General features: G+C 33.7%; 8 protein-coding genes, 1 long non-coding RNA gene and 1 pseudogene across 10 annotated transcripts; 7 read left to right on the top strand and 3 right to left on the bottom strand.

Annotated features, from left to right (window-relative positions):
• The first annotated feature begins 9,713 nt into the window (after positions 1-9,713).
• Positions 9,714-10,400, top strand: LOC11437762 (uncharacterized). The gene is made up of 2 exons (XM_003595346.4): positions 9,714-9,878; positions 10,000-10,400. The coding sequence occupies exons 1-2, from the start codon at positions 9,782-9,784 to the stop codon at positions 10,125-10,127; spliced, it is 225 nt and encodes a 74-aa protein (XP_003595394.1). The 5' UTR covers positions 9,714-9,781; the 3' UTR covers positions 10,128-10,400.
• A 6,093-nt stretch (positions 10,401-16,493) lies between these two features.
• Positions 16,494-20,203, top strand: LOC11444979 (50S ribosomal protein L18, chloroplastic). Its single transcript, XM_003595343.4, has 3 exons — positions 16,494-16,765; positions 18,931-19,092; positions 19,932-20,203. The coding sequence occupies exons 1-3, from the start codon at positions 16,577-16,579 to the stop codon at positions 20,079-20,081; spliced, it is 501 nt and encodes a 166-aa protein (XP_003595391.1). The 5' UTR covers positions 16,494-16,576; the 3' UTR covers positions 20,082-20,203.
• A 520-nt stretch (positions 20,204-20,723) lies between these two features.
• On the bottom strand, positions 20,724-23,715 carry LOC11438170 (protein TIFY 3B). The gene is made up of 5 exons (XM_003595341.3): positions 23,317-23,715; positions 21,705-21,810; positions 21,417-21,603; positions 21,245-21,302; positions 20,724-21,161 (listed from the first exon to the last, which is right to left on the bottom strand). The coding sequence occupies exons 1-5, from the start codon at positions 23,439-23,441 to the stop codon at positions 21,014-21,016; spliced, it is 624 nt and encodes a 207-aa protein (XP_003595389.1). The 5' UTR covers positions 23,442-23,715; the 3' UTR covers positions 20,724-21,013.
• A 1,327-nt stretch (positions 23,716-25,042) lies between these two features.
• LOC11445481 (uncharacterized) lies at positions 25,043-29,120 on the top strand. The gene is made up of 6 exons (XM_003595340.4): positions 25,043-25,487; positions 26,681-26,778; positions 27,295-27,319; positions 27,464-27,584; positions 27,675-27,809; positions 28,739-29,120. The coding sequence occupies exons 1-6, from the start codon at positions 25,160-25,162 to the stop codon at positions 28,941-28,943; spliced, it is 912 nt and encodes a 303-aa protein (XP_003595388.1). The 5' UTR covers positions 25,043-25,159; the 3' UTR covers positions 28,944-29,120.
• Positions 29,121-38,943: 9,823 nt separating this feature from the next.
• Positions 38,944-44,488, top strand: LOC11441689 (pectinesterase/pectinesterase inhibitor PPE8B). The gene is made up of 3 exons (XM_003595338.4): positions 38,944-39,337; positions 40,906-41,436; positions 43,568-44,488. Exons 1-3 carry the CDS (start codon positions 38,983-38,985, stop codon positions 44,263-44,265), a joined length of 1,584 nt encoding a protein of 527 aa, XP_003595386.1. The 5' UTR covers positions 38,944-38,982; the 3' UTR covers positions 44,266-44,488.
• Positions 44,489-51,831: 7,343 nt separating this feature from the next.
• LOC112419029 (uncharacterized) lies at positions 51,832-52,638 on the top strand (annotated as a pseudogene).
• Positions 52,639-57,242: 4,604 nt separating this feature from the next.
• Positions 57,243-61,407, top strand: LOC11443294 (disease resistance protein RPV1). Its single transcript, XM_003595334.4, has 2 exons — positions 57,243-57,790; positions 60,357-61,407. Exons 1-2 carry the CDS (start codon positions 57,288-57,290, stop codon positions 61,231-61,233), a joined length of 1,380 nt encoding a protein of 459 aa, XP_003595382.1. The 5' UTR covers positions 57,243-57,287; the 3' UTR covers positions 61,234-61,407.
• Positions 61,408-76,223: 14,816 nt separating this feature from the next.
• LOC11442886 (probable pectinesterase/pectinesterase inhibitor 12) lies at positions 76,224-79,137 on the bottom strand. Of its 2 annotated transcripts, XM_013608192.3 has the most exons (3): positions 78,412-79,137; positions 78,134-78,204; positions 76,224-77,219 (listed from the first exon to the last, which is right to left on the bottom strand). In XM_013608192.3, exons 1-3 carry the CDS (start codon positions 79,047-79,049, stop codon positions 76,531-76,533), a joined length of 1,398 nt encoding a protein of 465 aa, XP_013463646.1. In that variant the 5' UTR covers positions 79,050-79,137; the 3' UTR covers positions 76,224-76,530. The 2 variants fall into 2 exon arrangements, with proteins under 2 accessions (XP_013463646.1, XP_003595381.1); XM_003595333.4 differs by having other exon boundaries at positions 78,134-79,136.
• Positions 77,845-78,744, top strand: LOC120578178 (uncharacterized). Its single transcript, XR_005644105.1, has 3 exons — positions 77,845-78,227; positions 78,368-78,518; positions 78,609-78,744. It is a non-coding gene; the product is annotated as an uncharacterized lncRNA (long non-coding RNA).
• A 30,459-nt stretch (positions 79,138-109,596) lies between the features above and the next one.
• LOC11441687 (uncharacterized) lies at positions 109,597-110,240 on the bottom strand. Its single transcript, XM_003595329.3, has 2 exons — positions 110,110-110,240; positions 109,597-110,028 (listed from the first exon to the last, which is right to left on the bottom strand). The coding sequence occupies exons 1-2, from the start codon at positions 110,201-110,203 to the stop codon at positions 109,835-109,837; spliced, it is 288 nt and encodes a 95-aa protein (XP_003595377.1). The 5' UTR covers positions 110,204-110,240; the 3' UTR covers positions 109,597-109,834.
• Between the last annotated feature and the right edge of the window lie 9,208 nt (positions 110,241-119,448).

The raw sequence follows: 119,448 nt of genomic DNA, 5'->3' as shown, positions 1-119,448 counted from the left end.
TGAGTTTTGACTCATTGCCTACGTACCCTTTTTAGGGATCAAAACCGTTCGTAGTTCATTCTCAAAAAGGTTTTGTTTTTGTTGGTTGATTTTAAGTTTGAAAAAAGATTTTGAAGAAAGGAGATGAGAGGCCTCAAGGGCATAAGATTTGGGAAGTGTGAGGTGGAATTAGTCATTTTGCAAAAATAAAGTCCAAGGAGGATTAAGATTTATTGAAAATTTTACTTAAGAAAATAAAGGGGGAAATAAGGAGTTTTGACTCCATTTTATTTTCAAAAAGGTTTTCAAGTGTTATTTGCACGTTTTGGAAAAAAGTTGATTTTTATCTAAGTGTTTAAACCTAAGCATTCATCTAACCATACAATCCTATGCATACATCTAAGGTGAGTGTGTGCGTGCCGGTGCGTCATAGTGTCCATAGTCCATATTACAAAAATTGCCTAAATACATTCTATGGCCCCTTTGCCAAGCTACAAACCAATGATAACAAATTACATCACCAAATGAATTAAAACTTGCAAAAAATAAATGCTAGGCTTAAAGGAAGTGGAGAGTGGAGAGGGTGGTGGAATGCTATGAAATGTATGGCACATGAGATGAAATGGTTAGTGATCATAAAGCACAAAATAGTAGGAGATAATCAAAAGGAAATGCATAAAAATGGCAAAGAAAAGGTAATAAAGTGGCAATAAACCTAAAAATTTTGATGTGATACCTAAAGGTGCTTGTAACCCATAATCATCACATCATGGCAATTTTGAAAGAAATTTTGTTTCAAGCCATGACATGAAATTAATGGAAACACATGCAAGCAAGGTATCACACCAAATTCATAGAGAAATTTGACACTTTATTTTCTAAAACAAACACTTGTTGCTTGTAAAACAAGAAATCCATAAAATCATATTCAAAAACAGCAAACAAAAGCACATTTCCAGAGGCATATTCATCACCATATTAGGCATCATTCATCCATGTCATAATATCAAAGTGTCAAGAACAAAACATAGCAAAATGCATACCAAAAGTGTAAAAATACATGGAATTAGTTCATGTCATTTTAACATTTTTTGTTATGCAAGAAACACCATAGAAATACCAAAAATATACCAAGAAATCACCAGGATTTTTTAGGAATTTTCATAAAAAAATGTGAGCAAGCAACAGGTGCAGATAGCAAGGAAATATGGTGCAAATAGCAAGAAAAATAACAAAAAACGTAAAAAGAACTAAGCCCAAACCCAAAGCCCAAAGCCAAAACGCAGGGAAGTACAGAGACCACACGATTGATCCAGGGTCCTGAAACCCTAGTTCAAACGGCCAGGAACAAAGGGGATTGGACCGGTCCTGGACCGGTCCGGTTCACTGGCTATATAAACACAAGGGGACCGGTTTATTTCATTTTCCACTCCCCTTTCTCTCTCTACACTCAGAGCTTCTCCCTCTTCTCTCTTCTCTCAACTCACCGGATTCTGGCATGGCACGCCGGAGAGGATGAAGGACCGGCCGGAACCTTCATAGGTCGCCGGAAACTTCATCTTCTCCGGTGAAGATCTAGGGTTCCGCCGTGAAATTTTTCAGAAACTTATGATTTTTACGTCTTTTGATTCGTCCCCTAATCCTAAACACGAATCCAGCAATGATTTTCTCATACACAGCTTGAAACGACGTAGATCTTGGAAAAAACTTTTACGGTTTTGAAATGATTTTTGATTTTTGAACTAAATCGTTTAGATCTTTAAAGATCTACATCGTTTCGTCGTTTGATGGCTTTTCTGATACTTGTTCTTGCTTTCAAAACCTAGATCCTTATGGATCTAGGTTTTGTGTTTACGGTTACGGCTTTGTTTCGTGATTCTGGAAACTTTTCTGTTTTCTATTTGCAGGTTTAACTGTGATATTACTTTTTGAAGAAGGATTCTGAGTTTTACCTGAGTTTTTTATGGAGATTCTGTTGAGTTCTTCGGAAACGCTTGGATTTGGCTTTTGCTTATTGATCCCCGGTTTTGAAACTGAAAATAAATCAGTGATTCTTCTTCTTCTTCACCGGTCCGGATTCTGCTTCTTTTCTTCCTCTTTTCACGCTCTCGAATTCTTCGTGATCGGTGCTGGAGTTTGTCAATGGCGAATTCTCACCTTGGATTGCGAAGAAACTCAATTCGATGATGAAGATTCAATGCGGAATCTCTGAGAATTGCGAAAAATCTTGTTGATTCTGTACTGATTTGTAATATTCTGTGTTGATTTCTGTTGATTTGAGTTGATTTGGATTGATTTGGAGTTGGTTCAGAAACGGTTAGGGTTTGAATGTTCTTGATGATTCTGGAAAATTATTACGTTTTTGATTTTTGAGAATGGGAAAGAAAAATTGGAAAGTGTTTGTGATGTGGCGTGTAATCATTGCTTCTGAAATCTGACTTAATGCTTTTATAGCTGACATGTGTGCATTGGAACCAATAGGAAACTGACATGTGGCATTGGACTGAGAAAGGGGGCGCTGCCCTATAATTCTGACTTGAAGGACCTTTCTGCAAAAACAAAGAAATTGAGGACTAAACTGCAAAATAATAAAAAAGGCTTGAAATGAAATAAAAAAACAGTTTGGACAAAATGCAATTTTGGGACCTCAATTGAGGGACCAAAATGCAAAAATAAAATAAAATAAAATTTGAATAAAAAACGTAATTTGACCAAACGTAAAGTGAAACAAAAATAAAATTGACAAAACGGACTAAAACGAACCAATGACCTAAATGAGGTACTTCAAAGTAACCTCTCTATGCCAAAATTTTGTGTGAAATGACCAAAATGCCCCTAGGGCTAAAAATGACCTAAACAGAGCCAAATTGACTTGACACTGACTCGGATGCAAGTTTGAAATGAATTTAACAAGGTTTACTGATGAAATGCAAAAAAACAATCTGAAAAGACTCAGAGACAGTCACAAGGATGAAAATGGGTCCCACTGCAGGAAATGACCAAAATACCCTTCTGTATGACTTTTTTGTAAATTTTGAAATAAACTGTAGAAAAAGCAATGTAATGATTCAGAGACACTTTTGAATGACTTACAAGACAAGTAAAGACATTTCAAAAGGTTTTATGCAAGAAAAACATAGGTAAAATTGTGATTGAAAATACTGCGAGGCAGAGACAATTTGAACTGTGCAGTTGAAATTTGATAATTGACAAAGTTTGAAATGAAATTGGGCCCAGTATTTTTAGGTCCAAAAACAGGGTATAACAAATAATATCTTAAAAATCGGGTCGTTACATAACTCAATAACCAAACAATCTTAAGCAGCAGCAACAACATACCTAGTGACTAAGTGAAAATCAAACTCCCAATCATAAGTAAGAATAACAAGATAAAGAAAATAGAGGAACAAACACTTCAAGATTTGCTTAGCTAGTTTAGCCTAAAAATGGGCTACATCTCGAGAAGAGAGAAACTCGTAAATCTACTATTAATGAGGTTCTTAGACAAGAATACAAAAGAATTATAAAAAATTAGTTTCTTAAGAGTTCGCCTAGAGCAACCTTAATTTCTACTATTTTCTCATGTTTTTTTAATACATTGGTCCATTATTGTTCCAAACATTCATCTAAACTCTCTAACACAATAGTGAATAGAAAAATAAAAATAACAAATCGAATATGTGGGGACAATTTTCCCCTTCTTTAAGAGACAAACATGCACATAATTGCTGCACATGACATTAGTTTTCTTGCAGAGTTCATGAATTAAATAAAAAGCAATGGATATGCATAACTTGGTATTTAATGATTGCGTTCAAGCTTAAGTCCTTGTTAGTGGTACGTTGTTGGTCTCAAGATGGCACAATTTTCTTTCCACCAGATTGTACTTGGTCTTGAACTTTCTCTACCCTCTGTTGGGACCCTCTACTATTTCGTCGTCTTCAAACTAGATTGGTTAAAGCCATGTTTGTGTCAACATCAACCACTCCCCAACTCTTAGGCAACTAGCCAAGTACCATGAACCAATTATTTAGGTCATTATAATGATTATTGGAACTTATACCGTTAAACTCTTAACTATAAATCATGTTCTTTTTAGTTTTATTTTTTTTGTCGAGGTTCGAATCTCAGACCTTGCATATATTATGCATTGTTCATACCAGCTGAGTTAAGCTCATGAGGACATGACATTTTTCGTTTGATGCACTAGATAGCATGACTCAATAGAAAAACGATATGCGATTTTTAAATGGAATTGTTAAAGCACATACTAGTATATCAAAAATAAAAATTATGTATTAAAATAATACTAATTTATTTATCAAAAAATAATTTTTTCCCCCATAAATAAATATGATACTTGTTATTTTTTTAATAAACTTTTGGAGCGCGCAAAATGATTGATGTATTGATGAGGTGTCAGTATTCGATTGAGATCTCAGCCATTCATAACGATGCATATTTGCACTTTTAATTCTTTGCTTACAAAAAAATCTAGAGAAATTTTATTAATTAACTGGTAAAAAAAATTGGTTACACTTTTGGCATAATTAATATTTGAATGGGCATAAAACTTCTCCTTGAGATTGGCTTTCTTGTGTTGTTATAAAATTACAAAATTAAATTAAAATTTGTTATATGATGCTTATTTAATCTTTGACAAATAATAGATATCACCTATGTATAATACTAATTAATTGTGCATAATAAGTTTTAAAATTTGTTTCTTTAAAAAAAAAATTGTTATATGATGCTTATTTAATCTCTGGCAAAATGGATATAACTCATAGTGAGTTAGATCTATTGACATATAATTGGAACCACTAATTGCCTAATAATAATAATAATCATCCATAATCAAGCAAACCTCAATTCTGTAGTGTAGATTCTAAACCACTAGTTGTTCTATGTCATTTAGACCAACACCCCTTTAAGTCATTGTTAGGTGGCAGCTCTAAAAGAATCTAGAAATCCAGGTGCTTGTACAAGTTTCTTTGCTATTCCAAAATCATAATTGAGTCCTAAGGCACCAAACTTTGGAACTGTTTTATGGGTAACACCGTAAATCCGTAACATACATTAGAAGTACTCGATAATAAAAGTCTTTAGATATATACTTGGTATCAATTGTGTTGGGGAGTTCCAGCAACGCCGGAAATGGAAGTGAGTTAAACATTTAGGATCATTAAGAGACTTAGATACTATATTTCCATTCTAAATTTTAAGAAATCAGGTATATGGGTCACCTCTCTTATATATCCACCAAACCTGACCAGAGCTCTGATACCACTTGTTGGAGAGTCCTGGGAGCGCGGGAGCAACAATGTGCTAAATGTCTAGGACCCAAAGAGACTTATACACCACATCTCCACCCAAAACCTTAAGACATTAGATATATGGGTCTCCTCTCTTATATATCCAACATTTCCTCTATTTCTAGTCGATGTGGGACATAACCACTCACGCTTGAAACCCAACAATCCCTCCTCAAGTGTGAGTCACCCACATCACTAGCCTGATCCAAACTAAAATCCCACTAATGTTTCCCCATCGAGCCTAACCAGAGCTCTGATATCACTTGTTGGGGAGTCCGAAGAGCGCCGAAACGTCCAGGACCACTAAGATATTTAGACACCACATTTCCACACAAAACCTTAAAGCATTATGTATATAGGTCTCCCTCTCTTATATATCCAACATTTCTTCCATTTCTAGTCGATATAAGACATAATTACTCACACTTGAAACCTAACAAATAGATGCTAACTCATAATAATAATAATAATAATAATAATAATAATAATAATAATAAGGTATAAATGGCTTTAGTATAAGAGAAAGACTAACTTGTGTTTTAAAGTTACAAATAATTTTATTATAAGAGAAACACTAACTTGAGTTTAAAGTTACAAGTTAAAATATAAAATATAAAAAATATTTTTTTATAATTATGTATACAAAATTTAAAAAAAAAAAATCAATACAAAAATTATTTTATACTTTCCTTTTCAACTTGCATCCTTATAATACAAGTTAAGTTAGCATAACCAATCCTTTTAATACTAAAAAGAAGAAGAAAAAAAAAAGTAAAGACCGACCAAACATTTAATTCCGGAACATGCAGTCTGTCTACATGTGAATACCATCCATCAATCATCTCACTTCATTGTTTTATCTTTTTAAAAGAGAATTCATTGTTAAACAAATGAATTATTTTCATTTATAAAACAATAATCATTCAAGCAATAATTACCAATGTTCAGTTGTCAGTCACATTGCATGTGTAAGGGAATAAAAAAGTGTAAGCACGAAATTGGAAATGGCAAGAATAACTTGTTTATTAGAAGTTTTAGATCAAAGGGGGATTCACTGTTTTATTGGGTTTCTGCAAGTTTACTTAAAAATCCATATGCATCTTAGAGAGTACAAGCTTTGGTTTAAAAAATGTATTTACACATAAACTAATTAACCCATATTTGGATATTCCCTGAGTTGAGATTACATTCTTTATTGGGTTTTAGACACCCACAAATAAGGCAAGTAATTTTTTATTCGTAACTAGAAAAAAATAGGACCATCGTGGTTTGGTCTAAGAGTGGTAACACACTCGCCCATGTCAAGCAAATGGTTAAAATAAAAGATTCTATGCTCAACAACTCTCCAAAGAAAGTTTGGTATTGTTATTAAACTACGGTAAGTACTTTGCATCTATAACATCGTTCTAAAAAATATTTGGTAATATGTTTGGTTCTAGGTCAACATATAACTCTAGTGTTTATATTGGATTTAGATTTCTTACGATGACAAATACACGTTTAGTCAATACATCGATAATCGTTGATCGAGATTAGGGTCGGCCCTGTGCAAGTGCATTAAGGCCTTTGGCACAGGGCCTCAAAATTTGAAAGAAAAAAAAACTTGTGCGTAGATACAAAATCCGTCACTAAATGCCATGTTTTCATAGATAAAAGTCCAGAATTCAACTATTTACTGTCAATTATACATTGTCCATAGGTAAATGTATATTTGTCTGTTGGTAAAAGTCATGTTTAAACCATTGCTCGTATATTTAACTAGAATGTAGATATTTGTCACTCTAACTGGTGTTGAAATTTTTTCAATACTTTTTAAATTAAAATTGTCAAGATAACAATGGAGCCTCCGAACTATCAGAGACGACCCTAATCAAGATCACACGATGCAAAACAAGCATGCACATTTTGATTTTTTTCAAACTCTGAAAATATCAAATATGGCCATTGATATATTGGTATAATCTTTATTCATTGGCCATTGATATATTGTATATGTGAACGTGTGAAACTTATGACAGAGCCAATGGTTACCGATTGATGATTTTTTGGCTCTCGAAGGACTCTGGTTGCTCCAAATCTTTCAAAATCGTGTTTCTACTTTCGTCTAGTCACCATATGATGATCTTGCACTGATCTAGAGCTCATGTTTTTATAGACGAGTGTTTCCAAGTATTTCTGGAACGGCCATTGCGTGACGCGAAACTCATAGTGCGCATCGCGAAGTTGGTCACAGTTGAACATTTTGCTATTCTTCTTTCCTTATGCCATTTTTCTCACCAAAACATCTATAACGACTATACTTCAATAACTAACACAATTAAACTTATGAAAAGCATAACATGGTCAAAAAGTTTTCTGATTTAAATGAATTTGATGGTTTCGAGGGTATTTTTCCATTTTTGTACTTTTTCATGACTTTTTATCGAATTCTTTACGAAACACACCTAAAATACAAATAAATTACTACTTAAACTCTAAAATGACTCTAAAAAGAGACTGAAAATCCTATATGATTTCTGGTCTTCAATAGTGCAAGACTATTTTACAAAACTTATGTTAAAGAAATATAAATCCATTGACTTCATTGCCAAAGCTAAAATATGGGCATTTTTACGTCAAAGTTAGGGTACAAGATGGGCCTGAAAATGAAATGCTTTGTAACTGCATTGAGACCCCACAATGGTTTGATTTATCTGTTGTTTGCATATAGTGAAGTTCTCCATGTTCTCCCATTCCCCACTAAAGCATGTGAGCATCACATGCCATAAAATATGGAACTAATCCCTTAGTCCAATAATAACTTTCCTTTTTTCATTACATTGGGCTCATAATTTTTGCAGATCAGCATTGGGGTTCCTCTCTTCACAAAAGTCACCTATTATATCTATCATTGTTGACTCCAAGGAGATAACCTAACATGAAAGACACAAGACTTCATATTTTTCCTTATCTAGTTGTAGTTTTACTCCATATATAAGTGTAAATAATACAATACAATGTTCCAACCCACAGAAAGAAGTAAAAAATGTCAATAGGAAAAAAGGTGGTGTATGAAACTAGGAACTTTTTGAGGATTAATAAGGGGAAAATGAACATGAAGTTAATTGCCAAACTCCAAGAATGGTCATATTAAGAACTAGTCACCTCATGCCTCTAACTTGAGATATAGGAGTGTGTTCCTCCTTAAGGTTTCAGTTCGATGCTCTCTAATACTAATTTGGGTAGAGTAATTTAGTTTCTTAAAAGAAAAAGTCACCTCGAACCTCCGTTTAATTTTAGTATTTTTTTAATAATATATAGTTTATCTAAAAAATGGATCCTAAAAAATGGTTATATATATATAATGGAGGACCTTCCACGAAAAGACTACAGCCTAAATTTTAATTATTTTTTAGCAATACAGCCTAACTTATATAGCAAAGAAAAAGAAAAGGGTTTAATTTAATTTAAAGTCTTAATAAAAAAATTAATAATAACATAAACTATAATAATAGAATCCAATGGAAAAAGAATTCACGTGTAGAGAGGTATGAGAGAGGGAGCGTGCAGCATGTGCTTAGGTACAGTCGACTATACCTTTTGTTTGATGAGATAAGGAAATTCAATAAAAAAGGTGTGATGTTCCTTCCATTTATAACCTCATCTCACGGATCTTGCCTCTATTCATTTCTTTCTCTATGTGTTCCTCTACCATATTCTATACAATTAATTTCTTTTATAAATAGAACCTTATGATAAGAAGAAAAAAAATTATAATACGACCTTTCAAAAATATTCTTTGTTAGATGATTTAAAAAATACTCTACAAATTTGTTAAGAGTCTGACATTAGATTTAAAATGACCTGATAATGTGTTTATAAGTGGGGGCAATCTCACCTCACAAGCCGGTTTTGTGGAGCTATGTTAGGTCCAACCACGATTTCTAAGATTTGTTAAGAGTCTCACATTGAATATGAGATGACCTGACAATGCGTTTATAAGTGGGACAATCCTTACCTCGTACACGATTTTGTAGGGTTGTGTTGGCCCAACCACGATTTCTAAGATTTGTTAAGAGTTCCACATTGAATAAGAGATGACATGACAATGTGTTAAATGAGACAATCCTGACCTCATAAGCCGATTTTATAGGATTTAGTTAGGTTCAATCACGATTTCTAAGAAAATTTAATGTAAATATTACTATGGTATATAATATTATAGTAATTATAACCTTTCTTTATATAAAATTAATATGATGAAATTAACTTCTTAATATTTATGAAATTATGTAATTTTATTTATATGATAGTTTAGCCATTAAGTTGGACTCGACCCCATTGATTAGAAGTTTTTTTTTTTATTATAATTCAAAAAATTATTATAAGTACCCCACCTAGACATCCTCTGCATAGTATATATAAAGCCTAGAGAATAATACAGTACTATTACAAAGAGAACTATCTTATAACACCAAATCCAAAATCAAATTCAAAGGCTTTATAATATGGCTTCATGGAAGAAAACTATTGCATCCCCATTCAAGAAAGCTTGCACTTTCTTTAACCAACAACCACCAAGGGAACATAAGAAATCTCAAATAGGTATGAACATATAAATATTTATGTCATCATATTATTGATTAATTATTGATTAGTATCATGTTCATATGTATTATCATGTGTTCATATATTGATAATTAATTAATTGATTTTTATGATTCAGCTGAACAAGAGAATCGTGGAATGGATCTACATGGTGAAGTCATGGCATGTGGTTATGAAGATGTTCATGTTATGTGGTCAATACTTGATAAGTCTAAATCAACAGCTTGTAATATAACTTCTTCATAAAATCCCCTTTCATTTATCATCAATAACATAAAGTAAAAGTATATATATTCAGAAGAAAAAAAAGGAAAAAAAATATTGAAATGTTTAGCTAGGTTTTGGTAGGTTAATAGTGGTGCCCCTTCTTCTTTGATGATGGTGGTGGTGGAAGATTCACTTTGTAATTTTTGGAAGTGATTCAAGGTGTTATTATTATTAGGGAAAATCCACATGATGATTGATATGTGCAAATCATGGTGAGATTATTTGTGAAATGTAGATTCTTTTCTCTATCCACACTTTGATTTTACCTTTCTCTGCTTTTTATTATTCGCATCAAAGTGCATAGTAATTTTTACATTGACAAAAAAATTTATGTGGTATTAAATAATGATATCACATAATATGAAATTTGTGATTATTTTATTTTATCTTCTTATCTTATGAATATGTAAAAATTATCTCCTATACAGGCAAACTATAAGAACTAGAAACTAAGAAAATTGCAAACTGGTGTTGAACATACCATTCTAGGTTGAATTCAGTACATCATTACATACCGATAATACTAACTAATTTTTTACTAACTAAGAAAGTTGATTGTAATATAAAATTTATTGAAAGTTAATTTATTTTAAAAGTTTATCATTTATGAGAGGGAATTTGTTAATAAGTTAGAACATCAAGTCATGAGATTTTATGTCAATGTTGTTTGAATTAAAAAAATGAGGAGGTTTTACGTAAAATAGAACTTACACATGTGTTTATATTATGACATTTATTTTTAAATACATGATAATGATTAAAAAACAATAGTAATTATTTTTTGATTCGTGCATATTGCTTTCATAAATTTCACTCATGTTATTAAGATTTTAACCGAGTTTTCTATATTTCCTCATTCTTATTTAATTAGTTTATTTCATCTACTTTTGTGGGTTAGTTTCTTTTTTATCTTATCCACATGAGTACTTGAAATGATTAGTTTGTTGTTACAATTTTAGCTAAACTCAAATACGAAATATATTTATAAATAGAGGACTTCACTCATTTTAAAAGTCACAACAAACAAAAAGGATTTCTATTGAGTTATCAAGAACTCTTTCTCTATTCTCCCTATTTCTTCTCGATGCATTTTCGAGTCTCTCCCATTTCTTTTTTGTCCCATTGAAATTAAGTGTGTTCTTAAGATCATAGTCCCTTTTGAGATATAATGTCTCTTCGAAATTATGAATGGTATTAAGAGCATAGTTGCTTCAATAATTAATGTCTCTTCGGAATAAAGAGTATTTTTAAGATTACAGTCCCTTTCAAAAAAGAATGCTCGTTAGGAATTAAGAATGATCTTAAGAATATAGTCTATTTCAATACTCTCTACCATTAGAGAAGGTAGAATGGCGGTAGCCCTATATATGAGTAGTCGTCGTACAATAGTTGGAAATGTTAGAGGTTAGATTGATGGTAGCACCATATTTGGGTGGTTGCAATACCATAGTTGGAGAAGTTAGAGGTTATGATGATGGTGCCATCATATTTAAGTGGTCAAATACCATAGAAAAGTGGTCATAAACCACATTTTTTCAATTCGAGTGTTCATATTACCATATTAGAGGTGCAGTTCTAGTACGGTTTTTGATGGTATAATTTAGGCAAGTGCACCAAACCATATCAAATAATAAAGTAGTAAATTATCGTCTCCACATGGATTTTCGTTCAACAAGGTAATTAGTTTGAATTTATTTGAAAGTAAATAAAAGAAGAGATTTGAAAGTGGTTGCATGATTTTAATTGTATTGCCTGATGCAAGATTAGGTTTGTTGATTCAGAAATGTAATGACAATTAGGGAATCCTTGAATCTTCTTTCCATATTTTTTGGAGTTAACTTGGTTAATTATTAGTTTATGACATGTCTCTTTGGATTTAAGAAAGTATAACATAATATTTTAATATCGCCACAATTCAACCAGTTAAAATTGCGACGTTTCTTTAAGACGAGTTATAGCCATAAAGTCATATTTAGATTTGATTGAAAGAATTTAATTTAGAAACCAAGCAATATATTATTGTCTTATTCGGATGAAATTCAGGTTGTCAATCCTACTAAGCTCCATCTGGAGATACGGTAAGAAATGGTGTCTCATTCGCCCGAATTTTGTAGTTTTTGTCCCTTTTTCGAGCATTTTTCTGTCTTGCAATGCCTATGAACTTGAAATGAAGATTCTTAACTTTGTATTGTCTTTAATACCTTATAAGAACCATTGGTCTTCAATCTTCATATCCTCGATCCTTCACTTGATGTCTTATTTTGCCGATTTACATGATTTCTCACTAGAAAGACTCAAAACACCTATGGAGTTGCATGATTTAGGATAAAACTGAATTACAATGACTCGATTGAAATAAATACAAAAAGTTCCTCAAACCATTAACAACTCCTATATATAAATTCTAATTTTCCTTCAAATGCAAAGAAAATAACTAAAAACATAGGCAAAAATCTCATATGATGTTCCATCATCAGTTTTTTGCAGTGCAGTAATAAATCACAAAAGTGAAGTGGACTATTTTATCTTAGAGATTACTAATTATATTCTGTTGGAACAAAATGTGTTTAACATTATCCTTTGAGAGTTTTGAGGATAACAAGGTATTAAAAATTGTCAATTGGATATGCTAATATTTGCTCAAGTGTACAGAACCATAGACAAAAATTTGATATATTTATTAGGTTTTGGAAGAACAAAAGAGAGCTAAGGAATCAACAAAAAGAAAGCTTAAAGCGTCTGAAGAAAAGTGTTCCTGAAGTCTAGTGCTCCTGAAGTGATGACGTCATCAGAAGCACCTCATCAGAAGCAAGATCACCAGAAGCTGAAGTTCATCATGAGATGCAAGACTTAAAGCTTCAAATGTTGTTCAATGGATTTAATCTCATCTAAGCATTGCAGAAGACTAGGAGAGTGAAGCAACGGCTATTTCGAAAGGTTTTGAAGGTATTGGATGCTTGTTCTTTAAAGAGCGTTGACATAGTACAATTGTACGAAGTGTACAACCACTATCTCCACTACTCAGTTTGTGTCTCTGCTACAAGGCAAGAATAACAGCTCTGCCTGCAACAATGTTCCCTCATACTTGGAATGGATTTGAAATTGATCCTTCATAAGACAATAACCATATCAAGCAAAAGATCACTAGTGATTAATCAAAGCTTCAAACGACTCTTTTTTGATGTGCTGCCAATTCACAACGTTTCTTTCATACCTCTATATAAAGGAGTGAAGACTTAGAGAATGGCAAGACTCTACAACAATTTGAAAGCGCCAAAACTCTACTGAAATTGTTCTGCATCAAAAGTTCACTTAGAATTTCTTATCAAAGTTCATATCTTAGAAATTCTAGAGTCTTAAGAGTCTGTATCTGATTTGTATTATGAACACCACTGATTGTATATCAAGTGTTCAACCTCAAACAATTTTATGTGTAATTCTGTTTGAATTTGAAGTCTCTTGCAGTTGTGCTTGAGCATTAGAAGTCTCTTGATTGTGTTCAGGAGCATAGGAAATCTCTTGCAGTTGTGCTTGAGTAATTTGAAGTCTCTTGCTAAGTTTAGCAGTGAGCAGTTGTAATCAGATATTACATTTTAGTGAACTCTCCTTGGAAGTTCAAGCGGGACAGGACTATTTCCGGTTTGTGGAAGGAACCTGTATAATTGCTTTGTGTCTTTCTTCTTCCTCTCTCTCTGTTTTTATCCGCTGCAATCTAGTCCTGAACATCACTTCAGAAGTAGAAAATGAAGAAAAAGCTAACACAATTCAACCCCCCTTCTTGTGTTTTTCTCACCTTCATATTCTACTATTCACCTGCGGAAAATCGTAATGATTTCAATAATTTTCCCGTAAGGCTTAGGACACCACTGGTCAATTCATATTTAGAAAGTCTCAATGAAATAAATTGTAAATATTCTAGCAACCACGAGGAATCATGTTTAAGAAATTCAAACACAAGAACAGCTTAGAAAATACTAATAATAAAATATCTAATCTCAGTGTCACCAATTAGAATGGTGTATAATCTGAAAAATAAAGTATTTGGCATGAGATCCAATACAAGAGTACTAAAAGAGTAAGCTTTCAACATAAAAGTAAAACGAGAAAGATTTTCGCCATTAAACATCAACTATAACCTGAGATGTATAACCACATTGATGAACGGGATGATGAGGAATCGAATCATGTGAATCATAATAATAAATAGAGAAAACAAACACAAGTAGTCATATACTCACACTTAATCACACAATCAATAAATCATATGTTTACATATTTCACATTTAGGTAAAACTCATGATAAACACACTTCCTTAATATGATTTTAGGTGTGCGCGTGGTTTGAGTAAGCAAGATACACTTTGAGTAATCAACTCTCTGAAACTATAAATGTTTCTTGAAGGTGGGGCGAGATGTAATGATTAAATATGTGTTGCAAGCTATATTGTCTTATGTTATTAGTGTGTTTCTACTTCCAAAAATGTTGATAAATGCTATAGTAAAAATGATTAATGGTTTATGGTAGGGGTAATGGTGGAACATTAATGCAGCAATGAGTTTTAAAGAGCTCACATCTTTTAATGTAGCGATGTTCGGTAAACAAGTCTTGAAACTCCAAATCGATAAGGATAAGCTTGTCTCGTGATTGTTAAGATCATAGTCTTTTTCGGTATAATAAGAATGATCTTAAACATATATATTCTTCTTCAATTCATGGAGAAGATAGATGTTAGAATGGTCGTAGCACCATATTTGAGTGGTTGAAATACCATATTGATATTTGGAGAAGTAAAAAATTAGAATGGTAGTAACACCATAATAGAGTGGTCTTAGCACCATAATAGAGTGGTCACATTACCATATTGGTTTCAGTATTAAAGAGTGATCTTAATACCATATTAGAGAGTGTTATTTCTCGAACGATTATTTACGGTGTAGTACTTAATCGAACAAGTGAACCAGACTGTTTTATCCTAAAGGCGCACAGTTGTTAGTCTACCTTGCACAAACTCGGATAGTGCCGTGAAATGTCTTAAAGAAAGCGACCTGGTCGTGACTCAACCCGGTAGGACGTCAAGCAGACTCAACCTGGTAATATCTTCGGTGGTGATTTAGATTTTATTAAAAGGTACGTTTCTGAACTCAAAAAACAACATGGACCATCCATGGAAATTTAATGGATGAACCATATTGACAAATAAGACAAGTGGAGCACAGTTTCACACCAACTTTGTCATTAATTTGATTGATCCTACTACACGTGGAAGAGATCTCTTATGTCTTATCTATTTGATCTGGAGACTACCAATTTGATCCTTAATATGCCGATCTTCCCTCAAGCGACAATCAATACTCTGTGTTGGAGAGGTGAACAAAATGATTGATATTTTGTTGTAGTGCAGATCGAATATGCACCGAGACCACCAAAGAGACATCCCACATGGCATATGATGGCAATGCCTAGCTCCAGGTAGATTTAAATGTAATATTGATGCATCCTTTTCACACTTTTATAATAAGGTAGACATTATAATGTGTATTCGGAATTCCGATGGCAGTTTTATGCTAGCAAAAACTATATATGTTCGTTGGATGTAGGTGAAGCGCTAGGTCTAAGCCAAACTCTTCAATGAATTAACACAAACGGCCCATTTACCGCTTATATCTATGACTTATTATATAAAGAAATGAGTTGAATTTCTTCCCCTAAAAAAGTAATTTTATTAATTAAATAAAATAACAAGATATATATCCGGCTAAAATAAGCATCAAATTCATTGGTTTGAAAATTCTAAAAACTTTTTTAAAATTGAGGATAGATATTCGGACTTAGAAATAGAATAATTAAAATCTTAAATCAATGATAATAGCAAAAAAAAAAAAAAAAAATGACTTGATCACCAGTTTAATATTAAATTTTCTTTCAAATAAAAATTTAATCTCAATTTTTTCAATGCGATTGTCTTTTTTGTCATAACCTGATAGTTAAAACTCACACTATTTTTTTTGGTCTTAGATGAAGTGGTAATCCACTGAAAATAAACACACACACAACTGTGAGGTTCCGGGTTCGAACCCGGATCACAACGTCCGGCCTTGCAATTTCGGCATTTGCCAGTTGAACTAGGACTTCTAGACAGTTAAAACTCACACTATAAGTGTGAAGAAATACAAAATTTAGAATTTCAATATATTAATGTCCATAAAAATTTTGACTCTTTGAACTTTTTATTTATTTATATTTGAAGAAATTTAAATCTTTTTATTTATTTAATTGAGCAAAGGTAAATCACCAAAAAAATGAAGTTAAAAGGGTAACAAATTACCCAAAAGAAAAGGTTGAAGGATAAGGTATCATCAAATCAATAGATAGATAGATAGAAAGATAGGGAAAACGGTGTAGTGTGGGAAAACGATTACAATTAACAATGTTAACTTCTTCGCTCTCATTTCTTCATTCTTGCACATTTCCCTCTTCTTCTTCTTCTTCTTCTTCTTCTTTGTTCACAATTCCAACGCCAAATCCAAATTCATCTTCTTCCTCTTTATCTTTTGTGGTTCAAGCCACTACCCGAAGAGAAGACAGAATTGCTCGCCATGTTCGTCTCAGAAAGAAGGTAAATTCATTCATTATTCTTACCGTAATTCGTTTCTTTACAATTCAATTATCTTTCACTTTATCCACCACTTGAATTTGCGAAATTTGACTTGTTTATTACATTACTTGTTTGTATTTGTTGTGGGTAGAATTTGGTGATTGGTTATTACTTTGCTTAATAGACAATTATTACTGCTAAATTTTGGTTAAATGTGATAAAATGAATACACAATCATTTTCTGTTTGAATGACAAATGTTAATATTTAGTATTAGTAGTTAGTTTAATATTTGGACAAATAGTCATTTTCACCCCTAAAAGTGTAATGATTACCTACAATCTATGAAGCACAGATACGGACACCGGACACGACACGGACAATGACACGCCGACACAACTAATAATTTGAAAAAAATCACATAATTCAGTGTAATTACAAGTGTCGGTGTCGGACACGCCTAATCCGAGGAGTGTCCATGCTTCATAGGCTACAATAGTCTCTCAATGTAGCGAACTTTCACAATAGTCCTTGATTATACTCTCCGTTAGTCAAATTAGTCCATGATGTTAAAATGTTATGTTAATACTGACGTCAACATAGTCACAACATGTTAGGGTTTTTATTGGTCTGATTTTGGAGCATTTTAACGGACACTATTTTGATTAACGAAGTACACAATTAGGGACTATTTTGGAAGTTTTCTACATTGTGAGACTATTGTGGCTTTGTGGCTATTTGTTACAGATTCAAAGATGAAAACGACTATTTGTCCATTAATATTTACTCCTTCGTTCAGGTTTGAACTAGGACCTCTATCTTCTTAACCCTTAACACAAACAGTTGAGCTACCCGTAGTGAATACACAATTAGGTACAATGACAAAGCGGACACGCTTGTACGCTTTTCTAAGTATCTTATTTTTCTTTCCTATGTTCTTATTCTAAGTTCCTATTGATGTATATGAAGTTACAATTTATCAAAAGAATAATGGAATTTACAAAATGTTATGCATTTATTAAAAACAAAATTTACTGGATTGGGTAAACAATGAACAAAATTGAAAAGCAATGCTGAAGAAACCTTTGCAAAAATACACGATGCTGATGTGTTGCTGTTGTAATAAAAAAGAGAACACGTTAATACCTAATTTTAATGGAAAACATGGTAGGTCAATGCTTTGATTGGTTAATCAAGCAGTTCGCTATAGTTTCGTGAAGCACCTTCTCGCAATTTTTATCATTTCCCAAATTGATAGTAATTTAATTGAAGGGTAAAATTGGAATGAAAAATTACTATCCAAAGACTTGGTATACTCTTATGTGTTAGTTAGAACATCAGTGTTTCTGTTTAAGTTTGTCTATTATTGTATATTGTTGCTTTTGTTAATTGTGTTATTTGGCCTTCATTAGTTTTGCACTCTCCTGTAAATATACATCTATATTTTATACCACTTTTAGTAGATTAAATGTGGGTTTGATAAACATGATTTTGAAGTGAAGTGATTTATGTTTGACTGTTTTTATTCCAAAAGCAACTCTCTTAGGGAAAACTTAGTGTTGGTTTTCTCAACTCAATACTAAACCTGCTTTTTATCACTTCTACCTAAAGCAAGATTTGAGGCAAAATCAATTTAGTTGATAATGATAAAAGATATGGGTTTTTACTGATATCATGTTTGACAGGACATTTTGGTTTTGCTTCTCTGGTTACGTAACATGCAGTGATTAATTGATTTTGTTGCGTTGTCATGATGGTCTAATAATGTTCTTTATAAATTATAATCCTCCATTTCATTGAGAGAAAGTTCATAAAAGGTTGTCCGGTGGCAGGATTACTTGATTCATTGAGAATGAGGACACAACTAACTAAGATATTTGTAAATTTTGTAAGTTTCTGTGGAGAAATTTATATGTTATGGTTCAATGATTTAAGAAAAGACGAAATAAAAGAAAGTAACAAAGGAAGATAGAGGAGCAGGCATTTAGATTACTTCAAGTTTTAGGATGAATGCAGAAGTGCCGGATATAAGTTTTCTCTTATATATAACGAGAACAAGGAAGTGCGTAAGTGTTGTTTGTATACTCTAGTTTGTGCATTGCTGAAATGATGTTTGTTAAATTGGAAATCTGATATGATGAGTTATGCAGTGGGTTTTCTATTCTGAAATCATTTTATGATTTTCAGATTGAAGGAACACCCGAAAGACCAAGATTGTCAGTATTCCGATCCAACAAGCATCTCTTTGTCCAAGTGATTGACGACACAAAGATGCATACACTTGCTTCAGCTTCGACAATGCAGAAGGCAATTGCTGAAGAGTTGAACTTCACCTCTGGTCCTACAATTGTAAGTTCCTGATACGCTGTTACGTTTCTCTGATTATAATCTAACTGCTGCCAGATTGGACTCAGTGTTGTCTATCTGCAAATATTCTACCCCTATTCCTTGATGATAATAAAAGTTCCTGTTTTCCTAACTACTTATTGAAAGCACAATGATTCCATAACTATGCGTAAAATAAACACCGATCGCAGGCATGATCACGGGGGATGCTCCCGATTTCATAAAAATATGTATTACTGTATTAATACTGCTGCATGTTATTACTGCTTCATTTTTGTTATCATCTTTTCTCTCTCTGAGTAAATTCTTTACCTATTAGCCAAAAGGTTTTTATTCTTGGATAGAATTTTTAAACTTGACACTATAGAAATTAAATCATGGAGAAGGAGGAACCGGGTTCCTTGAGTATGTTACATACAGAAGCATGACACCCTTTTCATCCTGAAGTTCTTCTCCACTTCCAATGGTAATATCTAATATATTACTTTAGTGTTACATTTTTCATTGATTGCAAGGGTCCACATAATAGCTACTGAGCGTATGAGGCAAAATGATTTGAAAGCGCAGTGGCTACCATATTGTAGATTTCTACAACAGGGTTCCTTACAAATGGTCTTCAAAAACTCGATATTTGTATTAGAATAGTTGTATATTCATTTCAGACTTCCCTTCCATTATTAAATCGTAGAAAGTTCTAATTGAACATAGGTTTGCAAAGACATTTCTCTGTATGGTTGATCCATCAATCTCCCTTGCTTAAAAGCTTGTTATATCTGCTATTCATTTTTAAATTTTCGTTTACTAAATGATGGACCTGATCCTTTCAAACTGTATTGCTTCAGGAAGTAGCAAAGAGGGTGGGTGAGATCATTGCAAAATCCTGTCTGGAAAAAGGAATCACAAAGGTAGTCTTTGACAGAGGTGGTTACCCATACCATGGCCGTGTTAAAGCTATTGCTGATGCAGCTCGCGAACATGGCCTTGAGTTCTAAAATCAGCATTTCTTTGTATTCCATGTTTAAATTTGTAACCCGAGGATTTAAACAATTTTTTTAATGACATTTCATCATTTTCAAGTGAATTTTTTTATGATTGAATGCTCCTAGTTAATATTCATCTATCCATTTCTTGGATGTTTAGTTGTTTGCACCTTTTATAAGAGTTCTTGCATAAAACGGGGTGAACGCAAATGGAAGTTTATGGAATGTTTGGTAAAGTACTTAAGTGGTTTGGTTACTCTCCAAGTTCTCATTAATTTATTTTTCTATGAAGTAGTGTAGTGGATAAAAATTCTGCTTTTAAAACGAATAAGTGGGGTCCCTAAGGTTCGAACCTGACCACAACATATATTTAATGAATTAAGCAAGGTTCATATCAATGGTTGATCTTCGAAAGAATAGGAAACGGGATTATTTGCCCAACTTTGATTAAAAGAAAAAGATACACAAAGGAGCTGATCTTGGTTCCTAACACAATTTTCGAACGATTATATAAAATTTGAAAATCGAAAATAAATTAGACACTGCAAATACTCAAGTATCTTCCATTCTTGGGATCCAATAACAACATCAAGTTTAACCTATGATTCACTGTTTTTGTAAGAATGAAAAAACAGGAAGGAAAAACTGCAAAGATGTCATAAAAGTATATTATCGAACATCAACACATTGGATACTTAGTTGTCTACAGTCAAATACAAGAAAAATAGTTTAAAATGTGTGATCTAAGCACAAAGCATTCTTTCTAGACATGACCAGAGAGATACAACTTTGAAGACACACTTCTTACAATTTCAACTTCAGTAGTTATATGTTTTCAGAACATAATAATAACAGTTACATTAGATTCTGTAGTTCTACATGCATGCACGTTATCTCCCTTACCGAAAGAACACATAAAGTATAACCATACACTAGAATTCTGCTCAAGATGCAGATATAGTTGGCTGAAATTCCTCCTTTGGTTCCTTCATTGAAACCGAATCTGGCGAATTATCAGCACCGAAGTTGTTCTCCATGTTGTCAGCTACCTTTGTTTTTGGCGAGGAAGGATAAGGAGCTTTACTACCCAACCTGTAATACAAACATAAATTATGCAAATAAGAAAACTAGTACTATATAACAATCATACACGAAATTTGAAAGGTAGACAGTACCTGTCTCGCCGCTTCTGAAGAAACATTTGAAGTGAATGTCTGCGTGCTATTGGAAATTCTGAAGAGAAATATCAAGAAAAAACACACGAGGTAGATTACGGTGCTATTAAGAGTCTATACAAGTTCAAACAGTTACTAAATAGTCGAAGAAAATTAATAGGAAAATTCACACCTTGCATCCTGCAGATAGAACTCTTTGCCGGAAAGGGAAGTGCCTGTGATGAAGCAATATTATCAGCAGTTCCATGTGGCGAAGAAGGCCTTGTCGGAACAGGTGAAGGGGCGGGAGATTGTTTCACTATCTTCTTCGTTTCACTAGACTTGGCAGCAGCAGCAGCAATGCGCATTATTTCTTGCACCTGTTAGTAAATTGAGAGAGTCAAATATGATTTCGATTGTGTCGTAGCATGGAAATAAAGCTGTAAGTTTCAGCAATCGTCTCAGTGTAGCATAGGGCTACCTTTTCTGCGGGAATTCCATCATAGATACAAATACTCCCATTATAGAAGATGGTAAGCTGAGTTGTATTAGCAATCACTGGATTCATTCCAGATGCTGGCATTGACCTAAAAGAGAAAATAATACAGTAATCAGTTTTTTATGACTAATATAGTAATAATGACGGTAATAAAAATAACGAAAAAAACAACAATTAAAAAAACCATTCAAACAAATACGAAAGCATAGATAAGCCTGATATTGGTGGAAGCTCATGGAAAATGTGGCATAAAATATTTCAATCCGGTTAATTATTTTCTAAAGCCAAACACGTAAACATAAATTAACAACAATCAGATAGAACTCAAATGCGAGTAACCAGCGAATTGCTTTGAATTCAAGTAGCTAAGGCACTAGATATTGTTTCATTCTAGGTAAGTCTTAATACTCCTAGTAGCTAAGAGTTTTGTAAAAAAGATTCATGATGCGGCCTTGACATAACGGTTCTTGTGTTGCTGAAACCGCAATACGACCGTGATTAAGGCCACATCAACAGTATTTGACTTCAATTCTCCACAATATGCATGAAGAAGCCTTCCAATCTCGCTGAATCATATGTAATGGAATAAGTCATTACAGTGGATTATCAACAGAAACTTTTATCCCTGTTCAATTTGGTTACACGTGAATTTCATCAACTTATGCCTAAGTTTGTGTGTTAAAGTTTATCTCCAATCAGAAAAGTAAATTATGCTGGCCATGAAAAACAATAATACATCTTGATATGTGAGACTTCCAATGATTTCATAAAAAACAGAACAGAGAGGTATGCAGTATGCTGAAACACGTCTTCTGATATAATAGGTGTTGTGGCTTATGGCAGCTGCCACTGCACATTGGTAGTGCTCATCTAATTTTACAATGTGAAAAAGTAATTTGAGAGAATGTTCGAAAAATTTGACTTGCATATAACAACATTAATTTGGCTTATGACAGAGGTCGACCATGGAGCATACATACCAAGATTCGAACGAAGGATGCCGAACAATAAAGGAAAACTTAACTACTCTATCCTTGTATTCTCTACCTAACCAAATAGATAACTAACTACTTTCACAAGTACCAACTCTTAACTACTTTTCTTTTCCCTTTATTCTACCCCTTAACAACTCTTAACTACTGAGATAAGAACAATGATACTTGTGAAAGAATATCAATTAAGACTCCAGTAAGAAAAGTAGATCAAAGATACTTTAGGAGAAACCATTAAACAAGGCCATAGGATAAACAGATCATTATAATTAACAAGTTCCCTCAACACATTAGAACAATTTTAACTTAAAAAACTCAAGGTTACAAGTATATTTTAACTCATCTCACACAAATTGAAACCATTTAAGGTACAGAAATTGGAAAAGAACCATCTTAGTTCATTGTTAATCTAAAGTTTTTATGACATACAAAAAAAAAAAAACTCAACCAAAATTAAAATAACCAAGCTAGTGAGTAATTATTCATCAAAACAGAAACAAAAAATGGAAACAAAAAAAGGGTATTCTATAAACATAAAAAGTGAAACACATAAAAAATCATTAATCAAAAACATGCTTTTTTGGTGAAAATATCAGACTTACTTGTTTGCTGAGGAATTCATCATTGACCCTTCAACCATGTTTGAACTAGCACCATCAACAGCAATAGGAGAAGATTCTAGAACAGTAAACTGCTCTGGCTCAAACTTAACAGTAACACCATCCATCTTTTGAAGAACCCAACAAATAGATCACCAAAACTGAAAGAAGAGAATTATTGAAGGGAACACAAATTTAGCAAAGTTTTTTGAGAGTTTCAATGGTTTTTGAAAGCTGGTTTGATTCCTTTTTTTGGAATATTGTAATGACCAGCCATAATCATTGCCGGTTACTTTAAGCAACATGTGTTTTTAATGCCTTTCCTATATTTGTCTATTATTTATGTTGCTTCTTTGGTTAAATCTTGTCTGTTTCTAACTACAATGTTACAACTATGTGGTTGTGACCACTATGACTTTTCAAAGCGTGTACTAGCTTGTTCTTGCTATATTAATTAATTAAATTAAATAATATAAATTAACATAATATAATAATAGATCAATTAAGACTAGGTGTCAAATTTATGTTTGAAACCACCTCCTATCCCATCCTTTATGTTTGAATAAGCGTGTATGATATTTGAACAATAATTTATGTGATAATTTTTAAGACAATCATAAATTTTTAAAAAAATAGTAAGTATTGACACGAAAATCAAAATAATAGAGAGAATAAAAATATAATATCAATATTAAAAATAAAAGTTGTCACAAAATGGTTGTATAAATATCATTTTTCTTAACTAAGTGCCACTAACTATTTCATTGCTATTATCATAAGTGTTTTTAACTTCATTGACCAAAAAATTTCAATAAGAAGTGAGGTTTAAAACAAGTTTAATGAGTTTGAAACCACATCCTATCTGGTCCTTTATGTTTAACTATACTAGACCATTGATCTGTGCTAACGCACGGGTCATACAAAAGAACAAATATAGCGCAAATATGAAAGTAAATACTTTACTTAAATTGAAATAATAGTATAATTCAATTCATAAAATAAATTTCTACAAACGTTTTTACTATACCATATTAAACAATTTACATGACATTAACCCTGTTACGGTAACATAACATATAAATTTAATACTTAACTAACTAAGTGCCACTAACTATTTCTCATCTTACTTATTTCTCCAAACTCTAACCCAAACTTTCTCACAATCTCATTTGTTTTTCAAAGTTCACAACACAAATATTCAAGAAAAAGGACAAAGGAAAATTGAAGGAGTACAAAGAGATGATGAGACTCTAGAGAAAGAAATAGAAATAAAATTGACCATTTTCTACCCAAAGAATCCACTATTCTGGAGGTTGAAAAACACAATAGATCTATTAAAAGTCCAATACAAATTTAAAAGCCCAATGGAATCATCCACCTTATTTACAAAATTTATTTAATAAAAATAAAAATAAATTATTTATAAAAGTAATTAATAAAAATAAATAAACAAAGAAATGCATATTCCAACCAAAAACAAATGCATATTCTCTGTTGAACTATAGGACATCTTCTAAAAATTCTTAAGCTGATCAAATCTTTTCCTGAGATTTTCCGTCAATTTCTCTTTTGGTCTTTATTTTTAAGATCTCAAGTGTACCAAGTTTTGTTTTTTATTTTGTAAATTACTATTCTAACCAAACATTCCTATTCTAGATTTTGTCGTTTAAGGTTGTCTTCCAAAAATACCCTTTTGTCGCCTCATAATAGTGTATGCTAAAAATTTCTTCTTTAGGAACCATTGCATTGTTCTACTCAATTAAAAGGTTTTTTTCTTCCTTTGATATTTATCCTTTACAATCATGATCAATCTCTTTGTTTCTCCAAATTCTGCATAATCATTATCATGGCTCATTTGTTAAACTCTGATCCAAGTTCTCATTTCACAAGAACTTTTTGCAAATACCCTTTTGTTTCTTCTTCTTATTCTGAGGTTAATAAAGTTGTTAGGTTCAATCTTAAATCCTGTTTTGATAATGGAAATGGTAATGTCAAGAGGGTTTTTCTGAAGGAAAATACAAAGGGTTTAGAGAAGGGTATTCCTGTCATTGATGGAAAATGTGATGCTACTATTGTTGAGCATAGATCACAGGGTGGAAGTCACAATAGATCTTTTTGTTACCCTGATCAGAAATTTTCTCATAAGCTTGTAGTTGCTGTTGATGTTGATGAAGGTTTGTATTTATTTATGTATCCCTATGTTAAATGTTAATCCTTTATTCTTATATGGTGATGGTATTTTTGTGCTGCATTTTTTTTTTCACCTTTTAATTTTTCATGGTGTTATAGAATGCTTTCGAAATTTTATCGGACATCTGTTAAACCGGCAATGTTGACGGGGTGTTGGGCTATCAAGAACTAACATGAAAATAAATTAAAAGTAGATGAGGATGTTGCGTTGGATGTGTGGCAAGACTGGACGTGCTATGATTAGACATGACAACATTAGTGAGATAATTGGCATAGCATCTACAGTAAAAAAAGAAAAAAAAAAAAGGTGCTGGAAACTAGACTTAGGTTATTTGGGCATGTAGGAAGAAGTCCCGTAGATTCGGTAGTAAGGAGATTAGATCAGATAGAAGGTAGTCAAATAACTATAAGATAAACTATTAAGAAACATATAAAGATTAATTAGTTGGATACAAATATGGTATACCGTATATGTTGGAGCATTATGCCTCCTTTGATCCATGTAACCTACCCCACTCAGTGGGATAGGTTACATGGATCAAACGATATCAGCATGTGGTTGGTTTGAGTGAAGGGACTTAGACACCTTAAGCACATGGTCTGGGCTCTGATCCTTGGCTCTTGTAGTCTTGCCTATGGAGAAAACCCGGTTGAGAGGAGAAAATTCATCCTGTGTGCCCAACAGGTTCCCAGGCAGAGATTAGTGACTATTAAACGGTGGTGGATATTTCCTATCTATAACACGGTTCAATCTAAAGTAAAAAAAAGTCTCCGTCACTGAGTGCATGAATTAGTCAGATTATTCTGGAATTTTGGCATATGCTTCATGTTAGATTTATATATATTGAATTTTAGTGTTGTAAAAAATCAGCCGTGGCAATGCCAAGGCAGATTTTTTGACAACCGTCATGGACAATTTGTGAAGGATGGTGGCACCATGGCGGATATGATGGCTTAAAATGGCGGATTTTGGCTTTCCTCCATGGTCTTTCAGCCGCAATCTGGAACTGGTTGTACTTGATTGTGTTAGTTGAAGCATTTGTTCTCTTTCTTTTGTTAAACATGAAACTCACATGGTTCTTTACATTTCTTAGAATGTGAAATGAATTCTAGGATTCTGCACTTTTATTGTCCCCCTGATGTGCATTTGTTTCATCTCCTTTTCTTTTATATGCAGTATTAGGAAACTTCGTGTCAGCTCTGAACAAGTTCATAGCAGATCGATACTCATCAAATTATTCGGTTTCTGAGTATCATGTGTACGAGTTCTTCAAGGTATCACATGGTTACTGCTTCAACAAATCTATAATTTTGTGATAGTTTGCTTTTTTGTTTTTGACTCCATGATAGTTAGATGGAAATTAGAAATTTTGCATTAACCATAATACTACATGCATATTGATATTTGGTTTATTTGAGATTATTTAATATTCTCTGGTATTAACCCTTGATAATGTAATCGTAAGCTCAATCTACCTATTATAATCACGGTTTATTAGCTTGTATTGGAGGATTGGAATTCACCTTGTGGTTCATGTATTTCTTTCTCCGCATATTATGAAGAGGGAACTACCTTCTGCACTCTTTTCTGTTGCTGTAGAGAACTCTGCTTACATATATGAAACATGGATTTTATTGGCTCATAATTCTCTTCTTTCGATGTTTTCTTGGTGTTTAGAAATTTGTGTACCTCTTCTCTCGAGCCATTTTATTCATTTAGTTTGTGTATTGCATAGGATTTTAATTATGTTTGTAGATGAGACTCTGATGAACCCTTTATTTCCCTTACAGATATGGAACTGTTCACGAGATGAAGGTAAATGCATACAGCCGTTCTGTTGTTCATTTTATGAATTTTTTTTATCTACTTTTGTTCATTATGCTTATGCCTGATAAAATTTAGTCATGCTGTATAACAATAATTAGACTGATTAGAAATTGATATCTTCTTATTGTGCAGCTAATAGTCGTGTTCATGAGTTTTTCGAGACACCATATTTCAAGTCAGGGATCCAACCTATCCCAGGTGCTCAAATGGCCCTGCAGAAATTATCACGATTTTGTGACCTATCAATTGTAACGTACGTTTTGCTACTGATTTTACTTGAATGTGTAGCAGAGTCTGCGATTCAGCAGCTAATAGTTGTTTGTTTGTATATGTTTATGTTCAGATCTCGGCAGAATGCAATCAAGGACCATACGATTGAGTGGATAGAGAATAACTTTTCAGGATTGTTTGATGAGATTCACTTTGGAAACCACTTTGCTCTTGATGGAGTGTCAAGACCAAAGTCAGAGATTTGTAGGTATGCCTCTTAGTCCTATCCACCTTCATTTCTCCTAAATTTTTACTCCCTAAATAAAACTTGTCACATTCTTAATTCATTCATCCATGGTTATCAATATTTTATGCGAGTCGTATTTTGATTCGATATAAAACTGAACCTGATCGATACACAGATTTAGTATATATGTATAAATTTGACATGAATCTCGTCTTGAATCCCATCTGGGGTTGGCTTGGGATCTTGAAGTGTGTTTCTCTCAAGATCTCAGGTTCGATTCCCTCTGGTGCCAATTTTGGTGGGCAAGTCCATACAATGCTAATGGCTTTAAATGAGGCCCCCGCAAGTGGGTGGTGAGATTGGTCCCCTTGGATTAGACAACCACTTTTTTATCATTTGATTTATGACTCGAATCTTGAATTATTTTGAGATTAGTTGATTATATAGATTAGCTTATAGGTTGTCTGTGTTGCTTGTTTTTACATAAAAATGTCATTTTTATTCGTAATATATCTTACAATACATTGTAATAAGATTCAATTCATGATTCGAAAAATAGGTCTTTGATGCACAATTTGAATCTCAATTTGATAACCATGCATGCATCTATTAACATTTTGAACTATGGACCCAGCTCCCCTGCAGACACTAGTTGTCAGGGTACATATCAAATGGTACACTGGTGGCCGTTCAATCAGGATTGAACGGTCCAAATTCAATCTTGGTATTGAGTTACAAAATATACATTAAAATCTGTAACTTTTTGGACTGTCTGATCAAGATTGGACGAACACCAATGTCTTGAATGCGTATATGTTGAATCCCTTGGCTGCAGGGAATCTGAATTCATTCTAGATAGACAGATCCAAGTCTTTTTTTTCTTTTTAAGTTTGATGCAAACTTAATGCTTCCAATGATTTATTGTTTATAGATTCTTTATACATTGTCAGGTCTTTAAATGCTAAGGTTCTTATTGATGATAACCCAAGATATGCAATGGAGTGTGCTGAAGCCGGAATTAGAGTCCTACTTTTCGATTACGAAAATTCGTATCCTTGGAGCAAGACTGAGTTTGCTTATCAACATCCTCTTGTGCACAAAGTTGAGAACTGGGATGAAGTTGAACAAGAATTAATGTCATTGATAGCATCATAGTTTACTAAAAATCCTGCAACATCAAATTGTGAAAAATCACTTTTAACTGGACTGTTTTAATACTTAGACAAATTTAGATGTACTATGGACCGAGAAACTATTTGTAATACTCTGCACAAATGACGGTGTTGAGATGAATAGTGTGCTTTGGAAGAATGATTAACTTCTTTCATTTGACTGTCGGTGTAAACGGAAACTGGCTACACATAGACAAGCCACGTCGATAGTAATATCTCTTCGGCCGGCGAAGAAGGTGGGAAGAAGAGAAAGAAAGCATATAATAGAAAGCGAAAATGATGCTAAGGATACCAGTTTTGCATCAAATGTGTTAAACTCAATTTTGTTTCTGTTATAGATTGACTTAGAGACTAACTTGATAAGTTTTGCAATTTTGAAGACTATAATTTGAAATTTCAATGGTCTTAAGGTTTAAATTTGTAGGCTCTTACTGGTGTGCTGCATCCAACAACTTTTATGAAATTGATTTTAACTTATCAACTTTGTGAAATTGTGATGTTATTTGCTTCAAACACGTATGCTATAAATAAAGAGTGAGGTTTTTTTTTAAAAAAAAAAAAAAAAAAAACTATATTTCTTTTTTTGATTAATTTTTTTTTTCTTGAGGAAAAAAAATAAATTATTGAACACTTGGTATAACTAAAGAGTGATGACTTTGCCATTTTGTCTATCTATAAAAAAAAAAAAAAGTGATGTTAATTGAATATTTAAAACCGAAAGCTGTATATAATCATGGATTTAATTAATATGCAGCAAAGTAAATAATTTTTACATTAACATGATAAAATATTTTTGATCGTAATTATTTCTAAAATCACGTATAAATGATAGCAATTGGTAAAAATAATCAAATCTTATCAACAACGTAAATATATGTAATCAACATTTGTTTTTCTGAATAACATTTTTAATTATTACCTAAAGAAGATGTGAATTTGGATATATAATATTAGCTTGTGAACGTAATTTTGCTTCTTAATTTATTAATTATGTTACATTAAATTTTTAGTTTATGCGCTATTCATAGGTTTTTTGGAAAATGATCCAAAATGTGATCCAATCCAAGCGGCTTTCATAAAACCGCATTCAAACGCATGGTTTTTAGTTTTTTTCTTTTTTTTTGATAGGGTGTCAAAAAGATTTTTTGCGATCGGTTTGTGATTTCACTTTGATTCAGTTCCTTCGAGAAATGTTATTTGTACAACTTTCTCTCTCATACTCACATTATCTTCTTATTCTCTCTCTTCCTTTTTCTCTCTCCATTGTTTTTGACCAATAAAAAGAGAGAACAATAAAATTGTACCAAAAATTGTACCAAAATAGTTGTTTAAATATCATTACTCATTTCCTTTTTAGGATGATGATTCATTTTTAAGATGATGATTCCATTTGTATTTGAACACCTCTACCTACTACCATTATAACAAGTGGTAAAAGATGAAAAACTTCATAAAGCTCTCGCTCTAAAAGTCACATATCCTTCTTAAAAAAATAAGAGGAAAGATCTTTGTAAACCCATTTAAGAGAGAGAGGGGGAGGGAGGAAGAGATAATAAATTAAATTTTTATTCCTCCTAACGAAATTTCCAAAGTCACAAAAAACAAAAATTTATAAAATATTTTTTTGGGGGAAAAAAATATTAAAGTGTGTAACTTCTAAAATATGTATCACAAAACTCGCTACACGAGTTAGGATCCTATTATTAAAGATTAAATTTCATTCTTTCTTGTGGTTTAAATCGACATTTATTATGTTTGATGTTGATAAAAGTATTTTAGACAACGCTTCTACATTTATATTTCCTAATAGAATAAATGGATAAAATATAAAGTTGAGAGGATGTTATATTTTTTTAGGGGAATATTATAATTATAGATTTTTTTTGGACAGAAATATTATTATAGTTGATAGTTGATATGTATTGTTTGAAATTATTTAGATAAATACTTTCTCGAAAAAACGTTGACGTGTAAAACGCGCTTTTGTCTTCGCAGCATCGTCCCAACTAAAAATGTCTCTTTCGGATTTATTGTCTCTCATGTAGTCAAAGTCTCAAACAAACATACATACACACATTCATCTTCTTTTTCTTTTATGATCTTCATTAGTTCGTTGAAGGAAAAAGACAGCTCCAACTTAACAACCTCAAATACTTAATAATGTTTCAAAGTCTTCCATGTATTTTTCAGTCCTCATAAAAACAGCTCTTGTGTGTTTAGATCGGGTTGTATACGATCCGAAGTCCTGAACCAAACATTAGTTCATATCAATTGTTAGATTCGAACCCAACTCTAAACTCGATGAGGTTTATGTCTAACAAAGACAAGACATTATAAAAACAAGATCGGGTTGGTTCCAAGACAAATAATCGATGGATAAGTTTTTTTAAAAAAAAATTAATCATCAATTTATTTTAATCATAGTACAACATCAATATTAATTCTTGTAACTACATAATTTTCAGTAAGAAAAAAACTCAAACAACACCTATATACAATACAAGAACCATTTCCAATCATCTCAGAAATCATTGGGACAAAACTTTGAACCAAAGGTGTAATTCTATTTGTTGATTTTAACACCTTTGTGCACAACGACTTTGTGACCATGAACCTATGGATCAAAAATAGAAAAATGGGATTGTAACTTTCACCGCATGAATTTCAGGTGCCATTTAATTTGGGAAAGCAAACTTCTTTCCCATCATGGGAAAGTAAATCTCAATCATTAGATTCAAGAGGAATATTGATTTTATCATAGTCTTTCTACATTATATTTTTTTCCCCTTTATCCCTCAATTTCAACAACAACAACAATTCCACTAACAGCAATGTTTTCTACAAACAACAACAACAACCTCAACATCAAAATCTTCATCAATCCCTTAATTCTAACTTCCATCTTCATAATCTCATAAATAAAACCAAAAAAATTATATGTTGGAAAACCCATAAATAAAAACCCAGATCAAACAGAATTCAAATTAAAATCGATTCTCAATAAACTAGCAAAATTGTAAAAGAGAAAATTTGTGTATCTATTGCCTTTCTCTTCGTTTGTGTGTATTTGAGATTTTTTATTTTTGAATTTTTATTTTGATTTTTGGAATTTTGGGTTTAAGAGATGAACAAAGATGAATGAGAGTTTTTATTGAGGGATGAAGAAGAATAAAGGGGAAAAAATATAATGTAGAAAGACTATGATAAAATCAATGTTCCTCTTGAATCTAATGGTTAAGATTTACTTTCCCATGATGGGAAAGAAGTTTGCTTTCCCAAATTAAATAGCACTTGAATTTCATATTTGTTATGCCACTATGTGTGGTTCTATAGAAAATAAATATATCTTCATGAATTAGAAAATGTGAGTTTGTGTGTCAAAGAGTAAAATGTAGAGGAGTGTAAGAGTGTTATAAAATAATATATAAAATAAAAATCTAGTTTGTGTTCATATTTATTTTTTGACCGGGTCAAACATGACTCATAGACTTTGTAAAAAAAAATTCTAGTTAATTGAATTAGACTTTGTTGGTTCATGTTTGGCATAAGTATTCTGCTAAAGGTTTTATTGTTCGTTTGGAGACTTTTTCGCAATAGGTTTTCGACCAAAGATAATCTAGTTCGGTATCAAATTTTCACATCTGTGATAATATGTGTGTGGGTGGGTGCGACTCTTTGGATACCGCAGACCACCTCTTTTTTAGCTGCGACACTTTTGGCTGCGTGTGGTCCACAGATTTGCAGTGGCTTCGTTTATCCTTTGTCGCTCCAGCTGGGAGTAGGAATCACTTTCTTCAGTTTGGTCAGATGGTTGGGTTACCGCATCCTTTTACACGTTCTTTCAGATAATCTGGTTGACTTGTGTCTGGATTATTTGGATAGAAAGGAACAACCGAGTATAGCAGAGAAGGTTAAATTGTTATCTTTTCAGTGGTTAAAAGCAAATATGTTTAGTTTAGTTTTTAGCTATCATAACGGGCGGCAGCACCCTTTGTCTTGTATGGATGTCGGCCTGTAATCTTCTTGTTTTTCTGTTTCCTTACTTCGGTGTTTGTTATTTATACATTAGTGACTTCACTTTGTATTCTTTTTTGGTGATTCTCTTTTGCACGTCTTGTGCAAAATAAATCACCGGTGATAATCTAAGTCTCATTTTGGCAAAAAAATACTCTTGAGAAAAAAAAAATGTTATCGAACGTGTCGTTTTTTTATCATATAAGCTAGTAATAAGCTAAGCCTTATTCCATGATTGGATTCCGAAAATTATGCAAAAGACAGCCCTATAGTACATACTTTTGTCTAAAAACAATGAACATTCGCAAGTGACTACTCACTAGCAAGCATATGGGTCATCTATCTAGTGTTAATAAAAAAAAACAATGATATTTGTACATCAATTTAATAACAACTTTGATGATAATTTTGTTTTTCTCCTTTCTTATTATTAAAAACAATCAAGAGAGAAAAATTAAAAGAGATAATAACAACATCACTTACATATGAGAAAGAAAATTGTTCAAAAATTATCGTAAAATGATTGTATAAATATCATGATTTCTCTAGAAAAAACATACTTTTTATTTTTATTTTCTGATGATAGAACATATGATATGATACACGATGTGAGTGATCAACATTGATGTGTTTGATGATTGAGTCACATTAGAGAAAGTTAAAAAAAGATGGCAAAATTGATTAGGCAGAAGCTGTAGAAGTCACTGTTAATGAATTTCAATGAAAGAATACACTCTAAATTTGGTCACATAGGAGAGTGATATACACAGTGACCACCGACACTTGAAAATTAAGCCATACCTTTGTGTTCTCTGTTTTAGAAATACTTCCTTTAACCGGTAAATGAGAATTGTCTAAGGAGTCACTATTCGTGTCTTCAACAAGGTTGTCAAAATTAGGATTTTGCTTCAGAAGGAAATAGCAAAATCGAAAATCTTAAAATTGCAATTAAAATTGAATGACTGTATTTAACTATTTTTGCAAAATCGATATATGATAACAAAATTGAAAATCGTAAAATCGCAATCAAAATTGATAGATTCTACAAAAACCAAAATAATGCTAAATATATGTTATAAATTGCATATAACGACTCAAAGTTTCAAGTTCACAAAATACTTAAACATAAATGACTCAAAACCTAGATGTCAAATATTATTTAGTAGTCATAATAATGCTGAACAACGGACAAAATACTTCGAGGAAAATCATAGATGCATTACAAAATACTTGATCCTAAGTGAGTAAGCGGCTCTTAAGTTTCAAGGCAAACAATGATGATTGAATACAAAATACTTGAGGAAGCTTGGCGATGATGATTGAAGACGGAATCGAAGGAAACGATGATGATTGAAGACAAAATGGAAGGAATGAATCTAGTTAGGTTTGGTCCATTTTGAATGGGATCGTACGGTGAAGCAGCACTCTAGCATTGAAAGATTGGAAAAAAAAACGTTGTTGAGTTAATTTATAGAACTGGGTCAATGGACCAACCAAGTCAAAATCGACTCGCATAAAAAAGTTCCCTTATCCTTCAAAATCTTGTAAAAACATGCGATTAAGATTTCATGATTTTATGCGATTTTGATGTCATTCTACTAGGATTTTGCGATAATGGATTTGGGTTAAAGATTTTGCGATTTAAATCACGATTTTGACAAATGAGTTCATAGCTCTCATTGTTATGGTTCCCTTCTTACTCATTACTAAGATCACTAAACATTGACTCCTCTGTTTTTTTTTTTTTTGTAATTCGATTTGGCACTCATTCGTGGATTCGTCGATTTGGGTTTTGTTTAATACCCATTTAAGGTTGTTACTCCTTTTTATTCTACTCTTGTGCTAACTTCTATCTATATGTATAATCCGTATCCATTAGTATTTGGTTGACTAGGTTATACCGAGACAAGTCCTTCGCCACCCAATCTCGTATTCCATTTTATTTTAATTTTATTATATTTCGCTTAAAGAAATTACTAAGATTGATGGTGCCATTTTGACAAATAATAATTTGTTTTTTGAAGAAGCAAAAATCAATTATATATACCAACAGTAAGAGGTTAACATTGTTCCAACAAAATGCAACCACAGTTTTACAAACAGTACACACAAACAACAAAACCAAGTGCCCAAACAACAATCCAGAGGGCATGCAAGCCAATTGTGAACACCTAAAACATAAACAATATTAGCAGCCTTCATCCACCAGTATGAATGGATTTTAATTTTATCAACTAGCTGCTTCATATTTGACACCTTATTTTGGAACAACTTGTTATTACGTTCTGACCATATAACCCAAACACATAAAAGCCACACAAGTTGCATAAAAGATCTTTTTGTCGATCCGCTTGACAAATAAATAAACTGGATAAAATGCTGGTGAGTATCAAGCGGATCAACCCCGTAGACTCCTATCCACCGACGGACAAGAGACCACAACTCACTGAAAATGGAGCAAGAAACAAACAAATGTTGCGCTGTTTCCACTTCACCGCACCCCAGTCACACACCTGTGAGCCTCATGAGAAATGATCATGCGAGCCAGCATATTAGATTTGGTAGGAAACCTGTTGCAGAAAAGACGTCAAGCCATGATAGACACTTTTGCCGGCACCCGCCTGTGCCAAATGAGATTTGAATGCGCCTCTAAAACCTTACTGTTATCTACAGTAAGCATATGGTAAACACTACGGACAGAATAGCCATCGTTATTATCAAGGTGCCAATTCCATCGGTCAGCAATTGAAACATTTAAAACAACATCCGTCAACAGTAACCGACACTCCCTAACCAAATCATCCTCCCAATCTCACAACCTCCTACACCTCTGCCAAGCCTCCACACCCTCCTCCACCCCAACACAAACAATAATAATAATACCGAAGTAATTGATTTTTGAAGTTGTTAACTGTATTTTCTTTACCAATCTGACATCAATTAGGTCACTAGGTTTGTGAGCTTCTATTTAAAGGCCTACAAAAATCGTTATTGAAATTTCAACGATTATCGTGAACTAGATGTGAAACTTGCCTATTTTCATATGATGACTCACATGTCATGTCTCAACTTGCAACCCTCTTAAATTTGATTTCTAAGTAACAACATCCCTCTGACTTTGGAGTTTCAAAAGAATCCACACCATAAATTTGTATAGCAATTCTGGCAATAGCACGTATATGAATAGACCTTCCAACTCTATCCTTTAAACACTAAACACCATTGTCACACATTAATTAATCATTGGTACAACTTTATTTTTATTAAAAATTAGTTACTTAAATCCTGTTTGTAAGTGCAACTTGGTTGATAAATTTCGTATGCATGGATTGAAGTTTAAACTCCAAATTTCCTAGTTTTTCACATTTGTATTGTGTGAGTTTAGCTGCTAGATCATTTAAAAAAATATTTAGTTTCCTAAAAACAAAAATAACACCATATGGATTTTTTTAAAATCAGATAGTTTGTTTTTTGTTTTTTGTTTTTTTTTTTTTAAATTCGGTATCTGATCCAAGAATCGACTAATCCCACTGCCCACTTACGAGGACCCCGTTTAAAGCCAAAGCAAGCTCTGTATGGACTTAGCCCATCAAAATTAACAGCATAGGAAATCGAACCTAAAATCTTAAGAGGAGCAAACCTGAAGATCACAAGTCAACTACTAAGCCAATCAGATAGTTTGTTAAATTACATAATCATCAATAACTGTATTTGTATCTTTCATTTTCAGCGATATAATATTTTGTACACTAACAATAATTGAATTTTGAAATATCATAAGGACGTGATACTACACTTTAATGTTAAACTAACTTGATAGCAATTATCTTTCAATGACATCTAATCTAATTAATCTTTAAAAGACCAATGAGATCAGCATTATGAGCTGTGCACTAAAAGAGTTCTATCCATGTCAAAGTTTTGATTCATGTGACTAATATTTCTACCTCCTTTTACAAATTATCCACTAACATTTGCATATATAAAAAATGGCCAACTATTTTTTTTAGTAAGATTTTTAATAATTGAACCGACAATAATTGTCATTTTACAACCGTTTTTGAAGAAATTTGAACTATGTATCACACTAAGCTAAGACATCATGTGAATGTTTTTTTATAAGATGAATTTGTGAGGTTTTATTAAAAAACATACATTATCCCTGATGTTTTGGATGAAATGTTGGAAATCTCTTATGATTTAACTAGTGGCATCGAGTTCAAAATCAGGCATTAAAAATGTAACAACATCAAAACCCTTGAGAAAAGATTTGCTGCAATGTTCTATATCTGAAGGTTATAAAACTAAGCTCTTACCACAAAACTAACACATCAATTGTATGTTTTCTTATTAGATGAATTTGTATTTGAAAACTTACTTTATCCATAGTATTAGAAGTTTAAAAGAAAGTTACTTTTTTAATGATCACATAGTTTCAAAATTAAGCATTAAAATGTGACATCAAAACTCTTGGAGAAAATACTTGTAGATCCTATGCGATCCGTTCAAGATTAATACCTTTATAGCTGTGCAAGGCACACATAGTTTATACTCCATCCGTTTCATAATAACGGAGTCATTTATTCATTTTACATTTATTAAAAAAAATGTATGAAGGAAAGAGAGAGAAAAATAGTTTTAGTGTCTTGTCAAGTATTGGTTCATTTTTCATTATCATAAATGCAAAGTAAAATATATTGAATTGTAAGTAATGAAAGTAGTATTAATTAGAGTTATAATTGGTAAAAAGTAATTGATATTGTACTGAAAAATGAAATACGTCAATTTTTTTGGAATAATTTTTTGTGTGCGATTGACTATGTTATTATAGGACGGAGGGGGTAAAAGAAAGTTACTTTTTATAGTAAAACATGTTTAAATAAGAAATTAAATTTAAAATTTATATGTACCATCGATAAGCTGATTTATGGAGATATATTTTACTATTATTTAAGATAATAAAGAGACATTTAAAATAGACTACTTGACCATAACAAAAAAAGGCATTTTAAAAAATGACATCTCAACATAATTTGATGGATGCATGTGATTTTTGTGTATCTTTGGTTGTCTCAAAAAATAGTTGTTTAAAGTAGAGTCCGAAGAAAACTCATTTAAAATGAGCAATCTGTTGAATCATAAGTAGAGTCCGAAAATCACATTCAACTAAGAGCAATCACACATAAAAAGTTGATACCACATTTTCATCTAAAACATTAAGACATTAGGTTTATGAGTCGTCTAACTTATATGTTGTTAAACACTCAATTTTCTATATAATGTAAAGCTTCTAACTCACACTAGACACACCAACAATCTCCCTCTCAAGTGTGAGTCCATTCAATCTTTTGAGTATGCTCCCCCTCAAACATAAGCTTTCTCATCATGTAACTAGACGACTCTAAGACCTGTCTAGTTACCACTATTTACAACTAACATGGTAACATTTACATATCCTTAGGTCGCTGTTATAAGCAAATATCCATTTTTTAGGTTTATTCAACAAATCATGTATGCGGTCTAGACCACATACGCCATTTGTTGAATAAATCTAAACCACATACATCATTTGTTGAATGAATCTAAAAAATGATTTTTTTTTTTATATGGAATGTTAACGAGTGTCCTAGGGCACTCTTTAAGCACTTTAAATTGTAAGTTTTATATGAAAAGTTGTATATTCATTGCATTGATAATTATAATAGTTGACTTTTAAAAAGAATAATTGTTAAATTTAGGATCCTTACAGAGTGCCCTCGATCCTTGTTTATAATAGTGACCGAAGATGATGTATGTTTCAAAATTAATTTCATTTAATATTTATTCAAAATTTATATCAACATTTATCTTTGTGGTGGGGAAGAAAGCCGTTTCTTTAATTCCCTCACCTGCCCATCTAACCAATACATGCAAATATTTACTCCATTCCCTTCCATTCACCTTTAAATATTCAAAGCCCAACGTAGTGGAACCTACTAACTCAGTTTCTTTTCTTTACTTTTCTTCCAATGGCTCTTTCTTCAACAAAAGAGTTAGTACTATCTCGAACAAAACCAATACCCACTCTCATAACATGCACATTCATTTTAACATTATTGTTGTCTACTCCAGCACTATGTGCTAGTGCTCCCACTAAAGCAACATCTGAATTTGAGTTTCTTAAGGTTGCTCCATCTGAATTTGTTGGGACAGTGCAAGATGTTGTTGGCATTTTGCAAGAAGTAATGTCCATTCTTTCTCAATTTGGTGGTTCTGGATTTGGAGATTCACGTCTCTCTAATGCTGTTTCTGATTGCATTGATATGCTTGATCTTTCCTCTGATGCACTTACTTGGTCTGCCTCTGCTGCTCAGAACCCCAAAGGTAATAGCATCAGAGACGTAGCTTGTTGTCCGCTTACTTTCTATTCATGTGTAACTATGGTCTATCTGAGTATTAAAAAGATAAGTACTTTGTCTTTGTTAATTAATTTGTTAACACTTTGGCATATAATCAAGGTTTTGTCTAACATACATAAATAAAATGGTCCTGCACTATGCAAAAGTTTATATCTTATCTTTTTCATCGTTGGATAAATAAGTCATATTATATTTCATTTAATTTAATGATGAGATTTATTGATCTAACATGAAAATTAGTTTCTGTATGATGCAAAACTTGTTCTATTTGTGCACAATTGAATTGACCCATAGAAAAATAGTTATGACTTTGAGTGTGTTTGGTTTGCAAAACAGTAAGTACTGGATAAAACAGTACAAGATAGAACAGTACAATAGAAGACAGAACAGCACGGGACAAATTTTTTATGGTATTGAGTAATTTTTTGTTTTATATGATTTTTGAGGGACAAAATGCTATTTTGGTATTTTAGACAACTTGTACGTGGGACAAAAAGTTGTGCTGTGGTTTGGTGAGGGACAAAAATATGAGTTTTTGTCCTGTCCTTTGCCTCCCGTTTGTCCTGTACCTGAAACAGTTTTACAAATCAAACATTGGAAAACTAGAGTTGTTCTGTCCTGTCCTTCATTTTTTTAGCAAATGAAACGCATCCTTTCTTTTGCAAAATTTAACATTTTGTGTCAAACCAATCTCAAGCATGATAACTATGTTGGAAAATGTATAGTCAATTTACCTAATTGATGTGGTGTGTGAGTGAAGCTACCTTGTGACCATGATGATAAGGACAGAAGTATTAAATTTTTTTAAAGAATTTTTTTTGAAATTTTTTGACATTTTATTTATAATGATCTATAAAGTTACAATAATTGTAGCTTACCCATTTTTATTACGACCAGGGACCGCTACATAAAACTCTGCTTTTCTTTTTTCGCTAAGTTGGTACCAATTTTTTATAGTACACTAATTTATTTTGTACAATTAATTTGATCCCAAATTATTCACCAGCTTAACTATTCTTTCCTACTCTTGATTCCCTTTAGTTGTCATTATTTTATAAGTTATTTCTTTTTGGAATTATTATTATTATTATTATTGATGGATTGTTAGAATTCTATCTAATTATTTATTATATAGAGATAAAAATGTGAAATAAAAATATAATTACTAGAAGATATTGTAAAAGAAATAATTTTATCAATTTTTTTTAATTAATAACATGTTCATTTTTCATAAGCTAGAATTTCATTAAATAAAGTAAAAAGAGAAACAAAAAGTTAGGGTACATTTTTTTTGGTGGTGTCCGAGGTTCGGACCCCGAACCTTGCATATAATATGCATCGTCCTTACCAGCTGAGTTAAGCTCACGGGGATAGTCATGGTACATTTTAACCGTATGTGCTAGTAACTATAATATAACAGTTAAAAACGACAAAAAATAGGGATTTTAATTAAAGTTTCAACTCGACTTTAGGTCATTTTTAAAGAATGGTGTACTAAAAAATATTAATATTTGTTTTTTGTTCTTATTGTAGGTAAGCATAATAGTACTGGAAATGTGAACTCTGATGTGAGAACATGGTTAAGTTCTGCACTTGCAAATCCAGAGACATGCATGGATGGATTTGAAGGTACAAGTGGCATTGAGAGCCAATTAGTGTCTACTGGCTTAAGCCAAATGATGTCAATGTTGGCAGAGCTTCTCACACAAGTAGACCCTAATTTAGATAGCTTTACACAAAAAGAACAAAAAGGTCGATTTCCTTCTTGGGTTAAAAGAGATGATAGAAAACTCTTGCAAGCAAATGGGGTGAACGTCGATGTTGTCGTTGCTACCGATGGAAGCGGGAATTTTACGAAGGTGATGGATGCGGTGCATGCAGCTCCTGATTATAGCATGAAACGATATGTGATATACGTAAAGAGAGGTGTTTATATTGAAAATGTTGAAATCAAGAAGAAGAAATGGAATCTCATGATGGTCGGAGATGGTATGAATGCCACAATTATCACTGGTAATCGGAGCTTCATCGACGGTTGGACCACGTTTAGGTCAGCAACCTTTGGTAAGAACTAAAAACAAACTATGCACTTTACTTTTTCTTCAATTCACAATAGGTTAACAAATTTTTTTACACAAAACCTATGTGAAACACAAAAAAAATTTGCGAAACATATTTCTGTTAGAGACATTGCAAAGAGTAAAATGACATGCAAAAACGGCCATCGCAAATTATTTACGAGTGGTTAACCCTTGCGAAATTCGCAAGGGAGGAGTACCTTGCAGAAACCCATAAGTTAAACTTATCTCGCACAATTTAAATATAGAGAACAATTACTTCATTTTACCATGGATGTTACGAAAAGTTGTTACCACAAAATGACGCATTCTTGTTAATTTAATCTAACAATAAATTTCATTATTTTCTTTAAAAAAAAAAACAAAATGCATTAGAAAAACCAAATACACATTAATTGAAGTGCATATTAATTAATATTATATTTCATTTTTTGATGAGCCAGATAATATTAGGTGTGTATGGGTTTGTAGGCACCCAACTAGCTAGTAGGGGACAAATATTCATGTTCCACTGGGGCACCGTCACCCTTCCCATTCTCATCATTACCACCATCCTTTAAAAGGATTTGTTTGAAACAATTTAAAAACTAAAAGAATTTGTTTGAGACTTTTGAAACTTAAAGAATTTGTTTGAAACTTTTAAAACTTAAAGAACCACTTTAGAAAAAACGAAAAACTTAAAAAAGATTTAGATGCATTTGACCCAAACATACTAACGAGACTCGAAATTAGATTCTGGGCTCGAGATTTTTGCTTTTAACATTAGGACAGACATTGGAATTAAACTTTTTTATATTGAATACTCTCTAACTTATCCATGGAAGGATCGTTGAATGTGTTTTATCCTCATCCATGGAAAGGATCGTTTTTCAGCATATCAAATGCAATAGACCTTTAGTATTAGGAAAATGTTAACCGGTGTTCTCGAAGTACTGGTTAAGAAATTATAAGATGAAATATTGTCTTGGAAATTATCTATCTACTTTTTCAAAATTAAAAAAGTGTTGTTTTCAATGTAAAATTTGATTTTTCTTTCTACTTTTATCTTCTTAAGTAGTACCTTAGAAGCACCGATTAATAAAACCCTCAACGTTATTAAAGGCTATCCAACATAACACAATCCATGCCTGCAACTTACAGAATGCGAAAAATTAAATGAGCATGTGGCTGCAATTATGATATTTATAACACCTATGACTCATGTCCTCATCAACAGCTGAAATATATGACCAAAATTCTCATGTTTACTTTGTTTATTTGGATAAAGTTGATTGTCTAGCTTACGCAATCTTATCAATTTGACATGAAAACTTTAATTCACATTTCTTGCTTAAATATATTTTTATGACTTTGACATTAATATTTTTTATTCACTTTTCTTGTTTGGATATATTTTTATTCTCCACAAATATAAGAATTTTTTACTACAAGAAATCATCGAATTATCTAGGAAAAAATTCCTTGGAAAACAGACCATTCTTGTCGGAAAAATTGATTTCCGAGGAAATTAGCTAGCGAGGAACAATTTTATAGAAAATTCTGGATCTATTCCTTGTTTTTATTAGTTTTTTTTTTTTTAATATATTTTTAAGGGTTCCATCTAATATGGACTTTAAAAAATGGCTCAATAGGTGAAATAAGATAATAAATAATTAAGGGTATTACAGAACAAAGATACATATTGGTATGAAAAATAACAGAATTTATTGATTGTCTTTATATTGATAGCACAGCAAAGATAACTTGCAGTGTAAGTTATTTGTGTTTGTGTGAGAGAATTGAGAATCGAGAGAAAAAAAGAAGAGAAAGTACTTGTTGATTGTAAACTTATGATTCTCATTAGCAATGAAACTTGGTTTACACCATATTTATACAAAAGCTATGTACTTAACTTTACTTGTTCTACAAGTAATTATTCAAAACTAATAACTTGTACAAAAATAGCTAAAAAACTAAACAATTCAGTTTTAACCACTTCTAATCTAAACTAACTCGAGCTTGTCTCCGCTAACTTGAAATAAAAACTAACATATATATGTAAAAAGTAAAAAAAATAAAATAATTATGAAGTAGATATCGATCCTTACTAATCGTCGTGTGTGTGTGTGTGTGTGCAGCTGTTAGTGGTAGAGGATTCATAGCAAGAGACATCTCTTTTCAGAACACTGCAGGTCCTGAGAAGCACCAAGCAGTGGCACTAAGATCCGACTCTGACCTCTCTGTATTCTATCGATGTGGGATTTTTGGTTACCAAGACAGCCTCTACACGCATACAATGCGCCAATTCTTCCGAGAATGCAAAATAAGTGGCACGGTGGATTTTATCTTTGGCGATGCCACGACTCTTTTTCAAAACTGTCAAATACTAGTAAAAAAAGGGTTACCAAATCAAAAGAACACTATCACAGCTCACGGACGAAAAGACCCTAACGAACCAACTGGTTTCTCAATCCAATTCTGCAACATTACCGCCGATACAGACCTTCTTCCTTCGGTTAATTCCACTTATACATATCTTGGAAGACCGTGGAAAGAATATTCAAGAACAATTTTCATGCAATCTCATATAAGTGATGTGTTGAGGCCAGAAGGGTGGTTAGAATGGAATGGAGATTTTGCATTGGATACATTGTATTATGCTGAGTACATGAATTATGGGTCTGGTGCTGGATTAAATAAACGAGTTAAATGGCCAGGGTATCACATTATGAATGATTCTAGTCAAGCTAGTAATTTTACAGTGACACAATTTATTGAGGGGAATCTATGGTTGCCCACAACAGGTGTAGCATTCACTGCTGGATTAGGAGTTTAAGACATTGCCAAATCTTGCATGTTCTTGTTCTTGATTGTTCTAGTTGGTTGGTGGGAGAGGTAAATTAATGATGGGTGATAGACCAGTGTTGAATTTCATTATTTTGTACTTGCTACTTAAGAATACTATACTTTTGATATATGAGTTGTAATTTTTATAAATTTTGATTATTGTAATGTGGTACAACTTGTATGAAGCTTGAAGTAGGGTGTATTTTGTGTAACATAATTGTCAAGATGAGAAGAATATATTCATTATTGAAAATTTGCTTTTATGACGATAAAAACTTCCTATTGACACAAGTAAAATACTAAAATGTCTCATCGGCAGTTAACAACCGCTTAATGATACGCCGGCAGTTACAACCGCTGGCCACCAGCGGCAGTTAACAACCGCTGGTACAAGCGGCAGTTAACTGCCGTTCACACCAGTAAACTAGACCAATGTTGTCTGCACTCTGCACTGATTATCCAGGAGAATTTTTCCTGTTTTTGCATCCAATTGCAAATTAAAGTAAAGAACCATGAAAATGATATGTCGGAAAATTAAAATGTACGTACAAAATAATATTTAACAGATAAAATTAAAACGCAAGAAATAATATAAAGGTATGTCGGAAAATGTCATAGAAATACCAAAATGTACGGAACATGTCATAATTATACATCACAGTCCAAAAGTACATAAAAAAAAACCCTAATCATAATCAACACTGCTGCCTAGCATGCCTTGGCCCCCTGTGCCGCCTGGCAATCTGATACGTAAGGACATGCGACCAGTACCGGCTATCCGCATCACCTCCTGGACAATCTCCTCTTTAGTCATCCCTGGCATGCTTCTCCTCTATGATCTGCTCCATGTTCGCCGGTCTGGGAGGAGATCCTTCATCAGGTGGGAGAATACGAGAGTGAGAGACTTTGGCATACCAAGCCATGTAGCCAGGCGCATCATGCAATGGTCTCTCATACCCATTTCCCCAAAACAAGATTCTCTCACTTAGGCATTTCATCAAACACCTTAAGTGCTATTCAAAATACTAGCACAATTAGTGTTATTTCAACATCAAATTCAACTACATTATACCAACACTTACTCTAAACATCAATTCCAGCATAAACAATCCATCAAAGCATCTAAATCATGCATAATTTGCAATTTTCTAACCTAACCTAAAACTAACATTTTGCTCAAAATTATAAAAACTAACACCCTAAACAAAGTACATTGCATGTAAATAGGAAGGAAAGAACTTACTTGTGAATTAATTGATGAAATTTGGATGATTTTCGAGCAAATTGAAGTTTGGGTGATTTTTGGTTATATTTTGAATGAAGGTTTGCATGTATGTAATGAGAAACTGGAGGTTTCTGCGTTCTATTAAGATACATAATGCAACGGTAGTTAACTACCGCTAGCACCAGCGGCAGTTAACTGTCGGCGGTTCTCCCAACGGTAGTTTACTACCACTGGGGGCATTTACGTATTTTAATTGTGTCAATAGGAAGTATTCATTGTCAAAAAAGCAATTTTCTTCATTATTTTCTCGTATTTGGGCAGCCACGAATCCAGAAAAAGGCCCTTTTGGCTCAAAGCCTTTATTTTAAGCAAAAAAGATAGAAAATTGCTTTTTTTCCTATTCAATTTTTCTCATTCCCACCCCAAACTTCTTAAAATAACCTCAGTGTGAGTTAACTCATGCAGTCACACTGATCTAACGTGAGCTAAGTCACGTTCGGTAGAAGCAGTGTGAGTTAACTCACGCTGAGTTATGTTATGCTAATAGAACATTATGGAATGCATGTAACCAAACCATTAATGACGTGTAATCAATACACACACATAATTGATCTAAATTACACAAATCAACAATATTATTCACTCATAATACTCATCATAACATAGTCACTCATAATTGATTTAAATTACACAAATTTGTCATTAAATACACAATCCACAAATGATTGAATTTCATTAAAAGTGCAACATAGTCAACGATTTTTTTCGAACATATTACACTCTTACTCGTCAATACATATTACACTTCAACGGGGCGGACATAAATATGTAGGATATTATTTTCAACCATCAACCTAAAAATGTAATCTACATCTACCAATTATCTTCATCATTATCCGCAAAGATTCACGCATGATACCTATACAAATACATGAGATGTTCTTTGATTTTCCACCAAGATTGACAAAATATCTGTTAAGTTGTGCCTTCAACTCATTCAACTTGTCGGTGGGGGTTAAAAAAACCTTAATGACTTGCTTAAAGAAGAAGTATCAGACATGAGCTTCAACTTCAACTTATGCATCTTCAGACATGTTTCACTTCATAAAAGTTTATGGAATAAAAATTATTAGAATAAAACCAAATGAAAAATAAAATAAATAGTTAAATAATTAGACACATATATTTTTATAAAATGCGAGCAATATTAATAACGAATAAAATATACTATGATTTGTCCATCACAAAAAAGTCATATATTTATATAATATATATAATGTTATGGACTGTCAACATATTCCTAAAAGACCAAGAGACCTCTAGAAAGGCTCTCAAAATCTACGGAAGGGCTCTTAAACCCTCCCAAAAGGCCTCAGCGCCCTTTAGAAGGGTCATCAAGCCCAGAGCGAGCCTAGTCGCCAGTAAACCGCCTTATCCGCTTCTTGAAGCTTCTAGAATGCGTCTAATATACCAAAATACCCTTGTTACTTGCAGCTTTAAGTAACCAAAACTCGGGCTCATAAAAGGCTATAAATACAACCTTTTGAAAACACTTTCAAGACATTCAATAATCAGTCTAAACTCTATAATATGATACTAAATCCTAGTATCCCTTATTGTGCTTTTTGCTTGTACAGTTGACGCCGTCTGTGGGAATCGGTAAAACTAACTCGGGCCACACCCTTTTCAACCTCCACTTCGCCCCCGTTATGGCCTTTTTTCTTTGTTGATGCCGTCGAGGAAAATGACAACCGCGGCCTTGTCGTCTGATCTCCCGAGCGTCGGTGGTCGAAGAGATTATGATATCAGGTCGTACCTTTCTAACTCTATTATTTTTCTGTCAAAATTGCTAAAGCGATAAAGATTACAATCAGTTTTTGTCCTTCTGTGCTTTTATTTACGAAAACAAATTTAGTTTTCGGCATGAATTCGGTTTCGTGCGATAAGCATATGGTTATGTCGGTTTCAATTTCACGTATCAATATAGAGTTTAAGATGGAGTCTATGTTTCAACTAGGAACCACTATTATGAATGGCTTTTAATATATCAATTGCAATTAGGATTGAATTTTATTTAAAGTTGTATTGGGAATTAAAGTGACATTTATTTTGAAACAAATTTTTTTAGTTAAAGTGACACTCATTTTAAAATGGAGGGAAAAATTTATTACATTAGAAATACTTCATCCGTCCCAAATTGTATGTCGCTTTGAAAAAAAATTTGTCCCAAATTGTATGTCGTTTTACAATACCAACGAAGCATTAATGTTATTTTTCCTATTATATCCTTAACTATTTTCTACTTTCTCTTCTTCCAAATCATTCATTTATCTTTCCTATATCATTTACTAAGGACAATTTTGTAAAACAATTCATAATATTCATTTCTCACACAAAATTAATTAATTTTTTAATACGTGTGAAATGGCCAAAACATCGTACAATCTGGGACAGAGGGAGTTGTAGATTAGCTTACTCCTTTTACAATGAAATTACAAGGTTTATTAATAGTTACATACTGTTTGCTACTATCTAAATTTAAAGTCCAAACATGTCTTCTCAAAGTTGAAATTGTCCTGTATACAGCAAACTGTCAGTTTTGCTACTATCTACTAATTGGTTTGCATAAATTTGTCATTGTTTGATTGATTTATTAAAACCCGTGGGGTAACAAATTGCATGTACAAACGCTTTCATATCAGTTTCGTCATTATGGATCTGAAGTTAAGTTTGTTCCACACAATTTCAGATACACAATTGATAAACTAAAACAACTTTTATATTGGTGTAAACGACCTCCTGGTTTATAGAGGATATTATCTATATCATCTAACAACTTTTGAGTGCTCAAAAGAGATGTCACTTTTAAAGTACAGGAACTCAGATTAATGCATGAAGCACCGTGTTATGATTTCAGAATTTGCAATTTGAAATTTGAACAGAGATATAACTAAAGGCAATTTGAACTTAAGATAAACAAACAATATGATAGAATAAAGGAGGAATTGGAATTATATGATAATGGCAGTGCCAATGGCATAAAGAAAGGTACAAAATATGAAAAGAATGCTTAACAACTAAGAGCGAGAAAGAGATCCACTTTTTACTCTAAAATTCCACACACTCTCATCATCAATCATTTTCCTATATGCTGTTATGAGAATGACAGTTAACACTGTAGCATTAAAAATATAGTGAGTAACACCCATGTGAAAGTTAACTTAAAATCAGGTTTCAGCAGAATCATGGCACGATGGCAAGGCAACGTGGCACGATGGAGGTTTTAATTTTTTAGGCAAGGCACTGGAAAAATCGTGGCACGATGGGGTCGCATCGTGGCACGATGGTGCGCTGGCGACGAATAACAGAAACACATTTTTAGGTGCAGATTTGTTCCAAATTTTAAGGGAAACTTTTACTATAAATATAGACCTTGTATCAGAGCAAACTTGGAGATAGAGGGGGCTGAAACAAGGGTTTAGAAAGGCAACAACAAAACTAGGGTTTGTATAGAGTTTGTCTCTTCGGAACAAACACAAGGGTTTGTTGGTTGATTCACCTTGGGAAACACTATTAGGATTGAGTCTCTTGGTTACGGAAGAGGCTGGGACTTTGGGTAGAATTAGGCGGGAGACTTATTCTTGTAACCCATTGATTTCTCTTTTGTAACGATACTCATCATATAGTGGATCGGAGGGCTGCTATCTCCCCCAGACTAGGTCAATTTGGACCGAACTGGGTCAACAAATTCTTTTGTGTTCTTCTCTTCTTTGTGTTTTTCTTGCCGTTGTTTTTTTTTTCTTCTACTTTTGGCTTGTATTTATAACTTCCATACACTTTGTTTTTGGTTGCTTGATTATCCCTTGCTCCACACATCAAGTTGTTATTGGTGTGATTTTCATCGAATTCACAACAATTGGCGCCCACCGTGGGGCTCGAGGGTCAAAGGATAATTAAGTACCATGGGTTCAAAGTGGGATATTGAGAAGTTTACCGGAGATAATGATTTTGGGTTATGGAAGGTAAAGATGGAAGCGGTGTTAATACAGCAAAAGTGTGAGAAAGCTTTGAAGGGTGAAGGTTCGTTACCGGTCACCATGTCACAAGCGGAGAAGACCGAGATGGTGGACAAGGCCAGGAGTGCCATTGTCTTGTGCCTCGGGGATAAAGTTTTGAGAGAAGTAGCAAAGGAAGCAACCGCGGCATCGATGTGGGCAAAGTTGGAATCTTTGTATATGACAAAGTCTTTGCCTCATCGGCAATTCCTAAAGCAATGACTCTACTCATTCAGGATGATAGAGTCAAAGGCCATCATGGAGCAACTTACGGAGTTCAACAAAATCCTTGATGACTTGGAGAATATTGAGGTGCAACTTGAGGATGAGGATAAAGCTATACTCTTGTTGTGTGCTCTACCGAAATCTTTTGAATCGTTCAAAGATACCATGCTCTATGGCAAGTAAGGCACTGTTACCTTGGAAGAAGTTCAAGCGGCTTTGAGAACCAAGGAGTTGACCAAGTCCAAGGACTTGACTCATGAACACGGTGAGGGCCTAAGTGTCTCAAGAGGGAATGGTGGAGGTAGAGGTAACCGGAGAAAGAGTGGAAACAAGTCAAGGTTTGAATGCTTTAACTGTCACAAGATGGGTCACTTCAAGAAGGATTGTCCAGAGATTAATGGTAACTCCACACAAATTGTCTCTGAGGGTTATGAGGATGCAGGTGCTCTGATGGTGTGGTGTTGTTTGGAGGATGAAGAAGGTGATGTGTCTCACCTTGGGATTGATGCCTAGTGGAGCAGTGGTCGTCTGGAGAGACGTTAAACACTCAACATCAGCCTGGAGAGGTGGTGGTAAGAATACTCATGATCTACCTGTTGAGGTGGAGTTTCAAGGTTGAAGACATAGTGGGATGCACGCATTTGCTAGCTGAGGTAGAGTACGCTCAGCGTGAGGTGGAGTTGAATACACCGGTAATGGTACGGCTATTAAGGACCTTGGGTGCTATGCGCTATGGTGACCAAGGGATTTCTTCATGAAGTTGAAGAATGTATAGCACGGCTTGCGAGATTACTCTAAAAGAATGCCAAGGGTGATTGGATGCAAGATGATCTTCAAGGAAGCAGGAGATGTTCTGCGTTGAAGATGTTATGGTGAATGCTTGTGGGACTACCTAAAACTCCTAGTGTAGTTGGACTGCAAGAACCTTCAAGAAGGCGGAAGACATTCCGAGGGCTGAAGGGGTTGAGGTGTATACTTGTGGATTACTCTAAAAGCCAAGGGTGATTGGGTATAAGTAGATCTTCAAGGAAAGCGGGAGATGTCTCGTATTGAAGAGGTTATGGTATAGTCTTGTAGAGCTACCTGAAACTCCTAGCGTAGTTGGACTACAAGCATCTTCGAGAAGGCGGAAGACATTCCGATGGCTGAAGAGGTTAGGGTGTAAACTTGTGGAGCTACTTGGAGTAGTGGGAAGCAAGGGAAAGAGCAGCAAGGAGGTTGATGATTGGCATTATCACTGATTTGAATTCAAGGTGGAGAATTGTGATAGTTAACTTAAAATCAGGTTTCTGCAGAATCGTGGCACGATGGCAAGGCAACGTGGCACGATGGAGGTTTCAGTTTTTTAGGCAAGGCACTGGAAAAATCGTGGCACGATGGGGTCGCATCGTGGCACGATGGTGCGCTGGCGACGAATAACAGAAACATATTTTTGGTTGCAGATTTGATCCAAATTTTAAGGGAAAATTTTACTATAAATATAGACCTTGTATCAGAGCAAACTTGGAGATAAAGGGGGCTGAAACAAGAGTTTAGAAAGGCAACAACAAAACTAGGGTTTGTGTAGAGTTTGTCTCTTCGGAACAAACACTAGGGTTTGTGGGTTGATTCACCTTGGGAAACACTATTAGGATTGAGTCTCTTGGTTACGGGAAGAGGCTGAGACTTTGGGTAGAATTAGGCGGGAGACTTATTCTTGTAACCCATTGATTTCTCTTTTGTAACGATACTCATCATATAGTGGATCGAAGGGCTGCTCTCTCCCCCAGACTAGGTCAATTTGGACCGAACTGGGTCAACAAATTCTTTTGTGTTCTTCTCTTCTTTGTGTTCTTCTTGCCGTTGTTTTTTTTTTTTTCTACTTTTGGCTTGTATTTATAACTTCCATACACTTTGTTTTTGGTTGCTTGATTATCCCTTGCTCCACACATCAAGTTGTTATTGGTGTGATTTTCATCGAATTCGCAACAACCCAAAAGTTCAGTCTCTATAGTATCATCAATTCATCAGATTAACAAACTACATTTAATCTAATTTTATTCTACTTTGTTTTGACGCGGATGAGTCGTCCAACCACCTCTTCATGGCTTGCCCTATGATGCTGCAGGTATGGTTTGCCTCCCATTTGGGTTTCCAACCTTCCCCTCAAACAGACTTAAATGCTTGGTTACTAAGTTGGTTGTCAGCAAAAGAACCTCTAGCTGTACAACTTGTGTGTGCCTTTGGAAAATCTGGTTTTTTAGGAATCAAACTATTTTCAATCAAGTTGTTTTTGAGCCTAGGATGGTTGCTGCAAGTGCTCGTGAATTTGTCTCGGAGTTTAATCTAGCAAATTCGACGCGTTCAGTTGACAGACTGCAGATCCCTGCACAATTTTGGATTGCTCCTCCTACTGATTTTTTGAAAGCCAACATAGATGCTGGGCGCGACAAGCATTGGAAGGTCACTTGGGGGCTGGTTATTCGCAATCATGAAAGCGAGGTGCTCTTTGCAGCGACTCAAAGTCCTGATATCATGGCTGATGCACTATTGGCAGAGACTCTTGGTCTAAGATGGGGTATCCAAACTGTCTTAGAATTACAACTTAGTAATGTTCTATTTGAATTGGATGCTTATGTTGTAGTTAAGTGTTTTAATGGGATGTCAACAATAGCTAGTATTATTCCCTTTATTAGTGACTGTCATGACTTGTTTGGTAGTATAGTTGGTAGTTCTGTTAGCTTTGTTAATCGCTCTTGTAATGTAGTTGGTTGCTCATGAGCTTGCTCAGACTGCAAAATCAATAGGATCACGTACTTGGGTGGGGAATGCCCCTCTTAAAGTCTGGTCTTTGTTCTCTCTTGGTTTGTTTCTTTAATGAAAGAGTGGATTGTCAAAAAAAAAAAAAATCCCACAAAATGTAACACTTAAGACTATCACATAATATTATCAACTCTATTTACATGTTAAAGATGTTAACGATAAAATAGTACATGTAATTTCAAGATGTTGCAAGCATTACTAGATGAATTACTATTGATCATTAATCAGTAATCAACAATTTAAAAATGAATCAAATATTAAGATCAAAATTATTTTTTCAAAAAAGTAATTTTTTGACTGCACCATAGAAGATCCCTTGATATAATTCTCAGTGAACTTTCTGTTAGGCATTCTCATCTTGTGCCACGTCTAGGCTCCATGATGTAAGGATTCTGTGCCAAGTGTCCTTTTCCCTCTTGAGGTGTAGATATTTCAATTGTACCAATGTCCCCACTTACTTCAGTGTATAACACACCGCGTAAGCAGAGCGACATCCTCCAGCTCCTTTGACTTGAAAAGAACACGAAGATGCAGAGAATGATCTATTTTTTAATTATATTATGGGTTTGCTAATTTTATTATGTAGCATATACTACTATTTTGAGTTTTGGTTTTTGTGGAACCTGCTGACACATTTTATTCAGCTCATAATCATTTAATAGACTCATGGCTATGTAAAAACAAAGTTAGGTTCCGTGCATAATTATGGCTTGATTGGCTGCCTCATGCAACTTAGCATGAATTTCTATTTGATCAGCCATAAAACAAACTGACGGGCATTTTAACATGATCCATCATCCACCTCTAAGACAACACCTTTACTATAATTTTAATTTATCTATGATCTTGCTAAAATTATAGATTTTAATTGGTTGTCTGTTAAATGACTAACATAATTCAAAATTGCAGGGAGCTTTTAAGAAGAGAAAAACAGAGCTTTTAGAAATATCTACATCTCAAGATCAAGAGGAAGAAGGATTGTCTTCTGAAAGCCATCATAATATGTCAGATGACTTGACTATTTAGAAGGAAGTAGCTCCCAAAGATAAAAAAGGAAAATTATACGGTTTAGGTTCTATAGGAACAAATGTTTCGAAGTATACTATTGGTACATGCTCAAATACCTTTAAGGAAAAAAAACATGGAACAAGAGCTCATAAAATGGAAAGAAAAGTCAAAAGAGCAAGAACGTATAAACCAAGAGCAAAAACAAAAATTGGAGCAGCAACAAAAAAGAATTGAGTCAAATGAAAGCATGCTTGCAACTTTATTTGAAAAGTTGAATATGCCATTGCCTCCAAACTTTGCTTATGCGACACCTATGCAAGATCAACCAAATGATGTTGGTGAAGTCTCTAATATAAACAATGATGATAATTTTGGAGTTGATTGATAAGTTTGGCCCAACTGATTTTCTGTTGTTCTACTGTTTTGTGGTTGCTGCTGCCAGTTTCTTTTCTTTTTTGATGAATTATGTGTTTGACTGCCGTTGTCTTGTATTTGGCTTTGTCATGGGAGTTCCTTTTGGTTGGAGTTATGTTTCCAAACGTGTTTACCTTGTTTTTTTTGGCTATTTACTTTTTGAGGACAGTTGTTGTCCCCCTATCCCTGCTAGTGCACTTAATTGTGTTACTTTTATTGTTGAGTACCGACTAATGAATAATTTAGTCATGTTATTTTTTGATATATTGTGTTAGAACATTGAGCACTTATATGAATCTAGTTTAAAGCAATTTAAATCCGTCCGAAAATCGTTGAAAAATTTATCTTAAATCCGTCTGAAAACTGTAGTAAATTTTAACTCAATTCCGTCTGAAATTCGTAGGAAATTAAATTAAATTCCGTCCTAAATTCGTTTGAAGTTTAGTCCAATATCCCACAACGCCCTATCTGTCCGAATTCCGTCCGAAAACACATTTCCTTCCGAATTCCGTGGGAATTTTTCGCAAATTTCGTCCCAAAATCGTCCGTTATTTTGTGCGAAAATGAACTTTTTTTTAGTAGTGAAGGTGTCAGCACATCATTAGAATCGTTAGAGCAGCTTGATCAAACCTCATTGATTTGTTGCTTGATTTGGTTAATGTCCTATGAAGGAATGATTTTGAATCCTTTCCTTGATGAGGAATTGTCCGTTCTTTTCCAAAGAGACACAGTTGTAGCTTCGTACAATTGCACATGAGATGTTGGAGATGAAGGTGAGAAAAACACAAGAAGGGGGGGTTGAATTGTGTTTTCTTTTTCTCTTAAAAAAAACTTCTTCTGGTATCAGTTCAGAAGCTGTTAGAGAGTGCTTCTGATGTGATGTTCAAAATCTGATATGCAGCGGAATAAAAACAGAGTAAAGAGAAAAGAAAGAGAGACACAAGCAGTTATACTGGTTCCTTCCACAAACCGGAAGTAGTCCAGTCCCCCTTGCACTTCCAAGGAGATTTCCACTAAGAAATAATCACACAGATTACAACTGCTCAATACTATCTAGTATGAGACTTCCCAAATGCTCAAGCACGCAGGCAAGAGACTTCCTATGCTCAAGCACTAAAGCAAGAGACTTCTATTCAAACAGAATTACACAGAAAGTTGTTTGAGTTTGAACACTTGATATACAATCAGTGGTGTTCACAATACAATGCAATGAAAGACTCTAGACTTAAGAATTTCTAAGATATATCAAATCAGTACAGAAATTCACAGTGCTTTTGAGAATCAAATTTGGCAGAGTTTGGGCGTTTTTAACTTGTGTTGATGTCTCTTAAAATCTTCAAGTCTTCACTCCTTTATATAGAGGTGAGTAGAGAGACGTTGAGATTTTTAGCACGTCTAAAGAGTCGTTGAGTTCCTTTGATCATCCACCAGTAATCTTTTGCATGATTTGGGTGTAGTCCTATGAAGGATCAAGTTCAAATTCATTCCTATCTTAAAGGAACATTTCTGCAGGCAGAGCTGTTGTCTTGTCTTGTAGAGTAGACACAAACAGAGTAGTGGAGGTAGTGGTTGTACACTTGTACTTTGTCAACTCTTCAATGAAGGACAAGCACCCAGTGCTTTTCAAATGAACGTTGGCACCTCCCTTTTTAGTCCTTCGTTTTCTTAGACGGGATTAAAACGAAAAACAGCTCCTTTGAAACTTCAGTTTAAATATACTGATCAACTATAGCTTCTGGTGATGATATAGCTTCTGATGAAATCTTGCTTCTGATGGACTTCTGCTTCTGATGACGTCATTACTTCAGAGGCACTTGTTACTTCAAAAGCACTTCATAGCTTCAGACGCAGTTTTCTTCAGATGCTTTAGATTCCTTTGCTCTCTATTGTTCTTCCAAGACCTATTGAAATTGATTAACTTTGCCTATGGTCCTGTACACTTGAACAATTATTAGCAATAACCAATTGACAATTTTTAATACCTTGTTATCATCAAAACTCATTAAGGTTTATTGTGAAACACATTTTGTTCCAACAGGAGATAAGGTTGTATAGTTGTCCTTCACTAATAATGACATCCATTGACTCTCTGAAAGTTCAAAGCATCCATAGCTAGAATTTGCAGAGACTTCTGCACTATTGGTCCACAGCTATCCAAAGTCTGGCTTCTAGAATCTGAGTATTCAGCTTCTTCCTTGCCTCTAGAGTCTGACTTCTTTAGATTCTGGCTTGAGACTTAGCTTCTCTTGAAAAATCCTTGTACTTCATTTGTTCTTCAAGAACCAATACTTGATAAAGACATTTTAGAATTTTTGTCTATGATTCTGCATACTTAAACAAATATTAACATATCCAATTGATAATTTAATATATTGTTATCATCAAAACTCAAGAGGCATGTTAAAATTTGTTTTGTTCCAACACAAGCAATTTTGACCTTAAGTCACTTTAGATCGTTCTAAGTGCTTCTAGAAGTCTGTTGAGACGGCGCTCTTAGACGGGCGCGTCTAGGGCCTCAGGAGCACATCTGAAAGTAGTATGTGTCCTTTTGAAAGCCATTTGTGCCCTTCAACGTGTATTGACGGTCCAATAATGAAAGTAGTATTGGGTTATAAAAAATTACTCTTTAGATTGATAATGAAGTCACTTTCACTTGATTATGTTCGAATATAAAATCAATTCAATTAATTTTGACCACCATAAACCAAACACATGCTTATTGACAGATTAGTGTCCTAAATTGTGATAATCTTCCAATTGTGGACACTAATTTTGTCTTAAATATATGAAAGAACAGATTAATTAGTATCTTAAATTAAAAATGTAAAATAGATTTTTATTGAATAAAAACAAATACAAAATCTTTCAAATTGTGGGTAGAACATTTGAAAAAAAGGAAAAGAAAAAGAATAACTGAATTAAAACGCCGTGTTCCACTTTCCATCTTTAAGGCTTTGTAGTCTAAGTAGCGTTGATCATTGAATAAAAAAACAAAAATGATCAAGTAGCAGTGTAAGTAGCGTTGATTATTGAATAAACAAACAAAAATGATCAAGTATCAGTGTAATTAAGTAGCGTTGATTATTGAAGAAAAAAACAAAAATGATGAAATAGCAGTGTAATTGCGGAGAATAAAAGAGGATCAACTGGTTAACAATAAAAAAACTTGTAGCTGACTTTTTCTAAGAAAAGATGAAAAAAAAAACAAAAATGCCTATATATATATATATATGTATGTATGTATGCATCCCGCATTTTATATCTAAGAACCAGAAAACACAAATGGCTACGGTTATGGCAACTTCTTCCTCTCGCCCTGTTGCTGCTACAGTGCCTCATAAAAAATATGATGTATTTATCAACTTTCGAGGCCATGATACTCGTGTTGGGTTCACCAGCCATCTTGAATCTGCTTTGTGTCGAAACTATTTCTTGACCTACACAGACTACCGCATCAAAAGTGGAAAAAAAATCTGGGACGAACTTGTGAAAGCAATGAATGAATCAACTCTTTTTCTAGTGGTGTTCTCAGAGAACTACGCGGATTCCAGTTGGTGTTTGGATGAACTTGTTGAAATAATGAAGTGTAGAAGAAAAAGTAGACAAGTTGTTGTTCTTCCTGTGTTCTACCGTATTGAACCTTCATATGTTCGGAAGCAGACTGGGAGTTATGGCGCTGCGTTGGCAAGACACAGCCAAGGCCACCGTGACAGTCATATACAACTTTGGAAGGATGCTCTTCGTGAAGCTGGTAATTTATCTGGTTTTCATGTTACCGAAAAAAGGTATTTATTCACTGTGTTTTTTTTCTTCTTTTAAAAATAGAAAAATGTTAACAAGTGCTCGAGTTGATAGAACCCCAAATTTCAAAGTCCACTTAAAAAAGCCCTCGCTAAACCCACTAAATTAAAGCTCCTTAATTGAACATAATTATTTAGGGTCAAATCCACTATAAAATCAACTTATTTGTGGGCCTAAAAAAGCCCCATATTAATTATTAAAAAAAAAAATAGTTTTTTGGGTAAAAAAAAAGTGTTTTTTTGGGTAAAAAAAAAGCTTTTTTCTTCGGTAAAAAAAGTTTTTTTTCCAAAAAAATACTTTAAAAAAATATGTTTATAGAAATTTTGGGGCTTAGGGCCTTTTGATTTTTTTATTTGTAGGCTTGCATGAATGTGGACATTTTAATCTTGTGAATTTTCAAACACCCTTTCTATGTGGGCTCGGGCCAAAACTTCAAGGCCCCATGATATTGACATCTCTACCTCCGGGACACTCTTTAAGGGTCATAAGTGTTAAGTATTTATAAAAATGGGTGTAATCAATGCATTGGAAATCGAAATATTTGACTTTTAAAATAATAATTACTTAATTTAAAATATTTAAAGAGTACTTCGAAAGTACTCGTTAATAAAAATACCATAATTAATTAATTAATAAGAAAATGGTACTCTAGAGTTTACTATGTATAGAAGAAACCAAATCTTTTTGAACATATTAATCCATAAATTTCACTATTAATTAATATATCTTTTTGGTTTAAAAAATAATAGTTCTTAGACCATCCACAACAGAGCACCTTAAACTGGGTGCGTAAATCACTCATTTTACCATAATATTTAATAAGCACCGATTTTCTCCAACCCAACATCTCAAAAGAAATTATTAAATAAGTTATACAAATAATTTTATATCATTATTTTATTAAGATTTATTAAATGGGACTCATGAAAAATGAAGAGAGGGAGAGTGCTTCCATAGCCACCATTCTCCATAGTCACCCATATATTATACTCCACAATGGGGGTGCCTATTTAATATGGTACTAAATAGATGAAGCATCCATCATTGTGGATGGTCTTATTCAGGACTAAATTTTCATAAAATTTTAAAATATTAGTTTAATTCAACATACACAAATATAAGCTACTAATTTACACCCATCTAAAAGTACTAAGTGTAAATTAGTAAGCAGCACCTACCTCATTAAGGTGGTAATTAGTAACCTACACGGCCACTTGATTATTTACACTATTTTTATAAGTTTTATGTAATTGTTTACATTCACCTCACAAGTTTACACCCACTTTTATAATTTTAAATATTTTTCCTTAAAAGTCTGTCCCACCATTTTACTAAAGAAAACAGGGAAGATAGTGCAAACATTTGTTTTCTTAGCAACGGAAAAACATTAATGAAATTTACAAACTTACCATTTGCATATAACATATTTTAGATGAATTAAATTTTGCTTTTGATAAAAAGCAAGTGGGTGTAACTTGTTAATTTACACCTTAATTTTTTTAGGTGGGTGTAAATTAGCAACTATATATATATATATTAATCACCCCTTTTATCCTATTTTTAAGTCAACTCATACTTAACATTTGTATTTTTTTAATGAAATTATGTAGAATATTATAAAAATCTCTCAATTTTTATTTTTTTTAAAAATTATGAATTTTTAACCGTAAAAAATATAAAAATTCATACTAAAGTAAAAAATTTATTCAAAAATATGAATGAATAAAAAATATAATAGGATTCTTATCTGATTTTATCGACATAAAAAAAACCCATACGATCATAATAAACAAAAAAAAAGTAGCAATATATTAACTAACTAACTAAGTTTCGTTAAAAAAACTAATTAACGTAGTTAAGACTTAAGAATAAGAGACTAACAAGTTAAAGAGACTATATAGAATCAACTAAAGTAAAATAATCATTTGTAAATACATTTTATGGCCATCTCTTTTACATTTTTAATCATTAATGTTGATATTTTTATAATAAGAATTCATATTTGGGTTATAATTTTGTTTTGATTAAAAAATGTTAGTTCAGGAAGATTGGAGGATCAACTTCTGCTTCCGTACATGTCTATTTCAAACATGCATACTTAAAATTTTCTAATATTTTAATTTTACGAATCAGATGAAGCCACTTCGGTTGATCTGGTGATATTGGTTTGAGACTTTGAAGTATACTCATTTTCAAGGTCTCAAGTTTTAGTTTCTGCAATGTTAAAAATAAAAAAAAATAAAAAAATTAGAGTTTGCCTTTGGTTGGTAATTACATGATAGGGTTAATAGGTCTTTACCCCCTGTAATATAGGTCATTTTCGGTTTTTCCCTGTAAAATATTTTTATTTTGATTCACCCCCTAATAGGCCAAACAAAAACGAAAATTTCTTGAAAAAAAAAATAAAATTGGTTTTTGTTTTGCCTATTAAGGGGTAAATCAAAATAAAAATTTTACAGGGGTAAAAACAAAAAATAACTTATATTACAGGGGATAAAGACCTATTAACCTTACATGATATATATGTATTAATTATTTTGCATCTGCTAGGAGCGAATCAGCCTGGATTGAAGACATTAACAAAGCTGTATTAAAAACGTTAAGATACAAGTACAAAAATGAACTTACATTTAATTTCAAAACCGATGAAAATTATAGTAAAATTCAATCTTCAATAAACTTTGATTCTAGCAAAGTTCAAATCATTGGAATTTGGGGTGCAAAAGGCATAGGTAAGACAGCCATTGTTGCTGCTATGTTTCAAAATTTCTCTTGCAAATATCAAGGTACCTGCTTCTTAGAAAAGGTGGCAGAAGAATCAAAAAGGAATGGAATCAATTTCACTTATAAAAAACTTGTTTCCACATTACTCGGGGAAGATGTTAATATCGACACGCCTATAGTAATGTCATCCATGGTCATTAGAAGACTCAAAGGAATGAAAGCTTTCATTGTACTAGATGATGTTCGTAGTCCAGAAACTCTGAAAACTTTGATTAGAGAGAGAGGTGGTTGGCTAGGAGCTGGTAGCATAGTCATTGTGACTACTAGGGATGAGGATGTGCTGAAAAGTGGAGGAATTAGCAACACTCATAAAGTCCGAAATTCCCTCCGGATTTCCTACTTGAATAAGTTTACCATTTCCTTACCTAAGCAGGGATTTTTGGAGCTTTCAAGAAAAGCAATTCATTATGTCAATTGCAACCCTATAGCTTTGAAAGTTTTGAGATCATTTCATCGACTTTACACAAGTGAAATCGACTGGAAATGTGCACTAGCAAAACTAAAGGAAATCTCCAATGCCAAAATAATGAGATGGACTTATAAATTTCAGATTTGGGGAACAGGACAAGTTTGGGCACTCTTTCAGGCTTACAGATCAATGAAGGTCATGTTTGGACATTCTGTGAGGCTTATAGAGAAATGAAGAAGCAAGTAATCCTTGGCTGTGAGGCTTACGTGCATTCATTGCCATGTTGCTTTCTAGTCTTTTAAATGGTCTTGTAGCATTTTACTTTATCCTTTGGGTTTTTTGAATTTTATAAATAATGTATAATATTAACTAAGATTGTCAAAATTAAGATTTTGCTTCAGGTCGAAAGAGAACAACAAAATTAAAAATCGTAAAACCGTAATCAAAATCGATGGATTTTACCAAAAAAAATAATAATGCTAAATATATGTTATAAATTGTATATAGTCATAAATAACTCTGTTTAAAGTCCACAGAATACTTATACATAAATGACTAACAAAATGGATAAAATTCTTCAAAACCCTTTAAAATCCTGCGATTTTGTATGATAAAATCGCAATCAAAATCGATGGATTTTACCTATTTTGGATTCTGCTATGGATTTGAGTCGTTTAAGATGAAGAAAGTCGCAAAATCCTAGATTTTATAGGATTTAATTCGAGATTTTGACAACAATTATATTAACAATTTACTTTTTGAAATTTGAAGAATATCTTACTCCCGCGGTTCATTTTTAAATGTCATTTGACTACAAATTTAACGTTCTTATTTATCATAGAAAAACCACGCCTCAAAATTATCCCAAATAAGAACATAAATAATATCAAAATAGTTTATTTTTTCTTTTTCAATTATACTCTATAACAAATTTCGTTATAAGAATACCATATTTTTGGTGACTTTCAAAAAGATAAGAATTTATATTATTTGACATTATATTTGCTACATTGTTGGTGTCATTGAAACAGACATGTTTAATTTTTTTGAATAAGAAAAATATATGTATAATGTATTACAATATAAAGGTTCAAAATATATATAAGTATAATTTTTTTAGGCATCTATACTTGTAATTTTAATTAAAATTAAAATTTTATAAAAATAATCATACGCATTATGCAACGCTAAAAAAAATTATACGCATTAGCGTAGCAAAAAAACAGACAGACGGACATAAAGTACATCTCTAAATGCTAATATGTGAATATATTTGCGAGGTTTAAGATAGAAAATAAAAATATTTGGTATCATTAAAAGACAGCGTGAGTAAAAATAATTGTGAGGTTGTGATGATTAAACGATATTGAAATTAAATATATGAGTGATAAAAAGATAATAAAATTCCCTTGAAAAAAAGATAATAAAATTAAATGGAACCTCCTTAAAATATTAAATGGAACAGTTCAAAAAAATAAAATGGAAGAAAAAAAACATATTGAAATATAATATTAAAAAAATAAAAGAAAAGGTTCCCAACATGAGTTTAAGAGAGGTGCTTGTAAAATAAATTGTCGACAAGTAGTTTTTTGAGATAGCATTCCACAACTTTTGGCCAAAGCTCATTACATTCAATTTTATGCATTAAAAAAAATACTTTTTTTTTTTTGAGCAAAAAAAAAAAAAAAAAAAAAAAATACTTTTTTTAGTAAGTACTTATTTTGAGTTGTTTAATTTTGGCTCTAGTATCAAACATTTTGACCTAACTTGTAACACCCCGTTTTTCCAATATACAAATTTCTTAAACAATTATCAGAGTAAAAACCATAAACGGGATATCACATAGAAACGTAATCCAAAACAGTTAAATAATGATTTAACCTTCACAAATTATCTTTAACATAGCAGCGGAAAATCATAATCATAATTCGTAAAACGATTTTGGCACGCAGGCCCAACAGGTATCTCAAAAGAGTTTATCAAAACATAAGCAGTTCACGTAAAAGAATGAAGCATGTTATAGCATATAACCCCATCCCGTTACGTATCAGAGCGACCTAGACGACACAGTGAAGGCGAAGCCAACTCACGAAGCAACTGCACACTAAGCACGATCACCTGCAAGTTACCCATACGAAGGGCAACATTTCCAAGCAGAAGGGGTGAGATTTCATAATAAAATAACATTAATCAATGTAATTGCGAATCATAAATTAACATCATAATCATTCCATTATTAACTTTGCATAAATGCTAAACAGTTATCACGTAATCATATATTCATTCATTATCAACAAGGCATCTTAATCATGACAATGTGACAATGCTCCTAGACTCCTTATATGCATGTGGTACCAATCGTCATCATAAGTATTAATATACTTTAATCGTGCGGAGGACAAAGCTCCTATAAAACGTGCGGAGGACAAAGCTCCTAATTTTCGTGGTGAGGACTAAGCTCAATGATATGCTATGCATGGACACATATGAACAAAACATCATAATCATCGTAATCATGTGCATTCAATAACTTGATGCAAAACGTCATCATTTTCATTATATTCATATATAAACATTGCATACTCAGTTAAATAACAGCAGCAGCATAGTCAAGTCGCATAACAGCAAGGAGATATCAATATATCAACAGCAATTTACTAGAATCATAATCATTTCAATTATATCTTACATATCGCATAATACCTTAATCATGCTCAAATAATATCAACATAACTCAATAGCTTTACAGACTGCATTGAACGTTATCATAAGGTTTCATTACCAATTAGGGGTTCACTCTTGATCAAAAGGTGCGACACGGATCGCAAAAACACATAAACAAGTTCATCCTGGTTGTACTCGCGAGGCGAGAGTACTTACTCGCCATGGCGAGTACCACTCAACTCCCAAACTAAGCTTGTTATGGGTTCCCTCTGATCCTAAATTCGTTCCTAAACAATACTAGGTAGGTTCAGGCACTCATAGGCATCCAAGGTCCAACTCAAAAGGTCGAAACACAAAATATGACATGCACTCTGCCTAAGCTCGCGAGGCGAGGAGGGGTTGCTCGCCATGGCGAGTTGAACCAAACAACTCGCGAGGCGAAAAGGAAGGGCTCGCGTGGCGAGCGATGAAGATCATCACTCGCGAGGCGAGAATCATCACTCGCCGTGGCGAGCGATGAACAGAAGCACGGGCAGACTAGGGTTTTTCTCAAAAATCCATCACACAACATGGTTCAAAGCCTAATTTTGATTCAATAATCCATCCTAAACATGTTCTAAGGTTAAAGGACGGTTTCTACATCAATCTAAACAAGTTTTACCGTTTGATCATCAATTTTTAGGGTTTTGACCTAATTCCAAAACTTCTCTAAATCAATCCTAACTTTGTCAACTAATCATCAGAATTACAACAATCAATGCTATTGAATTATTAGTCTCACCCTTACCTTGTATGAAGAAAATCGCAGCACTCTACCTTGGTTCCTCTAGACTTGGCTTTTCTCCCTTTTTCCAAAAGTTTTCACGTACAAAGAGTTTCTAAAATATTAGGTCTTCTCCTATTTATATCTTTTTCTAATTACTTATCTTATCTCACTTTCATCCCCAAAACTATCTAAAATATCTAAACAGCCCTCAACTAAATATTTTTCAAATCTTTATTTTATTTAACAATTAAATAATTCTCATATCCTTATCAAATCCTCCAAAACTCATAACTTAACACGTCATCAATCAAATCATCAAAATCACCACAAATCATCAAAACATATCAAAATCATGCATATACTATATAATTATAACATAATGGCCTAAACTCGATTAAATAACGATTAAACGAAAGTGGGCGTTACATAACTTCTCCTTAAAAATGTAGAGAAGTTGAAAAAAAGTCGGATCAAACGGTGTCTTAATCTCCCACAACTGCAGTTTAGAAACAACTCAATTTAAGATTATTTTTATTCTTATAAAATAAAAAAAAAATAATATAATATAAAATAAAATATAGACTATAGAATAATATATATATATATATATATATAATGAGGTGAGGTTAATGAATAATTGAATCACCAAATTACCCCTCTTGAAGGCAAAAATGGTAATTCATAGGACATTAATTTTTATATTAGTAATAAAATAATAAAATAATAGATAGGCAAAAAAACTGGTGAGTTGTCAACAAACAAATTTCACCAATTAGATAATTACTAAAATACCCCTAAGGAGGGCAAAATGGGTAATTTCAGAGGATTAATTTGTCTTGTATAAATAGTTACAAACCCGTGTTTCGCACGGGTTGAATAACGTATTTTTTAAAATTTTGTTTTGAAGGAGAAATCTTATAAATTACGGAAAATTGTTGTCCTTTATAAATGTGAAAATCAAAGCTGCATAAACCAAAATTTTGCAACACAGAGCCTAAAACAATACATAAAAAATAACATAACAACTATTATAATAGCTTATTCCTTAAAGTTAACCCAAACGTAAAATTTTGCCCAAAATTTAACCTAACTTCTTTTCTTAATTTTACTGTATTAACCCTATTTAATTTAATCAAAATGTTAACGTTAATTGTTAGGGAAATCAAAATAAACAAATCGCTTCTAATTTTTCTCCTTAATTTTACTAAACAAATTATATTAACCCTAGATTTAATTTATGCAAAATGTCATCTCTTATTTATAAACGTTAACCCCTGACGCAATATTAACCCTAGATTTAACCTAATTTTTTCATGTGACTTTACTATATTAACCTTAGATTTATTTTATGCAAAATGTCATTTCTTATCTCTTATTTTTAAATGTTAACCCGTGATGCAATATTAACCATAGATTTAACCTAATTTTTTCGTGTGACTTTACTATATTAACCTTAGATTTAATTTAAGCAAAATGTCATCTCTTATTTCTAAATGTTAACCCGTAATGCAATATTAACCCTAGATTTAACCTATTTTTTCGCGTGACTTTACTATATTAACCCTAAATTTAATTTATGCAAAATGTCATCTCTAATTTTAACCTAATTTTTACCTCCACACTTTTGCATTTAATGTTTATCTAAAGTAAAAGAAAAGTATGTTCCCAATTATATGCTGTTTTTTTGGAATGGAATAACCGTTAACCCGTCTCGCTATACTTAACTTAATCTCTTACTTATAAATGTTAACCCGTCTTGCTATACTTAACCTATTTTATTTTATTTTTTAAAGTTAACCCGGACGCAAAATTTTGCCCTAGAATTAACCTAACTTCTTTGCTTAATTTTACTGTATTAACCCTATTTAATCAACCCTGTTTAATTTGATCAAAATGTTAACGTTAATTGTTAGGGAAATCAAAATAAATAAATCGCTCCTAATTTTTATCTTTAATTTTACTAAACAAATTATATTAACCCTAGATTTAATTTATGCAAAATGACATCTCTTATTTCTAAATGTTAGCCCGTGACGCAATATTAGACCTAGATTTAACCTAATTTTTTCGTGTGACTTTACTATATTAACCCTAAATTTAATTTATGCAAAATGTCATCTCATATTTCTAAATATTAACTGGTGATGCAATATTAACCCTACATTTAACCTATTTGTTCTAAAAGTACTTTTTTTAGTAAGTACTTAATTGATATTGTGTTTGACCTAACTTCTCCTTAAAAATGTAGAGAAGTTTGAAAATGTTGGGTCAAACGATACCTTAATCTTCCACAACGGCAATGTAGAAGCAACTAAATTTGAGAGAAAAAATTGAAAAAGTTAAAAATATAAAAATTGGAAAATAATTAAAAGTTATTAAAAATATAAAAATTAGAAAATAATTAAAAAAAATTGGTTAGGGGAAAAAATGGAAATTCATAGGCCATTGTTGAAAAAAAAAATATTAAAAAATAAAGAAAAGGTTCCCGGCGTAAGTTGAAAAGAGGTGTTTGTGAAATAAATTGTCGAGAAGTAGTTTTTTAAAGTAACATGCAACATCTTCTGGTCAAATCTCATTCCATTCAATTTTATGCGTTCAAAAAAAGTACTTTTTTTAGTAAGTATTTAATTGATATTGGGTTTGACCTAACTTCTCCTTAAAAATGTAGAGAAGTTTGAAAAATGTCGAGTCAAACGATACCTTAATCTCCCACAACGATAATGTAGAAACAACTGAATTTGGGATAAAAAATGGAAAAAGTTAAAAATATAAAAATTGGAAAATAATTAAAAGTTATTAAAAATATAAAAATTAGAAAATAATTAAAAAAAAATTGGTTAGGGGCAAAAATAAAAATTCATAGGCCATTGTTCAAAAAAAAAAACTCAACCAATAAGTAGATTACCAAATTGCCCCTTATAGGGGCAAAATGGTAAATTCAAGGGACATTTCTTTTCTTATCTATAATTACTTATATAAAAGAAAATATCCATTGAATTTATCATTTTGCCCCTATAAGGGGCAATTTGGTAATCTACTTATTGGTTGAGTTTTTTTTTTTTAAGGTGGACCTATGAATTTCCATTTTTTCCCCTAACCAATTTTTTTTAATTATTTTCTAAATTATATATTTTTAATAACTTTTAATTATTTTTCAATTTTTATATTTTTAACTTTTTCAATTTTTTATCCCAAATTCAGTTGTTTCTACATTGCCGTTGTGGGAGATTAAAGTATCGTTTGACCTGCCATTTTTCAAACTTCTCTACATTTTTAAGGAGAAGTTAGGTCAAACACAATATCAATTAAGTACTTACTTAAAAAAGTACTTTTTTTGAACGCATAAAATTGAATGGAATGAGCTTTGACCAGAAGATGTTGAATGTTACTTTAAAAAACTACTTCTCGACAATTTATTTCACAAACACCTCTTTTCAACTTACGCCGAGAACCTTTTCTTTATTTTTTAATATCATATATTTTTTTTAACAATGGCCTATGAATTCCCATTTTTTCCCCTAACCAATTTTTTCTAATTATTTTCTAATTTTTATATTTTTAATAACTTTTAATTATTTTCCAATTTTTATATTTTTAAATTTTTCAATTTTTTCCCCCAAATTCAGTTGCTTCTACATTGCCGTTGTGGAAGATTAAGGTATCGTTTGACCCGACATTTTTCAAACTTCTCTACATTTTTAAGAAGTTAGGTCAAACACAATATCAATTAAGTACTTACTAAAAAAAGTACTTTTAGAACAAATATGTTAAATCTAGGGTTAATATTTCATCACCGGTTAACATTTAGGAATAAGAGATGACATTTTGCATAAATTAAATCTAGGGTTGATATAATTTGTTTAGTAAAATTAAAGAGAAAAATTAGCAGCGATTTGTTTATTTTGATTTTCCTAACAATTAACGTTAACATTTTGATCAAATTAAACATGGTTAATTAAATAGGGTTAATACAGTAAAATTAAGCAAAGAAGTTAGGTTAATTCTAGGGAAAAATTTTGCGTCCGGTATAACTTTAAGAAATAAAATAAAATAGGTTAAGTATAGCAAGACGGGTTAACATTTATAAGTAAGAGATTAAGTTAAGTATAGCTAGACGGGTTAACAGTTATTCATTTCCAAAAAAACAGCATATAATTGGGAACATATTTTTATTTTACTTTAGATAAACATTAAATGCAAAGGTGTGGAGGGAAAAATTAGGTTAAAATTAGAGATGATATTTTGCATAAATTAAATCTAGGGTTAATATAGTAAAGTCGAGTCACACGAAAAAATAGGTTAAATCTAGGGTTAATATTGCATCACGGGTTAACATTTAGAAATAAGAGATGACATTTTGCATAAATTAAATCTAGGGTTAATATAATTTGTTTAGTAAAATTAAAGATAAAAATTATGCAGCTTTGATTTTCACATTTATAAAGGACAACAATTTTCCATAATTTATAAGATTTCTCCTTCAAAACTAAATTTTAAAAAAAATATGTTATTCAACCCGTGCGAAGCACGGGTTTGCAACTAGTTAGTATATAGATAATAATTAGATTTTAGGGTTTTCCTCAAATGTATTTATGGAAATGTAAACGTCACACCCATCTTTATGACATGTGACATTCTAACATAACTCCTTTGCTTCTAACATGATTCCATTACACCATAATGCTTCTCAAATGTTAACTCTCACCAAAATCATTCTAGCCTAAATTGGTATTGTTATTATAAATGGTTATTTTTTTAATTTTAAATGCTATATTAGACTAATTTTAAATGGTTAATTTCCAATTTCAAATTAACATCCAATAATAAATAATCAAATTCAAATTGTAAACAAAAAGAATGAAAATTTCGGGAGGTGAACTCATATTCAATCACATTCTCACCACAAAAAAAAAAATTAATTATTTTAAATTCAAATATATTAGATTTTGGCCAATGATTAAAATTTTATTATATAATTACTTAATCAAATTAAAGTAATTATTAAAACTCTGAACTCTGAATAAATGGAAAGTAATTTTCATTATTGAGTGATTAGAATAGTGAGGCACATCTAAGTTTATATACTTTACATGTATTGTAACAGAAGTGGAAGATATATAGTTAAGCCTAACTAATGCAATAAGCTGTACAGCCACCACTAACTAATGCAAAAAAATTTAACTAGCACTACAACCACTAACCAACATTTACATTAATATATCCCCTCAAGTTGGACTATGGATAGAACATAGACCCAACTTGGACATGAAAGACGAGAAAGCATGATGTTGGAGTGGCTTAGTGAAGACATCAGCCAGTTGAGAGGTGCTTGGTATCGGTAGCAAATGAATGAGCTTTGATTGAATTTTCTCGCGAATCACATGGCAGTCCAGCTCGATGTGTTTACTCCTTTCATGAAAAGTAGGGTTGTGAGATAAGTAAATAGCTGACCTACTGTCACAAAAAACAGAAGCTGAATCTGAAAGTGCTATCTTGAAATCTTGAAAAATGTATTGTAACCATTGAAGTTCACAAGTTAATGAGGCCAAAGCTCTATATTCGGCCTCTCTTGAAGACCTGGAGCCAGTATTTTGCTTCTTGGACTTCCAAGAAATTAAAGAAGAACCAAGTAACACACAAAATCCTGTAATAGACTTTCTAGTTTCATGACACCTTGCCCAATCAGAATCAGCAAAAGCACTAATCTTCAAGGGACTAGAAGTAGAATAAAATACGCCTTTGGCTGGAGCAGATTTGAGATACTTCAGAATGCCCATGGCAGCATTGTAGTGAGGGACCAAAGGTTTAGAAACAAATTGACTTAAATGCTGAACGGAAAAACTGATGTCTGGTCGAGTATGTGTCAAATAAAGAAGCCTTCCTATAAGTCTTCTATAAGAAGAGGGGTCATCCATAGGAGCACCATCGGTGCTAGAGAGCTTAGTAGTAGGATTAAAAGGAATATTGGAAGGTATAGTTCCTAGTAGACCAACATCTTGAAGAAGTTCAAGTGTATATTTTCTTTGATTGACAAAGATCCCAGTGTCAGATCTTGCAATTTCCAGACCTAAGAAATATCTCAGTTTTTCAAGATCTTTAATCCTGAATTTCTGATCCAAAAACGCTTTGACAACTTGTATCTCATGAATAGAGTTGCCGGTAAGAATAATATCATCAACATACACCAATAGTGCAGTAAAACTAGTAGATGTAGACTTTATATATAGAGAATGATCAGATTGTGAGGGAGTATATCCAAAAGAAACTAAAGAGGAAGAAAGCTTGGAGTACCATTGCCTACTAGCTTGTTTCAAACCATAAATGGATTTGTGCAATTTACAAACTTTGTTGTGGTCCTTAATGTCAGGAAAACCAGGAGGTAAGGACATGTACACATCCTCATTTAAATCACCATGCAAGAAAGCGTTATTCACATCCAATTGTTCAAGATGCCACCCCTTAATGGAAGCCAAAGCTAATAAGACCCTAACAGTAGTGATTTTGGCAACTGGCGAAAAGGTATCAAAATAATCAACTCCTTCTAATTGAGAATACCCTTTAGCGACTAACCTAGCCTTGTAACGCTCAATAGAACCATTGGCATGATATTTAACCTTATACACCCATTTGCAACCAATAGGAACTTTGTCATGGGGAAGATCAACTACAGACCATGTTTTGTTCTCATCAAGAGCAAGTAATTCAGCATTCATAGCATTCCGCCAACACTCAAATTTAGATGCCTGGTTATAGGTTGTAGGTTCAACTATGGCTGAGATAGAACAACAAAATGCATGATAACCAGGGGCACAATTATTGTAAGATAGTACAGAAGAAAGGGGATAAACACTGTTAGAAGATATTGCAAAGTCTGTACCTATAACATTGTTACAATGAAAATCTTCTAAATATACAGGACGAGTAACAATTCTAGAAGACTTCCTTAAAGGTGCAGGGTTAGGGCTAGATTCTGGTGTGGTAGTGGGAGTGGAATCATTGGAACTAGGTTCATGCATGACAGGAATGGGTAAAGAAGTAGGATCAGGGTCATCAAGAGTAGTATGATGCAAATTGGATGTAGAGGATGTAGAGTCCGTTTGCACAGAATTCGGCAAATGAAAAGGAAAATCAGTTTCATAAAAAAAAAAAATTCTTGAAACAAAAATTTCATGTGAATTTAAATCATAGAGAATATAGCCTTTAGTACCGTTTTTATATCCTAGGAACACAGCTTTTCTAGCTCTAGAATCAAACTTGGTTCTATGAGCTTGCAAAGTGGTTGCATAACTCAAACAACCAAAAACCTTAAGATGGACAAGAGAAGGAGGTTCTTTATGAAGCAATTCATAAGGACACTTGAAATTAAGAAGAGTAGAAGGTAACCTATTAATGATGTGAACAGCATGTTGAATGCAAAAATTCCACATTGTTAAAGGTATATGGGAGTTGAAAGAAAGACATCTAGCCACATTGAGAATGTGTTGATGCTTTCTTTCAACAACCCCATTTTGTTGAGGCGTCTCAACACAAGTCTTTTGATGGATGATTCCTTTGGAAAGGAAAAAATCACCCATGGCAAATTCAGTGCCATTATCGGACCTAAGACATTTCAAAGTAGTATGAAACTGATTTTCAATATAGGCAACAAAGTGAAATAAGACTCTTTCTGGTTTCATCTTTGGATTTGAGAAATATAAACCAAATAAATCTAGAATAATCATCTACAAGGGTTAAAAAATATTTATGGCCTTGTAATGAAATAGTAGAATAAGGACCCCATAAATCAGCATGTAAAATATCAAAAGGAGCATTAGACTTTGACAAACTATGAGGAAAAGGTAACTTTCTTTGTTTTCCAAAATGACAAGAATCACAAGAAGACATATTATTTTTGCTAGGAACAAAAGGAAATTTCCTAGAAACGGCTTGCAAGCCTCTATCAGAAAGATGGCCTAATCTTAAATGCCATAAATAGGAACTACTAGAAACAGAATTACAAGAAACAAAACCAGTATGGTCTGCGGTACTAATGACATATAAGCCTCTTTGAAGTTTAGCTATACCAATCACTGCCTTGGTACCAATCTGCAAAATTTCACATGATTTAGATGTGATATTCACAAAGCAGTTATTTGCACTAACTAATTTATTCACAGAAATTAAGTTAACATGAAGTGAGGGTATGTAAAGAACATTATGCAAAATGAGAGAAGGTAAAATCTGAATAGTGCCAGAGATATTAGCAAAAATTTGGGATCCATTTGGTAATGAAACAGGAATAGGATTAATGTGCCTATGAGTGCTAAATGATTTAATATCATAAGTGATGTGGTCAGTTGCTCCCGTATCAAGAATCCAAAAATTAGGGGACTTACCATTACCGGTGGATGACTGTGAATGCAGAGCAAGAGGTGTGGTAGAAACAGAGTTTACAGCGGGTGTTGATTGAGAATTTGATTGCTGAAAAATGCTAAGAATGCCATTGTACTGATCTTGAGTGAGACCAAAAGGTGGTGTTGCAGTATTGGAGGACCGTGAATCAGGTTGTGCAGAAGAATCAACTGTTGCAACTGTATGAGAAGACTGAGAAAAATTCTTTCCTTTGTTCTTGTAACCAGGAGGAGTGCCATGTTTAAGCCAACAAGTCTCAAAAGTATGATTAGTGCGATTGCAGAATGTGCACAACCTATTATGTCCTTTATGAGCAGAATTTGGTGCATGTGCTCTTCCTTTTCCATAAAAATTGGATTTCCCATTTTGATTTCCATAATGAGAATTTGCCAAAAGAGCAGCAGAAGACTCGACCTCGGGAGCGTCATGCGTAATTGGATCAAGAATGGAGTAAGCAATTTCCCTTTCTTGTTGGATTAACATCGAGAAAACCGTATCAACATCGGGAAGAGGATTCATTAACATGATTTGAGACTTAGTATGAGAAAAACGATCATTCAGCCTCTTTAGAAAACGAATGACGTAATCTTGCTCGCGAAAAAGCTTGATGGAATCGATCGCACCACAAGTACAAGGAATTGAACATTTACAGAGAGGAATTGGCCGATAATTTTCTAATTCATCCCATAAGACTTTCAATTTGGTAAAGTAATCGGAGATATCGAGATTACCTTGACGAAATCGATACAGTTCTTCTTGTATATCTGATATGCGAAAGATATCTCCCTGAGAGAATCGAATGCGAAGATTCTTCCAAACTCCAGCTGCAGAATCAATCCATAAAACAGATCGAGCAATTGATTCAGAAATTGAGCGATGAATCCAAGCCAAAACCATCGTGTTACATCGAATCCATGGAGAGTAAAGAGGATCAAGAGGTGACGGCTTAACAAGAGTGCCGTCAATGAATTTGTCTTTGTTCTTTGAAATCAACGCAATTTGCATGGATCTCGACCAGGTGTGATAATTCTTGTGATCCAAAGGAGGAGAAACCAGAATCACAGCAGGATTTTCATTCGGATGAAGATAATAAGGATTTGCAGAATTGGTAGAGAAATCAGTGTAGGTAGCCATGATCAAGTACTCAAAATTGATTCGAAACACAAGAGAAATTGAATCGAAAATTGAACAGGAAAAAAAAATGAACAATGGCTACCAGAGCAATTGCTCTGATACCATATTAAAACACTGAACTTTGAATAAATGGAAAGTAATTTTCATTATTGAGTGATTAGAATAGTGAGGCACATCTAAGTATATATACTTTACATGTATTGTAACAGAAGTGGAAAATATATAGTTAAGCCTAACTAATGGAATAAGCTGTACAACCACCACTAACTAATGCAAAAAATTAAACTAGCACTACAGCCACTAATTAGCATTTACATTAATAGTAATTGTTTAAGTTCATGCACAATTATATGATTTAATTCATTATTATTTGAGAAAAAGTATATGCCGTTTAAATTATTTTAATGTTTTTTTTTGGATTATTAATTAAAATTGTTAGAATAATGAATTTGTATCTCCGTTTAACGATGCAGATTTTGGAGGTGTATTGAGTTATTGAAATCATTATTATGATTTAAAAGGCCATAATATTTATCACCTTTTTTCTCAAAATATTTAATAAAATATGATTAAATGTGGAATAATTTGGATCGTTTATTGTGATTATGTGATTGTGTGATTAATGATGAATTTGTGTAATTTGGATCGTTTATGTGTGATTATGTGATTATGGTGTTAAACTGGTGTAATTCGATTCAATTATTAGTGTGCAAAAATTACATGTCATTAATGACTTGGTTGCCATTAATTCAATGTTGTCTGCTGGTATATCAGTATCCAGCGTGAGTTAACTCATGTTGGCATGTAATCCGCGTGACTTAACTCACGATGAGTTCAGCGTGACTTAACTCACGTTGTATTTAACACCTGCGTGACTTAACTCACGTTGGGGTATTTTAGTCAGTTTGTATGAGGATGAGTAAATCTTGATGGGAAGAGAATAATTTTCAAACTTATGAAGGTCTAAAGTACATAAATATATTTGTTACTAAATAATAGAATTTTATGAAAGTCTAATCACACCAATATATCTGCTACTAAATAATCAAATCATATGAAGGCTTGAGTTTATGAAAAAAAACTTAAACAATATCAATAATGGAACATATATTATATTAAAATAAAGCTTAATAGGCTGGCATGATGAATTTAATAGACTTTTTTGTAAGCCTTAACATAACCTATTTAAGTAAATCGACTTTAAAAATAACTTAAATCTAACATTCTTATTAAACGAGCTGGGTTAAATTAGACTTTGAATAGGTCAGACCCCGTTAAGTGCCCTGGCATGTTCCCACCCTAAACACTAGTGTTAAGGATGTGTGAAGAACACATATTTTGAGAAATAGAGTTGAATTGTACTGAAATGGACGAAACTTGCAAATCATCTAAAATGCTGACATTGGAAATTGTCGGTTATGTACACTGCTGAGATGGCAGGAAACGGATTTGTGTCTTTGTTGTAATAAATCATTTTAGATTCATATGTTTGTTTGGCTCATGGTAGGATGGTAGTTAAGCCTTTCTCACGAGGTTATAGGAGTAATTTTATTTTTCAAGTCGAGGTTATATATATATTTTTTTGTGGTGGTCAGAATTTGAACGTCAAACCTTGTATATATTATGTATAACAACCGAGGTAAGTTCACGAGAACAGTCGAAGTTATAATTTATTTCACCAGTATTCTTAATAGGCCTTCATTTAATTAAAAAACCTTTAACTTGAGTGAATTTTTCCATTAAATATCAACGAGGAATGGACGCTTTAGTAAATAATTTCACATGAAATCTAAAAAATGAATTTCACTATAAACTAACTTTTATAATCATTTTTCATCACAATTTGACATATGTTATCTTAAATGACAAAAATTAAACATATTTTAATAGGTTAGTTCAAACTCTAATTTTACTAAACATTATAATTTTTATATACTAGCTTATAAATTATCATGTTATCCACCTTAAACTCTTTCGCAATAAACTAATTTATCAATTATTCACTCTTTTTTACCAAACAAAACTTAAATTGTTTTCAACAGCCTAGATTACTGCTAGATTATGGTGTTGTAGAGAACCAATTTTGGATTTGGATTTTCTGCTCTTGTAACAGTTCAGGACCGTCCGATCTAAATCTTGTGATCGAAATTGTTTAGAATAATTTGACAACTGAGTTAATTTAAATCATACGATCTATAATTAACAGTTGAGATGCAAAACAACGGCAAAACAACGTGCTTTTTGACGGCAGGGAAACTCAGTCCTCCAATTTCATTCCCAAAGTACCATTCAATGTGTAGTGTACTTCAATGTGTGTCCCACTTTCATCACATTAATTTTTCAAATAATAGTCTAGTTGAGATCACATACATTGAATGCGATAAGATACTCCATCCGTCCCTATATCTAAGCACCCTTTTATTAGAGGGAGTACTACATAAGAACTTCTCATATGTGCTCAATATATCAACCATAAACATTTTCCTTTTGCATTCTTAATCAAAGAACTACTTTAGGGATCTCAAATAACATTAATGAAAAATGTAAAAAACCAAAGTTACATTATCTTTTCTATGTCAAATTCCATCATCATAAGGAACTGAAGTAGACTCAAGCCATTGATCACCAATAATAAACTCAGAAACACTGAAATTATATGCATCATTATAATCCATCAAATGATAACCAACCCATTCAACACGATTATCAATCTTTGAACCAGGTCCATAATTTTCATATTCACCATAAAACAATGTATCCAAACCTTGATCATTTGACCATTTGGTCCAACCCTTTTGATCAATAAAATCATCAATATAAGACTCAATTAAAACCGTTCTAGAAAAAACCCTCCACGGCCTCCCAAGGTAACTCTTGACCTTACTAGAGTTTGAATAAAGCTCATCCGTAGCGATAATCGAACAATTTTGGATTGAAATTCCCGTGTCTTCGTCAGGGTTATCCCGTGATTGCGCGGTTATAACTGTAAATTGACCAGGTAATGGCATTCTTGATACGATGTCGCATTCTTGTAATACTACTGCGGCGTTACCAAATATGAAATCTATTGTCCCGTAAATGTCGCATTCGCGGTAGAATTGTCTGAATGAGTGGACATAAAGTGTGTCTTGGTAACCATAAATTGCGCATTTGTAAAATGCTGTTAAATCTGCATTTACTCTTAATGCAACTGCTTGATGTTTCTCTGGTCCAGCTCTGTTCTCAATTGCTATGTCTCTTGCAAGAAATCCATCTCCAGATACAGCTGAAAAATGAAATGAGCATTTATTATCACGTGATTGTCAATTTGGAAACATGGTACATTAATTTATTTGGAAAAATTAAGAATCTGACTCACTGGACAATGGAGTATCCCTAATGACAAAAATCCATAGTATGAAATTGGTGGCCCATAATCTTTAGTTTTTTTTAACTAATTATGAACATTATTATTGATAGAAATCCAAGACCCAAATTGAAGAGATAATGACAAAAAAAATGTTAATGACATTTTTCGAGTTACAATGATTCTTTAGCATTGAGCTAAACTCGACCCAAATTCTAAGATTGTATTTGTCTATCCAAAATCTATTGGCCCATGTAATATGGGTCAGTCAGGTCACGTCGTAGATATACGAGTCTTAAATTGGATTAAATATAGGACTAAATACAATAACTAATTTTGTAAAGGTGAGTTCCATCCAAGTCTCACCTTAAACAAAGATCAACCTTGTAAAAAATCCAAACCAAATTCTAAGAATTAGTTTTAGAAAAATCAATTTTGATTGAAATTGATTATGTAAAATTAATTTGAATAAAATTAGCCTGAAATTAAGAAATTTATATGTTGATTTTTTATTTGAAAGACAATTTTTTTAACTAGACATAAATTAATTTTACAACCTACCATCAAATAAAGATTGGGAAACAAAATGATTTCTGTCCAATAAACAATCATAAACATCAATATTTTGTTAAAATCACATAAGATCCAAAACAAAATCAATTTTGAAACTCTTGTGAAATCAAACACCCTATAATTAGTTCATTGACAAATTTGATTTAATATTATAGAATCTATTGCATCAGCTACACTTATTCATTTTTAAAAGACAAAGCACAGAAAAATCCAAGAAAGTAAAAAGACAAACCAAGAAAAAAGGGTAAAGAAAACTTCACCTAAAGTTGCAGATCTGAAAGTGGTCCATCCATCAACAACACTTCTGTTACCAGTGATGACAGTAGAATCACTTCCATCACCAAGCATCACAATGTTAGTTTTATAACTTGGTATTTCAACATTTTCATCATAATACCCTTCTTTAACATAAATAACTATCCTAACCAAACTATTATTTGGAGCAAAGTTTATAGCATCATTAATAGTGCTAAAGTTTCCACTTCCATCTGCAGATACAACTAGCATTTCATTTGGATCATATTCATCAAAATCTAACCTTTTTGATAACCATTTTGGAGAAACCAAATTTTTGTTGTGACCCTTTTGATTTGAAGGCTCAGGTGCATGATTAGAAAGCATAGAAAGAGAGTTACTTACATGTTTGTAAGTGTTGATAATAGAATCCACAAGAATTGGTTTATATGTACCAGAAGCAGAATCAAGACCATCTAAACATGTGTTTTTGTTGGTTAGGGCTGCACTGAGGTAGATTCTAGCATCAGCTATGTTTCTTTTGTTCGAGGAACGGATTCCGGATAATGATCTTTTCAATGAAGTTAAGGTTGATTGATGAAGTTCCTTGCAGTCTTGAATTGATCCTCGTTGTTTCTCTACGATATTCGATGTTCCAACGTCGTGGAAAAGATTCGAGAGCTTTGTGGTTTCGGATATTGCTAGTTGAAGTGAATGAAGAAGGTAGGTTATGATGTTTGGGTTTATGTTTATGGATATGGAAAGTTTTAATGAGTTGAAACAAAGTTTAGGGTATGGTGTTGTTTTGCATAAAGATTTTAAGGAAGTGAGTTTGTTGGGATTTAGTGATGTGGTTATGGAAGTGTTGGTGTTGAGAGGTAATGTGAGTGAGAAGAGGATTGTAAAGAGAAGGATGAAGAGTTTGTGAGATGAGGAAGCCATGAAATGTTGATGAAAAAGTTAGGGAAGAAGTTGAGAATCTAACTTTGTTTAAATAATGTACTTTAGGTTTCGATAGAGACATTTATTAGAATCTAAAATAACACGGGTTTGGAACTTAAATAAATTACTTTTTGAAAAGGTCAATAATATAGCAGCTTGTAATTTTAAACTTTATATTTCCCCGTCTAGAGGAAAAGAGTTGCACCTAGTATTTTGAATTTTAACCTTTTTTTTTTTTTTTTACTAGATGTTAAATGAGTTTAAATCTCATTCCACTTACCTCATAATTGCAACTTTGCGACACGTCTTTGGTAAGCTATTGGCTTTACCAACTTATCGTTCTTTCAAGGGGATGATCTTTATGTTTGGCTGCGTCGTGGTATTGATGGTCATTCTAGATTTCTGTTTATGTCCGCTTGTTGATGGTTATGGTGCACTAGGAATAGCTTGTGTACGGAAAATGAGGTTGTACTCCCCCTTTTCTATTAAGACATGTACGAACAACTATGCTAATCTTCTGGCTAAGTGTTTCCTCAAGCAGCATCCAGTTCCACTCATGTGAGTGATAAATTGGAACGATGAGGGTGGTAATGGCATGATTTTGAATGTTGATGGCAGTAGCCTTGGCAATCTCGGTGTCTCCAGTTTTGGGGGTTTGTTTAGGAATGAGGATGGTGCTTGGATCGATGGATTTGTTGGAAATATAGTATTCTCTAACATCCTCCATGCATAATTATTGGCAATGTATCATGGGTTACATATAGCCTAGGAATTTGGTATTTCACAGGTGTGGTGTTATTTTGACTCAAAGACCACAATCAAGTTTATATATGGATCCATCAATGTTAGACATCACTAAGCAGCAATTATGTATAATATAAAGGAGCTCATTTACAGGGACTGACACATTCACATGCATCACACTCTTCGGGAGGGGAATGTATGCGCCGACTATCTTATTATGCTTGGAGCAAATAGCCATGAGACCTATCGTTCTATTGCAGTTCCTTTGGTCGGAATTAGCCTACTCCTGCTAGATGATGCTAACAGGATTTCTTTTTCTAGATTTTTTTTTCTATTCCCTTTTTTTTTTCACCTATTGTACCAAAAATTCTCATTCCACTGGTTTAAAAGATGGGAATTTCAAAACACATTTATGTATTGATTTAAATTTTATCACAAAAGTTAACTTTAGCCCGTCAAAAAAATATTGGTTTAATTGCACTTTTGGACCCTTATCTTTCCAAAAGTTGCGGTTATGGCCCTCTAACTAATTTAAATATAAAACAGTCCCCTATGTTTTGATTCTTTGGCATTTTTGGACCCCCAGTCCATTAGTGAGGTGCCACGTGTATTATTTAGGGGGCAAAAAATCAAAACATAGGGGTTGTTTTGTATTTAAATTAGTTAGGGGGCCATAACCGCAACTTTTAGAAAGATAGGGGTCCAAAAATGCAATTAAGCCAAAAATATTTATATATCAATAGGAATTCAATACAACTTTAATAAAAAAAAAATTGAAGAATTTATATTGAATAATTTTTAGAGATTATCATATTTGGCCTATAATTTTACTAAGCATTTAACCTATATATATTTTTTTAAGTACTTTTTCGGTGATTTGTTGGGACTCAGCAGCAAGTTGCTGAGAAAGATAATGTAAAATTATCATTGTACGATCTGTCTGATATAGAATGGTCTCAGACATGAAAACATTGACGCATGTTAGGTCATTTTTCTTTTCGTGTTTGAAACTTAGCGGTGAAAATAATGCAAAGCATGGGACCTCACAGTACTTTGAAGTTAGCACAGTTCATTTGGTATATATGTTTAATTTATGCGGCAAAAGTCCGATTCGGCAAAAGTCCGATTCCTAATTTGCCTCTTTTACCAGTTTTCATCGTCATTTTACCGTAAGGTACAATAAAGTCTTCAATTTACTGAATTGAAACCAAACACAGAGGAAAATTGCTGCTGACATATTTCATAAGACTGAAACATACAAGTAAAATACATTTTTAGAGTAAATGTTAGTTGCTTAATTTAGTTAAAATGTTTGTATGATGTTTATGTTATAGTTTAAAGTTTTAGGGTTATATTTTAATTTGGTGTTTTATATTTATTTTTTATTTTAATTTTTAATTAGATTTACATGTTATAAATCATTTTTAGATTAGATGTTAGTTGATTAATTTAGTTAAAATGTTTGCATGATGATTATGTTATATTTTAAAATTTTAGGGTTATATTTTAATTTGGTGTTTTATATTTTTTATTTTATTTTAGTAAGAGTATATGATTTATTTTAAGAGTAAATATAAGTTGAATAATTTTGTTATATTTTACGTTTTAACAAAAAAAATTATGTTAAACATAAGTTGAATGATTTATGTTATAGGATATGATTAATTTTTTTATTTTAGTAAGAGTATATGATTTATAATTTTAGGGTAATTTTTATGATTTTTAGAGTGTATGTATAATTTGCACAAGTGTTTGATGAAATGTTTGAATGAGTTTTTCATTGATTGTTTTTAATTTCTAATTGTGTAGATTTGAAACAATGGCCGGGTGGATCGACGTTCACGCACAATTCAACGGCGGAGAACCTCAGAGGATGAAGGTTCGGTGCCTTTGTGTAACGTTAAGAGGTCTCAAGGATGAACTGACTAAATTCAACCAAGGAGTCAACCCCAGAGACACAAGGAGGGTGGAACACGTTCGGTATAAACGTCCAACGCTCGACGAGGGGAGAGTATCATTCACTTGGGTGGAATTAACGAACGACGAAAACGTGACGAGCATGTTTTGGGAGCACAGCATGTTCCAGTGTATCGATATGCGGGTGACGTTGCTAAGATCAACTGAAGATATCATCAAAAGTTTGATTCCGCCAGAAGATCGTCATTAGGTACGGAATGAATGCACCTTCCAGCTACAACAATTGTCTTCCTCTGAATTGGGTAATTCAAACTTGTCAAATGGCAGGGCTCCAATATTCGACCAGCATTCCCATTGTTCCTTTCAAAAGATTAAATTCTTGTTAGGCTGGTTTAAATGAAGGTATTGAAGTGTCAAGGAATGGACCTCATTCTTTTGCCATTTGAATACCATCATTTAATCCCAGCCTAACAAGAATTTAATCTTTTGAATGGAACATTGGAAATGCCGGTCGAATATTGGAGTCCTGCTGCTTGGCAAGTTTGAATTTACCCCATTCAAAGGTAACACAATTGTTGTAGTTACGTTGGGAGGTACAAACGTCCAACTGCAACAATTGTCTTCCTCTGAATGGAGTAATTCAAACTTGTTAAACGGCAGGATTCCAGCATTCGATGAGCATTTTGAATGATGGTATTCAAGTGTCAAGGAATGCACCTCATTCTTTTGACACTTGAATATCATCATTCAAGATGATCATCGCATGCTGGAGTCCTGTTGTTTAGCAAGTTTGAATTTACTCCATTCAGGGGTAAGATAATTGTTGCAGTTGGAAGGTACATTCCGGAATGTAATGTAAAGCAATGTAATGTGATAACATATATAGTTGAATATGCATAATAAATTTTGTTTTGAATGGAACAATAATTATCTTATTTATTCACTTTTCGAATTTATTTATTCATTACACAATTTTAATTAGTTGAATTCACGTTAGATTTAATTAGTTTTTATTCGAATACGCAATTATTCAAAACGCGACTTTAATCAAAATTATTCTAAATGCGGTTTTATTCTAAGTACCATAATGTCAAACAAAATATGCGCGACACAAAAATAAAACATAAAAAAATCCAAAACAATTAGGCATTAAAAGCCATTACATTCATTCTTCCTCGTCACACAAGTCAATCGGGTTGCCCGCTACAGTCCCTAGGGCACCTTGTTTTGGTTGAGGACCAAAATAGCATGTCCTCCCGCTCCTCCTCAACCTGGACTGATTGTACACCGAGACCTTCGAACCCTTCTTTTTTTCGGAACCATCACAAACAATTATGTGTCATGTCATAGACGATTTTTCTTTATTCTTCTCATCACCTTGAACGTTACCCTGATTCTGATTCTGAGACATATCTACATTAAAAAAAAAAGACGATCAAAACCTAACTAAACAACAATGCCATAAAATCGTAAAATCAAAAACTAAACCTAAACCTAAACTATCATCAAAACCTACACCTAAACCTAAACAATTCTAACAATTCTACAACAATTCATCAAAACCTAAACCTAACAATTCAATAAAAGTTCTCTAACAATTCTAACCTAAACTATCTTAACATATCATAAAATCAATAAAACCTATATAATCGAAATTTAACAAAAATAAAAAACAAACAATTCGACCACAAAACAACAATGCAATATGATTCAAAAAACTTACTTGTTTTTGTAAATGGAATTGGCTTGGAATGACTTGAAATTGCTCAAAATCGCACCTAGGAAAAAAAAAATGTAACAATGGAGTTTTGGAAATTCCTATGTTTGTTCTGTTCTTATAACAAATTTTCGGCAGTTAACTGCAACCGGTTATTGAATTCCTCAATAGTTAACTGTGAAGGAAAAAAAACGTATTTTACTTGTGTGTGTCAACCTTATAAAATGTATCAAGAACAATTTTCAACACAGAGGACAAACATGCCTGCATGATGGTGAATATTATATTCTATTATTCTTTTTTATGTGAACAATAATTGATTACGACAGCAACCCGTGAAGTAGATTAGAAATTTGGGTTATGGTGGCCCACACAACAAGCTATGGATTTTCACGTATGTATTCCCCATATGTGTTAAAAAATGAATGTCGTTTGAGATTTTTATACACAAAATGCAATAATTAAAAGAAAGAGATGTGTTATATTATTAAATTATCGTAATCAATTATTGATTTGTTTTTCATTAAAGAAAAAAAATAATACTTTGGAACTAATGTATATAATATTAATTGAATGGTACAATTGAAATTTTTTTTTTTTTTTCTGAAGACATCAAAATGGAATATATGTACATAGGCAGTGAAACCGGTTCAGTACAAGATGTACTGGAGGGCCACCCCTAAAAAAGAACAGTCAAACAATATTTACAAAAGTACGGTCAGTCGATACTCAGACATAACATAGGATCCGACCACCACATGTGAGTGTCATGCACAAACAAGGCATTATTAGCTTGTAGCCATCATAAAGAATGGAATTTAATCTTTTCTAATAATTGATCAATGGTAGTTTGGATATTATTAAATATTCTATTGTTGCGTTCATTCCAAACTACCCAGACACAGAGTAACCACAACAGCTGAAGAAAGGATCTGCGCTTCCTCGGGTGACCTGTACAATGAATGAATTGAAGGAAATGGTCACAGAGATCAATAGAGTCAACACTAGAAACACCAATCCACGACCGGATTTGCCCCCATAAAGGGCCGAAGCTATCACAAAGAAGAAACAGATGCGATGCTGATTCGTCGTGAACGCAACCTTCTACACACCCAGCTAACTCGGCATTGAGCATACCTCTTATGACAAGATTTGTTCTGGTTGGCAACCTGTCCCGCATCAACCGCCACGCAAAAATGGATACCTTTAAAGGAACCTGCTTATGCCAGACAAGATCATCCGTTCGACCCGCTGAAGGGTCTCTCTCTTTCTCTTTCTTTTTTTTATCGTTTTTGATTAATAAACAAAAAAAGAAAAAAATGTTGTTATAAAAAGTTGTAACAAAATTATTATACAAAATATCATTTCTTCATTTTTTTTTAAAATTCAATTAAATATGATTGAATTATTATATGATCATTAGTTATGATATTCTTTAATTTCATTTAGAATATCAAAATTTAGACTTAACATTCTTAAATCATAAATAACTTCTCGTGTTATGTTCTACAAAGTTCTCAATTTATTTTTGTGTTAACCTTTCTAAATTATCTAGGAAAAACAACGAGGAAAACAAACAAAGTATCCACTAAAAGGTTTTCTTCAAACTCCTCGAGGTTTGTAGAACTTACCATCTTTATGAGGATTAGGGGCAGTGGGAAATGTTAAACGAACTTCACCATATGAAAGTCCCCTTACAGTTCTATATGTCAAGCCCCATCATAACCTTTTGCATTTTGGGGCAATATAGGGGCACCCATCCCACCAGGATTTCCCGAATTCTCCATCAGTGTGGTATATAAAAAATAGCAATAAAATGAGGATAGTACGAGAAAAATACCTTCGAAGTTAGGATTGGAAGATTAATCAGGAAGAAATCTTCATATTTCTTTCAAACATCAAAGTACAAACACCATATTGAAAGAAAACTACGACGTAATGGTATCAACTCTAAGATCATGAGAACAAAGGCAAGAAATTGCAAAACAAGTGCAGCCCTCGAAGGAAAAAGGGAATGACAAGTGTCTGAGCAAATTCTCCAAAGCAAAAAATTCATGCTTTATAAAACAATTTGAAAGAGAATCAAGGATACGAAAAAACGACCCAACTATATCCAGATTAACTCTTGAAAAAGTAACTGATTTTGAGTGGCATAAGTGTGAAACACATGTCAGTAATCAACGTAAAGAAACGTTCTTTGAGTTCTACAAAGCATTTAATGTTAATTGTAACACCCTAAGACCCCATCAGATAAATTTCAATAGAAATTCAATAAATAATAATCAAACATCAAGGGTGTCACTTATCTCATCAAAACCAAAGGGTTTAATTCACAATAAAAGAAACATCGCAGCGGAATAGTTATCTCAAACACCTAAAAAATACATCACAATTTAATCATCAAAATGGGAATTAAAAGAATCCTAACAAAGTCTGAAAATAAAATAAAAAATCTCCAAATCTTAAGTGTCACAATTAGAGCATCGACTCTAAAAATTCACAAAGCAATAATAAAGCGAGTAGGCTCCAAAGCCATCCTCATAAACTCACAGCTACTAGGCTTCCTCTTCCAGCAAATCTACACCTTCAAGGGCGTAGGTGACACATCCACAACTAGAAGGCGAGAAATATTCAACATAAAGGAAAATACAAACGCATGTATAACTTCAAGTTAAACAACACATCATTTATATTTAAACACATATTCATCACAACTAGACAGTATTCACATTCTGCATATATATACATCTCATCAAAGTTAATAAGTCTCAATCAACATCTTATAAGCATATGCAAACATCAATGATAATTAAAGATATCAAGTTGACATGTAGTAGAGCGTACATCATTCACACCTTACTACAATAAAAGCACATCATTGAATGTCACATCATAAAATATTCACATCTTCGTGTAACACATAGTCAAATTTCACATCATCAAATATTCACATCTTCACATAACACATTGTCAAACTTCACATTCATCAATACACCTATAGATATGTATGCAATGTACCTAACTCAACTGTACATGCATGTGGTACCAATTTTTGGATATCAGAGGTATGGTACTGATTAATCTCACAACGTAATAAAATCAGACATCAGAAGTATGTTACTGATTATTGTCCCCCCATCGTGAAATACACAGTGTCAAATAGGACTAACTATGAATGCATGGACGCCATATAAAACATCAACAATGCACAACTAGACTCAATATTTAGACATCATTAAATAACTCATCGTTATATCACACATCATCATATCACTTCATTATAAGACACATCTTCAATTAATCACATCATCATACAATCACTTTGTTATATAAAATTTCTCCATGAAATTCTAGCGTACTTGTTAAAAGATGTTCTATGCGATGTTTCAACGTTATGCACACAGACAGATAATGTTCCAACATAAAGTAGTAAACAAAATAAATAACTAGAAAGTAAATGGCACGGTGAGTTTCTTAACCCAGTTCGGTGATAAACACACCTACTCTGGGGGCTACCAAGCCAGGAAGGAAATCCACTAGTGTAGTCCTTATTCTATAGCTCTCAGAAAACTCCTCATTTACACTAAAGACCTAGGACCTACCCGTATTAATTTCAACCTAGGAACTCCTAGATCTGAGATCCAATCTCACTATCCTACAGTCAACCACAACCCCTGTGATTATCAGACTTAAACACAAAAACAATGATGAAGTTACCTTCAAACAAACAACTACAATCTTGCTCAAAAACTTAGGCGTAGCACACAAGTGTTACAACTCAACACACAATCCTTAACATGTATCAAAGAGATACAAGAAAGGCTCACAATAAAAACAGTACTAAACCTACATCAAGGTGATACAAGTGTAGACACACATACAACTCAAAACCCTAAAAGCTAGACTTTTTAGAATGACGGCTTGAATGATCAATTAGGGTTTGAACTTGTTCTTGTGTTCTTGGTGAATTTTCTGTTTTTGATCCTAACTGACAAGAGAGAGAAGATTCTTCTCTGTTTGTGATGTGGCATGTAATGAATGGGATCCTTTTTTCTTCTGACACTGTGCACTATTTATAAGCTGCCAAGTGTGCCTTTGGACCAGTGAAATGGTGACACCTGTACTTGAACTTGAAATGGCTCGGCCTTGTACAATTTGTGACTTGGGACCTTTCTGCAAAATAATAAACTTGAAGGACTAATCTGCAATTGTAAAAAAAACAAAAAAAATGCAATTTAAAAAAAAATGGGACCAAAATGCAATTTTAGAAACTGTCTCAGGGACAAAAATGCAATAAAAATAAAATTGGACTAGAAATTGGTAAATTGGACAAAACGTAAAGTGAAATCTAAAATAAAATCAACAAAAGGACTAAAATGAACCAATTACAAAAATGAGGTATTTTAAAATACCTCTCTGTCGAAATTTTGATGGGAAAAGACCAAAATGCCCCTAGGGACTAAACTGACTCAGATGCAATTTTTGAAATGATTTTTATTTAACAAAAACTCAACAATGATTTATAAAACAAGTTGAAAAGACTCAGAGATAATCACAGAGACTAAAATGGGTTCCACTGCAGGAAATGACCAAAATACCCTTCTTGTATGATTTTTGCAAATATTTGAATTAAAGTGCAAGAAAACAAAGCAATGATTCAGAGAGACTTTTTTAATGACTTGTAACACAAGAAAGGACACTTCGGATGGTTTTATGCAAGAAAATCACAGACAAAATCACAATTGAAAATACTTTGAGACAGAGACAGTAAAAGGTGCAGATGAAACAAAGTAAAGGTTCAGAGTAAAACAACAGTAAATTGACAATTATCAGTAGTAGAAAATAAATTTGAATGAGTATTTTTAGATCCAAAATCAGGGTATAACAGCGTGATTATTCGACTACATAAATAATTAGATAATAGCGACGGAAGTATATCTCCATCGCCACATTCTAAATGCCCTACAACTAGAGCTCCTCATCCTGAGTGTCTGTACCCCAAGAATACAGACACCATAATACACAACAACAATAAAGGGGTGAGAATATTCATCGTAACATATACTAGGATACATGAATAATATATAAATAGGTATAACATCATTTGATCATCATTTACAACATATTAACAATTCTTCATCAGGTTATACAACATCATTAACACATCATCATTATCATAATTTTTCAGTTTTAATGCATTAAATAAATGCACATATCACGCATAATACATCACATTGACACATATAACATATGCCACATATATCACATGTATTTCATATACACCTAACATGAGACATATGCAAATGCACTTTGTTCCTAGACCTGTATGCATCCCGGTATCGGTTTCTAATCAACATTTGTATGTCAGAGTTGTGTTACTAAACATACATACAACATTCGTCATTCAACATGGTCCTAAATATGATATGATGCATGAAGACTCACTAAGAACATATAGAAAATACATCAACAACAACAAATCATCTTCACAACATAGTTCTTTTCGTCATTTTACTTGTTATTATAAATCAAATACGTCATTCGTCATTATTCAACATTATACAACATGGTTATTACTTCATCATTCAACCTTTTACAACATAGTCATTATAGTTAAGTTTTTACTTCCCCATTATTGTTACAACTACCACTTTTATTCTCCCTATATAAACAAGATTGCGCCATATTACCTCATTCACTCTTATCATCCTTCATTCATTCTAACTTAGGTCATTATCTCTCTAGTGATTCGTTATCTTGTGTCATCGCTAACATTACCCATACATTATTTATTAATTAATACAAAACTTTATATTCCCATTCTATTTTGTCCTATCAATTATCTCAACATCATATACCCTCTTAAATCGACCACGCTCATTTCATTCAACCTAAGGTCGTTACTTCATACTTAACTTCCTATCTTAGTTTATATTTCATCCTAACAAATCTCCTTGTCATCATCAATTATCTAATTCGACCTCACTATTTACCTTGACTCTTCTTCTCTTCAACCTAAAAACTTTCCTACATTCTTTCTCTTCTTATACACATGTCTCTACCATTACTCTTTACTCTGATTTACTATTATTTTCACCTTTATTAGTTCATGAATTACCATCTTACAACTCTCTCTATTTTACCTTCAAGTCTTCCACAACATCATTTATTACGTATTGAATTGTCGCCATATCATTTATATTATCAACATGCCCCATCATATTTCAATGTTAACATCTAATTCATTGATTAACATCATATTCACATATCAAATATATATAATTTACATCTTCATTATTTCAATATCATGTTTAAAACACACATCCCTTATTAGTTGTATCCTCTTATTCTTTTAGGCTCGTTAAGTTTAGGAACATATTTTCATATATAGTTTAATCATTACTATCTTCTATTGTCTTATGCCACTCTCACAAGTTAATGTTTTGGATTCGTCATTACCTTGAGGTAATCACTCTGTTATACCCTGATTTTGGACCTAAAAATACTCGTTCAAATTTCTTTTCTACCATTGATAATTGTCAATTTACTATTGTTTTACTTTGAATCTTCACTTTATTTTCATCTGTATATTTTACTGTCTCTGCCTCAAGGTATTTGCAAATCATGATTTTGCCTGTGTTTTTCTTGCATAAGATCATCCAAAGTGTCTCTCTTACATTGCAAGTCATTTGAAAACTCTCTGAATCATTGCATTGCTTTTCTTGCATTTTAATTCAAATATTTGCAAAAATGGTACAAGAAGGGTATTTTGGTCATTTCCTGCAGTGGAACCCATTTTAGTCCCTGTGTTTGTCTCTGAGTCTTTTCAATTTGTTTTACAAATCATTGTTGAGTCTTTGTTAAAAAAATCATTTCAAAAATTGCATCTGAGTCAGTTTGAGTCAGTTTAGTCCCTAGGGGCAATTTGGTCTTTTCCCATCAAAATTTCGATAGAGAGGTATTTTAAAATACCTCATTTTTGTAATTGGTTCATTTTAGTCCTTTTGTTGATTTTATTTTTAGGTTTCACTTTACTTTTTTTCCAACTTACCAATTTTAATTCAATTTTATTTTTAATTGCATTCTGGTCGCTCAAACAAATTTTCCAGAATTGCACTTTAGTCCAAAACTTTTTAAAATTGCATTTTAGTCCATTATTATTAATTGCAGTTTAGTCCTCAATTTTACATTTTTGCAGAAAGGTCCCTAGGTCACAACAAGTCCAAGGCCGAGCCATATAAGTCCAGGTGTCACCATTCCATTGGATCTCAAGTACAAGTGGCAGCTTATAAATAGTGCACAGTGTCAGAGAAATCCACAGAGACCCATTCAATTCACGCCACATCACAAACAGAACTCCACTTTTCTCTCTCCATTCAGTTAGATCAAAATTCAGAAACCATCAAGAACAAGCAAGAACCCTAATTCTCCAAAACCAAAATTCATAAACAAATTCATCAAATTCTCGTTGATTCTCAGTGATTCATGGTGAATCTTCATCATTGAATCGTTTTTCTCTGCAATTTAAGTGCGAATTCATCACCAAGTGGTGACAAACTCAAGCACGATCACATAGTTTTTTTTTGAAGAAGAAGAAGAAAGAAAGAAGATGAAGAATATGAACCGGTGAAGAAGAAGAAGGAATCAAACCAGCCAGAAACACCGATTTATTTTCGGTTTCAAGTCAAAAATCAACAAACAGAATCAAATCGAAGATTTCTAAAAAATCTTGTTCGAAATCTCCGATTAAATCACAGGTAAACATATAACTCCACCGTTCTTTCTTAAAAAGCATCAATAAGGACGAATCCATGTAGATCCTCAAGGTTTCAAACAGTTTCTTTCAAAGAATTTGAAAACCTAAAAAATATTTTCAAAACCGTAACAAAAATGTAGATCTACAAAGATTCAAGCCTTGCATGTGATTTCTGGCATTAGATTCATGTTTAGGGTGAAGAAACGAGTAGATTGATGTAGGATTCTTGGTTTTCTGGTGAGGTTAGAGCTCGCCGGAATCTAGAATTCACGGCGGAGTCGATGAAGATTCCGATGAATCTTCATCTTCTCCGGCCGTCTCCTTCCAGAAACCGGCGAAGAGAAGAGGGAGACGAGAGGTTAGTGAGAGAAGTGAGAAGTTAGAGAGAGAAAGAACATTAGCAAATGAAAAAACCGACGCTCCCCTCCTTTTATAGGCCAGTGAACCGGACCGGTCCAAGACCGGTCCAATTCCCTTCATTCCTGGCCGTTTGATCTAGGGTTTGATCCCTTGGATCAATCCTGTGGTTCCTGTGCGTCCGGACCTCTTAGGCTTGGGCTTGGGCTTTTTCCTTTTGGTTTTGCTGCGTTTTTGCTATTTTCTTGCTATTCACACCATGCTTTCTTGCTATTTGAACCACTGTTCGTTCTAATTTTCTCGTAAAAATTCCTAAAAAATTTCTATGTGTTTCTTGATACATTTTTGACTTTTTTGTGATTTTTTTTACATGTTATAAAATTGATAAAAATATATGTATTGCTTTCTTGATTATTTTCTTTTCTTTAGTTGAATTTCATGCAATTTCTGGTTTTTTCCGTTCGTGATATCTTGATCTATGATATGAACGTTCAATGTGCAATTTCATGATAAATGCCACTATTTGTGTGTGTGTTTTGCTGTTTTCAACATGATTTGTTAATTTCTTGCCTTGCAAGTATTACTTTCCTCTTTGTATTGTGGTTATTGTCTTCATTTTTTACCGTTTACCATATATTCCTTTGTTTGCTCTCTTCGCCATATTTTCATGCCTTATTTTACTAACCCATTTTTTGTTCTATGTCTCATCCATTTTATAGCATTTCATCATTTCATTCCTATTCATTTTTTTTATGTTAAGTGGACATGTAATAATTCTAGGTAGTTTAATTTCCTTTTAATTTCTTGCAAGACCATAGCATGTAAATTAGGGCAAAGTGTAAAGGACAATGGACTCTCTATAATGATGTACACCGACACAAGCACCGACACGCACACACGTTGTATGTTTACCGCTTGGATGCATGCTTAGGAAACACAATACTTAGAAAAATATCATTTTTTTTCCCAAAAAATAACTCCATAACTCAAATTTTTTCTCTAATAAACCTTGGAGTCAACACTCCATTGTATTTTCCCTTTATTTTCTTAATCAAAACTTCAATGAATCTTAATTTTTACTTAGACACTCTTTCTTTAATAATCGAACCAACCATTCACTATCTTTTCCTCTCATGCCTTTACGGCCTCTTTCTCTTCTTCAAAACCATTTTCAAAAACTAAAATCAATTGAAACACACAAAAACCATTTTTGAAAGAGAACTACATGGAATTTTGATCCCTTAAAAGGGTATGTAGGCAAGAGGTCAAAACCTCTCCAAGTCCAATAAAATAAAATCTCAAACATTTCCTCCCTCCATTCTTAAACTAAATAAACTTTCTTTTCAATAAATAAGCATAAAGCGTAGACATAAAGCTAGGAAAGCGGTTCCTATAGAATACTATAGTCGTTACGGGTGCCTAACACCTTCCCGTAATGAAAACGACCCCCGAACTTAAAGTTTCTAAGGGTTTTCTCAATTTTACCCTTCCCAAGAAAAAATAGAGAATATCAAAGATTGAAAGGTTCAAGCCTAATTAATGACTTGATATCCCAAAATCGTGATAACAGAAATGGCGACTTCACTGGGGACGTTTTAAGCGGGTCACACCTAGTTTTTCCGTTTTATGTTTACACTTTACCTTATTGTTTATACATGTGAATATTTGTTTGTTTTCATTTAACGTGTGAGGTGAGAATATCAAAGTCCTATATCCGGGCTGAGTGAACTTATGAATAGGTAGAGATATAATCGACAATTCGATCCGAGGGTTGCCTCGTGTATTGGGTTATGCGATCAATCTCACATAGCTGAGGCATTTTGAAAGTGATATTGTCGGCGTGTGTTGTCATGCTTAGGCACTTTGCTTTCAATTGTTCAACGACGCTATGGACCGTAGTTACCAAACCCATCCTTGGCCTTTTTTAGGACGTAGTGCGGTGTCTAAATTGAGTGTTGTCTCAAGTTTTAGTCGTCACGCGATACTACACTCAAACTAGACCTTCTTGCGAATAAACATGGAACGGACGTTGTCCCGTGCTACCATGATATACGTAGGAGAGGTTGCAGTTTGGGAACTTCATTAGAACCTTGGTTACTATTATCCAAAGCCTTAGTTTTACCGGACACCGTGTCCACCCGTGGCCCCATGATTTTGAGTCTCAACCCACCTTGTTTTCCCCATAATTGAAAAACAATCATGCATACATGCATTCATGCATAATTTTTTTTTCATGCATTCATCGAAGGACTAGGCAAATTAAAAAACTTTGTAAACATTACAGGTATGAAGAAGACAAAATCCTACAAATTCAAGGAGGTTGATTTGGTTAGTTTGAGAGAATTGGCACTCAAGGTTAAGAATCAAACAGGTTTCCGACTCCGATATGGTGGTTTGCTTACTATTCTCCGGACCAATGTTGAAGAGAAGCTAGTGCACACTCTAGTGCAATTCTATGACCCGAGTTTCCGTTGCTTCACTTTCCCGGATTTCCAGTTAGTCCCTACTCTTGAGGCTTATTCCTACTTGTTAGATTCACCTATAGCTGAGAAGACGCCTTTCACCGGTCCCGGGACTTATCTTACTCCTTTGGTTATTGCTAAAGACCTTTATCTCAAGACTTCCGATGTCTCCAATCATCTTACTACCAAGTCTCACATCCGAGGGTTCACTTCAAAGTATCTACTTGAGCGGGCTAATCTCAAAACCACTTGTCAAGACACACTCGAGGCTATTCTTGCATTACTTATCTATGGGCTCATTCTCTTTCTGAATCTCGACAACTTTGTGGATATGAATGCTATTGAGATCTTCCATTCCAAGAATCCGGTTCCTACTTTGCTAGCTGACACATACCATGCTATCCATGACCGAACTCTCAAAGGTCGTGGGTACATCCTTTGCTGCGTGCCTCTCCTATATAGGTGGTTTATTTCTCACCTTCCGAGTTCTTTCCATGACAACTCGGAGAATTCGTCTTACTCACAGCGGATTATGGCCCTCACTCCTAATGAGGTGGTCTGGCTCACTCCCGCCGCTCAGGTTAAGGAAATCATTACCGGTTGTGGGGATTTTCTCAATGTACCTCTTCTTGGTACCCATGGGGGAATCAACTACAATCTTGAACTTGCTATGAGACAGTTTGGGTTCCCAATGAAGGCAAAGCCCATTAATCTTGCTACATCTCCAGAATTCTTCTACTATTCGAATGCCCCCACCAGACAAAGGGAGGCTTTCATAGACGCTTGGTCCAAAGTTCGTAGGAAGAATGTGAAACATTTGGGTGTGAGATCCGGTATTGCTCATGAGGCCTATACTTAGTGGGTAATAGATCGAGCTGAAGAGATTGGTATGCCCTACCCTGCTATGAGATATGTGTCTGCATCTGCTCCATCTATACCTTTACCTCTACCTCTCACTACTCAGGGGATGTATCAGGAGCATCTAGCCATGAAGAGTCGTGAGAAGCAGATGTGGAAAGCCCAATACAATGAAGATGAGAATCTAATCATGACTTTGGATGGTAAGGATGAGCAAAAAACTCATGAAAACCTGATGTTGAAAAAGGAGTTGGCTAAGGTCCAGAGGGAACTTGAAGAAAAAGATGAGTTGCTTATGCGGGACTCCAAGAGAGCTAGAGGACGACATGATTTCTACGCTAGATACTGCGGTTCAGATTCAGAGTCCGAGTCCGAGGACCATCCCACCTCTTTCTCTGCTTGAGGATTTCATTTGTCTGTTCTGTTAAAATTTCAAACTCTTCCCTTGGCTTAGTACTTCAAAGGGATTCACCTTATAAAAATTCCGTTTAAGTTTTGATTGTTTACAAAGTTCCTAATTTGTCTAAAAAACCCTTCGATGACAAAAAGTCTTTTTCTTTTTTTTTTGCATCTGCATTTGTACATATCATGCATCATATGCATCATTCATCAGTCACAAAAGGTTTCCCAGCGCTCATTGCCTCTTGGTTCTTCTGCCACAGTTTGAAAGGTGGCTCGTGCTCGAAAAGTCTACGAACCTGACAGAATCCATCAGACTAGATCATACAAAAAGAAGAATAAGGTAGCTATGGAAGAAGAAAATGCTCAGCTCCGTACCGAGTTAGCTTCTCTGAGGGAAGAATTGGCTAAGACCAACGACACCATGACTGCTCTGTTGGCTGCCCAGGAACAATCAGCCACAGTTATCCCTGTAACTACAAGTGTGATCCCAACTGCATCTACTGATGCTCGCTTCGCTATGCCAACTGGGTTTCCTTATGGACTTCCACCGTTTTTCACTCCTAATACTGCAGCAGGCACTTCTGGTACTGCTAACAGTGGCCCGATTCCTGGGGCGAACTTGGCCTCTATCGGTACTACTTTGACTCAAGCAACGGCAACTGTCACTGAGCCCATAATGAATATTGTACCTCAGGGCACCCACGCCGGTGCACACCGCGGGAGCACTCCCATAACTGGAACCATGGAAGAAAGGATGGAGGAACTTGCTAAAGAACTCCGTCGTGAAATCAAAGCTAACCGGGGAAGTAGTGATACTGTTAAGACTCATGATCTTTGCTTGGTACCAAAGGTGGACATCCCCAAGAAGTTCAAGGTCCCAGAATTCGACCGATACAATGGGCTGACTTGTCCCCAGAACCACATTATCAAGTATGTCCGAAAGATGGGTAACTACTCAGACAATGATTCGCTCATGATTCACTGCTTCCAAGATAGCTTGATGGAAGACGCTGCAGAATGGTACACCAGCTTGAGCAAAGATGACGTTCACACTTTTGATGAATTGGCTGCTGCTTTCAAAAACCACTATGGGTTTAATACCAGGTTGAAACCAAACAGGGAATTTCTCAGATCCCTCTCCCAAAAGAAAGATGAAAGCTTCCGCGAGTATGCGCAGAGATGGAGGGGGGCAGCTGCCCGCATCACTCCCGCTCTTGATGAAGAGGAGATGACTTAGACATTCCTGAAAACTCTGAAAAAGGATTATGTCGAAAGAATGATCATTGCTGCTCCAAATAACTTCTCTGAGATGGTCACCATGGGGACTCGCCTAGAAGAAGCTGTCAGAGAAGGCATTATTGTATTCGAGAAAGTTGAATCCTCCGCAAATGCATCAAAGAGGTACGGTAACGGTCATCATAAGAAGAAAGAAACAGAAGTAGGGATGGTATCTGCCGGAGCTGGTCAATCCATGGCTACTGTTGCCCCTATTAATGCTGCCCAGTTACCTCCGTCGTACCCATATGCGCAATACTTTCAGCATCCTTTCTTTCCACCATTCTATCATCAGTATCCTCTACCATCGGGTCAACCTCAGGTGCCCGTTAATGCCATCGTTTAGCAAATGCAACAACAGCCACCAGCTCAACAACAACAGCAGCAACAAGCTAGACCTACCTTTCCTCCGATACCAATGCTATATGCCGAGTTACTCCCGACTCTACTTCTCATAGGGCACTGCACAACCAGACAGGGCAAGCCTCCACCTGATCCGTTGCCTCCCAGGTTCCGTTCTGACCTCAAGTGTGATTTCCATCAAGGTGCTCTGGGTCATGATGTTGAAGAATGCTACGCTTTGAAGTACATTGTAAAAAAGCTCATAGACCAAGGAAAATTGACCTTTGAGAATAACGTCCCTCATGTCCTCGACAATCCTCTTCCGAATCACGCTGTTGTGAACATGATTGAGGTATGTGAGGAAGCTCCCAGACTTGACGTTCGTAACATTGCAACTCCTCTAGTGCCACTACACATCAAGCTATGCCAAGCCTCTTTGTTTGACCATGATCATGCCAGTTGCCCGGAATGCTTCTGTAATCCTTTGGGTTGCTACGTTGTTCAAAATGATATCCAGAGTTTGATGAACGACAATTATTTGACTGTCAGCGATGTCTGTGTGATTGTGCCAGTCTTTCATGATCCGCCCGTTAAGAGCATGCCTTCGAAAGAGAATGTTGAACCTCTAGTGATAAGGCTGCCCGGACCAGTACCTTATACTTCAGAAAAGGCTATCCCTTACAAGTACAATCCTACCATGATTGAGAACGGAGTAGAGGTGCCTCTGGCATCCCTGGCCATGGTGAGCAACATTGCCGAAGGAACTACAGCAGCGCTGAGAAGCGGAAGGGTCCGTCCACCGTTGTTCCAAAAGAAAGCAGCTACACCTACCACCCCACCCATTGACAAAGCAACTCTGACCGATGTTTCTCCTGTTACTAAGGATGTGAGCCGACCAAGCCAATCTATAGAGGATTCCAATCTGGATGAGATCTTGAGGATAATCAAGAGAAGTGACTACAAGATTGTAGATTAGCTGCTGCAAACCCCGTCAAAGATATCCGTCCTGTCACTACTCCTAAGTTCCGAAGCCCATAGGAATACTCTGTTTAAAGTGTTGGAACAAGCATATGTTGATCATGAGGTCACCGTGGATCGATTCGGCGACATAGTAGGGAACATTACTGCTTGCAATAACCTGTGGTTCAGTGAGGATGAGATGCCTGAAGCAGGAAAATATCACAATCTGGCTTTACATATCTCTGTGAATTGCAAGTCTGACATGCTATCAAACGTGCTGGTGGACACTGGCTCATCCCTGAATGTGATGCCTAAATCGACTCTGGATCAGTTAAGCTATCGAGAGACTCCTCTGAGAAGAAGTACTTTTCTGGTAAAAGCCTTTGACGGATCCCATAAGAATGTTCTTGGGGAGATAGATCTGGCAATGACTATCGGTCCTGAAAATTTTCTGATCACATTTAAGGTCATGGACATCAATGCTTCTTATAGCTGTCTCCTGGGAAGACCATGGATACATGATGTTGGCGCAGTAACCTCTACCCTGCACCAGAAATTGAAGTTTGTAAAGAATGGGAAGCTTGTTACAGTCCATGGAGAAGAGACATATTTGGTTAGCCAGCTGTCATCTTTTCTTGCATTGAAGCTGGATCTGCTGAAGGAACTGCCTTTCAAGGTTTGACTATTGAAGGTACGGAGCCTAAGAAGGCTGGGGCTGCTATGGCTTCTTTAAAAGACGCTTAGAAGGCTGTCCAAGAAGGACAGGCTGCCGGATGGGGCAAGTTAATACAACTCCGCGAGAATAAGCACAAAGAAGGTCTCGGGTTTTCCCCAACATCAGGTGTCTCCACAGGAACTTTCCATAGTGCTGGGTTTGTCAATGCAATTACTGAAGAGGCGACTGGATTTGGTCCTAGGCCTATGTTTGTTATACCAGGAGGCATTGCGAGAGATTGGGATGCCATCGACATTCCTTCAATCATGCATGTTTCCGAGTAGTGTGTCTTGTTGCTTAAGTGTTCTGTTTTTCAAAATAACAATCCTCTCGCTCTGCCCGAAGCGAAAGTGATATTTTCTGTAAGGGCATGTTTGTTTCAGCATCGCCGTTATTAATAAAAAATCGTCGTTTTTTTCACGGTTTTTATTTTTTAGTGCTTTTTTCCTTGGAAATAATGGTAATGCCAGAAAAAACCAAAACATCTGTATTTTCTTATTAATTTCAAAAAAAAAATCTGCATAAAAACCTCTTTCTAAAATCATCCAACCATTTTACGCAGATTGAGCCATAGTAAACCCGTTAGGCACAGTAACCCTACGTTTCCTCCGAATGTTGAATTCCCGGTGTATGAAGCCGAAGATGAGGAAGGTGATGATATACCATATGAGATCACTCAACTGCTCGAGCAAGAAAGGAAAGCCATTCAGCCTCACCAGGAAGAGATTGAGCTTATCAACCTAGGTACCGAGTTGAACAAGCGAGAGATCAAGGTCGGTGCTGCTCTAGAGGAAGGGGTTAAAAGGAAGATCTTCCAGCTCCTCCGAGAATACCCAGATATTTTTGCATGGTCGTATGAAGATATGCCAGGTCTAGATCCTAAGATTGTGGAACATCGGATCCCAACAAAGCCTGAATGTCCTCCCGTCAAGCAGAAATTGAGAAGGACTCATCCAGATATGGCTCTCAAGATTAAGAGTGAGGTTCAAAAGCAGATTGATGCGGGTTTTCTCATGACAATCGAGTATCCTGAATGGGTTGCCAATATTGTACCTGTGCCAAAGAAGAATGGAAAAGTCCGAATGTGTGTTGACTTCAGAGACCTGAACAAAGCCAGTCCAAAAGACAATTTCCCATTACCCCATATTGATGTGCTTGTTGACAATACTGCTCAGTCCAAGGTGTTCTCCTTCATGGATGGCTTCTCCGGTTACAATCAGATCAAAATGTCCCCTGAAGATAGAGAAAAGACGTCTTTTATCACCCCATGGGGTACTTTCTGCTACAAAGTGATGCCGTTCGGCCTAATAAATGCTGGTGCTACCTACCAAAGAGGAATGACTACTCTGTTTCATGACATGATTCACAAAGAAGTCGAAATATATGTGGACGATATGATTGTGAAGTCAAAAGATGAGGAGCAACATATGGAATACTTGACAAAAATGTTCGAAAGGTTGAGAAACTACAAGCTTCGATTGAACCCTAACAAATGTACGTTCGGTGTCAGATCTGGAAAATTACTAGGCTTCATTGTCAGTCAAAAGGGCATTGAAGTCGACCCTGATAAAGTCCGTGCCATCCGAGAAATGCCAGCCCCGCAGACCGAGAAACAAGTCAGAGGTTTCCTCGGGCGATTGAATTACATCTCCCGATTCATATCTCACATGACCGCAACCTGCGGGCCGATCTTCAAGCTACTCAGGAAGAATCAGCCTATTGTATGGAACGATGAATGCCAAGGAGCTTTTGATGGCATCAAGAATTACTTGTTGGAACCACCTATCCTTGTCCCACCCGTGGAAGGAAGGCCTTTGATTATGTATTTGTCAGTGTTTGATGAATCTGTGGGATGCGTACTTGGTCAACGAGATGAGACTGGAAAGAAAGAACATGCTATCTATTATCTGAGCAAGAAGTTCACCGACTGTGAAACTCGGTATACGATGCTTGAAAAGACTTGTTGTGCTCCGGCCTGGGCCGCCAAACGCCTACGTCATTATTTGGTGAATCATATAACTTGGTTGATATCCAGAATGGATCCGATAAAGTATATCTTCGAGAAACCTGCTGTTACTGGGAAGATTGCACGCTGGCAGATGCTCTTGTCTGAATATGACATTGTGTTCAAGGCTCAAAAAGCTATCAAAGGTAGCATTCTTGCCGATCATCTTGCCTACCAACCTCTTGATGATTACCAACCAATTAAGTTCGATTTCCCCGATGAAGAGATCATGTATTTGAAATCAAAAGACTGCGAAGAACCGTTGATTGGTGAAGGTCCGGATCCCAATAGCAAGTGGGGATTAGTCTTCGATGGTGTTGTCAATGCTTATGGTAAAGGAATCGGGGCAGTCATTGTATCCCCGCAGGGGCATCACATCCCTTTTACCGCCCGGATTCTGTTCGAATGTACAAACAATATGGCCGAATATGAAGCGTGTATCTTTGGGATCGAGGAAGCAATTGACATGAGGATCAAACACCTCGACATCTATGGAGATTCGGCACTTGTCATCAACCAGATAAAGGGTGAATGGGAGACCCACCATGCCAAGTTGATTCCTTACCGTGATTACGCGAGACGTTTGTTGGCATATTTTACAAAGGTCGAATTGCACCATATCCCTCGGGATGAGAACCAAATGGCTGATGCTCTTGCTACTCTATCCTCTATGTTTCGAGTAAACCATTGGAATGATGTGCCAATAATCAAAGTGCAACGCCTTGAAAGACCTTCGCATGTGTTCGCTATTGGGGATGTGATCGATCAGACTGGTGAAAATGTGGTTGACAATAAACCCTGGTATTACGACATCAAGCAGTTCTTGCTAAGCCGTGGGTATCCGTCGGGTGCTTCCAACAAAGACAAGAAGACCCTGAGAAGATTGGCTAGTAGGTTCTTATTAGATGGGGACATTTTGTACAAGAGAAACTACGACATGGTATTGTTAAGATGTGTTGATGAACACGAAGCAGAGCAGTTAATGCATGATGTACATGACGGTACCTTCGGGACCCACGCTACGGGGCACACTATGTCAAGAAAGTTGTTACGAGCAGGTTACTACTGGATGACCATGGAGCATGATTGCTACCAACATGCCAGAAAGTGCCATAAATGTCAAATCTATGCTGATAAGATTCATGTGCCTCCGCATGCCCTCAATGTTATCTCCTCCCCATGGCCGTTCTCCATGTGGGGCATCGACATGATTGGAAGAATTGAACCGCAAGCATCAAATGGTCATCGTTTCATTTTAGTGGCAATTGACTACTTCACCAAATGGGTTGAAGCGGCATCTTATACCAATGTAACCAAGCAAGTGGTAGCCAAGTTCATCAGGAACAACGTCATCTGTCGATATGGTGTTCCCAGCAAGATCATTACCGACAATGGTACCAACCTGAACAACAATGTGGTGCAAGCTCTTTGTAAAGAATTCAAGATCGAACATCATAATTCTTCTCCTTATAGGCCTCAGATGAATGGTGCAGTAGAGGCAACCAATAAGAACATCAAGAAGATTGTCCAGAAAATGGTAACTACCTACAAAGATTGGCATGAGATGTTGCCCTATGCTCTGCATGGCTACCGTACTATAGTGCGCAGTTCAACCGGGGCAACCCCTTTCTCTCTTGTATATGGTATGGAAGCAGTTCTTCCTTTGGAAGTGGAGATCCCATCTCTCCGTGTGATCATGGAAGCAAAGTTATCCGAGGCTGAATGGTGCCAAAGCCGGTATGATCAGTTGAACCTGGTTGAGGAAAAACGTATGGATGCCATGGCTCGTGGACAGTCATATCAAGCAAGAATGAAGACTGCCTTTGACAAGAAAGTCCGTCCTCGAGAATTCAAGGAAGGTGAACTTGTATTGAAAAGGAGGATAAGCCAACAACCCGACCGAAGGGGCAAGTGGACGCCTAACTATGAAGGTCCTTATGTTGTCAAGAAGGCCTTCTCCGGTGGTGCTTTAATTCTTACACACATGGATGGTGTAGAACTTCCAAATCCTGTGAATGCTGATATAGTCAAGAAATACTTTGCCTAGATATATGAAAAGAACAGCGTGGAAGGTCGAAAACCCGAAAGGGCCGCCTTGGCAAAAATGCGCTTCCCGGTGGATCAAAAACCCGAAAGGGCGATCCAGGCAAAATAAGGGACAAAAACAAATATGAAAAAGCTCGCTGAGGTTGTACGCAACTCAGGCAAGAATGAGCGTCTCGATGGGCCGAAAACCCGAAAGGGCGGTTCATGCAAAAATGAGATTGAAATGAAAAGACAAATGACTGTATCTGGCAAACCACCATCCCCTTGGGGCATCTGCAGCTGTTAATGACCATCTTCATCAGAAGCTTCTGTGCTTGCGAATTCAAAGTTTCTAGGAAATGTAGTGGTTACCGTGTTCAATGTACCACCAACCAATAAAATTGCCATTTTCCAAGCTTTGTAAATCCGTGGAATCACGCCTTCGGCTGACCACCACTTTTATACATCAATTCGAGCATGTGCTTTTGTTTGAAACTCTATTTTCTCTCTACTTTCAAAGGTATGTACAAAAAAAAACATTTTCTTTCTATCTTGATAATGACAATGCTTGAAACAAACATCTTGAAAATTGAAAAAAAAAAGTTTTTGTCTGTTTTGAAAGTAAACCTGAGCAACAAGGTACGTTCAAACGAAATGTGCATGAGTGAGCGTATGTCGATGTCTATTTCAATATGTGTTATAAGCAGGCTCTTCCCCAGGATAGTCTGTGGTCAATGGCAAGAATGAAAAAACAGAATGAAAATGCATGAAAATGAATAAGCTCGCTAAGTTGAAAACCCGAAAGGGCGACTTAGGCAAAAATGAGCACCCCGCTGGATTGACAACCCGAAAGAGCGGTTCAGGCAAAAATGGGGCAATGAAAAGAATTTATTTCCCCGGTGGATCGAAAACCCGAAAGGGCGATCCAGGCAAAAATGGGATGCAATGAAAAAAAAATGAAAAAAAATTGAGAAAATGACATGCAAAAAGCATTGACCACAGATGCGACATCCACAGTACACCCAACACTGAAATGCCCAGCGATGACGGTATTATCTCCAGCGGAGTCTTCCGAGATTCTATCCCCAGCAAGTTGCATATGCTACCCGCCCTCAGCCATGGTTCCGATACGTCTCCCAACGACGTTATCTCCAAAGAGGATTTCTAAGAATGTGTGATATAGCGCGAGCCACTACGTGCCCAATACTCCAATGTCTTGTCTGTCTCTGCGAAACTATGTCTACAAACTGCCAACAGTCATGCGTTACAAGCATTCATACATGCATAATCATGCATACTACGTGCCCATACATTTGATAAAACTGTTATATCATCCATGTATATTGCATTTTCAATGTCAATTTCAGTCTCAATTTGATACCTATGTCAAATTCTCTATCAAGACCTGGGGAGCCAGTGCCATTGGCCCATCTCTAGGACATGTCAATGTCAAGTCAATTTCAATCTATATTTTGTCAAAAAAACTAATCCCCAGTGAATGTGTTTCTGTTTGGTCAAGTGCCTAGTTCAAGTCCAAGAACAGCTTGTACCTGTCTATTTGTTTCTGTTCGGTCAAGTGGCTAGTTCAAGTCCAAGAGCAGCTTGCACCTGTCTGTTTGTTTATGTCTCTGGTGGAGTAACCAGTTCGCGTCCAAGAACAAGCTCGCACCTGTCTATTTGCTTTTGTTTTCGGTCGAGTGACCAGTTCGAATCCAAGAACAAGCTCGTACCTGTCTACTTTTCCATGTCCCCGGTCGAGTAACCAGTTCGCATCAAAGAACGACTCGCACCTGTCTGTCTGCCTTTATTCCCGGTCAAGTGCCCAGCTCAATCCAAGAGCAGCTTGTACCTGTCAATTTGTTTTCGTGACCGGTCTACCCTGTCATCTGCTATTCTGCTAATGTCTACCAATCCCGCAATGGATACGACATACTTTGGTAAATCCGATTCTCGTTTGTCTTGCATTCATAATCCAAATGTTGCATGGCATTCATGATATTTGAAAACGTACAAGCGTATTTTTACGTCCAAACACAGTGCAAATGTTAATATTTAAGTATCTTCGTCCCGTCAAGCCAAGGACTCCGTCTCTTGACCCTCCGGACAAAGAAACTTAAATAGGGGCAGCTGTTATACCCTGATTTTGGACCTAAAAATACTCGTTCAAATTTCTTTTCTACCATTGATAATTGTCAATTTACTATTGTTTTACTTTGAATCTTCACTTTATTTTCATCTGTATATTTTACTGTCTCTGCCTCAAGGTATTTGCAAATCATGATTTTGCCTGTGTTTTTCTTGCATAAGATCATCCAAAGTGTCTCTCTTACATTGCAAGTCATTTGAAAACTCTCTGAATCATTGCATTGCTTTTCTTGCATTTTAATTCAAATATTTGCAAAAATCGTACAAGAAGGGTATTTTGGTCATTTCCTGCAGTGGAACCCATTTTAGTCCCTGTGTTTGTCTCTGAGTCTTTTCAATTTGTTTTACAAATCATTGTTGAGTCTTTGTTAAAAAAATCATTTCAAAAATTGCATCTGAGTCAGTTTGAGTCAGTTTAGTCCCTAGGGGCAATTTGGTCTTTTCCCATCAAAATTTCGATAGAGAGGTATTTTAAAATACCTCATTTTTGTAATTGGTTCATTTTAGTCCTTTTGTTGATTTTATTTTTAGGTTTCACTTTACTTTTTTTCCAACTTACCAATTTTAATTCAATTTTATTTTTAATTGCATTCTGGTCGCTCAAACAAATTTTCCAGAATTGCACTTTAGTCCAAAACTTTTTAAAATTGCATTTTAGTCCATTATTATTAATTGCAGTTTAGTCCTCAATTTTACATTTTTGCAGAAAGGTCCCTAGGTCACAACAAGTCCAAGGCCGAGCCATACAAGTCCAGGTGTCACCATTCCATTGGATCTCAAGTACAAGTGGCAGCTTATAAATAGTGCACAGTGTCAGAGAAATCCACAGAGACCCATTCAATTCACGCCACATCACAAACAGAACTCCAGTTTTCTCTCTCCATTCAGTTAGATCAAAATTCAGAAACCATCAAGAACAAGCAAGAACCCTAATTCTCCAAAACCAAAATTCATAAACAAATTCATCAAATTCTCGTTGATTCTCAGTGATTCATGGTGAATCTTCATCATTGAATCGTTTTTCTCTGCAATTCAAGTGCGAATTCATCACCAAGTGGTGACAAACTCAAGCACGATCACAGAGTTTTTTTTTGAAGAAGAAGAAGAAAGAAAGAAGATGAAGAATATGAACCGGTGAAGAAGAAGAAGGAATCAAACCAGCCAGAAACACCGATTTATTTTCGGTTTCAAGTCAAAAATCAACAAACAGAATCAAATCGAAGATTTCTAAAAAATCTTGTTCGAAATCTCCGATTAAATCACAGGTAAACATATAACTCCACCGTTATTTCTTAAAAAGCATCAATAAGGATGAATCCATGTAGATCCTCAAGGTTTCAAATAGTTTCTTTCAAAGAATTTGAAAACCTAAAAAATATTTTCAAAACCGTAACAAAAATGTAGATCTACAAAGATTCAAGCCTTGCATGTGATTTCTGGCATTAGATTCATGTTTAGGGTGAAGAAACGAGTAGATTGATGTAGGATTCTTGGTTTTCTGGTGAGGTTAAGGCTCGCCGAAATCTAGAATTCACGGCGGAGTTGATGAAGATTCCGATGAATCTTCATCTTCTCCGGCCGTCTCCTTCCAGAAACCGGCGAAGAGAAGAGGGAGACGAGAGGTTAGTGAGAGAAGTGAGAAGTTAGAGAGAGAAAGAACATTAGCAAATGAAAAAACCGGCGCTCCCCTCCTTTTATAGGCCAGTGAACCGGACCGGTCCAAGACCGGTCCAATTCCCTTCATTCCTGGCCGTTTGATCTAGGGTTTGATCCCTTGGATCAATCATGTGGTTCCTGTGCATCCGGACCTCTTAGGCTTGGGCTTGGGCTTTTTCCTTTTGGTTTTGCTGCGTTTTTGCTATTTTCTTGCTATTCACACCATGCTTTCTTGCTATTTGAACCACTGTTCGTTCTAATTTTCTCGTAAAAATTCCTAAAAAATTTCTATGTGTTTCTTGATACATTTTTGACTTTTTTGTGATTTTTTTTACATGTTATAAAATTGATAAAAATATATGTATTGCTTTCTTGATTATTTTCTTTTCTTTAGTTGAATTTCATGCAATTTCTCGTTTTTTCCGTTCGTGATATCTTGATCTATGATATGAACGTTCAATGTGCAATTTCATGATAAATGCCACTGTTTGTGTGTGTGTTTTGCTGTTTTCAACATGATTTGTTAATTTCTTGCCTTGCAAGTATTACTTTCCTCTTTGTATTGTGGTTATTGTCGTCATTTTTTACCGTTTACCATATATTCCTTTGTTTGCTCTCTTCGCCATATTTTCATGCCTTATTTTACTAACCATTTTTTGTTCTATGTCTCATCCATTTTATAGCATTTCATCATTTCATTCCTATTCATTTTTTTTATGTTAAGTGGACATGTAATAATTCTAGGTAGTTTAATTTCCTTTTAATTTCTTGCAAGACCATAGCATGTAAATTAGGGCAAAGTGTAAAGGACAATGGACTCTCTATAATGATGTACACCGACACAAGCACCGACACGCAAATACGTTGTATTTTTACCGCTTGGATGCATGCTTAGGAAACGCAATACTTAGAAAAATATCATTTTTTTTCCCAAAAAATAACTCCATAACTCAAATTTTTTCTCTAATAAACCTTGGAGTCAACACTCCATTGTATTTTCCCTTTATTTTCTTAATCAAAACTTCAATGAATCTTAATTTCTACTTAGACACTCTTTCTTTAATAATCGAACCAACCATTCACTATCTTTTCCTCTCATGCCTTTACGGCCTCTTTCTCTTCTTCAAAACCATTTTCAAAAACTAAAATCAATTGAAACACACAAAAACCATTTTTGAAAGAGAACTACATGGAATTTTGATCCCTTAAAAGGGTATGTAGGCAAGAGGTCAAAACCTCTCCAAGTCCAATAAAATAAAATCTCAAACATTTCCTCCCTCCATTCTTAAACTAAATAAACTTTCTTTTCAATAAATAAGCATAAAGCGTAGACATAAAGCTAGGAAAGCGGTTCCTATAGAATACTATAGTCGTTACGGGTGCCTAACATCTTCCCGTAACGAAAACGACCCCCGAACTTAGAGTTTCTAACGGTTTTCTCAATTTTACCCTTCCCAAGAAAAAATAGAGAATATCAAAGATTGAAAGGTTCAAGCCTAATTAATGACTTGATACCTCAAAATCGTGATAACACACTCCTATTTATTCCTAAGCACACTTCTTCATTAGACATATCTTTTAAGGACCTTTACTTTTACTTGGCACGCTAACGGCTTGCTTAGACTCACTATTTCTTTCATAGTTGTTTTAGAGTTAAAAAAAAATTTGTGCTGAAATTTCTTGAAAAACGCAACATGACCCATTTGTGGTGTTTAAATCATAACTCAAGTTCTAGAGGGAATAATGGACTCAAACCAATGGGTAATTAAAGATAACACACAGATATACAACTTTCATGCAGACTTCCAAACCTAATTCGGAACATAAAGTTGCACACAATTTGATTTTCCCATGTTTGGGGAAAGAGGACGACCCTGCTGACCCCTATGTAGTATTTTTATCATATCTTGAGTTATAGATACTTAAATAGAGTCCCTAGAAAGTCTAGTTAAAACTAAAATCCATATCTACAACTTTCAGGAAGACATAAAAACCTAATTATGAACAGAAAAGTCCCAGTTTTTAGGACTTTCCATATATGTCTCTGATTCTTATTTGTAGATCAGCTGGTCGATCTGCATCTGTTCTAAAAAAAACAAGGTTATTTGACCCGTATTGCTTCAGTATAAAAGGAAGACTTCAAGACCTAATTATCTATTCTAGCCGTCATTCTAAAAAGTTTAGTTTTTAGGGTTTTGAGTCTTTTGTATGTCTACTCTTGTATCGTGTTGATGCAAGTTTAGTACTGTTTTATTGTGAGCCTTTCTTGTATCATCTTGATACATGCTAAGGACTGTTTGTTGAGTTGTAAACTCTTGTATGCTACACCGAAGCTTGTAAGCAAGGTCGTAGTTGTTTGTTTGAAGGTAACTTCATCTTTTGTTTGTGTTTTAAGTTTGAAGGTAACTTCATCTTTTGTTTGTGTTTTATGCCATTTACTTTCTTGTCATTTATTTTTCATGTTTTTATTCAGTTTACTTTATGATGTTGAAATATTAAACGGAACATCATCTATATGTGCATTAAACGTTGAAACTTGGCATAAAACATCTTAAAACAAGTACGCAAAAATTACAGGAATATGCTTCTCCAATCTCTACAAATTACAACATTTCTGTTTCCTATTTGTAATTAGTTATGTATCATATAAAAAAAGATAATTAAACTTTTGCTAGTGGATTATCACATGTGAGTATATTCCCATTTCTATATTTGCACAGAAAAGCAGAACCATTTTCCTGTAATATGCCTAGAACTAAAATATCAAGTTATTTTGATTACACAAGAAGGAACTGAAAAATGGCTTTTTTATATTAAATCATCATGTCATATTCGTGTAATATGCCTAGACCAAAAGAAAAAATAACAGATAAAAGCAATATCAGAATCTGTTGAAGAGATTCAATATTTTTATTGGAGCACGAAAGGTATTGATTATTCCGTTCGTCTCAAAATTTTAACTATGTTGATTTTTAATGATAAAATTAATATTATTTACTAAAATGTTATTATTAATTGTAATTAGTCGAGTAGTTAAGATGGATAAATTTCAATAAACAAGGGTATAATAATGTAAAAAAATAATAAATGTTGCATTGATATTTTGAAGTGACAATTATTTTAAGACAAGGAATGTTAAAGAGACAATTATTTTGAGACAGATGTAGTTGTTTCTTTTTAGGGGTAAAATATTTATTAGATAGAAGTGAGATAATTATTAATGATATGAAACTACCACTAACTCCTAAAATAGAGTTATTTTAGGAGATTTAGTGAAGACAATAGAGGTATTATGGAGGTAATCTGTTTTGTTATTACAAATTACGGAAGTAGATATTTAACTACAATTGATTGGGCTAAAGCTGACTTAGTTTTCATGGAGGTATCCCACGACCTCCAATTTTGCTATTAATGTCACCTCTACAATATACTAAATCTCTCAAATATTTTTAACCTTTTTTACCTTCATTTTCTTCACCTCCACCATGTGTAACTCTTTCACCACCATTTCCTCCTGATCCCAAACCACCCGAGCCATTTCCACCTTTCTTTTTTCCATAAGAAATGAATCGTGATGGTTCATAGTTCCAGGCTTTCCATGCATCTATCCGAGCTTGTGTGTTGTATTCTTCTTTTGCATCGGCTACAAATAAAAAAACAAATTTTATTAAATTAAATATAATAAAAGAAGAAAGAAATTGCAAGTTCAATTATAATGTAATACATTGTTTTCCATCTTTGGATGATTCAATTTCCATAACAGAGATTATAATTAGTGCACAAAGAAAGACCATAGAGATAAAAGGCTTGATTTTCATCCTTGACCAACTAAGATTTTATTCTAGTGAAATATGAATAGAATTGGTAGCTATTTATAGTGATCAACAAACAAGATGTATAAAAGATGAATAAAGCGGGCTAGATTATGTAATCTGTTATAAATATTAATAGTGGATGTCCAAATAGCAAATGTGTTAGTGGGCCATACTACTAGGTTATTGGGCTTAATTCATAAGCTACTCTATTTTCCTATAAATAGAGCTCATTTGTAACATTGAGACACACATTAGTGAATAAGAATACTGCTCTTATTCTCTCTTCTTCTCCTTCTCTCTATTACTCTCTCTATTTACTTATTTTCATAACACGTTATCAGCACGCTCTAATCACTGAAAAGGTATTAATATACAATATATTTCGCTAATTCATTTTTTTTCCTCGGCTATAATGTCCTCGTGTATATACGTGATTCATTAGGAACAGGATCATTAGAAATTGGTGTTCGACAAGGATAATATATCTATGTGCCTATTTAATTGTTGTTATAATTCATATACAGTGATAATTGTACTCTTGTATCGATGATTTTAGGTCACTGTTACAATTCTATCAATTGGAATCAGGACCTAATAGATACACATCATTGTTATTTTGCAAATTATATAGTGTCAATTTATTTTATGAATTCAATCCTTGAAGGACCGCTTAAAAGTAAATAAAGAAACTCTAATGAATTCTTGAAGAATTCAATACTAATGCATCCCGGAAGGATTGCACATACAAAATTTCTTAATGAATTCCTGAAGAATTCAACAGTAGTGTTAATGCATCCATGAAAAATTGCACATACAAAATTTTCTTCATGAATTCCCGAAGAATTCAACACTATACTAATGCATCCATGAAGGATTGCACATATAAAAGTTTCTTAATGAGTTCCTGTAGAATGCAATAGTAGTACTAGTACATCCCCGAAGGATCACTTAAAAATCATTTTTTTTTTTATTATTTTATGAATTTCTGAAGAATTCAACCATAATGCATCCCTAAAGGATTGAACAAATGTTTTATCAAATTTTAGTATATAGTTCTTGAAGAACTTAAAAAAAAAACTATTTTTTCAGCTATGAATTCCTGCAAAATTCAACGTCCACGCATCATTGAAGGATTGCACAAGGATTGTTTTATTTTAGAAGGCATGAGGAATCATATCATATTGAGATCTATTATAAAGTTACTGTAGAACTCAGTGAATTCTTGCAGAATTCAATCCAATAGTGAAGCATCTTTGAAATATTGGCAAAAGAATTGATATGATTGTTTATAGTTCATGAAGAACTTAAAAACTCAATTTTTATTGCTTCCTCGCAGGATTGCATAAATAATTGATATTGAATGAATTGAGATCAATTACGATTTATGCATGAAGTAGTGGATTTTTGTGTTGTGTGCGTTATTGTATTTTTTTTAATTCAATTAAAAAAAAAAACGTTGTTTATTGTGTATTGATACATGGTGTTGTGTTTCGATTATTATTAGTTTTAGATCCAAAATTTTGGCTTAAAAAATCTAGTATAAGTAACAAACATAGAATTATTTGGTTGATCGGATAGACAATTTATTTAGCCATGAAATTATATTTTACCGATTGCTGCTTTACTATCGTTAATTACGTCTTGATTTTTATAATTATGATTTTTATTATTGTAATTATTAATATCATTGATTGGTTCTAGATCTCTTGTGACATTATTTCGAATTTGAAGAACTAATTTCTTGTATTATCAAAGCATATATGAAAGATTGGTCAACGAAGCAATTTTTCATTGATTATTAATATCATTTATGATATACTCCCAAAGAACTACAATTTTTTTAGAACATCCTTGAAGAATCACTTAAATAATGATTTTTCAAAGATCATTGCTTATGAACATTTGTGATATAGTTCTTGAAGAACTAAAATAAACATATTATTAAAAGCATTCATGAAGGACTACTCAAGGAATGAATTATCTCAATCATTGTTCATGAAGATTTGTGGCATAGTTTCTGAAGAACTAATATTTTAGTATCAAACATCCTTGTCATCGTGTTTGTAGATTTGATGTTGAGTTTCCGAAGAACTATACATTTAAATCATAAGAGAAACTTTTTATTTGATCATCATATTAATCTGGAAAGAAAAAGAAAACTAAGAGGGGATGTGTGTATTTCTATACCACTCAACTATGTGTTCTTGAATTAGTCACATTTGTAATTGAACAAATAGAGGGAATTGATTAAAATGGTGAAAGGTCACATCATAAATTGAACGTCATTCGCAGAAGTGAATGGTTCATGCTATTTGTTTTATATATCCAACACTGTGGTTATGGAAGTTGATTTAGTAGATATTACTATTGATATGATACATGTCAAAGTCATAAAGTTCCACTAGTATGAACTTAGAGGAATTGAAAATTAGTATCAAAGAATTTTTGTTTGAGGTAATATTTTAAACTTCTATGCTTTGTTTTCTTTCATAAACTTGCAAGATTGTTCTCTTATTCTATGAACAAAAATATATTTGATTAAGATTTTCTTCTTCCTTATTCCACAAGATTTTTATCTCGTAAATATTACATGAGAGATATCCATATTTTCTTATGTCAAACTTTGAAAATATATCTTATTGACAGTTTGTGTTGCCTTATTACTCACCTGAGAAATGTGTATGATTTATAAAGTCTTGTTTATTGGAGAAATTTTGTGTTAATCTATATTTCTATCTATGGTAATGCAAAAGATAAATTTAGAATATTTATTATATTGTTTCACTTGGATATTTTTTTTTTTTTTGTCATTATTGTTTCAAATAGATAAGAACATATGAAACACGTAATATTGTAAACAAGAAGTTTACAAATCATGTTTAGAATGCTCATTTTGAGTGTATTAAAGATTGCTCAAATAATGATTTATCTTGATCATTTATGATATAGTTCCTCAAGAACTACATGATTAATGAAGGCTTCTGAAGAGCATGATTTTTTCTTTTGTTATTCGGTGAAATATACTCTGAAGAAAATAAGTGTTGTGGAAAAGTTATTTTCCTCTGATTTGTACTACACTTATATTAGTGCAACAGAAGCACATATTATTGTAAACCAGAAGTTTACAAATTATATTAAGTTTGTAGTTGGCAATACCGGTTGGGTTATCCCGGATTCGTTATGATGCGAAAAATAAATAAATTTAAATGAATTTGTATTGAAAAGCCAGAAGATTCTTCAATAAAATACTTTTTGTGTCTTAACTATTTTTTTTCAAAGTAGAAAATTTGAGAATTTTGGTCTCTCAATATATGTAAATGCGTATAAGTTGATATTTGTGAATCAATACATCGAAAGTGTAGATGAACTAAATGACATGTATGGTTATTATTAACCCACAAACCAGAAGTTTGTGCGATTATCTTGTCAACAAATTTGACAAAGAGTTTATTTTCTCAACTTTTCAAAAAAAAACATTTGATAAGTATCATTTATCAATTGAAATTGATATTAAACAACTTGTAGCATATGCTCATAAAATGGACTTGAAGATCCATTCTTTAGACGTCTAAAGTTAATTGTATGATTTATACTTTTGAGACCATACCTTCAAAACTCTACTTTGGGAATAACCAATATGTTGAAATATTGATTCGCATCAAGCCAACAAGTTACCATATGTAAGTCCTCCCCTTATTTTATAATTTATATTTTGGTTAAGAACTTAATATTTATCACCTAAGTAAATTTTTGGATGTGTTGTGTCTATCACAATTACTCTAATATAATGCACTTAGATTGAATATGATAGAATATTGGGAAAATCTATTTGATATGAATCTTCATCTATTATAAATTGTATTGAGCCAACTTGTTTACAGCCTAGTAGGCTGATTAGTTTTCCCAATATTAGGGGGAGAGAATAAGCAGCTGAAAATGTGAACCTGAAGTTCAAATGAATTATTTGAAAGAAAATATTAGTCTCATCTTGATCCTCAAAATATAATTCGTTTGCAAAGTTAAACAAATAAAATAAGCAGCTGCTAATGCTCCAATCGAAATAGATGTCCCTGTCGATTATTGCAAATGAGTCTCAACTGCGCATGAAGCATGGTAGACCAATCAGTTCCACATATAAAATCCTCAAACAATAAAAGGAGCTAAAAAATAAAGATAACCCAAATAAGAATGTGTAAACTCTAAAAGAGTCATCTGACATATTTGATTTTAAGTTCCAGAAGAACCGACCAGGTACCTGAGATGTATAAAAAATAAAGAGATCTCGATAAATTATGTCATGAATGGAATGAGGTGGAACAAAATTTAAAGTCAACGTTGACGATGTTTTTGCTTATAACATAGCGCTATATGTGATGAGTGTTAACGAGGATCATGGATTAAAACATGAAATCAAACTCGCTTTGTAAAGTCGAACTTTTTGGACTTGTGGTCCGCACACTTGAAGATGTGAAGTTAATTAGATATATAAGATTTTTCGCGCTAAAGAGAATTACATTGATAAAATACATATGTAAAGAGTTTGATATGTTCACCGGAAGTGAGCTGATATATGTCTAACGTTTATGTTTAAGAGATATATTTACCTGAAGTTAATTCAATAACTTTTTCTTGCTTGATTAAGTTTAGTATTACATGAAAGGCTCAATTTATATGAAAGATGTGTTGCAATATAGTTGTATGTATGACTCACGTGATAGTGATGAGTATATGAAACTCTCCGATAAAATTAATTTTCGTGAGATATTGAAGAAATGACATCATATGTCCATTCTAAATCTTTGAAAATGAATTTGTTATAATCATTTTAATGATGATGGTATAAATATTATTGAACTCCTGAAGAGATTCTAATTGATTATAGAAATATTTGAAATTAAATATGTTGCATGCACAAAATTTGTTTAGATTTGCAGATTTATTATTTAATTGAGATTTTGTGCATCAAGAAACTTATATAACAAATGTATTTGATATGGACACATCTAGTTGACTGTGTACTATAATGATTGTGATGTCACTTGATATTAGTATAGATCATGTCCTCAAGAAAATGATAAACAACTTGAATTGGTCCTGAAGTACCATATCTTAGTTCAAACGAGGACATCAATGTATTTTGTTAATGATATTTATTGTGGTATTTTGGTTTGCCAATGTTAGTAAATACAGATATCAGAACAAAGTCAAGCATATATTTTGTATCTTAAAGAAGCAACATAATCAAGGAAGTGAAGAACGCTTTTTTATCAAGGATGATGATTTTACAAGTACAAGAAACTTGTTGATTTCTTAAAGGGGGTCTTGCAACAACTCAATATGAAGAAACTTCTCAAGCACTACTAATTTGAAGATGACTATGAAGATAAACCAGATATTTCAACAAAGTTGCTGCAAGTAAACTTTTGAGTAACTAGAACAAATATTATTTGACTTTCTTCGTCTCATATATGATTGTCTTTATGAGGGGGAGACATAAATGTGTTCTGCACTCTTTTTGCCTTAACCATGGTTTTGTCCCATTGGGTTTTCCTGGTAAGGTTTTTAACGAGGCAGATTATCATACACAAAAGGGATATTGTACTCTTTTCCTTCACTAGAATTTTTCTCCTATTAGGTTTTTCTCTAGTAAGGTTTTAATGAGGCATATCTTCAATGGACATCCAAGGGGGAGTGTTATAAATATTAATAGTGGATGTCCAAATAGCAAATGTGTTAGTGGGCCATACTACTAGGTTATTGGGCTTAATTCATAAGCTACTCTATTTCCCTATAAATAGAGCTCATTTGTAACATTGAGACACACATTAGTGAATAAGAATACTGCTCTTATTCTCTCTTCTTCTCCTTCTCTCTATTACTCTCTCTATTTACTTATTTTCATAACATAATCTGTTATATAAAATAAAAAAGGTAGCAAAAATAATTTGGCTGATTGTGAAGATAATAGGTTATCAACACCTATTGAGCCATTGAAGGATTAAAAGGATAGTTTTATCAGACTACGCAACAAGGTTTTGTAGATAATGAGAACTAACAAGTGATTACAATTTTTGATAATTTCATTAATCTTAAAAATATTCTTAGCTATTTATGTAAACATAATAGTTGTCATCAATAACCAAGGCTGTCAACCACTCGAATTAACATTTTAAATCCTAGAAGTTTACGTATTTAGGTTGCCAAATGAGTTAACCAACTTTTGGTCTCTCTTTTTAAGCAAACTCATAAATAAAAGTTTGTATAAAATTTTATAATATTATAAGAATCTTTCTAAAAAAAATATTAAAAATTTTAACAAGACATGAATTAAATAGAAATTTTTATATTTTCGGCGGTTCAAAATTCATACTTAATACATGTTTTGTTAAACAATTCTAATTTTTTTTCTGAAGACATTTTTACAATATTTTACACAGTTATGCACAATTTTATTAAAACATAAAAAGGTCATTGAGCCATTGAAGGATTAAAAGGCTAGTTTTATCAACATCTATTGAGCCATTGAAAGATTAAAAGTATAGTTTTATATGACTACGTAACAAAGTTTCGGAGACAATTAATAGCAAACAATTAACGGTTACTTTTAACTTGTACAATTTCAGGGGGTTAATTACCTATTTACTCATTGAAGAATTGTTAAACCATTATTGAAAATATTCTTTCATAAAGGCATAAAATTGAAAAATCTCATTATTGATAGCAATAAATCTTGAACCGAAACACCTTAAATTAATAATAATAAAATACTTTTGAAATATCAAATAATTACAACAATCCCCCACATATTTCAAAAGTTCAAAAATTAAATTAGAAAATAAATTTTCTGGGTTTACATCTTAGATGTGATGCATCAAACTGGTGTAGCAAGCTATATGAACCAAAGACACTTATGTATGTTAGCGGTCTACCACTCGAATCACACCCCCACAATTCTTACTGTTAACGCTGTGGTGCGCTAATAGGCTGTGCTCGTACCTGGTTAATTCATGAGTGCTCCAGATATTTCGCCAAGATCTCATACAAACGGGCCCACTTGACACTCACATAGGTGATTTCATCAAGTGTATGCTGAAAATCATACACCACCCATAAGGGATATGAAATTCATTAAAAGCTACAAATACTTATCCTCTCAATAATGCAGTGTCTAGCACTTCTCACTCATGTAACACCCTATTTCTATTAAAGCGATAAAACACGCGAATAATACATATATTCAAGAAATAGAAGCTACATCATTAAACAAAATCCAAAACAACATGCATGTATAAAAATCTCAACAGTCGCAGCGGATATAAACAATATACTTCAAAACATACATGCCATGATATAAAAAATACATCAACATAAATGTTCTCCAAGTCCCGAGAAATGGGTAAATCTCCAACATGAATAAATTCAAACAGATAATCTAGATAATCATAAACAGACACCTAGATCAGAGCCTATCCTTGACTCTACGAAACCGATCCCGATATCCGACCAAGCATCAAGCAACTCACCAAAGCAACTAATCCTGCACAACGTCTACCCATCCATATAGACAGGTAGGCGGTCCATCATAGATCCATTGGGGGTAAGTATTACATAAATCATAATCAACAAAAACAAATATAAGCATTCAAGGATTCATGCATAACACATATACATAACCACCTCTCCTAGAATACTAGCATCACATGATTGTTATCCCCCATCATAAACATTTCAAGCTATCAAATTACTAACATAGCATAGAAACATATTCAATCACTAATCAAGTCATCGACATAAGCTCATAATTCATCAACAACAATCAAGAAAGGATTACTCACATTATTCTTCATATAGCGTACTTAACTCAACAATGCGTTTCAAAGTTATAAGCAAGTAATTATCATTATCAAAGGAATCACCAAAACATATATGTATATACACATATACAATTCTCACCTCATCACTATTACCAAAACATTTATCATCAAGTAGATTCATCAAGTGTATAAGCACAGGTAAGCAAGATATGCAATTAGAACATAAATCAATTATTTACAACCATCAACAAAATCCACCAATGTGCATATACCCAATCCACATCACATCATTCAACAATTCCACCAATGCACAAATTCATCAAGTCACATATTCAATTATGATACAATTCATCAACCAATCAATCCAAATATCACAAGTATGTATTCATCAAACACACTTATCATCAACAATCCTCATCCACATGCCACAAATAAGACTCATGTCATGATATGCACCTAGTTCGACACATATATGCATGTGGTATCAAATCACCTCAAGGTCGTCACCTTCGATGCAACAAAAACATCGTACGTAAGATTTCACACCCGTCTTACATAATCTCCGAAGTAAAGAGCTCAACCCTTTTTCAACTACAAGACTCAACATGACTATGATGCATGGACATACAAGCAAAGACTCGACAATGCAAAATCATCTCATAATTTTCACAACAATATAAAGGACAACTTCCAAATATATTGATCATCTCCACAACAATTGAATTATCAAGTATTTACGTCCACACAACATTCAAGTCATAATTCAAATAAGAGTCATCATCACATTATCATCATAATCATCAATGATCATCAATATCATTCAACATCAACTACATCATATAGTTCAAAAACTCCTTACAATTTCTCACAATTCAAGTAAAGGAGAAAATACAATACATTATGATAAACATCATATTCAACATATGTAAAGCATTCACATATCTTCATATAATCATATCAAACTATCTACAATAGATTTGCCAATTATTTGGTCTTAAAGATTATTTTCGACAAAGTTCGTCTCTCATTCTACAACTCTAAAATAATTGAGACAAATGAACCAAAACCAAGTATATAAACTCTAGGGCCTCGACTATGCATACACTTAGATCACATATGAGTGTAGTTGAATATACATGTGCATTTCACTGGCCGACCACGACAAAATCACCAAAATCACAAACTTACGACAAGTTCGTATCATTTTACCATTTTCCAAGTTATCCGACAAAACAGAGTAAACACATTTGGAAACCTCAAATAAGTATATACACAAATCACATATGAGTGCAGTAGTGTATACATCAACGTCTCATAGGCCAACTCACTCAAATCTCAAAGTTTTGCAAAGTTCGTATCGTTTCTCCCATATTGCAAAACCAAATCATTTTCAAAACAAAACCATGTTAGAATCAAGCTATGATACTCTTAGAA

Source organism: Medicago truncatula, chromosome 2 (assembly GCF_003473485.1).
Source record: "Medicago truncatula cultivar Jemalong A17 chromosome 2, MtrunA17r5.0-ANR, whole genome shotgun sequence".
NCBI lineage: Eukaryota > Viridiplantae > Streptophyta > Magnoliopsida > Fabales > Fabaceae > Medicago > Medicago truncatula.
Note: the sequence above shows the minus strand (reverse complement) of the source record. Positions and strands in the feature narration are given on the sequence as shown.

Excerpts from the sequence above, each read along its gene's own strand:
- LOC11437762 (XM_003595346.4), top strand. The coding sequence starts at position 9,782 with ATGGCTTCATGGAAGAAAACTATTGCATCCCCATTCAAGAAAGCTTGC. Across the intron at positions 9,879-9,999 it reads ACATAAGAAATCTCAAATAG|CTGAACAAGAGAATCGTGGA; the intron begins GTATGAACATAT and ends TTTATGATTCAG.
- LOC11444979 (XM_003595343.4), top strand. The coding sequence starts at position 16,577 with ATGTTAACTTCTTCGCTCTCATTTCTTCATTCTTGCACATTTCCCTCT. Across the intron at positions 16,766-18,930 it reads ATGTTCGTCTCAGAAAGAAG|ATTGAAGGAACACCCGAAAG; the intron begins GTAAATTCATTC and ends TATGATTTTCAG. Across the intron at positions 19,093-19,931 it reads TCACCTCTGGTCCTACAATT|GAAGTAGCAAAGAGGGTGGG; the intron begins GTAAGTTCCTGA and ends GTATTGCTTCAG.
- LOC11438170 (XM_003595341.3), bottom strand. The coding sequence starts at position 23,441 with ATGGATGGTGTTACTGTTAAGTTTGAGCCAGAGCAGTTTACTGTTCTA. Across the intron at positions 21,604-21,704 it reads ATGGAATTCCCGCAGAAAAG|GTGCAAGAAATAATGCGCAT; the intron begins GTAGCCCTATGC and ends ATTTACTAACAG. Across the intron at positions 21,162-21,244 it reads CTTCAGAAGCGGCGAGACAG|GTTGGGTAGTAAAGCTCCTT; the intron begins GTACTGTCTACC and ends TTTGTATTACAG.
- LOC11445481 (XM_003595340.4), top strand. The coding sequence starts at position 25,160 with ATGGCTCATTTGTTAAACTCTGATCCAAGTTCTCATTTCACAAGAACT. Across the intron at positions 25,488-26,680 it reads TGCTGTTGATGTTGATGAAG|TATTAGGAAACTTCGTGTCA; the intron begins GTTTGTATTTAT and ends TTTTATATGCAG. Across the intron at positions 27,585-27,674 it reads TGTGACCTATCAATTGTAAC|ATCTCGGCAGAATGCAATCA; the intron begins GTACGTTTTGCT and ends GTTTATGTTCAG.
- LOC11441689 (XM_003595338.4), top strand. The coding sequence starts at position 38,983 with ATGGCTCTTTCTTCAACAAAAGAGTTAGTACTATCTCGAACAAAACCA. Across the intron at positions 39,338-40,905 it reads TGCTGCTCAGAACCCCAAAG|GTAAGCATAATAGTACTGGA; the intron begins GTAATAGCATCA and ends TTCTTATTGTAG. Across the intron at positions 41,437-43,567 it reads GTTTAGGTCAGCAACCTTTG|CTGTTAGTGGTAGAGGATTC; the intron begins GTAAGAACTAAA and ends GTGTGTGTGCAG.
- LOC11443294 (XM_003595334.4), top strand. The coding sequence starts at position 57,288 with ATGGCTACGGTTATGGCAACTTCTTCCTCTCGCCCTGTTGCTGCTACA. Across the intron at positions 57,791-60,356 it reads TTTCATGTTACCGAAAAAAG|GAGCGAATCAGCCTGGATTG; the intron begins GTATTTATTCAC and ends TGCATCTGCTAG.
- LOC11442886 (XM_003595333.4), bottom strand. The coding sequence starts at position 79,049 with ATGGCTTCCTCATCTCACAAACTCTTCATCCTTCTCTTTACAATCCTC. Across the intron at positions 77,220-78,133 it reads TTTCAGATCTGCAACTTTAG|CTGTATCTGGAGATGGATTT; the intron begins GTGAAGTTTTCT and ends TTCATTTTTCAG.
- LOC11441687 (XM_003595329.3), bottom strand. The coding sequence starts at position 110,203 with ATGAAAATCAAGCCTTTTATCTCTATGGTCTTTCTTTGTGCACTAATT. Across the intron at positions 110,029-110,109 it reads ATCCAAAGATGGAAAACAAT|CCGATGCAAAAGAAGAATAC; the intron begins GTATTACATTAT and ends TTTTATTTGTAG.